Source organism: Dermacentor variabilis, chromosome 9 (genome assembly GCF_050947875.1).
Source record: "Dermacentor variabilis isolate Ectoservices chromosome 9, ASM5094787v1, whole genome shotgun sequence".
Lineage (NCBI taxonomy): Eukaryota > Metazoa > Arthropoda > Arachnida > Ixodida > Ixodidae > Dermacentor > Dermacentor variabilis.
This window is the reverse complement of record NC_134576.1, coordinates 116,324,532-116,468,710: the sequence shown is the minus strand read 5'-3', so window position 1 is coordinate 116,468,710 and position 144,179 is coordinate 116,324,532. Positions and strand designations below refer to the sequence as shown.

At 47.5% G+C, this 144,179-nt stretch overlaps 3 protein-coding genes and 1 non-coding gene across 5 annotated transcripts; 1 reads left to right on the top strand and 3 right to left on the bottom strand.

Moving 5' to 3' along the window:
- Positions 1 to 18,713: 18,713 nt before the first annotated feature.
- Positions 18,714 to 18,786, bottom strand: TRNAS-CGA (transfer RNA serine (anticodon CGA)). The gene has a single exon. It is a non-coding gene; the product is annotated as a tRNA-Ser (tRNA).
- Positions 18,787 to 82,722: 63,936 nt separating this feature from the next.
- LOC142557337 (uncharacterized) lies at positions 82,723 to 112,870 on the top strand. 2 transcript variants are annotated; one of them, XM_075669094.1, is made up of 10 exons: positions 82,723 to 82,995; positions 86,792 to 87,021; positions 88,618 to 88,763; positions 90,423 to 90,542; positions 94,712 to 94,798; positions 98,432 to 98,854; positions 99,877 to 100,017; positions 101,084 to 101,224; positions 106,584 to 106,928; positions 110,463 to 112,869. In XM_075669094.1, the coding sequence occupies exons 1-10, from the start codon at positions 82,868 to 82,870 to the stop codon at positions 111,375 to 111,377; spliced, it is 2,676 nt and encodes an 891-aa protein (XP_075525209.1). In that variant the 5' UTR covers positions 82,723 to 82,867; the 3' UTR covers positions 111,378 to 112,869. The 2 variants fall into 2 exon arrangements, with proteins under 2 accessions (XP_075525209.1, XP_075525210.1); XM_075669095.1 differs by lacking the exon at positions 94,712 to 94,798 and having other exon boundaries at positions 110,463 to 112,870.
- An 11,039-nt stretch (positions 112,871 to 123,909) lies between these two features.
- On the bottom strand, positions 123,910 to 138,626 carry LOC142558522 (uncharacterized). The gene is made up of 3 exons (XM_075670655.1): positions 134,245 to 138,626; positions 128,393 to 128,397; positions 123,910 to 127,273 (listed from the first exon to the last, which is right to left on the bottom strand). The coding sequence occupies exons 1-3, from the start codon at positions 138,570 to 138,572 to the stop codon at positions 126,255 to 126,257; spliced, it is 5,352 nt and encodes a 1,783-aa protein (XP_075526770.1). The 5' UTR covers positions 138,573 to 138,626; the 3' UTR covers positions 123,910 to 126,254.
- Positions 138,627 to 138,635: 9 nt separating this feature from the next.
- LOC142558521 (uncharacterized) lies at positions 138,636 to 140,525 on the bottom strand (the record flags this gene model as incomplete). The annotated part of the gene is made up of 1 exon (XM_075670654.1): positions 138,636 to 140,525. A coding segment is annotated over exon 1 (1,710 nt), but the record flags the coding sequence as incomplete, so codon positions are not given.
- Between the last annotated feature and the right edge of the window lie 3,654 nt (positions 140,526 to 144,179).

Sequence of the window (144,179 nt, the reverse complement as noted above, 5' to 3'; positions counted from 1 at the left end):
CTTCTAACGTGTCAGTGTAAACGTGGCTGCTATCATTGCCGCTCGTGATTTGTTGCGTTCCCAGGAGTGCAGACAAGAAGAATCAAAAGACGCCTTTTTTTGTTTTTGTTGGTCACAACCATTATAAAGCCTGCACATAATAAAGGCAAGTTTGGTTGTAGCTTTTTTTTTGTCATAGAAGTGCGGAAAGTGATGAAAGGAATGAAAAGGGGCATCTGCTTAAGAATGTTTGGTGCATGCAGACCGCTTGGTTTGTCTTGAGTCGTTCGCATAGCAGTCGACAGATGGTAAGCGCGATCATTATTAGCTAGACTTGGCACATGACATATCGCTTCGGCAAGTTCGAGGTGCAATCATTACACTGGAAATAAAAAATCGAATTTTGACGACAAAATTTAGGGGTGCGATTATTATGCGAGTAAATATGGTAATAGGCTGTTTTTGGTTTTGCGCACTCAATGTAAAGGGATGCAAATGGTGACATACCACAGAATGCAGAACTGACTAAAGAATGCAAGCAGGGCGTGGGGCTTTTTAGGCAGATGCGTGCTTGTGCTATTTATAAAGCTCCCCATGGTATGCCTGAAGGCATTTTCTAACGCTGTGGTAGAATACACTGACACCCACTTATTAAGGGGAAATACTCCTCAAAACAACTTTTTTATATATTAGTACTGGATTTGAATATACTATCATTCATGAAGTGTTTTATTAGATTTGAATTGTCATTGATTTTTGTGTAGCTGCTGTTTTTTAGTTATGTCCTGCACAGTGGCAAAACATCTTTGTGGGCACTTTCTGGTGTATAAAATTTTCAGAAATAGCTTCATGCTGTATCTTATTTAGCTAGTTGTATACTAGAAAGTGGTGATACCTACCCAAATGGCTTGTACAATTACTTGAACTATGCAAAAGATATTAGGCCACTATAAATAATTTTACAGATTGCAATTTCAATTAGATATCAGTATTCTGCATATCTGGAAAAGTATGTATGCCAAATTTCGTTAGTATAGGAGAATTATAAGTGCATAAGGTTATTCTGATGCTATTTTGATATAATGTTTTTGAAGTATATTCAATAATTTTTTTTACAATAGCGTGAGAAGTATGCAAGATTAGTAGGCAGGCCTGTCTGCCTGCCTACTAATCTTGCATACTTCTAGTAACTTTGCATGCTGTTTGAATAGATATTGGCACTTTGCAGTCTACAAAGAGCTTAGTTAGCTACAGCACACTGCTTTTTGGGAAAATTTAGTACACTAGAAAGTGTCCACAAAGATCACCGTATTTTCCCATTGTGTAGGACATAACTCAAGAAGCACCTAAAAAAATACTAATGACATATATGAAATCTCTATGAAGAACTCTACAATTTGCTCTGTTTTCAAACCTCTAGTACAAGTAATAAAGCTGTTTCGAGTAATATTCAATCAGCAAAACATGCCCCTTGCTATAGTGACCTACAACATAGCGACGCAAATTGCAGGCAAGTCCTTTTGTCGAAGCGACTCTGGGCTGTCTTCCCAGAGGCTTCTGTTAAACACTGAAATTTCCTGCATTTGCCAGAAGTGCAATACTAAAATGTTTGTGAATGTGCAATTGGTATTGGCACACTAACAGAAAAAAGACAGTTCCGTGGAATGTAGAATAGACTATAACTTTGTTCGACATTTACATTTTGACTCCATATCTTTGTTTTGTGTTTTGTACTGAGTGTTTCAGCAGTGACTGCCGCTAAAATTGAACATAACTGCTTCATGACAATGCGACAATTTTCGCTAACAAAAATTTATAGCAGTGGCAGGCATTATAATTACAGTACTCAATAAGTCTAGTTTGTAAGAACTCAGACTAGCACCAGTTCTGAGATAGACAACCCAAAAACACATGATCAAATGGGTTTATCTTCCACACAGAATTGTCCCACAAGGCTTGCAAAATATTTTCTGGCAAAGTAATATCTGCAACAGCAAAGCATGTTCCACCAAGTATGGCGATAAATATTTCAGAGCTTTCAGTCTGAGGACTCCTACAAACTAACAATACCTTGAGCACTGACTAGCCTCAATAATGGGAAGTCAGCCATTTTGCTGAAATTATTAAAACCAATTATTGTGATCTTGTTTAAGAAGAAATTTGCAATGATGATGCAGTTCTAGTCTCCGTCACTTTTGTAAATCTTTTCCAATTATTTTTTCAGAGTACAATTTTTGGAAATAGAGGTATTCATTGCAGAAAGAGCTAGTACATGGCATTTGATAATAAAGGTAGTGGTCATTGTAGACTTTCTGTCTTCAGCATTTGTTCTGTTGCACAGCTGTTTCTTGAAATCTGAAAGGATGTACCCGCCTCCTTATGTTAGCAAGAAACAGGGAAATCTGTCAGTGTGTTTTGTTTAGAATACAGCTGATCAAACCGATAGTTAGGCTGCTTGCTAATTATAAAATATGACAATAATAGTGCAGGGCCATAAAAACAGTGATGCTGACTCACAGCTATGCCCAGCTACATCCACGCAGCTGTGTCATACAATGTGCATGTGTTCGCCAAAGCATTCGATACTGTTTCACACGAATTACTTTTAACTAAATTAAGTAACCTCAACATTGATCCTAACGTGCTTGCTTGGATCAAGTTTTTTTTGTCTAGCTGTTCCCAATTTGTTTATGCTAACGAATACTTCTCTTCCACTGGTCGAGTAACGTCCAGTGTACCGCAAGGCTCGGTTCTAGGATCATTATTATTTTTAATTTATATTAATAACCTCCCAGACCAAATTAAATCATCAATTAAGTTATTTGCCGATGACTGTGTTCCCTATCGTGTCATTTCTAACCCTCGCGACTGCGATACTCTTCAATCAGACATTGGCATAGTAAGATCATCGTGTGCTAGATCCCAAATAAAGCTCAATTCTAATAAATGTAAGGCGATGCGTGTGTCCCGTGTTGTAAGAAATACCACCCTTCCTACGTACAATATTAACAACATACCTGTAGAAAATGTATCATCATATAAATATTTTGGTATCTACATTACGCACAATCTTGCATGGAACATTCATATAAATTACATTTACGGTAACGCTAATTGCATGCCTGGGTTTTTACGGCGTAATTTTTCATCGGCAACTGCAGCTGTCAAGTTATTTCTGTACAAATCCTTAGTGAGGCCTAAACTTCAATACGCATTCTCCATTTTCGACCCTTCTACTCTAAAGCTAAAAAACACCATCAAATCCATTCAAAACCGAGCTGCTCGTTTTATTCTTTCGAATTATTCTCGTCATGCAAGTGTCTCATCAATGAAACTAACCCTTGACTTGCCTAACCTAGGGTTACGTCATAGATACTTTCCCCTATGCCTTTTTCACAAGATTTATTACTCTAACGAAACACTTAAGGATGAACTAATCTCCCCGCCATCATACATATCGTCACGCACGGATCATCGTTTTAAGGTTGAAGTTCCAACTTGTCGCACCAACGTTTATTTTGATTCCTTTGTAACAAGAACGACGAATGACTGGAACCGCCTCCCTGCCTCCATTACTGCCATTTCTGACGCCACAAACTTCAAGAATATTGTTAACGAATATGTTTGTAATAATCGCCACTCCTCTCTGTAATGCCTCCGGGCCTTGAGAATATGACAATAAATAAATGTGCATGTGTTCGGAAGAGCCAAATGTCCAATTGTTTGTCATCTTGTACAAGCAGATTATGCGCTAGGTGTAATTTATGCTCAGTAAATACATAAATCAGTCATGTCAGGTGTCTTACTTTAGGTTGCAAGTTCGAAGTTCCTGTAATCTTGCTAGTTTTTATTTCTTTTCCTTTGTGAGCATGAGTGATTTGATCGGCTTCGCACATATTCTCAAGACTGTTTCTTCATCACTGGGAATCACGAAATTTAATTTACGTATAAAATTTCCAGTTATTGATATGGTAGGCTTCGAGCTTAATTCAGTTTTTTTACATATGTTTATCTACGAAATAGTTTTATCGTTCATTGAAACATATCACGCAATGCACAGTGGGCACCCAAATTATAAATGTCTGTTCTTGCTTTCTGCCCTGCTCTGGTGTTTTCAAAACCTAGCATTGGTGCAATGGCCTGTCAGCAGCTGCAGAAAACTAGTGAAGTGGCTAAAGTTAACGGTCAACAACATAATTAAGATACAAAGCAAAAATATAAGTTCGCAATTGTCCCCCATAACCAGAGTTTCGCTTAGAATTAAAAAAAATTTACATCTTGCTCTGGTGTGAGAGTTGCTTTGGGCACCAAAGGGACTACGTAGAACCTGTGCTAGTGTACACAACAAAGCAAAAAAATCACTCCAGATTAGAGCGGCAGTGGAAAGTTAAGCACAGATGTTTTATTTCACGCATCGTTAATGTGGCTTATCATCTGCTCCTGTTCTGTGGGAACGCATACATTGGGAAGATAATCCTTTGCACCATTGTTACCTTAGCGGGACAACAGAGGAAGGTAGAAATAGAGAACAGGTATTCACACTTGGTTGCCCACAGTGTATTATCTGGATGTGTTTCACTCTACAAAAGATTACTGCGGTAATCATAATGACAAAGACAAAAGTCAGTCATCCGTCCGTGACCTCCAGTGTTTATAGAAATACTTCTTTCTGTATATGTGCCAAGCCGTAGGGAGGATTTACATAACTCAGTCATGCTTGCTAAGTTAAAGATCAGAATAAGGAAAATCACAAGAACATTGTATGAGTGATTTGTAAATGTGGCACCTAGTGTAACTTATTCATGTATGGGCTGAGGATAGATTACAGCCAGTGCATAATGTGCTCTTAAAGGATGACTTGTGATGAGTAAAAGCCTTCCTCACATCTTCCTCTTTGTTTCTTTTGGATCTTTGTGCACTATGTGTATTGTTACAGCTGCATGCATGCAGCTGGGTATAGTTTTTTTGTGTTCTGCTTCCTCCCTTGTCCTCATCATTCATGCGCTATCTTTGCCGTAACAAAATACAGCTACCTGTGCTACTTATTTTGTCAACGTGTTTCCATTATGGAAAGTTTTGTATTAGCGGTTATTTCTACCTGTGAAATTGTCTGTGTGAGCTATTATACTTAGTCTTTCAAAAGTACATTTCTCAACATAAATAAATGACCAATATAAGTATTGCTGTATTTACTTTTGTAATTTTGTCAGTTATGAAGTTTTTATACACTATTGCATGTTGTATGACAGAATAAAATTGATGCACAACTTTTCTAATGTGGTGTTGTTCAGATCAATTTTCATCTCACGCTAACACGCAGAAATTGTGTGGGAAAAAGTGCCAACAAGAGTACCATAAGGTAAGACAGCTGCTTTTACTGTTAGATTGGATTATCAATTGCCAGCCAGTTATTTTCAGCAAGCGTAGTATAATGCATAGATAATGTAATCTAAGTTGGAATATTGTTTTTATTGCACTTCATTATTGGGTCTCTTCTGTACATAAATGCAGCTTGTTATGCGTAGCTTACTTGCTTAGAATGTCAAGTCGTAAGTTAAGTCTTTTAGAACAGGGAAATAGGTTGAACTTATAAATCTTTTGACATATTATAAGAGACTTGTGAGGTGGTGAATTGAACTTCTACATGAGTTACACAATATTTTGCGGTCTCATTATGGTTCCGAGTGGCATTGCAGTGTCATGCATATACACTGCAGGCTACATATTGGATATTTAAGACTGTTTTGCTTGGTTGGCTTTTGATTCCAGTTTAATAGCAATGACAACTGTCTTGCTTACATAGTGATTCTGTGCTGACTGATACATTTGAATTTTCCAGAAGACAATAACAAAGATTCATGAAATATTAACTTTTTCTTGCTAACCTCCCATGTGCTTTTGGGCAAGCTTACTGTGGATTCTTTGTTATCCTATGTTGTCTTTTCACAGTAGCCTTCTTGAGAACTAGCTATAGTTGTGTGTACTTACAGCAAGAGTTGTTGACACATATTGAAAAGTGGCTCGACACTGCCATACAAGAGTGAAACGATTTACATGAATTAGCTTACTTTATTTGCAAGAGACCGGCCCCATGCAGTAAGGTTAACTTGACACACACTGCTGAAGTCTTCAGACTCATCTAGCATAGTTACCTGAATCATTCTTGCAGTGTTCATGTGACACTTTATCTTGAGTCACCTGACTCATCTAGAATTTTTAACGGACGCCCTCAGCACTAGTCTTCTGACCCTTTTGAGAGGGTATAGGCGACTACTACAACAGAGTATGCATGACTATTGTGTGCGGAGTCACGTAAACACCTTGTATCGAGCACAGATACTCGTGGGACTCTCAGCCCAAAGAGAGTTCGGGTGTCTCCCACAAAGTGTGTCATATACGTGACGAGTCCAGACTCTTCGAAAAGAGTAAGGGATACTCTTTTTTTTCTTAGTGTGTACAACAAATGAAATAATATTGATGGGAAAGACAATCAGCACCGTCAGCCCCGAGTCAACGACTGCATGTATTAAGCCGCTCTGCTGCAATGTACCACTTTGACACGACCGATATAGCAACTGTCACGTGGGCCAATCCTAGAGGAAGTGCATTCAAAAGCATGGGTGGGCCGGCCGTGACAACCTCATCGCATTATACGGAGTAGCGTATGAGAGGACCTGTGAGCTTTTTTTTTTTTTTACGGCGATGTTCTTAAGGGGAGTTCGGCAACGGAACGGTTTTCGTCACGTGGCGGTGAGGGCCGGCGTGCTCGGTATATCAGTTGTTAATCAATATTAAATTATGGGGTTTTACGTGCCAAAACCAGCTTCTGATTATGAGGCACGCCGTAGTGGAGGACTCCGGAAATTTCGACCACCTGGGGCTCTTTTAACGTGCACCTAAATCTAAGCACACGGGTGTTTTCGCCTCCATCGAAATGCGGCCGCCGTGGCCGGGATTCGATCCCGCGACCTCATGCTCAGCAGCCCAGCACCATAGCCACTGAGCAACCACGGCGGGTTGTTAATCAAAGAACAGCCAGAGTGTCGAACCTTTTTCGCTTTGAGACGTAACTATAAATGACAGTAAATAAAAGCGAGAGACGAAGTAAATTGTAAATGGTGCGCTACAAATGTTAATATATGACTGTATATATAGAAAGGAAGTCTCATAGAGGGTCTATTCTGAAACAGCGTTTCACACGCCAAGTCGTTAACGGTTGTGAAACACGGATGTTCCTTATTAGAGCGAACCTTGAGAAAATATGTTAAGCTGATATATGTTCTCTGAAAATGGAGTGACCATTCATCTGACTCGACGTAAAGACTTTCGACAGGGCTTGTTCTAAATGCGCCAGTGGCCAGGCGAATACCGAGATGGTGAACGGAATCTAACATTTTTAGCGCGCTCGGAGCGGCGGAGTGATATACTACGGCGCCATAATCTAATCTTGATCGAACTAGGCTCCTGTAAAGATTCAGTAAACACTTCCTGTCGCTACTCCATGTTGTGTGGGATAGGATTTTAAGTAAATTCATAGTTTTTAGACATTTTGCCTTAAGACATTTTATATGTGAGATGAAAGTAAGCCTCGACTCAAGTATTACACCTAGAAATTTGTATTCATTGCTCACAAGTATTTGTTTTCCGCCCAGTTCTACGCAAGGATCTGGGACGAGACCTCTCTTTCTTGTAAAGAGAACACAGGAACGTTTCTGGGGGTTGATTTTAAATCCATTTTGGTCGGCCCACTTGGACATCTTGTTTAAGCCCTGCTGTACCTGTCTTTCACACACTGTAAGGTTGCAGGATTTGAAACCTATCTGTATATCGTCTACGTAGACGGAATAAAAAATGGCCGGTGGCAGTGACGGACGAAGTGTGTTCATTTTAACGATAAAGAGAGTGCAACTGAGTACTCCTCCCTGGGGCACACCTGTTTTGTTCATGAAAGGTCGCGACAATGCGTTGCCGATTTTCACGCGGAAGGTACGATTCGACAAATAGCTTTCAATTATGTTCAGCATATTTCCACGGATGCCAAATTTCCGACAGGTCTCGCAAGATCCCGCAACGCCATGCCGTGTCATACGCTTTTTCCGTGTAAAGGAATATCGATAGGAAATACTGTTTATGTACAAATGCATCACGGATATTTCCTTCGATGCGCACAAGATGATCGGTTGTCGACCGCCCTTCTCTTAAGCCACACTGATAAGGATCGAACATATTGTTGAGCTCAAAGAAATGTATAAGTCTGCGATTTATCATTTTCTCAAAAATCTTACACAGACAATTTGTTAGAGCTATCGGACGATAACTTGCTGCCAAGGAAGGGTCCTTTCCCTGCTTCAGAACAGGAACCACAATCGCTTCTTTCCATATGGATGGGAGGTATCCCGAAGCCCAAGTAGTGTTGAATAGTGTAAGTAGTGTAACTTGTGTGTCAGTATGTAGGTTTCTGATCATGTCATACATGACTCTGTCAGGTTCCGGTGCAGTGCTTTTGCATGTGTTCAAGGCAGCTCTCAACTCGGCAATACTGAAAGGCCGGTTATACGGTTCATTCTGCCTGGATTTTCGTATATACTGAAAGGCCGGTTATACGGTTCATTCTGCCTGGATTTTCGTATGACTGGCTTACGTTCTACTATTTCGTTATGTTTAAGAAAGGAATGGGAATAGTGCATTGAGCTCGACACTCGCTCAAAGTGCTCCCCAAGTGAATCTGCCTGATCTTGTAGTGTATCGCCCTGTGTGTTTACTAGAGGGAGTGAATATGGTTTGTCGCCCTCTTATCCTATTAACCTTGTTCCAGGATTTGGCCTCATCTGTATAGGAGTTGATGCTCGATAAGAACTTCTGCCAACTGTCTCTTCTGGCCTGTCGGCGCGTTCTCCTGCCTTGGGAGTTTACTTTCTTAAAGTTAATAAGATTCAGTGGGAGAGGCGCGTAGCCCCCACGCTTTGTTCTGTTTTTTACGAGCGATCCTACAATCGTCGTTCCACCACGGGACACGCCGTTTGCATGCCAAGCCATTTACTTCTGATATGCATTTAGATGAGGCATCTATTATGAAGGCTGTAAAATACTCAACAGCAGCATCAATTCCTAACGAGGACAAGTCATCCGATGAGATACTTGTGAGAGTTCGGAATTTCTCCCAGTCGGCTGTATCAATCTTCCACTTAGGGGCCTGTGGTAGATATTCATTTTCTTTAGGTGTTCTTAGCAGTATGGGAAAGTGGTCGCTTCCGTAAGGATTGTTGGTAACTTCCCATTCGAGTTCAGACAGTATTGACGGGGAAACAAGGCTGAGGTCAATTGAAGAAAAGGTTCTGTTTGCAAGACAGTAATATGTGGGTTCCTTCATATTAAGCAGACACGCACCGGACGAAAAAAAGGAACTGTTCAACGAGGCGACCTCACGCATCGATACGAGAGTCTCCCCACAAGCTGCTGTGTGCATTGAAATCGCCAAGAACAACACAAGGTTCTGGCAATCGATCTATAAAGGACTGAAAATCATGTTTGTTTAATTGGTAATGCGGGGGTATGTAAAGCGAGTAAATGGTGATGAGTTTGTTTAGGCGAACAACTTGAACCGCCACTGCTTCGAGGAACGTTTGTAGCAGCAAACGTTGACACGCTATGCTTTCATGACTAGCAACGGTAACGCCGCCCGATGATGCGACAGCATCATCGCGATCTTTGCGAAACGTAACATCCTGTAGGAGAAAGTTTGTGTGTTTCGATTTTAAGTGTGTTTCCTGTAAACACAGCACTTTTGGATTGTGTTTGTGGATAAGTTCTTGCACATCGTCAAGGTTTCTAAGAATACCTCTGACATTCCACTGAATAATTTGTGTATCCATATTTAAAGTGAATTAGTGCTGTGTGTACGGAAACGGAAATGATGCCTTCGAGAACAGAGCTCTTTCGAGGCCCTGTAATGGGGGTTTTGCCCTTTCTGAAGCGTTCGAGGGAGCCTTGCCGCTCCTTAGGCACTTGGTGCACCTTGAGGACAAGTGTAGTGTCCATTGCCTCTTGTGAGGCGCCGGACACGTGCTCTAGCGAGCGAGAAGTAACCAGAGAGAGTCCCGCCTTGGAGGGCAAGACCCCTGCACCCACCAGCCCGGAGGTCGATGGGGCTCCCAGAGGGATTTGTCTGCGCCGGCTGTTGCCAGCGCTGGAAGGGGCCGGGGATGGTCCCTTCTGCTCGGTTGGCGGAGCAGCGCTAGCTGCAACCACCGTGGGGACAGATGGCGTAACTGCCGACTCACTGCTTGTGGGTCGGACAGCCGCTGGAGACCGTTGTGACGCTGCCCCCTGACGCACCACTTCGGCAAAGCTTTTCTTTGGCAGGTATGCTACCCGCCTGCGTGCCTCTTTGAACGATATATTCTCTTTTACTTTGATCGTTACAATTTCTTTTCCCTTCTTCCAGGAGGGGCACGACCGCGAGTACGCGGCGTGATCCCCGTCACAGTTTACACAGTGGAGAGCGTTCTCACAAGCTTCAGGGGTGTGTTCGTGGGCACTGCATTTCGCACAAGTTTGGCGGCATCGGCAGCTCTGCGAGCTGTGGCTGAAGCGCTGGCATTTGAAACAGCGGAGTGGATTTGGCACGTACGGCCTAACACGGAGCTTGATGTACCCGGCCTCGATTGACTCGGGCAAGACACTTGAACCAAAGGTAATAATTAGGTACTTCGTCTGAATCTGTTTGCCATCCCGCCTCATCTTAATTCTTTTGACATGGATCATATTTTGCTCACTGAAGCCCTCCAGGAGTTCCGCTTCAGTCAGCTCAAGCAAATCATCATCCGACACAACACCACGGGTGGTGTTCATTGTACGGTGCGGGGTTACTGTTATGTGGGTCTCCCCAAATGACACTAGTTTCGGTAGTTTTTCATATTGTTTCAAATTGCGGAGCTCCAAGAGGAGGTCACCGCTTGCCATCCTCGACACCTTGTAACCTGGACCCAAAACATCAGTCAAGGACTCTGACACAAGGAATGGTGACAATGGTTCGCACTGCTTTGTTTGGCTTTTCAGAGTGAATAACATGGAAGCGGGGAAAATTCTGGATTTGGTGTCCGAAAAAATTGAAATAAATCTTCGGTGCGCCCTCGTTTCTGAGGGCGATCAGGAAGTTGGGGGAAAGAAGTTTCCATGAAAATACAAAAAAATTCGGCAACAGCGCTGACCGCCCTCCACGGAGCCCAACGAGGGGACGAGGCAGAGCTTGCGTACAAGTCTGCACGACGCCAGTCATACGCTATCACTATAACCAACTATGGTGTACCCAAGGTAGGATAGCCACACAAGGTTAACCCTTGCCGCCAAGGAGAAGGAAGTAAATAACAGAGAGAAGGAGACAGGAAGGGTGGAAAGTAAGGGAAAGACGAAGGTTGTAGGAAGAGAGAGACAGGAAAAGGCGACTGCCAATTTCCTCCAGGTGGGTCAGCCTGGAGGTGCCGTCTATGTGAAGCCGAGGCCGAAGAGGTGTGTTGCCTCCGCCGGGGGGGCCTTGAAGGTCCAAACACCCAGCATCGGCTCAACCCTCAGGATCCCCTTTTTCCCAGACACGGCTAAGCCGCGCACGACTACACGCGAAAGGGTCCAACCCTCGTGTGCTCGGGTACGTGGTGTCTCAACACACCAAACGCCTGCTGATGCAGACGCTCCTGCGGGCAAAAGCGTGAGAAGTCGCTTATGCTACGTCGCCCTCCTTAATGCATCAGTTACTCTAAATGGCATACAGTATCGAAAAAAAGTTTGTTTCATTAGCAGCATTATTGTAGGAAGGTAGGTGTAGGTGCTATACTAATTAACCGCCAAAAATGCTCAAGCCAGGTATCACACTTTTATTAAGATATTCCTAAGAATTTCTTTAGCATTACAGTGCGAAAACAAAAGTCCGAAAAGGATGTCACTCACAGCGCACATTCTTTTTCTCGAACCTATCTTAAGCCTATTAAAAAGTGCAAAACCATGCCGGTGCTCACAGTCTAGCTGAAAGAGAGACTGCACTTGCGCCCCTCTTTGCAGACAGTGCGTTGGGGTCTGTGCGATGCCTATACATATATGTCCTAGACGGCACGTTAAAGCTGAAGGGAAGCTCAAGAAAGAGAGAGAGAGAGAGAAAACAAGGGTAGGAAAGGCAGGGAGGTCAACCAGAACAGCATTCGGTTTGCTACCCTACACTGGGGGTGGGGGAAAGGGGAACAGAAAGAAGAAGAAAGGGAGAGCGTAAGCACTGAGTATGTGTGGGAGGGACACCATACACAAGGACACTATAAACGGTCTCTTAAGCCCGTGGACTTCAAGTACTGCACTAGTGCACGAATCGCTTTTCGAGCTAGTGACGGATGTGGCCACGGTCCGAGTATCTTTGACTCGGTGAATGGTCTCGAGTCCAGTCGGCGTAAAGTTGCCCGCAGAGAGAGGCGTTGGACATCGTAGCGAGGGCAGGTACACAATAGGTGCTCGATGGTCTCCTCGCACGCACAGGAGTCGCACATCGGGCTCTCAGCCATTCCCATACGGTAGGAGTATGCGTTCGTGAACGCCACTCCCAGCGACAAGTGACACAACAAGGTTGTTTCGCCGCGGGAAAGGCTAGATGGCAGTTGTAGCCGTAGCGTGGGGTCCAGTTTACGTAATCTGCAATTGAAGGCACTTGAAATCTAGAGACCTTGTGACTTCTTGCGTGCAAGTAGGCGAAGTTCTCTGGCAGCGTCCGACCTCGCCACAGGTGTTGGACGCGTCTTCGTATCTCAAAAGGGTTTAGCATTGAAATATATAGGGTGGTTTGGAAGGCTGCCACAGTAAAATTCAACTACTCTTAGTTATTTGTTCTCGATTGTGCACCTAGCAGAGCCGCAATCATCGTTTCACATTTTCGTCGAAGCTCAAAAAAGCCGGGTGCGAGGATGACGTCAGCACTGCAGGGGTCACGTGTGAGCACCCTATTCCAATCTTGCGCCTCCCCAGTACTCACGATGACATCACGATCGTCTTCGTCTTCAGAGTCCGTTAACCGACCCACGGCGTCTCCCGCAGAGGCGCCGTTGCTCGTTCTTTCTTACAAAAATAAAGCGACTTGCGGTGACTTGTGACCTTTCAAAGAGACCCTGAAACGATTTTGACGATTTTCTACAAACGTACTGAGTCGTTAGAGTAGGGCCTTTTCATCATTAATTGACGCAGCTAAGTGCTCCGCGTAAAGCTTGTAATTTATTATAAGGCTTTAAAAATGCACATCGCTGCCGATCGCAGCACACTGCGCGGCGGAATTTTAAGCCGCCCCTACCCATATGATGCAAAATCACCCATATGACGTCAGTGGGGCGAGCTATCCGATTGGCTGACCAGAGCACGTGATTGATAATTTTTCCAACTTTATGGTAAACAAATGATGTTCGTAATAGTTGGAATGTCAGTTAATTAGTTTTCTTAAAAAGAAAGTAACATAAAGGAAATGCACAAGAACAATTTTTCAGTACACTTAAGCACTTCCGGCACACAGCAAGTGTCGTCTCCTTGTGTTACAACGTGCTCCGTCTTTGACGAGAGCTCCGCCGTCAGTGTCGGTCTGTCTTTTCGGGAGCGCTATGCTTCGACTTTGTTGCGTTGTGGACTGCAAACGTAGCGACTGGCAATATGTCAAGCTGCGACATCGTGCCCCTCCGCAAGCCAATAGACGAGCGGACTGGCTACTGGGTGCTACAAAATTTTTGCACACCCCGAGCAGCTCTAGCGAGGCAACTGTCTCATGTACATAAGCACTCACCACTTCTCTTTTCATCATCATCCATCCCAATACTTTCACTCCCCTTCCCTCTTCCCCAGTGCAGAGTAGCAGACTAGAGCGCACTAGCTCAGGTCGACCTCTCTGTCTTTCCTATCAATAAATTCTATTCATTCATTTGCACACCCGCCTATGTCGCATCCGCGTCAGTCAGACTCACGTACAGTTAGAACACTTGTCCGAGCTGTTCAAGCGCAGAGCCATGCCTTGATATCGCTGTCAGTGATGCGCCCTTCGGGCGAAGCTTATCATTTTCTTCTTTCTTTGTTACGTTCCCTGCAATACCTTTGCCGAGCTCGATCCGTTGGCTTACGAATCGACAGCCCGACAGATCCTTCGGCTTGAAACGCAGCAACGATGATCCTCAAGTGGGCTCAAGCCGGCTCAAAATCGTCTACGCCTCTTGCGCGCGGGAAGAGAGTGGGAGCCGAATAAACCCTGCAGCCATTTTCCTTTGCACACGCGCTCGGCTTGTACAAGTGTCGGCACTTGGCTAGCAAAACGTTCGCCAGCAGGGCCCGCAGCCACATTCGCTAACCTCACACTGTAAGTGGATGAAGTGTGCTCAAAACAAGGTGGGCGCCTGTTCGTTCCCTCGGCACGATCGAGCATGCTTACGGAGAGCAGAGTCAGCACCATCCTTGGCGCGCACTCCTAGTAAAATGAAAGAAAAAGTCATTGTAGACAGACTACCTAGTTGTATACGTCACAGCATTCACTATATACCTAGGCGTAACTGCAGTTTGTAACTGTGGTGTCAGTAGCGTTACTCACCAAACGAGGTAGTCACCGTCACTATTCAGTCTCGGCTACCAGCTCCAAACCCAGTTAGCACCCACCGGATACCTTTCTAGCCTGTAACTCATTTATCGGACCCGCTCTGGCACATTCCATAGTGGGTCCCATAAATGCGTATTACCCTAGAAATTTCGTTGTTACGTGTTTCCCCGGCGGTTCTGCTGCTGTTGGATTTTGAGAGACAAAAAAGAAAAAAACTGCGCGCAGCGGGTTACGACAAACAGCGACTGCGACTCCTCGAATGATTCAAGCCGGCAAGCAGAGACCATACCTATGAATAGCTATCATAGCCATCACATGCGTAAACAAGAAAACAGGACGGTAAGGCATGGGCCAGACGCGATCTACTGCCCCCTGGAAACTACCGAAACGTAGCAATAGAAAAGAAAACGAAATAATTTTAAATATCGGAGCTTAAGGTCCTGAAACCGCGCAGTACGTTATGAGGGACGCGATGTGTAATGGAGGGCTCTTGGTTAATTTTGACCTACCTACGATTCGTTACACGTGCGCCTGTGAATCTGAGTAGTTCCGACCTCCCAGGCGGCCTCAGCAGTCAAGAGGAGGTGTCGCTCCGTGTAAGTGCTGCTGTCACGTGGGCCATCCGCACGCAGTGGGAACACATCGACGCCTCTTCTAGATGCCCGTATACCGTCCTGCGCCAGTGCAAGGGGAATACTTACAGCCCTTGCTATACGGACACGCACTGGCCGGCAAACGGATCGTCGACGTCATCTGAGCCGTGTTGGTCTCCACCGTAATCGGCCACCATGGACTTGCACAAGCGGATATTTCATTTTTGACCCTCATCACCACTTCCTTATCATTTTAGACTTTATGCGGGGACACGGAGCTTCATAATTATGTTCAACATTTCATTTTGATTCCGTTGGGCAGCTAACACAACAAAAACAACAATAATAAAAAATGTATGCGAGAGTTTTTTTGCATTTCACTCCAATGTAAGTGCGGCAGCCGCATCCGGGGATCGAACCTGCTACCTCGAACGTGCTTAGCAACAGAATGACATAGCCACTAAGTTCACCGAGGCGTGTAAAAGAAACCGAAACCCAAAGGCAAGAGTCAGAGCGCAAAAAAGACAGGGAGAAAAAGCCTGCATATATGCACAGGACAGGCGCTAGCGCAGCATACACATGCAGAAAGGCCACTCCTGTGTACTGTTTCTTTCCACCGTGATACTAACTTATTTGTTGCAAACCCACTCGCCCCACTCAAATGAAGAAATAAAAGCTTTTGCAAACTACAGGCGCCAGGCTTCTCAAGAATTGTGTGCGCGCGTGCGTCGCTGGTGCAGTCCGATAGATTTTTTTTCCTTTCTTATCTCTCTCTCTCTCTCTGGTTAACCTCGCTGCCTTCCTCTGTACTTTCTCTCTTGTCTCTCTCTTTCTCTCTCTATCTCTTATTTATGTCACTCTCTCTCTCTCTCTCTCTCTCTCTCGCTTCGTTTATTTCGTCACGCAGGCGCTTCGCGGATTACGAGCGGCCCCTGGCGCCCGGCTAGCGCAGCAAAAGCGGCGGAGGCGACGGCGGCGGCTGCGCCCCGCCGGGGATTATAATTCCGATCGGAATTAGAAAAAACGCGCGGACCCGCCGGTCCCTTTGCATCTTCTTTCTGTCCGCTTTCCGAATCGTCTGGACGTTGTCGTCTGCTGCAGCTGGTTGCCGCCGCCACCGCCGGCTCCTGCTTGCGCAACCGGACACGCTACTGGCGGTAGGGGGCGCTGACCGCGCCAGGCAGGCACCTGTTGTGGCGAAACCACTCTTCCTATAATTCATCGCTTTGTTCGACTCGTTTTCCATTGATAGACGGAAAAGAAAATGCTCGCTTTGTTCGACATGCTTGGAGATCTTGAAGGTCTTCTTGGAGGTGTTCTTGCAGGTCTGCCAACGGTTCATCATCATCATCACCATCATAGTCACCGCGTTATATGTCCACTGCAGCCATAAACGAAGGAAGAACTAGGAGGGACTGTGACGCGAAACGATCAAAGCCAGAAGACGTCGGCCCAACCCGCAATCATGTCGCGGTACGTTTTAGTGCGCCCAACCGCCACTCTCAGCCGCATGATGTGCACGTGATTCTTCCGAAAAGACAGCCGGTGAGAGAGGAACTTGCGGCTGGCGCACTCCTGCATTGCAACGAAGCGTATTAGGTGTACACGAGCGAGGAGTTACGGAGTCGCCATCTATCGGAAGCGCCTCGCTGGCGTAGTATGAGGCATCATGCGGCGCGCTCCTCATAGGTTTTGCTGTCAGCGCTCACTGAAAACACCACACGCGAGCTCTCCCGGACATTTCTATAAGTACTTTCGAAACGAGAGAAGTTTCTAACTGTCTAAATAATAATCTTGGGCAAACTGAAAGCACACAATCGTTTACAGACGCTATCTCCTTACCGAATACGTACAGTGAACGCCACTGCGCGCGGTCGCCGCGATGGAGTCTCCCGAACCGGCTTCTTGCGTGAAAGGTAGGTAAACGCTGAGAGCAAACTATGTGAAATATGTTCTTATAGTGTTTGTATAACTAAATGGAGCGTAATAGAATGAAGCCTCAATGCAGCGATCGCGCAGATTCGCAGCGACCGACTGCGCGTCTGCATGCTTGTCCGCGCACTGTTTCGCTTTCTCCGCGCGCGCGTTTTCGCACCGTGCCATGAGCTTTAGGCCGCAGAATATGAGCATTTGACAGTATACAAGCAACCATTGTTGCGTGGACGCTATAACTGTTCAAAAATAATTCCGTTATAGAGACTTCGACGCCTAGCTACGGCGACTGTGATGTGCTGTCGCGACGATTTAATCTTTTTTCTTCTTCTAAATTCTTTGATCTTTCAATATTATTTCTAGAGTTTCGTCGCACTGTATGTTTATCGGTGTTCTCAGCGCGCAATTTCCCGCTGCTCCTTTTTTGTAATCCAGTGCATTAATTCATAACACAAACATGACCATATGCCATGCTTTTTTTAAATGTGCTTCTTACCGCTTCCTTTCCACTCCAGTGAACTTGCCAGTATCTATAGCATCGACAAGTTCATAGACCAAACCGTCATGACATTAGTCAGGCAGCGGACTCGGGCGAGCGTCTCAGTGCGCGTTTTCAGAACATCACAGACCGGGCGACGTAGCAGAAATCTTCCTCGCGTCTGTGCTCCCTGCATAACCGAGTTGTAGCGGATGACTGTTTGCCGGTTTTATGTTTCGCGAGCCAAGCTTCACGCAGCTTCTTCTCCTGCGGCTACGTGTGAATAAGGCTGACACCGGCCTCCGTTACGTGCGTGCTGCCCTGCGGCACCGAGCAGTAGCCTACCATGTTGCGCGCCTTCAAAGGCAGCCACTACCTATTGTAGTGCTTTGAAGCGTTGTAAAGGAGACACTCGAAGCGGGAAAATTTCGCCACTAAATGAGGACCGCAGCGTACGAAGGAATTTAAACTCGTTTTCAGCTCGCTTCGGCGCGCCCGAAGCAGCCGACGCGGCCGCTATGTCCACGTGCTCCCTCCTAGCACGTCACGCCGACAGTGGCGCCAGCTTTTCCAGTAGTGCAGTTCGAGGCCAATAGACTGCAGGGCCTTCCTGCTGGCTCACTCTCTGACCTGCTGTTCCCACCCCGCTACAGCCTTGTGGAGTTCATGGAGGCGAGTGGGTTAGCAGCATACCACTGAGCACACCTGCCCCTGCCGGTCCCTGCCTCTTCTGCTGCCATCTGCGGACGAACCATTTCACCATCTCTCCTCTTTCCTCTTTTCCTCCTACTCCTCCTCTCCCCTATGACGCTGCGCCGCGCTCCCTGATGGGCTGCAGAAATTTAAGCGTCTCTTACCTCCTTAATAATCACCACATTATATATATATATATATATATATATATATATATATATATATATATATATATATATATATAATATATTATATATTATATATATATGCTATATATATAGAAGAAAGGGGGTTAACCGAGGGGCCCGATTATTATTAGTCATATCATGAGAAGCCAACAAACACTGACACCAAGGACAACATAGGGGAAATTACTTGTGCTTAATAAATGTAATGAAGAAACGATAAATTAATGGAAATTAAAGTGGATGAAAAAACAACTTGCCGCAGGTGGGAACCGAACCCACAACCTTCGCATTTCGCGTGCGATGCTCTACCAATTGAGCTACCGCGGCGCTGTTTCCCCATCCACTTTCTTGGGTATTTATGTGTACTAGTGGAACCCTGGGAGTGTTAGCCAGCGCCATCACTCACAGACCTTGGCGGCGGAGCGAACTCACTTTCCTGCAGCGTATCGCATCCCCCCCCCCTCCAACGCGAACCAAGCCGCGAAAACACAGCGCGCGGCCGGGCCGCGCTCTGTCCCCATCGCAGAAGGCTATCAAGATACAGCGGCCCGGTGTAGACCCTCCCCCTCCCTCCCCTCTCCCCGGATCCTTGCACGCGACGGAAGGTGGCGCGCTTCCTCCCCGCTTCCCTCACCTGCGTGCGCGAGGTTGAGCCGCGATCGCCGGGTCGCTCTCGCACGCTTTCACTCGCGCGTACGGCTCACGGCGCGCGGCGACGATATTAGAGAGTTTTAGCTCAGCGGGATTACGTTTCGCTCCGCTCGCGGTCTCCACCGTTGCGCCAGCGGAGCGGCTCGCGAAAAAAGAATTTTAGCCCGGCGGATCACTCACCCGCTCGAGCGGAGAGAGCGGGGCGCTCTGCTTCCCCACCTAGTGGTCCGAATAGGAGTTACTGAGAAATGAATTTGAATTACGCTAGCTTTTATAATGCAACAAATGTTGAATAAAGATATATTACATGTTCTCAGTACATTATTTGTCAATAATATACTGAGTACTAATGTACGGGTCAGCGCCGCAGTCGCCGTCGTCGATGCAGAACTGCCGGCGTTCATGTTCGCGGCTGCCATCTTGCATTTCCCATACACGCCCGCGCGCGCTTACGCACGCTCGCGCGCTGCGTATACCCTCCGCTGGGGAGTGCTTTCCAGCGGGCGTAAACGCTGCTCCGTAAAACCGCTGGCCGCTTCAGCGTTGTACGCATGCGCAGTCGTGTCTCCGCTCGCCCGCTCCGCTCCGCTGGCCGTAAACCCGCTGGGCTAAAACTCTCTATTACCGGCCTTGGACTATGTACAGAACCTCACGCCGACAGTGACGGCAGAAATGGGCCATGCAGTGTCCATATAATCGCCATTGCAATAATAACCCAATGATAGCAGAAGAGGTAGCTATCGCTCTAGCGGATACCCATCGCGCCTCAGGTGTCTGAAACGGCGTTCAGAAATTGCGCGAAGTGTAGAATGGCACCGTTAGCGGCCGAGGTTATCGAAACCTCGAAGGCGCAAGCCGGCGTGAAGCATCTGTTTTGGGTGCCACGGGATCAGGGTGTATGTACACAGTGCTGTTGGTCGCGAGCTCTTTCTACCCCGGGATCTCGACTACCCCTCCGTCACCCCTGTGTACACGAACCTGGCGACAGCATACGCGGACCTCCGTCAGCATTATACAGACTGCAGCGACAATACGCCTGTATGTTCGCGCATTCTATGAAAAATGTATTCTGCAACATGACAAGTCAGTATTTAAGTGTACACGCGCAGGTTCCACAAGACGATTGTTTAGGAAAAGTTTGTTTCAATGAGACGACTATACCTCTGCGGAAAAACGTTTATAAATTTAGTGGATAACGAAGTTAATAGACATTTCAATAGACTGCAGAGCACCCTCACACTAACGCCAGTTTTTCTGCGGTTATAACACTGTTCGATAAATGAATTTTAGCGCTATTCGCGCGAAGTAGCTACATACGCGAACTCGACGCATGAAACATTTATCTCTTATTCGAACGTGCAAAAAAATATGTACGCATTGTAAATTACGTCACAAAATACTCATTTTTCCTTGGCAAATGTGGATGATAAAACCAGCGCGACGGGCACCCCACGGCGACAGGACGTTTCCTGGGGTCGCGCGGCACACACTCACGCCATGAAAAAAACAAAGGCAAGCACGTGAGGTATGCAGCGGTTACACAGAGACAAATAAACGCGCATCGTCACGTGTTTTCGACGGCGCGTGGTTCGCGAGGTCACCGGCCCCACGAGAGGATCGGCGTCAGCTGACTTTTCCCGATTACCGCAAGACCCTCGCGCTCGTACAGACGCACAAACACAAAAAAAAAGAATAATGAAAAATAAAAAGCCACCACCGCCTGGAACGCATAAACAGATGCCACTAACACATCCACGAACACACGTGACTCGTGGCAGACAGAGGCCGCGGATGTAAACACGTAGCGGAATGTCTTGCCTAGCTCACCATCCCCATTAAAAAAAAAACAAGAACAAAACAAACGTGGATGGTGAGCAGGAGGCACTGACGGCAGAGAAGGCACTGTGCCATCAGTCTTCCCGTGGTCTTCTTATTCTAGCGCAGTTTCTAAAGACACAGCCTTTCTTGCACGGACATGTAGTGGAATGTCTTGCGTAGCTCACCATCAACATTTGAAAAAAAAAAAAATGTGGATGGTGAGCAGGAGGCACTGACGGCACAGAAGGCGCTGTGCCATCAGTCTTCCCGTGGTCTTCTTATTCTAGCGCTGTTTCGAAAGACACAGCCTTTCTTGCCCGGCTAACGCCCGCTTTTCCGCATCGGGTATGTTTCCAGCTTCTTTCGTGGGCCGATCCCGGTGATAGTGCAGTCTAGTTACGTGCCCAAATTCCGTATAGATCGATCTGGTACTGGTGCTCCCGGTGGTAACCCCCGTGCCGTAGCACAGCAAGGAGCGCTGCGGCGACACGAACTGCTGCGGACTGCGGCGAAAGGTGAATTGATGACGCAAGCAAAGTACAGCAGGTGGCGATACCAGGCGCGCTGATGACGTTCCGATCATTACAAGTCGTTAACGCTCTTTAGCAGCGCCTTATCCATCCGCGTAGTACCACTATGAACCGTGATCAATCTCACTCCGGCGGCGGCTGCGTCTGGCGCCGCCGCGATTGCCGTATCGTATCCTGAAAGCAATCTGCGATGGCGACAGAGAGCGCCGACTGCTGATAGCTTCGTGTGCTCTGTGTTCTCGCCCCTGAGTTCGCGTTGAAGAGAGACGCGCGGACCCCAATCTTGACAGCGATCTGCGATGGGAGGGGGGGGGGGGCTCAGTACGGCGAGCGCCGACAGTTTCGTGTGGTCTCTATTCTTGCCGCGTAGCTGGCGTTGAAGCGAACGAAGGTGAGTTCGCTCGCTGCTGTGGCCGCTACCTCGAAAGCGATCGCCTTACGGGACAGACGGACGGGCTGTTTTTCTCTCGTTGGGTAAGCATAGAAACGCTTACGCATTTAATGGCAAACGTCTATGACGCGTTTCCGGCTCCAGCAATCGCTTCCGCGGCATGCAACCAGCAGAAGCATAGCCTTTAGGATCCGCGTTTTAATCCAGATGGCCAAATCCAAATCCATTGGAGCGTCCAATGTGAACTACACCTATCTTCTTCAGCACACGACGGAAACGTGCGAGTACGATCGACTGACTTGATGGCGATAGAGTTTAGTGGCACGCTCCGTAGAGGGCGACGCAAAAGTGTACAGTTCCAGAGCGTCCAATGCCTACAATGACCTACAGTGCCAAGGTTCTTGTCTCGCGCGGCAGGCGTATCTCTTTATCACCTGTGTCTTCGTCGACTTTCGCGTCAGGCCTTTTCGTCATTGACGGCTTGGACGATGTCGTCGGTCTTTAGTTCCGAGTAACTCATGTCGACTTCAACCTCGACGTATATGTTCGTCAACCATCGCACCCGCTACTGTGCTGCAACGAGGGGCGTGTACGAGTTGACCCTTTCCACAAGCTGCTGTGCAACAGGACTAAAATTACTCGCTGGGAGCGGCACGTTTCGGGAAGAGCGTCGCTAGTACTTGCGCTGACCACAGCTGCAGCTGCGACTGAGGTGGGCAGCGGAGGTACTACTGCGCTGCATTTGTTGTACAGGCAAATTCGTTGTAGCTGTCTTCGCTGCAGTGTAGAGGCGAATTCACAATACACAAGAAAGGTAAGAATTCGGCCGCGGGACATAAGGAATACTTTGTTTCGCAGGTAATTTTCGTTGCAGTGGCGTTCGTTGTATAGAGGCGTTCGATCGTATTACCAACTCCGATTCGAGCACGCACCAAATAGAATAAAATATATATCCGATCCGCTATTCAGCATTTTCGAATGTTCGCACACCGCTATATGAGCAGTGCGCTTTTATTTCCTTTTCGTTCTTTTTTTTGCGATGCAGTGAACACTTTATGTCACCGTCCACTGATCTTTTTATACCATCGATCTCTATTACAGCGTTTGTTTCCTGCAGGACGAAGTCCTTTCCGTGGCCTCTGAGATCGGTGGGCCCGATGATTCTGCGCGTCGCCTGATCTCGAAGGCCGTGCCTTCTACCACAAGTCTCCATTTATTCCTAACCTTGCACCAGCCGACTCTCTCCTATTCATAAAAATTTCCTTATATTATCACACCCTTTACATTCTCTGACATCGTCAACTGTGTGTCTCCTTTCATTTGACACTTATTCGGTCACTCTAGTGGACCCTCTTCGCTTACCAGACATGTCTGCTCAAGTCGCCCTTCTTTATATCAACTAGAATATCAATTACACGTGTTTGCTCTCTGAATAATACCGCTGTTTTGCTTTATCTTAACGTTACGCTCACAATTCTAGGCTTGCGAGTTCGATCGATCGATCAGTCGGTCAACCAGCCAGCCAGCCAGCCACTCGGTCGGTCGGTCGGTCGGTCAGCAAAACAATTTTGGATTCACTATCTTCGTAAGTGTCTTTACGTCAGCCAGCCAGTCAGTCAGTCAGTCAGTCAGTCAGTCAGTCAGTAAATCAACAACAAATAAATAAATAAATAAATAAATCAGTCAATCAATCAATCTCCACTCCTTCGCCAGTGTTTTCACTGGACTTCGCGACATGGCCCATCGCGGCCTTTAACCTCGGCAAAGCCGCGTGCGTTTAATGACACGGAGTGTGTATACTTATGAGGTCATCCTCGCCGAACAAAACGCAGCGCTGTGTGCGTTGATAAACAGAGACAGGCCTGCCGACGCAGGGGCTGCCCCCTTATGGGTCGCCCCGGCTCCGCGCGGAACGCTCGCTCTGTTATGTTCGCTAGGTCGTTCGCTCCGAAGGGCGAAAAAGACAACTCGCGGCGACTCATCGGGCTGCGACGGCGCGGTTACCGTGTTTTCGCGCGCGTAACCCCAGTTGAAATCAAGAAAAAGAAATGGGCACGGGCCGGACGCGTAACGAGGAGGGAAGATAACCGATGGTCATTAAGAATTACGGACTGGATTCCAAGGGAAGGGAGGCGTAGCAGGGGGCGGCAGAAAGTTAGGTGGGCGGATGAGATTAAGAAGTTTGCAGGGACGACATGGCCGCAATTAGTACATGACCGGGGTAGTTGGAGAAGTATGGGAGAGGCCTTTGCCCTGCAGTGGGCGTAACCAGGCTGATGATGATGATGAACGCCACTCAATCACGCAACCATGCAAACATGCACTGGGTGTTTAGAAAGTGGTTTCGAAGATTAACGCTGTAACGCCCAGCATTTGATATAAGCTTCAAGGCTTTTGATATACGCTTAAACTTCGACAGGGCCTTTTTTATTTAACCTCCGAGTGGCCTATTAGAGAGACCGTACTTCTCACAGACGTGTCGCGCCTTCTCTGTTATTTCTTTCGCGGATTTTCTATATATCTCCGCTATCCCCAGTGCAGGGTAGCAAATAACAAGCTCTTCCAGTTGACCTCCCTGCCTTTCTCAGACCATTTCTCTCTCTAGCTCTCTTAAAACTTTCGAGTGGGGGGGGGGGAGGTGCCATGATTTCCTGGCCCTCCCCCTATATAGTTACAAGCCCGGTAAGACGCTGCCGCAGCGAAGCCACGGGGACGAAAGCGATGCGTCATGTTTGTCAAGGGGGAAGGATGGGTGAGAAGAGGCGAATGGGGGCAGAGAGAAGTACGCGGTGCGGAAGATGTGGTGGCCGCACTCCATCAAGTTAGTTAAGCTGACTCTTACAGTTGTAAGGAAGGTCATTAGTCGCTCGTTTATTTTTTTTTTATTCTTGCGTTCGTGACATCCCGTTGTGAAGGCACGTGGCCATCCGCCTTGACAGCAGTGCTGTAAAGGTCGCCAAAAGCCGGGAGCTATCTCGAAAGAAAGCTTCTCTTTAGAACTGCGCCCCACGATCGGCCAACCTTAAGGTCACAAACCTTCAGTGCATTAATGTTGCATTAATGTTGCATCAATGTTGAATGAATGTTGCATCAATGTTGCATCGATGTTGCATCAATGTTGCATTAATGAACTTGCGCGTATACAGCTGCTACAATGTATACGTGGCTGGCATCCAGCTTTGCCGTGCGCTAAACGACAACAGACTAGAAGTCGATGACTTGTCGGATATTCGCGAAACATTTCACCTATGGCCGAGGAGAAAGAATTACTTCTACGTGTAAAGTACTTGCACGTAACTGCCAAAATATGCCGGCGGTCAACTTCTTTGGTCAGCGAAACATCCCGCTTTAACACTTTCGAGCTTTATCGGTGAACACAGATTCATCGTCTGCAAGTGTGAAATGGAGAAGTTAGTGCCAAAAACAGGAGTGCGCAATAAATAAGGAGACGGGTGATATTTCAGAAAGAAATACAAAAGTGAATACCACAGTGCGTAGCAAATTAAATGACAAACAAGAATTTCCTCTCCGGCGGTCTTTAAGCACAGTAAACTGAACTGAACTATAACAAAACAGGCAATATGTCCTGGAGTAAGTACTTATTTCAATGTATTTCGATTAATATCATATCATTTCATACTAGTCAATGCGTCTTTGAAACAGAATGGGGTCACTGATGCTCACTAATCAAGCGGGTCTATGGTATTCAACTTGATCGAAGTTCTGAAAAGGAATGGGTTTACCGTTGCCAAATGTGTTTCGCGGAGGCTAGTGCACGAGAAAATGCGGTACGCTCCTTCTCGCGCGACCGCAAGCAATATAGACGCGCTCGCCGACAGAGACCGGCGGCCCGTCGTAATATAAAGCTGGGTTTCGGGACTGCCGTGCCGTGACTGCTGCCTGGGTTGCACGTTGATCCCCGAAATAGGCCACGCTAACAAGCTACACTGTGTTTACAAAGAGAGCGCGCGAGCGTACGCTGTACAGGCGGCGAAATGTATAACACGAGCCAATGCGTTGGCTCCAGTAACAATGCGGAGCGTTGAACCGTCGCGGATCTGTTTCCTTGCGTGGCTTCCGAGATCGCCAAGCTTGCTTGATTCGAGGATCTCGGAGGCCATAATCACCGCCAAGCGCACTAGAACGCATGCCCTCTTGAAATAGCGTGGCGCAACATGGCACTCGGACACCATGCACATTGTTTCTGAAAAATTAAGAAAAATTGTTAAGAAGTATTTGCGACAAAAATCAGCAACAATTAGGAGACAGACGCCCGTCGAGAGAACACGATTCATTTTATGTGCACGACGTTACAGCGATGGCGCTGTCGATTCCCCCGCACTGTGCGCTAGAAGCTGCAAAAGCATGGACGATGACAGTAAATATGGGGTGAAGGAAAAGAAGCAGAAGCGTCCTTGTTCCTTCATCCATGGCCCCTTCATCCAGCTGCCTCACGTCATGATCCGTCCTTGTTCCTTCGTCCACGGCGTTAGGCATCCAGGAAACCACACAGACCTCGCATTATGCATATTTTTTCCCTTTAGTTTCATATATTACGCAACACGTCATCAGGTAGGTTAGCGGAAACTCGCGGTGACAGACGCGAGAATGCGACCTTGGTATGTACGCGATATAATATGCAAGCCAACATCGGCGGTATGGCCTGTTTGAGCGAAGTGGTACTGCGCATCTGCAAAACATGTCCCCCTGCTTCGTTCTGTCGCTTCTTTCTATCCGAACATACGCATCCGTAACTGCCTCCAGCCCAGTGCGACACGCTTAGCCTGCATGACAAGCACTGTTGTCATCAACCAGCTCCTTACGAACAGTACGTGCTGCCACGTTCACGGTCCTCTATACCCGATCATACGGTGCGGTAACGTTTACAGCAACAGCGTGTCATGGCCTCACCCCCCTGGTAGTATTGATGTTCGCTGGCGCCACCGATGACCGTCGCAGAAGTTCTGAAGTGCTTTCTGAGAGAGAGAGAGAAAGAGAGAGAGATATGAAGTGTAAAGGCAGGGAGGTTAACCAGATATCCGTCTCCGGTTTGCTACCCTACACTGAGGATCTTTCTGAGAAGTTTACAAAGAAATTAAGGGGAAAAAATTGCCCGCTGCATCCAGCGGTCAATCCAGCGGGCATTCGAAATATGGGCCCACGAATTGAACTATACGAACCAACCCTCCCCACCCACTTCAGTTTAATCTGTTATTTTCGTCATCTCCCTCCTTCTGTCAGTCGTCATCATCGTCTTCTTCATCATCTATTTCATCGTAATCCTCCTTTCAGAGTACGTACCTGCTGGACTTTCTGAAGTCGGCCGGACTTCCAGCCGTGCTCCGATTTTATGACTGCGCCACGATAATGTACCGCTCTACGTCGTCAAAATAAGACGACTGTGCTTCATTATTTGCGTTATAAATATATGTACCTCACTCCTATTTCAGTTTTCTTCTGCTCCGTCATCTTCTTTTTCGCCTTCTACTTCGTCATCCTCACTTTCCACCCTTTACATCATCTTGCCCCTCAACTTCATCACCAACTCAATCGTCCATCTTTTTCCGTGCCCTCCTCGCTTTTTTCTATGTGTGTTGGTGGGATGGGAAGATATATATATTATAGATAGATAGATAGATAGATAGATAGATAGATAGATAGATAGATAGATAGATAGATAGATAGATAGATAGATAGATAGATAGATAGATAGATAGATAGATAGATAGATAGATAGATAGATAGATAGATAGATAGATAGATAGATAGATGAAAAACCTTATACAAGCTTAGCCTCTCTCTAGCGAGCACTTACCAGAAAGCCAACACATTCTCTCAGGAATGCCGTCGTCATCGCTATACCTGCGATACTGCCGAAATGCACGCTACGGACGGCGAAAAAACACTGGCCTGCCCTTATTTCCGCGAAAAGCATGTCGCTCGGCGCGATCATTATAACGCGTTCCCCGAAGTGGCCGCGGGAATAAACGGGAGGAAACGCGGAAGGCGACGACGGCTGCACACCTACACACGCGGCGCGGCGTGCAATGTGCCAGGAAGCGTGTAACGCTTCCGAGCCGGAGTTCCCAGAGTTGGAGGAGCTCCTCAATACCTTGTCCAGGTGCCGTGGCCGCGCTGGGAGGCACGCAATGCGCGGTTGTGTATAGGATGAAATTCCTATTTCACTTCTTCCACTTCGTCTTACGTCCCGTCTGAAGTCGCGGCTCTTTGCCTCTTTGAAAAATGAAATTCCCATTCACACGAGAAAGGAGGCTCGGGAGCGTAGTGCGGTTGCGATGATTTACCTACTGACACCGTTCCCTGTAGCGCCCACAAGGCGTTATTGCAGGGAAGTGCATGCTACATATTGGAACTGACCAAACAAGCACAAAACAAAGGAAAGCAAACGAACAAGGTAAAGCAAGCTCGAGAACAATTTGCGAACAAACAAAGATGTATTCGAAAAGCAATGTACGCAGCATGCCTTCAGGATCGCAATCAGTAAAACGGTTTATGTAAATTGTTTAATGTAGAAACCACATGTCGGGAAAACGAGTGTTTAAAAACACATCGGTGCCGCACTGTATTCCAAGGAATGTCCAGGCATGGTCGCGACGACAATACACAAAATGTGGAGGCCGGAAGCAGTGTTTTCTTTCTTCAACTCGATTTTTTCAAAGTGTGTCTTGTATAAAGCGACAAATTTTCTTCCCAGTGTCAACGTTCGCTCAAATGGTCCAACCTAATGTAGTTTTTATTGGTGCAGCGCCGCGAGAAAAACAGTCACGTGAAACAAATCTGGAAGCTACATTCTGAACACGTTCAAGCATAGGGCATAAGTTTGCAGATTGAGGGTCCCAGACTGCGAAAGTGGCCTCCTGTATAGGCCTGACGTTGGTACAATAACGCAACCTTTTCGCGCCAAGTGAAGTTTTGGAAAAGTTGCACTTGATGAAGCTCAACGTTTCTACTTGCCTTCGCACAGACGCATTCAATCTGTTTGTTCCAGGAAAGGTGAAAAGAAAAATACGTACCGAGATATTTATAAATTGAAACAATGCGCACAGTTATAACTGGAGAACGCTTGCGCGTAAGTTATACATATTGGCATTTGGAGGAATTCAAATGCGTGGTGCACTCCTTACACAACTTATCAGAACATAAGGCCCAACGAAGTTTATAGACGTTCGTTCATGAACTTTTGTGAATGTAAGTACACGATGTCTCCCATATTGGAGATAATATGTAATTATTGAAGACGTTTAGTACTCCATTTTTTTTACCATCTAAGAAGGAAATCGTAAAACCAGTGACTGCTTAGCCAATGTACGACCTCGAAGGCCAGGTGTCTCCTTTTGTGCTGTTGGCAGACATCGCGTCTCTGTGTTTCCCACAACTGGTAGATACATTTAATTCTTTTAGGACAACTCATGGAGAGTTCGCTACATATATGATCAACAAGCTAAATCTTCCGCACTGCACAAACTTTAAAATTTGCTGAGAAGTGTTTGCCAGAACAATTGGTAAAAATGAGGACACAGCTTCTGAGAGAACACGACTCATGATCTGCGCGAAGTTCCAGTGTCTATGCTGTCAATTCGCCGCACTGCATGCCGGCAAGTTTCTAGAGACTCGACGATGGCAATAAGCACGAAGGAATGAAGAAGAGCAGGAGAGATGCCTCATGTGATAATATTGAAACCTGTAGTCATAAAAAATGTCATAAAAATTCGGAGGGATATGTTCACGGGAAGTGGGCCCTTACCATGTGATAGGTAAGCGGTAATTTTTAGCAGCCGAGCGCCCAGAGTGTACGGAGAAAGAGAGATAAAGCAGAGGGCTGGTTGCGAGGCCCGGTCGTGACGAAGGCGTTACTAAAAGCTACCGCGGAAATAGGCAACCATGGTAGTGCCTATTTCCCAAGAATGAACGCGCAGGCGGGCCCACAGGCGGCGTCGTATGAGGTTGCCTTGCCGAGGCTAAAGCTACGTGACGTCACGCTGCCTCCTAGTTCTTTTTCCTTCCTCCATAATGATGATTCTTATTTTTGCTGGGATGACGACAGTTACGGCAGAGCTGTCGGATAAGACGGAGCCGGAGGTGTGCGTGCGTGCGTGCGTGCGTGTGTGCTGCGTGTGCGTGTGTGTGTGTGTGTGTGTGTGCGTGTGTGTGCGTGCGTGTGTGTGTGTGTGTGTGCGTGCGTGCGTGCGTGCGTGCGTGCGTGTGTGTGTGTGTGTGTGTGTGTGTGTGTGTGTGTGTGTGTGTGTGTGTGTGTGTGTGTGTGTGTGTGTGTATGTATGTGTGTGTGTGTGTGTGTGTGTGTGTGTGTGTTCTCGGTGCTTCTCATCTAATGGGAATAAAGTAAACTGCTTAAGAGCCTGCCATGTCAGGTCTCCTTTTCCCGGACGCCAGATGCAGGTTGTCATTTAGCCCGTGTAGAAGACTGCCGTCTATTAATCGCGCTTTCAAGGGCAGCCGCTGCATGCTGGAATGATACGCATGCTTGCACGCCAATGCACAGCATATGAATGGGATGAACCACACTTCATGGATGCGCAATTACATTCGCTGGACCCTACCAGCGAATACAATTGGGCATGCCGACCAGCGAATATTACTGGTGAACGTAATCGGGTCTTCGACTTCCATCAAGACTTACCCGAAGAGATGAGACCCGTTTGGTGTAGGCTGTGGGTGTGTGTCGCTTTGACCATTAATCCGCGTAGGGATGGCATGCATGCGGCCACTGCCGCGACGAGAAAAACAATACGTCATGGTCTGCGCCAGTGCCCGCAGTATAATGAACAACCGCAATCGCTTTGTTCTGCAGAATTCTGCAGCATTGACGACACCTAAAATTGCCCCAGAAGACCGTAGCAATGCGCTTCTTGAGACCCAAACGGCTTGAGTGAACACCTATAATTGGAATATCCCTCTTCGCCTCATCGCTTCATCGTTATCTTCAAATTTCTATCCTCATCTCCATCGTTGTCGTCTACTTCATCATTTTCTTCCCTTCCTCTTCCAACTTCATTACAGTTTCCTCTCTTTCATCATTTTCTTTCTGTGTATAATCTACTTTATCATACTTTTCCTCTCGTACTTTTCTTCTACGTCATCCTCTTTTCTCTCCTCTTCACCATCATCAGTGACTCAAGTTTCACTGAAGACCGGCACATGCGCAGTGCATTCATGGCACAGCTCGCTAAAGCGTTGGGCTGAAAGACGTTCACTGAAAAACGACACATACCCCGCGGATTTGTGGCGCAGCCTGCCAATGCCTCGGGTTGCTGTCGTTGAGGGACCCTAGTGACATGGGCTCGATTTTGCTCGGCATCGGAGAAATTTAAGGGATCGTTTCCGTCACTGTAGAGCGGCACATTCCTTGTGGCACATGCCTAATTACCCAACTTGGCGTCAAAGACGTTCACTGAAGAACGGCGCACACGGCTGATTCTATTCTGTATTATGTATTTCATCATACGCCTCTCCTTGAGCTTGTAATCATCGCCACCTTCCTGCTGCCCATCTTCTACTCCTTGACACCATCTCGTCTTCTCTCCAAGCACTGGCGCATATCCACTATGGGGGATTGGCCAAGAAGCAGGTGGTTTACAGAATGTTTAGAATTAAAATAAATTTGAATAGTAGAGCGTGGGAGTAAAGAAATGGGATTTAGAAGCTTAAAAAAACAGTATTGTTAAGAATATTGAGATATAATAATTTTACATAAAGTGAAATAATAGAAATAATTGATAATTTTACAAATTCAGCAAGGTACTCTTTTTGTCTCTTAATGAAATTGTAAACTTCCGCCTCAACTCCAACTTCTTCCTCGTTTTCATCTGCTTAGTCATAAATTTCTCACTTCCTCTTCACCACTTTCATCCAACTTCCTCTCCTGTCCTTCTGCGTCATTTTCTGGTTATCAACATATTGCATCTTATTCTTCCGAGCAACGTCTTCTTCCCGCTTCCAGCTTCCCCATAATCTTAATTTCCCCTCGTCTGTATCGTTATAGTCTACTGCATCACCTTCGTGTGCGCCGTTCTTCAATGAACGTCTTTGACGCCTACTTAAGTAACTAGGTATATGCCACTATGAATGTGCCGCTCTACACTGACCAAAAATATCCCGTAAGTTCATCCAATGCCGAGCGGCACAGAACCCACGTCACAAGCGTTCCTCAAGGACAACAATCCAATCCTTTAGCAGGCTGTGCCACGAATGCACTGAGTATGTGCCACTCTTCAACGAACCTTGGGTCGCGGAGTATGTGCGCTATTGAGGGTGCGGCAAACCAGGGGACCATTCTCAGCGTTCGCAGGCGCCGGCGCGCCACGCTTCTATAGTCTCGGGGGCCAGCGCAGACTTCTCGGCAGCACCAGTAGATGGCGCGGCGAGTGCAGAAAGAAGCGCGAGAGCGGAGCCCGGTTGCCGCACGACGGGTTTCTGAGCGTTTGCATGCACCGGCACGCCGCGCATTTCGGAGGCCAAACGCAGACTTCGCGGCGGCGGCGATAGATGGCGCCGATTGCGTTTGGGAAAGCACGAAAGACGAATCCTGCTGCAGTGCACGCCTTGTGCATAACTCGTTTCGACGGTGGCAATACGTTGTGCCGCTCTTCGGATTCAATGCTAAAAGCATTACCATCGAAACTCGTCGTGAGGTGGGTCCTCCGGAATTTGTTCTTCAGTAAGACCGCGTTTGTGTATTCCATGCGAGAACTCTCTGCAGGAGCGTCAGATATGAGAACACCAACTACCTTACGTCTAGCAACATTAAAAGCTATGCATCCAGCCAATGAAAACAAAGTATGCCTGATGTAAAATATTATGTAAAACGTCTTGCACATGAGTCAAACTTCCGGCACAGGTCCAAGCAGAATAGTTTCACGGCGATGCGACATTTTGCGCTGTCTTGCCATGCACAGTAGGTGGCGCCAATCCACGCCCCAGCGACGACACTCCCTGGATAACAGAAACAGATCTCGAAGGGTGCGCATTTGCTTAATGCAGGCGCTGGAAGCAATTCTGGAACCGGGAACACGTCACAGACGCCATGTTTTGGACATCAGCGATTGCGCGCGCAGTGTCTGACGGTAGTAACGGGCGCAGAGCAGCGGTGAGGGGGCGTTCGCATATTATACCTGGAAGAAAGCACCTGCCTAGGGCTGCGTTGGCTCAGACGCTGGCGTCGATCGGTCGTTCGCCTGGCGAGACTGCGCGCCGGTTTAATTAAAGAGCGGCGAGTTCCACGAAGAAAAAAAAAATAAAGCACACACAAAGGTTGGTCCTTCTTTCCAAGGAACTCGGCCGTAACGCGAATATGAAACATGCATTCCGGGAAAAAAAAATACTAGAAAGCTTCAGCGGGTCCGAAGCCTCTACACTACTTCTTTTTTTCTCTAGAAAGTAATAGGTTGCATTGATGGATGGATTTCATGAGCGTTCTATTTTAATCGGGGGTGGTGGCTGCTGCTGCCAATGCGATCGTCAGTACTCCCTTTATTTTACTGCGTATGTTATCGGCCCTTAAAGAAAAGAGTACTTAAATGATATTTTTACGGTTTTAATTTCGCGCGTTAAATCTATGTCCTTGACCTTGAAACGCTCAGAGAGAAAGAATACACTCGCAATGCTTAGAGCGCCCTAAGTAATGTAATGTAACTTTTCTACGAAGTGTACCGCCTGTTTGGATCGCACCGCTGGTACGATCTGTTGGGAACTCGGCGCTGACGCCCGTGGTTGTACCTGGGTCGCAAGCCCCAAGGGTAGCGTTGGCCTGGCGGCCTGGGGTACAACTGGAAGCATCCGAAGGTCCCGGCAAAGCATGAGTCGACTGGTAACAACGAAACAACTTGTTTATTTTAACATCGCAAAGAGTTGGCGGTCAGGTTTGACCGAAGTAGAGAGACGGGAGAGCACTTCACTCAACAGAAGAAATCGGAGCCCTCCTTTTGGCGTCCGGGGGCAGCTGTTTTTATACTCTCGCAGTTGAGGGCAAGAAGGAACCCCTCAAAAGACGAGCACGTGAATGTACAATGGGCTAATGGTGACGCACACTGTCGTAGCGCTGCCGTAGCACCATGTCGAGCACGATCTCGTAGCACCCTGTCGTAGCGCTGCCGTAGCACCATGTCGAGCACGATCTCGTAGCACCCTGTCGTAGCGCTGCCGTAGCACCATGTCGAGCACGATCTCGTAGCACCCTGTCGTAGCGCTGCCGGTCGGGCACAATGACTGTAATGAGAGGATGATCCCTGCTTTCGCATCGCCTGGTTCGGGCACAATGACTGGAATGAGAGGGTGATCCTTTGCGGTCGCATCGCCGCAGTCGCGCCTGGAAACACCTGCCGATGAGCGTTGCGGCGACGACGATCGGGCCAAAATGTCTGCCGCCCCGCCGCAGTCGCGCCGGCAAAACCACGTGTCGCAGGCGAAACGCAACAGACCGCCCCGCCGGGGGAAGGAGATCCCGATGGACAGGGGACTGCATCCGCTGTCCGGAGGGATGTCGCTCGATGATGCTCATAACCGAAGTCGGGCGTCCCTCTACGTTTCTTGAGCGCAGCGCACAGAGAAGGCCTCGTTCTCTCGTTCAGGTTCGCACGGGACACTGCAAAGTGACTTCGGGAGAGTTCACATTTTTGTTCTCGTTCCCGGCAAGCGTTAGAACTACGCTGAAACTCAACCGCTCAGTCAGCAAGCACGGCACAACCCTCACTAAGCCCTGCCAGGCTCTTTCCCCTTTTTATACCACTGCCTAGTTCCTTACAGTAGTCTAGCATCACTCAGAACGCGTCCACAAATTGAAAAATTGCACTAGAAAGCATATCATCACTTTGAAACACTAAACAAAAGCAATATGTTAAAAAAAATCCTGCCTCAGGAAGAAAAACATCAGTAACAAACAATTTTGAGGCTGATTCCTACGTTAGGGGCTTCGACTTAAGCCATCGGCGTTACCGTTGAGACTCCCCTTTTTGTAACGCACCTCAAAGGAATATTGTTGTAAAGCGAGGCTCCAGCGCAGGAGGCGGCCATTTTTGGGAGAGATGGTCTGCAGCCATTGGAGAGGGCAGTGATCCGTCTCAATGATAAACCTCGAGCCGGCTAGATAGCATGACAATTTCTGAACGGCCCACACGAGACACGCACACTCTTTCTCGGTGGCGCTATACGCCTGCTCACGACTGGACAGCTTACGACTAGCATACAGGACGGGGTGTTCTACTTCTCCATTTTCCCGTTGGCACAGTACAACGCCCATGCCTCGCTCACTAGCATCGCACTGAACAACGAACCCTTTTGTATAGTCTGGCGATCGTAGCACAGGCTGGTGTGTTAGGGCACTCTTTAGGGCGCTAAAAGCTCTTTCCTTTGTCCCGTCCCAGACGACTGTTTGAGGCTCTGTTTTTCTTAGAGCATCCGTCAGGGGAGCCGCGATATCAGAGTACCTAGGGATGTACCTCTGATAGTAGCCGGCGACACCCAAGAACGACCGAATATCGGTCTTGGTGCGCGGTTGCGGAAAGTCTCGCACAGCGGCCACTTTTATTTCAGAGGGGCGGCGACGACCCTGACCAATCACGTGACCGAGGTAGACAACCTCGGCCTGTGCTAACTGGCACTTAGGAGCCTTGACCGTCAAGCCCGCTTCGCGCAGGCGGGTTAGCACTGCCCGCAAGTGTGCCATATGCTCAGACCAGGATGCGGAGAATATCGCTACGTCGTCTAGATACGGTAAAGCGAATTCTTGCTGTCCCCGCAACACTTTATCCATGAGACTTGAAAAACAGTATGGCGCGTTCTTCAAACCAAAACTCAACACTTTAGGACGGAATGTTCCCATTGGTGAAATGAACGCCGCATACCTACTAGCCTCTTCTGTAAGTGGAACCTGCCAATAACCCCTGACAAGATCTAGGGTGGAAATAAACTGAGCGCTACTAACTTTCTCAAGGCGCTCCTCGATGTTAGGGATCGGATAAATTTGATCCTTAGTGATGGAATTAAGCCTGCGGTAGTCGACGCAAGGACGAGGTTCCTTGCCCGGTACCTCAACTAAAATCAAAGGGGAGGTATAATCACTCTCACCTGCCTCAATAACACCGAGCTGTAGCATTTTCTTTACCTCAGCCTCCATAATATCGCTCTGGCGGGGTGACACCCGATACGCCTTGGATCGTACTGGCTCTGTGGAGGTAAGTTCTATATCATGAGTAAGTACAGAAGTCCTACCAGGCCTCTCAGAGAACAGACCTTGAAACTCTTGTAATAGCTGGTGTAGTTCGGTTTTCTGCTCGGGCGACAGCGGTGCTTTACTGATAAGGTCACTAATGACTTGACCGGTGTCTTCCCTGTTCGTCACTGAGCCTAGTCCCGGAAGCTCGACCGGAAGCTCTTCAGGAACGTTTACCATCATGCACACCACTGCTTCCCTTTGTCTATAAGGTTTGAGCAGATTACAGTGGTAAACTTGCTGTGCTTTCCGCTTTCCTGGCAGACTTACCACGTAGTTAACGTCCGACAGTTTCTGAACAATTCGTGCTGGGCCCTCCCACTGCACGTCTCGTTTGTTGTTTAGCGATGTGCGCAATATCATGACCTCATCGCCAACCTCAAAACGACGGGCCCTGGCTGTCCGATCATAATAAACCTTGGCCCTCTGCTGGGCCTTTGTCATTGCTTCACCTGACAACTCCTGTGCCCTTCTTAAGCGTTCGAGGAGCTTAAGCACGTACTCCACCACGACTGGGTCGTCGCCCCTACCTTCCCACGATTCTCGAAGCATGCGAAGCGGAGATCGAAGCGAGCGACCGTACACCAGTTCAGCTGGCGAAAACCCCGTAGCCGCATGCGGCGCGGTCCTTAAAGCAAACATCACCCCAGGCAGACACAGCTCCCAGTCAGTTCGATGTTCAAAACACAACGCTCTCAACACGCGCTTCATGACGGAGTGGAGCTTCTCAACGGAATTCGACTGTGGGTGGTACACTGAGCTGTGTAACAGCTTTACCCCACACCTTTCGAGAAAAGTTGTCGTCAAAGCGCTAGTAAACACTGTGCCCTGATCTGATTGGATTTCCGCAGGGAAACCAACTCGCGCAAATATGGACAGTAGTGCATTAACTATCTCAACTGAGCTGAGTTCTTTAAGCGGCACTGCTTCAGGGAACTTTGTCGCTGGGCAGATCACAGTCAAAATGTGTCTGTACCCCGTGGCTGTTACAGGCAGAGGTCCCACTGTATCAATAACGAGCCGTCTAAAAGGCTCCGTAATGATAGGTACCAATTTCAACGGCGCCCTCGATTTGTCCCCTGGTTTGCCCACCCGCTGACAAGTGTCACATGTCCTCACGAAATGGTCTGCGTCCCGAAAACACCCTGGCCAATAGTACTCTTGCAAGAGACGGTCCTTAGTTTTCTTAACTCCAAGGTGTCCGGACCACGAACCCCCGTGTGACAAGCGCAACAGATCCTGACGATAGCATTGAGGCACGATCAGCTGATCGAACTCCACTCCTCTGCGGTCTAGATACTTCCGGTACAGGACTCCACCTCTTTCCACAAAACGCGCAGTTTTCCTGGCGATACCTTCTTTGACATTGCAGCGCACGTTTTCCAGGCTGCCATCCTTTTTTTGCTCGGCTATCAAAGCCGTCCGGCTGACTTTTAGCAACCTATCAAGTCCGTCTGACGTAGGCGCGATGAGCAAATCAGTAGATAGCTCTTCTAACTTTCCCGCGTCGGGCGTTTCCTCTCCAGTATCTGGCGCCTTTAACGTTACAGACTCTAGTTTATTCAGTTCGGGCGTGCTCGGCATATCAGCTTGCTGCGCCTCTGACCCTTTTTCGTTGTTTGATAACGTCGGCCCCGCAACTACCGCCTTTGCAGCGAGCTCCCGAACCTTCGATCTGGTTAAGGCCTGAACACTAGCTTCACCAAACAAAAGCCCCTTCTCGCGCAGGAGGTGATCGGACCTGTTTGAAAATAGGTACGGGTACTGGGGGGGCAGCATAGATGACACTGCCGCCTCCGTCTCAAGCGCTCCGAAAGGTCCTTCAAGAAGCACTTTTGCTACCGGCAGACACACGCTATGAGCTTCCACGGCTTGCTTGATCCATGCGCACTCGCCCGTGAACATATGGGGTTCTACGTAAGACGGGTGAACTACATCCATCGTAGCTGCGGAATCGCGAAGCACTCGGCACTCTTTCCCGTTCACGAGGAGGTCTCGCATGTAAGGCTCGAGAAGCTTCATGTTATCGTCAGTGCTGCCTATTGAAAAAAACACAACTTTTGGTGTTGTTTCCGGACACTGCGCCGAAAAGTGACCCGGCTTCTGGCACGTATAACAAACGCCCGCTCGCCTCATCTCGAACCACTTTCTGCGTTTGGCTGCCGCCGTCTCTTTACGTCTGGTCGGACTGCTTTCACTCGCATCCGCACTACGCGTGTCCCCCTTTAATCTCATGGGCGTGAATTTCGGCCTCTCAAACTTCGAGCCAAATTCACCCTTTTGACCGTCCTTAGCTCCGCGAGCCCGACGCGTCACAAACTCCTCGGCTAGCTCAGCGGCTTTAGCCACCGTACAAACGTCTGGCCTATCCAAGACCCAGTATCGCACGTTCTCCGGTAACCGACTATAAAACTGTTCTAGCCCGAAACACTGCAGAACTTTATCGTGGTCACCAAACGCTTTCTCTTCTTTGAGCCACTCCTGCATGTTCGACATAAGCCTATACGCAAACTCTGTATATGACTCACTTCTGCCTTTCTCATTTTCCCGAAACTTCCGACGGAACGCCTCCGCAGACAGCCGGTACTTTTTTAGCAGACTCGATTTTACTTTGTCGAAATCCTCTGCTTCCTCTCTATCCAAGCGAGCGACTACGTCGGCCGCCTCGCCGGGTAACAAAGTGAGCAAGCGCTGTGGCCACGTTTCCCGAGAGAACCCCTGCTTCTCGCACGTTCGCTCAAAGTTAACCAGGAACAAACCAATGTCCTCTCCAAGCTTAAACGGCCGCATCAGGTCAGTCATTTTGAACAATACTCGTTCTCCTGCACCGTGTGCCTGACTTCCATTACGAGCGCGTTCCATCTCTACCTCGAGACGCTTCATTTCCAAAGCGTGTTCGCGCTCTTCTTTTTTCTCTTGTTGCTCTCGCTCTTTCTGTTCTTTACGTTCACGCTCTTCTTTTTCTTTCTGTTCTTTAAGTTCACGCTCTTCTTTTTCTTTCTGTTCTTTAAGTTCGCGCTCCTGTCTATCTTTTTGCTCTTTAAGTTCGCGCTCCTGTTTCTCTTTTTGCTCTTTAAGTTCGCGCTCCTGTCTTTTTGACCTCTCCTCAATAGTCTCAAGGCATTCCGACAGCTCGTCATCCTCAGCCTCTAACTCAAGAATAGCCTTTAGCAGTTCTGGTTTTCTGAGTTTGTCTGAGACATCCAGACCCAACTCTCTTGCAAGCTCCAACAATTTCGGTTTGCGCAACGACTTCAAATCCATGGCTGCTCTGAATGCTGCTTTCTCTACTGCTTACTATTGTCTTGCCGCAAACTAACCCGGCAGCAACGACAACCACAATTACCAGCTCTGTTTCTGACACTAACAAAAAGCCTGGCAAAGCTCAGAAGAAGAAAGTCCCGCACTCACCAAACCTCGCAGCCAAGAGTCCAGCGCAGTCGTTCCGCTGCAGGCAACCAGTCATCACACAGGGCTCGTTGCACTGCTCCCGGATCGTCAATGAGCTGCTCAGCATACAGTCAACTGCATCTCTTCGCTGCTGGCCTCCGTTGTCGCGATCTCACCGCTGGCAGACAGTTGTTTGGATCGGAGGCGATCTCACCGCTGCCAACCAGATGTTTGGATCGCACCGCTGGTACGATCTGTTGGGAACTCGGCGCTGACGCCCGTGGTTGTACCTGGGTCGCAAGCCCCAAGGGTAGCGTTGGCCTGGCGGCCTGGGGTACAACTGGAAGCATCCGAAGGTCCCGGCAAAGCATGAGTCGACTGGTAACAACGAAACAACTTGTTTATTTTAACATCGCAAAGAGTTGGCGGTCAGGTTTGACCGAAGTAGAGAGACGGGAGAGCACTTCACTCAACAGAAGAAATCGGAGCCCTCCTTTTGGCGTCCGGGGGCAGCTGTTTTTATACTCTCGCAGTTGAGGGCAAGAAGGAACCCCTCAAAAGACGAGCACGTGAATGTACAATGGGCTAATGGTGACGCACACTGTCGTAGCGCTGCCGTAGCACCATGTCGAGCACGATCTCGTAGCACCCTGTCGTAGCGCTGCCGTAGCACCATGTCGAGCACGATCTCGTAGCACCCTGTCGTAGCGCTGCCGGTCGGGCACAATGACTGTAATGAGAGGATGATCCCTGCTTTCGCATCGCCTGGTTCGGGCACAATGACTGGAATGAGAGGGTGATCCTTTGCGGTCGCATCGCCGCAGTCGCGCCTGGAAACACCTGCCGATGAGCGTTGCGGCGACGACGATCGGGCCAAAATGTCTGCCGCCCCGCCGCAGTCGCGCCGGCAAAACCACGTGTCGCAGGCGAAACGCAACACGCCGTGGTGGCTTGGCGGCTACGGTGCTGCGCGACTACACACGAGATCGCGGGTTCGAATCCCGGGCGCGACATGTGTTAGTACCGGAGGAATGCAATAATTGTCCACCTATTCTTTTTTGAAGAATAGCCGCGTAAGCTGCCGGCGATAATTTTATAAGGCCTGCCGTATGCGCTCCAACTCATTTTTATTCTTCTGTAAGTTTTCTTCTCGCGATCGGGGTCCCCTGTGTGTAATTGACCTATCTAAACGTATACTGTTGCATGGATTCTAGAGGCTGACTGCTAATCATGAGTTCTTCCCTTACCAGGCTGTTAGACATTAAATTTATCTTCTGCGTAATAATATCCAGTCCCACTCTTACTTTCTCCTCTAAAGTCCTCAATAATTTCTTGCAATTCACCTCCAGCGTTGCTGAACAGGGCAATATGTCATCTGCAAATGGTAGGCTGCTGAGATATTCGCCGCTGATCCCAACAACTAAACCTTCCCAGTCTAGTGGCTTCAATACTTCATCTAAGCGCGCAGTGAGCCGCATTGAAGCTACTGTGTCTCCTTGCCTGACCCCTTTTTTGATACGCAATTTTACGATCTTCTTGCGCCTCTGCGGCATGCATACAATATGATTGTTCTGCGGATGTGTAGCAAATTGAAGCGCCTGTTTGTGATACCCCAAAAACATGAATCATATAACATGGGGATGCTTCCACATAACAAAAAGGTCAAATATTTATACCACAGCGGCGCGTCATAGAAATTATTTTAAGCACGCATTTGCATCACGGCCGCCTAGCGGTTATGCGACCAGATTTAGCTTTGCAACTAAGGCGCACGTTTAGTATGCGGTTCTGATATCTCCAACTTTCGTACTTTGAGACTATGCTAAAAAAAAACAGAGAGAACATCGGGAGCATCATCGCGGTAAACTAATTCACACCACTGTGCACTCTTAACGGTGTAAATTAGTTTACAGTGTCCTGCGGGTCGTGTAACGTTCTTCCACTCTTCAGTGCGCGCCGCTAGCTTGACACAACGTGGTGGCGATAGTTAGATTAAATAAAGAAACCAGCCACATTCTCTCGGCCCTTAGAGCAACAGCAGCTTTCTTGCATGACTGTCGCGCACGCAAGCTTGCGTAAACGTCTTCGCGCTTACGTGTTACGCTTCCTTTATTGTTCCTACAATAAAGGCAACCGCGTCTGATGCCACCTGGCGGTCCTTTCAATGCTCTGTCGCTCTAAATGGCACTCGAACCCACGTCCTTTGGCCCCCTTTGGTCGCTTGAGCCACGGCCGGTTTCGAGCGCGTCTCGCGAACCGCCCGCCCCCGACCGGTCGTGCTTGGGCAGATAAAGAACACGAGCGCAGTTACATCTTACACAGCAAACGAATTGTCACACATATCTAGAGACGAGTCGCTCAGGAGCGAGTGGTTATCTTTTGAGCCGCTCTTTTTTAGCGAACCGCTGAACCGCGGTTCGGTGTGAGTGAGTGGCGGTTCACTATACGCATAGCACAGGTCACAGACTTTAAGTGAACCGTGAGCCGTTCCGAGCCGCTCACTTGAAGTGAGCTGTGTTTTTTTTTTGTCATATTTGCACCATGGGATACACTCGCTGAGATGTGACAAAGCGCGGTTAACTCTTGCAGGCCACGCAAACCAGCACACACGTATACGGCCCTCCAAAGTACCCCTATAGCAACGACGCATTGCAGCAGTACATACTTGTTGGATTCTTGAAGGGGCCAATTGGGACACAACGAAGATGGGGCCGTGCCCACCGCTCCGGTCTGTCACGCGTTGGGATCACTTGCCCCCCTGTAGACGACATATGAAGTTACGTAGGTGGCCAGGCAGAAATGACACCGTTATCGCAGCCCACGACGCATTATTGGAACGTGCGCGACAAGCTGGGAGTAACCAGAGGAACAAGCGAGGCTGGCATTTTATCGACAACACGGTTTTTATAGGACGTCCGCACCAGTAGACACCTGTTGTACGTGGCGATAAAGATGCCACGGCCGTAGAGTAATATTCAGGCGCATTTAACACTTGCGACCCGCAATTATTTCAAGCGTACGTTTGGTATTAGGTAACGATTTTTGTTGTGCCAAGGAAATAGCAGGCGGGTTCCCGCGCGTGGCACTGATCACGCTGTAAGAGGCGAAGCAGAAATCGCAGAGCAAGCAGCCGGCAGCGGACAGACACGGATGGAAACGCGAACCCACCGCGAGAGCGTGGTTGCCCAAGCACCGCGCGACAGACCAGTTCTGTACTGCCCGACCAGAAGAAGGAATCGCAATGACCTAGTAAGCCAGCGTAGCTGGCTGGTGGCTGTGCAACGTGACAAACTTACCACACACGGTCGCAAGATAACGAATCTACTAAGTACCTTCTTTCTAATAGGGATATATCATGCCCTTGAGCATCCTGAAAATTTCGCCTTACATCTTCAAGAATTGAAAGCCACAGAGAGTCTGGTATGCCAGCATAGGTGTAATCAAGACCTAAAGATACGAATAGAATCGCTCTTTTGCAGACGGGAAAGGCGACTTAGGCGTGTCTGCAAGAAACCAATGAACAATGAACGATATTTTTAAAAATATAGTGCCGCGCCTGAAATATTTCCGCACCGATTGAAAATTCGAAGGCTGCGGGATACGCTGTCTTCGTTCTCGAGATACAATGTGATGTCATAGGTGAACGCTGTCACCTTCACAACACCGCTGTCAGGCATTCGGAGGCCGCACACGTGAGGGTCTCTCAGTATACCGCGCGCAGAAATGGCTCCAGGCTGAGCTCAAAGGGTACCGGGGAGAGAGGGCACCCTCGACGAACGCCACGAGTAACGGGACATGGTTGCACTTTCACGACCATCAGGAAACAACGTACTTCGGATATTTGAACAGGCATTCCCAATATTTTAGGAAAAGCCGAACGAGGTGAGCACATCGAACATGGAGCTGCGTTCAAGGCGATCGAATGCCTTTTCTTGATCTAGTGAAATCAAGAGAGATCACGTAGTGACCTCGTCGGCGTGTAATGTAGAGAAAAGGTTTGTTTCAACAAAAGACGATACGAACACTGGGTCACAATGACGGCACAATTCCACCAGGACGACAACATATGCAAAGTATACGAAGCCTTGTATACATGGCACGTTTTGAAAGTGTCCGGGTCCGCACTCGCTAACATATAACCACATAGACCCACGCAGTTACACACAAACTAATTGTCACAATATGCAAAATGATGTTCAATATATACAGTGTACACGATGGTTATGTATACAATGATGATGTGACTTTGCATAGTCTTGTAGTGATGCTATACGATGTGTATATACAGAGAAGATCATGCATACGAGAACACAAGAGAAATCACGGGCACCGACATTTATGTGTATTCAGTGAATACTTTTCATGGCCTAGCTACAAGAACTTAAATGGTCGAAAATTAAGCAGCAACAGGTTTCAGAAGATTTAACAAATCATTACACCGCGGTCAATTTCACAACGTCATCTGGCATAACCATCGTGAAGGCTCAAGCTCAGTCTGCAGCTTCCACGGATATATTTCTTCAAGAATTGCGATGGATAGCACTTGATTGGAACTGCGAGAAAATGCTTTGTCACCGAAGAATGTCTTTTAACTCGAATCCTCTTGCACAACGTAACGAGAAAAGTTTTCGTCTAGGACATTTTTTTTTTTTGCCCTCGAAGTTATTAATTAGAGACGATTTGTACCTCAGCGAGGTTACTCCTTTTTCTTTTCTTATTTCTTTCTTTTCGCCTTTCTTTTTTCTGTATTTCTTTACCCACCGCAGTATTTTAGTGGCTATGACCACTGGCCATGGGGTTGCGCTGCTTAGTTCGAGGTCGCGGATTCGAACGCGGCGGCCGCATTTCGATGGGGGTGAAGTGAAAATTAAAAACAAAAACAGAAAAAGAAACAGAAGAAACAGAAGAAAAGAAACAAAAAAGATACTCGTGCATTTATACTGAGTGTTCTTGGTCTGTTTACTTTTATATACAGACTTTTTCAAAGCTGCCCGTGGCAGAAAGCTTAATTCGAGTCATCGAACTGCGTTACTCAAAGATTACTTGCACGAGAAATCGCAAACGTATAACTGACCAAACAACAATAGATTAATTACCTTTCTTTAATCAAGTATTTTATGGCACACATTGCAATATTACGAATTGCGGCGGGTGAGTTCGCGAGGTGTATCCATTTGTAACGAATTTTTCAAGATATTACACTATAGTTTCGGAATATTCATCCCCAAAATGTGCGACGAAATACAAGGCCGTTCCAGTTAGTTTTGTCTTTCAAAGAAGAAAACAGTGCTTCGTTAGAAATGTATTAGTCGAAGAATAGTGCATTTTTTGCGAAGGTTTCAGCGCATATCTAGAAATCCGTACGATCCTTAGAACACATTCCAAGTCGATTTGGCTTGTGAATATCACTAGCTACAATTACTGAATTGCAACGTGTGCCGTAAAATAATTAATTAAGAAGTTACGTACAAAATTTTGTCAATTAGTTGATTATGCATTTCCAGTTCTCTTGCGAGTAATTCCCGCCGCTTTGGGAAATCTAGCTAAAAAACTACAATTACGCTAACTTCCATATATGACTTTAAAAATGCAGTATGGTCTAAAAAAATGTATACGCGCACGTTGAAGAACAGGGGGTGGTCAAAATTAATCCGGAGTTCCCACTACAGCGTGCCTCATAATCGGATTGTGGTTTTGTCACGTAAGACCCCAGAATTTATTCTTCCTTTCTCTCTCTCGTTTTCTTTCTTTCTTTCTTTAGTGAAAGTATGTAGGACAGGTGCTCGATAAAAGCAGGTATGAGAGAAGAAACACGTATATACTCTGATTGCATCTTGTCGGGACTCGACTGGCTTCAGCAGCCAAGGGATGCGAAAGCCGTTTCCGCCACTCACATCAAGCTCCCTAAAGTTAAATAAAGAAAGCAGCTGTTAATACCACCGAGCAATCCAAGCAGAGAGAATTACGTCCCTAATGCGCTGTTGGTATGGCTTCTCTAGGCTTTTTTTTTTTTTTTCCACTGGATGGAGTCTCCAGACGCAGTTCACTTTACTGCGATAGCAAACTTTAGGAACCCTCCATGCAGGCTAACTTTCGCCGCCGTCCTCGTCGCGGTAGTGTTTCCGTATAAAGGTCAAAGCGTGATAAGATCCTATCGGGCCTGGCGCGCCGCGTGCTAAGTCAACACCACCTACATAGCACAAGGCCTGTCCACTCCGATCCATGACGACATGTAACCGGGCCCTACTGCCATAGAATCTAATGGGGATACTTCCGAGTAAACCGAGCCAATTTTGACACGTCACTGCTTTCGTCACGCCAGCCTTGGCAACGGAAATTTCGGGCCTGGTAGCGAGACGTCATGGATCGGAGTGAACATGCCTCGTGCTATCTAGGTGGTGTTGGCTAAGTGCATGAGGGCGAGCTGAGAGGCATGGAGGCTCGATGCGCGCCGTCTTCCCGCGCCCCCAATGACGGAAGTCACGTGATGAAGGGATCGCGAGACGAGGGGAGTGGAGGTGAGAGCGCGTCTCCTCCTTAAGGCCAGCCGTGGCTGCGCATGACGGACGTAGTTGAGCGTTAAGCACGAAAAAAAAAGAAATGCTTGCTAATCCGTGACGTCATCCCGACGTCTTCTAGATGACGCTTAGGCGCGAAATTTATTAAAAAAATAAGAGGGGGGGGGACGCGTAGTTAACGAAACTTTTATTTCTAAGCAGTACTTTACCATTCAAAACTAATTAAGCGTTTATCTTTATGGTCGCTTTCAGGTCCAAAGCGACCCCCGTTTGGAGCCCATACCGGCTTCATCGCATGTGAGAGGCAAAAAGTCGTGTTTGGCGCGCCTCGAGTGCTAGCCTTGAAAAAAAAAAAGAACCCCACCTGTTGAGTTTCCACTACTCATGTAAGTCTGCTGATCTTTAACACTGTTACAACAAGAGCCGTATTGAAAGATAGCATTTGCGAGATTTTGCAGACAGGTCACAGGTCCGCACTTTACCACTGCAGTGTACGGGTGGCTGGAGCTTTGTCGAGCTGCGAAAGTGCAGCTTCTTTCTCCAACCACGTTTTTTTTTTCGCTGTACATAGCGCGAAAAATAATTTTCCTTGATTGATTGATTGATTGACTGATTGATTGATTGATTGCGCTGGTCAAACACATCCGTAAACCGGCCGCGCAACGGACAAAACACAATAATACACGACACTGAATGGCATGAGCGCCGAGACTACATAGGGGCCATGGCCCGAAAAACGAGGCTGTTTTAAAATTTCTGGTTCACTAAAACAAGAAAGAAAGAAAGAAAGAAAGAAAGAAAGAAAGAAAGAAAGAAAGAAAGAACGGACGAATGGCAGAGGAAAAGAGAAGCGATTTCTGCAAATAACGGTCAAGTGTAGTTGCCAAGATGTTCTCGGGAAACCGCCTCTCTTAAAAAAAAAAAAAGGACATTTCCAGTTAAGCGCACCGCGAGAACTGCGTTTGAAGAACTGTGCTTCGAGGAAGCCCGCGTCTCGCCCTCTCCCTCCATTATCCGCCGTTTCGCGCCACCTTTTCTGTGTCCCGCGCTTTCTTTGTTGGCGCGCGCTTTGAAAGCGCGCGAACGTGTGTGTGTGGGGGGGGGGGGGGTGCAGCTGTGGAAGGATAGAATCTCGTTTCTGTTCGGCGCTGCCCGTTCGAAAGCGGTGGAGAAGGGGTAAGAGGGGGATGAGAGGGACAGTCTCTTTGTTCAACGACATAACGGTCTTTTGAGGTGAGCTAATGGGCGAGAGTTAACGCCGTCGGGCGACTTCAGTTCTGCGCAGTGATCACTAAACCAAACGTTAAGATGAGACTAAACTAAGCGCCGAGAGGTCGCAAGTGCAAGTCTGCCTTAGCAGCTTGAACCTAGAACAAGGCGACACTGGTCGCGTCAAGGCGGGCCCGTTGTCGCGTGGAGTTTCCCGCAAAGTTTTCTACGGGAAACTGTGGCGCTAGTGTCTAGAGGATCTTCAAGCATGCCGGTTAATGCAGCGTAGGAAGGATAACTAATTCATGGATTAGCCAAGATTTCGTCCTTGCGGCTTCAATTGGCTTGATGACCTTGCAAATTAATCAGTGTCAGAAAAACAATGCGACGATTCGCAGGGATTGTGCGCATGCCCGGGAACGTATAGCCGTCATGCGTTTAGCAAAATACAATTTATTGGCAATTCAAACGGATAAAGCGCCATAAGTAGCGCCACAATAACTTGTGAAGCCACTAGCGACAAGCTTCGACAAATCCATGTACTATACCCTTCAATAGCATGGTAGCTGAACGATCGCAGCGCCCCAATTATCTCTAGTAACGTTTATAGAAAAACTCCGCCGTTAGAACATGGCCTCCTAGATCGGCGCAGCAAGCGCGGGACACCGCGCGCTGGCCGATTTCGGAGGCCGAACGTAGCGCCAAGGCATCATGCGTCCGCGTCCGCATCCTCCTCGATGGAAGAGATCCCGCCCACGAATGTCGCCGACACAGCTGATTCATTGAAGGTGTAACCCGTGCATTCATCACAAGTGTTACACCTGCGTCGATCTATAACATTCTATAACTATGACTATAACTATATATAACCATCTATAACCCGCTTGCAAATTACGGAATTGTACTCCGACTCACCCACATCCGTGCAGTGTAGCGAACGCTGCGGGTCATGATCAGCCAACCAGAAAAGAGAGTGCCAGCCCGTCTGTGATAGCGCTTCGCGCAACGCCGGCTAAATGTAAACTTCGTCTCGGAAAGATTAGTAACGTACAATGGTCAAGCCCTCCTCCTCCTTCCTCTGGAACACGCAGTTGGCTCTTACATGCAAATTAATTTAGAATGTCGATAGACTGCCTACAGACTGTTTGTGGGGTTCTTGTGAATTGTCTTGCCGTTTGATACGTGTTATCTTCTTTTATAAAAAATATACAGTCTCTATAGACCAGCTCAAAGACTCCGCTACAGATAGTCTACAGGTAACTGTCGATGGAACATGTAAAGTCATAAGCCCTTAGAGTGCCTAGAGGCTAGTCTATAGACGTTGGCTACAGACAGTTTATATACATTTGCCTGCGAACTTTGTACATATAATTGTCGATAAAAGTGTAAGGTCGTAAGTCCTTATACTGTTAACGGACTAGTCTAAAAATGGTCTATAGACAATTTTTATACATTTATCCAAATGTCTATACACACTTTCTGTAGACTATATGAAGTATCTGCAATCAACAATGCCACTGATCGCCTGACGCGAACTTTATGTCATTCGATTCTCTGCACAGAGTTGGTAAGACGAAGTGCATAGGTTCCCTTCCATTATAGCCGTACCTGCCAACCTGTGGGCTTTAAAAGTTCCTTATAATACCACAGGCACGCTCCCGAGGGGGAGGGACAGCAGGATATCACGATTTTCTTCTTCTTCCCTTCGCGCTTATAGCGCGTATATTTTGTGGGCTACTAGCGCATTTCAACAGCGATGCTATAGCTTTAGACACAGTAGACAAGCCGCGACAAACTCGGGTGGGCCGACACTTACAAGCAGCACATTGTTTTTGAGATAACAGTGACTCTTGCAGCGACTTTGATGCTGTCAATTCTGCCTGCATGATAACCTGCCTGAACAAACTGTTAAAAGGAAGTAACCGCCCTCGGTAGTCATGTCCCCATGAGGAGATTCGGAGACCAAAGAGCGAAGCCTTTTCGCAAACAGAGGGGGGGGGGGGGGTCGTAAAACTCGACGCAACACTCACAAAATCGTAGAACTAGCTCAAATTCGTAAACTTAACGAAAAATTGGGAGAGTTCACAGGTGTGACTATAAACCAACAGGAGAGGGTAGGGTCAGAAGTCGGACAGCTGAACTCTGCGGAAAACCTGTATACCAAGAGAACAAAAAAAAAAAAAAAAAGAAAAACACGTTTCCGATTCTCTTTTCGCGTTCTTTCTTTGCTCGAAATACTACACACGTCTGTGTTCGACCAGGGATGTTATTGCTTCTGGCCCCACCTGGGATCAAACTTTCTCCGTGAAGAAGACAGGTATGATAAGAACTTGTCAAGCTGCAAATTAATCATGCACCTAGAGCCCACACATTACGTACGATCGCCACTAAGACAAGCACGTGTAACTCGAAGCGAGATTACGACTACATCTTCGAATCATTAAAATAACGCTTAAGAGTAATGTTAAGTTTTATACTAGTCAAGGACACCAAATTTATCATAGTACATGTCATTAAAAAATTCGATCATTGAGAAGAAAATAAATTCTTTCACTTTTCCCTCAAGATTGCGATAGAGTGTGATAGGTCCTATCGCGCACTATGTGGGAAGTGTTGGATCTTTCTCTACTTCACGTCATTTCTTCTAACTTTTTTTTTTTTCACGTGGACGGCTCCACGTGTGGCAGTCAACCGCACATAATTGTTGTAAGGATGTATTTCGCGCCACTCCAATCCTTTCATCATTTCTACAGCTTAACGTCGAGGAGAGGCCGGCGACATGTCGATCGCAAACGTTTCGGCTGTCACAGCGAATCGAGCCAGTTAATGAGGCGCGCGCGTTCACTGCACCCAACTAACTGCTCCGTGCCGTGCAAGTGGAAACACTTCTTTTTGTCGCAGAGAGGTCGACGCGCACGTGATCCAGCTGAGCTTGCGGGGATGGAGGCGGCCACCCAGGCGCGAACGAGCGCGTGATTTTCGACGAACCCGACAGACCGAGAAAGACCAAACACGACGCGGTTACTTCCAAAGCAGAGGTGGTCGGTGGGGGGGAAGGCTCTGCTATTTCCGGCCTGAACAGAGGGGCCAACGAAAGGCCCCGGATGAGAAACGAAGAAAGCGATGAAGAAGAAATGCAGGAAAGAAAGAAAGAAAGACAGAGAGAGAGAGAGAGGAGGGAGGCGAAAGCAATGACTGAATAAATGACGTCTCAAATATCTCATTATCCTTGAACGACTGCAGGACAATGACTCGAGTCACAAAAAGAGCACAAGAACGTATTACCCGGGTAAGAAGAACGACGTTGCTGAGCTAGCTGGTGCGTAACAGTAAACAAGTAGATTCGCGCACGACGCAGACGATCGCGAAAGGAATTTACGCACACCAAACAGGACAGCGCGCCCGTGCTGCGCATGCGCGAATTGTCCTTGTGGTGTCCTCTCTATGCGTGCACTCATTTTGTGTTCGTCCGTTCCATGCAAGAATCTGCTTATATACTACATTTACTTACGTCTCGTTGTAAGAAAGGCAAATGTTGGGCGAACGTAGCCGGTCTACGAACCGTGCGGCCCAGTATTGGGCCTACGTTGGTCCTGTCAGTTGGTCATGCCTGTAAGCTTGGAGGACAGCTGCATCGATTGACTTGCCTGCTAAAGGATTAGCATACCCGCCGTGGTTGCTCAGTGGCTATGGTGTTGGGCTGCTGAGCACGAGGTCGCGGGATCGAATCCCGTCCACGGCGGCCGCATTTCGATGGGGGCGAAATGCGAAAACACCCGTGTGCTTAGATTTAGGTGCACGTTAAAGAACCCCAGGTGGTCAAAATTTCCGGAGTCCTCCACTACGGCGTGCCTCATAATCAGAAAGTGGTTTTGGCACGTAAAACCCCAAATATTATTATTATTAAAGGATTAGCATTTTCAAGTAGCGACACGAGTGTTCGCGAAGATCTGGAATTCTGACTGTTAATCTGCCAAGATGATCAAATGTTCGTTCAGGTTCCACGCGCTGTACGTTTGGTGTTCTTATTGATCACCAACAAGCGCATGACACGAGTATACACGTTTAAGCAAAACTTGAAAAAAAAAATCTTAAAACACCGACTCAGCAGTCCTCATTAGTCAACCATAGCGCTAAGCAGCTCCGCTGCAATGCATCTTTCGCACATTTCCTAGCAAGCCCGGTTATACGACCGAACTAACCTGCTCACTCCAGGAACGTTCGGGATTGATTTTTGACTTGAATGCCCCTGTCTCGGGCTGTGACCTAGTCCAGCTGTTCTGACAAACAGCTTTCTGTCACAGTCCTTCTTTCTGTATCTTCGACAGATTGAAAATAAAGATTGATTGATTGATTGATTGATTGATTGATTGATTGATTGATTGATTGATTGATTGATTGATTGATTGATTGATTGAGTGATTGAGTGAGTGAGTGAGTGAGTGAGTGAGTGATTGATTGCTCTGAAGTCTCGTCGCTTTGTGCCCCTGCAAGCGGAACGATTTCATCCTATGGGTGGCGGTTCGAGCAATCCACGTTTGCACGATTTGGAATGTCAATCCGGATCGAGGCGTCCTGTTTACGCATAGAACGAATCCAGAACGAAGCTTGCGGAATGCAGCCACCATCTCCGCGAGCTCCCTGGACAGTGTACTGCTGACGATGAAGTGAAAGCAACGGGAGGCGTGGCTTCTGCATATCACGTGTTACTGCGCCCAGTTTTGCACCAGCAATAGATAGCGCATTGGGCTTCTTGAAAGAGATACTGAATCAGGCGTAGTTTACGCGTGCGACCGCTACACGCGCGGCACGAACGAGAAAAACAGTAAAATGAATCAAATTGCCACTCAATGGTGAGTGTTGCTTCTTTTGCTGTTGTATATAAGCTGTTTATGTTTTACATTGCCAAGCCTAAATTACGCGAATGCGAATGTGGGACTTTTTCTTTTTCTTTCTTTTTTTTTTTTTTTGCAGTAGCACTCGCTCTTTTTACTTGCGCTCACTTTGGCTCCGTCGCTTTCCTTTCATTGCCACAGAAACTTGACCGCGAGTACAAAGAACACAGTAAGAAAGAAAGAAAGAAAGAAAGAAAGAAAGAAAGAAAGAAAGCCCCCGAAAAAAATTCTCACTCCTTCAGAAGAGGACGCTGCCGGAGTCGGTGTAGTAATTGGCCATTACCTCCCAAAGTGAAAAATGACGCTTTTTCTCTCTTCCCCCCCCCCCCCCTCTTATGTCCTCTCAAAGGTGTGGGGTGATCGGAAGTCAGCGACGAAAATGAAGTTTCCCTTCCCCCCCTCCCTTTCCCTGTCGGCGCTGCGATCTCTGAGCTCCGACGCTGCCGACGGGGGAGGAGGAGGGGGGTGAGTTGGAAAGGGAGTGGACGGCTGTTCGCGGCGGACGGCGAAGCAATGTCGCAACCGTGCGATGGGCCGCGGCTGCGGAAGGATGGTGCAAGGTCGGTGCAACCGGTGAGACGTACGCACGCACAAGGCGCAGGCAAGCGAAGCGGGCGTTGAGCCCCAGCACCGTTCGAGTGAACCGAGATAACGCGCTCAGTGGAAAGGGTGGTGACGTCGAGAGGAGGGATGTCTCGCTCTCTCCTCTCGGGACCACGGCTCTTCAGGGAGGAGTGGTCTCGCAACCTCCGGTGGGCACATCGTGAAAGCTCCGACAAAAAAATGTAGTACCAATAAAACCCGATCGCCACTCATCTGCGTCGGCTAATACTTTCTTTTTTCTTCTTCGATCTGTCTTTTTCGAAAAGACTCGTTAGCGCAGTCGTTGCCGCAACGAAGTGTTTGGAAATCAGCCGCTCAGGCTTGCAGCAACGAAGGCAGACGTGCGAAACAAGCATAACGGTGCAGCATCCGAAGCCGGTAGCACGGCGGTAAACTGCAGACGTGCTCTCGGCCTTACACCGCATACGCAACTGCGGCAATCATTTAGAAAAGCCCGTTATGGAGATTCGGTTGCATTTGTATTGAAATTTTGTTGCCGCCAAGTTGACTTTCCGTTGAGTTGCAGTTGAGTGCCACGCAAGATTGTTCGCGAATAACCAGAGCTGCTTCGTTTCTTGCTCTTCGGCCTTGGTCCCGTTTCAGTAGTGGGGTTGGCGCTCTGAGCCTCCATTTATTTCGATTGCTGTAGTTTGGTTAGCGAGCGTGCCGAAGTTTGTGCAGCGCTCACGGTCGGGCGAAGGACAAGGAATGTACGTGAGACACGCACTGGCCATCAACTGACTTTTGCTTCGGAAACTCTCGAACGAAGAAAACTAGCAGCGCAGTTAGAGCACGTGACAAAAAATAAAGCATTTGCAAACTTGAAAGCGCACGAACAAACGCCGTTCGCACCAGCGGCACTCTATCTTAAGCGCTCGATAGCAAAAAGCAACCTGTCTCACTCAACGGTTAACTACCGAGAATGTAGTTCTTCTGCGCCCTTCAAAGACACAATGGTGCTGTCGAGACGCAGATTGCAGCTTGCGCGCGAAGTAACTCACGCATTTCTTATCAGCGCGAAAAGGGAAAGGCTGTGCGAGTCAACCATCAGCACGGCTTTGCGATAAAGAATTTGAATATTTGGTGAACTCGTTGCGGCAGCCTATAAGATAGAGAGAGGGCCATGGCTGCGCATGGTTTCGATAACGCGCTTTCAAGTTTACAAACGTTCCGGCTTCTTTTTTTTTTGTCACGTGTTTTAACCGTGCACTGTTAGTTTTCCTTCGTCGGTGCGTTTCCCAGCAAAAAGTCGGTTGAGAGTCAGCGCATGGTCCCGTACACCTTCTTTGTCCAAGTGCGAGCGCTGCACAAATGTCAACGTGAAGCGGCCTGCCAACTCGCCTAGGTTTCCATCTTAATCGGTCTGTGTGGATGGGCGGCTCAGAGCGCTCGATAACTCTATGCAAATGAGCTGCGTAGCGTTATTTGTGCCGGTACAAAGGTGTGCTGGTGTCGTGATAGTTAACTGATATACTTTCGGTCCTATATGCGTAACTGTCACGCTCCCTTAAAATACACTTAAATTATGTTATATTTCGATTGAATTTCTTTTGCCTTCCATTGAATATCACTTGAGTTGTAATTGAATGTAACGCACGGCTCTCCGCAATAATTGTTCTTGGAAACGTTTAGTATATAATATTAAGCATTGTTATTACTGCATTGTGCCGTTTCTGCACTCTTGTTTTGCTTAACTATTATGTACACTAAATGACCATTGCTACTCGTAACATCAATTGAAACATATAGGAATTACTGCATGTTCGTCCCGGCGTAACCTTGTTGAATTGCATGATGACATTGCTCACACGGTATTGGATGTATAAGTGACATACGAGTTAAGTGACAGTATTCGCGTATAAGTGGCTCTTTACATCGTTTTAGAATGTTTCCTCATGTTTATAATAATCATATGCCAGATAAGTGTATTTAAAGAGGACATACTTTTGCTAGCGAGCCACTGCTGCATTATTACAGCACCGTTTGTAAGGCACGTTAGCCATCTTGGCGCTGTCAAAAGCACGTCGATGTTTTTCTTGATACAATTATTTCTTCTTCTTGTCGCTAATGTGATTTCGATCGCCTTATCTTGGTTCACATGGCTACATGCGTCCTTGTTAAAAAATGCGAGCTGTTCTCGTGCAAGTCATGTATACAAAATCTATTGGGACGAGCCAAGCAACTCGCGGAAACCTTCAGCCCTGGAGGACCGTTTCAAGTGATTACAAGTAAAAGTAAAGTTCGACGGAGCGATGGATTTGTCAATCGAGAAAAATACGTTGACGCGTATTTTTATCCCCGGCTCTCCTTTGATCTTTCTGTTGCCAACTTGCCAACCATGCGTTCTTTGTTCATAGTTCTTTGTTCTAGGAAGAGCTTAAGGCAGAAAGTTGGGCCTGTTGAAACGGGAACAATGGCAATGTTCCAGCGCATAACTAAAAACAAGAAACAGCACACAGACAAAAAAGAAATGAAAAGACAAGAAAGGTAGGACGCGGCGGTACTAGAAAGAGCAGTGCTTGGCAGGAAGTTGGGTTGTTTGTCCAAATTATAGGCTAGCTATATTAATTGCCTTCATCATATTCCATCGTTCGCAATTTTCAAAATCCGCAAACGCTCTCTTTCATTGTTCGAGAAGGCCTCAGGAAGCTTTCCACAAGTGTTTGTCTAGACGCGGCGGCGGATATGCTCGTTTCTCTTACGCCTTGGTGTGCACTCACCCTCATTGCTAATTAAATACGCCTCATCAAAGACACCAGCTAACGAAAACAAAAGACCGCGAGTCCCGAGCCAGTTTATGCGTATACCCTACAAAGACATCACGGGGAAAACCGGCTACAGGTTTTCTGCGGATTGCCAAAAGCAAAACTTCACGATTACTGCGCCCGATAAAAAGCTCACACGGCTATGTCGTTGCGCCGCAGAGCTCGAGGTAGCGGGCTCGATTCCGCGGCCACGACGGCAGTATTTCCACGGGTGTGAATTTATTAACCAGAAGGTAAAAAAAAAAAAGAACTGTCGTATACTTATACTTAGGGTGCACGATAAGGATCCCCAGGTGGTCAAAATTATTCCGGCGTCCCCCCATTATGGCGTGCCTCATATGCAGATCGTGGGTTTGTCACGTGGAAGCCGCAGAATTGAATCAATTTAATTTTAATAAAATCTACACGCGCGCACTTCCCTCGACGGGGAGAGTTGTCCATTTAGCCTTCATCTTATGAGGATGACGATAATAATAATTTATCGGCATCCCCTCCGAAACTGGGCGGTGAGCAATAGACGCCTATAGCCTGCTTGAGCTAATCGAGTAATCGATACATATTGTTACGATGAGTTGCGAAGGGATGGTTTTATTTACAGGAGATGGACGATGGTCGTAGCGTGATCGCAGCGCAGCCCGGCCTCTCAAACTCCTCGTTCTCTTCGTCTTCTCTTCCTTCTCTTCTTGTCCGTGCCTTTCGTATCTGTTACATTTCCCCGCAAGCAGACGAAGCCCGTGGGGCGAGTCAGGATGGACAAGGAGGGTAGAAAGGCTTCAGGCGAGCAATATGAGTCAGCTGAGTTCTGCTTGATGGCCGACCATTGCACAGTAGGCGAGCTATGACGTAAGTGAGTTCGCTCAGGCGGTCCACAACTACATATGGGCCTGAATATTGTGACAGGAACTTTTGGCACAATCCACGCTTGCGTTGCGGTGTCCAAAGAAGGACTAAGTCACCTTTTTGCAGCGATACTTGTACGTGACGGTCGTCGTATCGCTCTTTCGAACGACTTTGCGAGGCCAGAGTACGAATACGAGCTATTCGACGCGCTTCTTCGGCGAGACACAAAGTCTCCGATACAGAATCATCACTGTGCAGAACGAAGGGTAAGAAAGTGTCCAGAGGGCTTCGCGGTAACCTTACATACAGGAGATAAAATGGGCTATAGTTCGTGGTTTCGCGCTTCGCCGTGTTGTACGCATAGGTGATGAAAGGCAGCACGTCGTCCCAGTTCTTATGATTGGAGGAGACGTACATGGCAAGCATGTTAGTCAGCGTCCTGTTTGTCCTTTCAACGAGGCCATTGGTCTGTGGATGATACGGCGTGGAATGACGAAACTGTGAAGTGCACAAACGAAGCAACTCTTCAATGGCATCAGCCGTGAACTGGCGACCACGGTCGCTGATGATGACACGTGGTGGGCCATGACGAAGGACCACGGAACGGAGCAGGAACACCGCCACGCAAGCAGCAGTGGAAGACGGTATGGCTGCAGTTTCTGCATACCGTGTAAGATGGTCTACGAAGACAATTATCCAGCGGTTCTTGTTGTTGGATAACGGGAATGGACCCAAAAGGTCAATGCCTACTTGCTCGAACGGCGTACTGGGCGGTGTCAATGGCCGAAGGGGACCCGGGGCTGCGGTGGTCGGTCGCTTGTGACGTTGGCACGTTTCACAACTAGCGACATAGCGCTTGGTTGCTTCGTACATCTTGGGCCAGTAAAAGCGCTCCTGCGTGCGGTGCAGCGTTCGTACGAAGCCGAAATGGCCGGATGTCACATCGTCATGCATGGCGCGTAGAACGTCGGAACGGAGACTCTCGGGGACAACCAGCAGAAAACGCGCTCCATGCCCGGAGTAATTAGTTTTGTACAGCAATTTATCACGGACAGTAAAGCGACCGCTGCCTTTAGAAGTACGGGTGGCGACAAAAAGCGGATCAAGGGTAACATCATCCCGTTGTTCTCGCTCAAAGTCTGCCGCGTCAGGGAACGTAGGAGTAACAGCAGCGAGACAGTCGTCAAAAGTCTCAGCATCGCAGTCGGTAGTCGCAAGAGGAATCCGAGAGAGGCAGTCTGCGTCAGCGTGACGACGGCCACTCTTGTACGATACCACAAAGTCGTATTCCTGGAGGCGCAGCGCCCAACGTGCGAGGCGACCAGAGGGATCACGCAAACCGACCAGCCAGCATAAAGAATGATGGTCGGTGATAATCTTGAATGGTCTACCGTAAAGATAACAGCGAAACTTTTGTACGGCGAAAACGGCTGCCAGGCATTCCTGTTCCGTAACCGTATAATTGCGTTCAGATTTGCTCAGACAACGGCTGGCATATGCGACAACATGTTCTGCGCCGCTGTGACGTTGTACAAGCACCGCTCCTATCCCGATTCCACTAGCATCAGTGTGAACTTCAGTCGGGCAAGATGGATCAAAGTGACGCAAGAGGGGTGCTGACGTTAGTATAAACTTCAGTTGAGAGAATGATGCGTCACACTCTGGTGTCCAATATATATATATATATATATATATATATATATATATATATATATATATATGTATATATATATTGTTACGATGACTTGCGAAGGGATGGTTTTATTTACAGGAGATGGACGATGGTCGTAGCGTGATCGAAAAAGAAGAAAAAAAAAGAAAAAGAAGAGAAAAAAAGAAACCTAAACTAACCTAAACTTGACAAAAGCGCCACCACACCAGCGTGACGTCACGCTGTGTCGCTTTTCTGTACATGCACAGCTCGAAGGAGCGAAACGCTGGGAGGAGGAGGAGACGCAGAAAGGCCTCCCGCAGGGCTGCTATACGGCTGAACCAAAAAGGTCGGACGTCGTCACATGCGCCGTTACTCGAGCGTCAAGTAGTAAGCGCTTTTCGAGGGTGAGGGGATGAGTGTATAGGGAGAAAGGAGGGAAAGAGAGAGGGATTGCAAAGGGGGCTCACGCATGCAAGCCAAGCAGGAACAAAAAAAAAACAACAAAAGAAATAACGAAAAGACGGCTCGCACACGCGGTGCCCGTAATAACCGGGCGCCGCTCTGGCAAAAGCGAGAGGGGACATCGGCGGCCGGCAAACCGCGAGTGACGGCTTGCCCTATCTAACCCCCCCTCCGCGCTCTTAACTCAACTTCTTCCACATCGAGACCCAACTCCCTCCTGCTTCCGGAGCACCCAACCGCAACCCCTGCGCTCACTGCAGCCTGCCGTCACGGCCGAAACGAGGAAGGAGGAGGCACGGCGGGGTGGCGTTGGGCTGAATAAAAGGCACGGCAACGTGTGTACCGCGTTTTCGCGTCGTATAACCAGCCCTGCGCGTGCCGGCGGCTTTGCTCGGTCAGTTACAGGAGCGAGAGGTTCTCGAATTCGGCAGCAGCCTTGAATGCATGAGGCAGCCGACAGGGCTTGCTGGCCCCTTGCCTCCACTTGAGCTCGAGTATTGATTAAGTGATGCCTGCGGTTTCATTAAGCGATGCTCCGGATCTGCCACCGTGGCGCTGGCTAACACCCCCAGGACTAGATATGGCACGCACATACGCCGATAGCCAATAAAGTGGACGGGAGAACGGCGCCGAGGTTGCGTAACTCGTAATCCGCCGTATACGCGCAATGCGGATAACGTACGTAGAGACTAGGCTCCCACGTGGGGTAAATTGTCTTTTCGTTCACTCTCGTTTCCCCCGTCATTTCTAACATTTCAATCGAAACGTAATCTAACTTCTCTAAACTTCACCTTTGTAGCTTCATCCTCTGTCTCTCTATGTGGTAGTAACTAAAAAAATATATATTTGCATCGAAACATTGAAAGCAATAGCAAGGCTTAGCACTGCGCTCGCGTTTTTCGCGCGGTGTTCTAACCGCAGGCGGCGGTGGCATTGCGCGACTCAGCCCGCGTTCCAACTGTTGCTGTGCGGCAGGTTAGAAAACATTGGTCGACTCGACGAACTTTACTTCTATTCTGTCACGCTCACGCACCTTTCACGCGGCGAATTCTGTCACCTCATTGTAGCACGGTGCGTATACACTCAAGGACTGTACCATTGCACGCCGTTGCCCACGAGTCAGAAAACTCAGTGCCCACATTTCCTTTAACTTATTTCTTTTTTATGCGCCTCTCTACTTCTCTCTTTCCCTCCCCAATTCCCTTCCACACGCAGAGTCAGCGATGTCTATACGCCGGCTGAAATCTCTGCCTTTCATTAAAGGGTTCTCTCTCTCGGATCTCTCTCTCTCTCTCTTTCTCTCTCTCTGTGCAGCAGGAACATAGCCCTGGCAGAAAACAAGGCGTGTCACATTTGACGCTGGCACTATATGACAAGCGCGCCGCTATTTAGATTCCAACATTGTGTTAAATCTGCGTGTATTTTCTTCTTCTTGTCTTTCTTTCTTTCTTTGTTTACAATTTGTATACCGCAGAAGCTCACACAACCTGATCATAACTACCATCTGTGCAGGTGACGTCTGTGCACGTTTTCGGGGAGGCTCATTGGAGGCAATACACAAGTAGCGGAGGAAGGCGCGATGTTGTAATGCATCGCACAGAAAGTGTTCTCGAGAAGATAGCGCCGCCGATGTCCGCAGTAAGAGCACGTTGCGGTCGCACTGTCGAAGTAAATGAGTTCATTAGAACCGCAGAAATCACCAACGTTACTTTCTTTATTTTTTGCTCGGTCTCCATGCGCGCATGTGACCACGCCAACGCAGGGTTATTTTTCATTTCTTCTTTGCGCGCGCGCGCGCGCGCGCGCGCGTGTGTGTGTGTGTGTGTGTGTGTGTGTGTGTGTGTGTGTGTGTGTGTGTGTGTGTGTGTGTGTGTGTGTGTGTGTGTGTGTGTGTGTGTGTGTGTGTGTGTGTGTGTGTGTGTGTGTGTGTGTGTGTGTGTGTGTGTGTGTGTGTGTGTGTGTGTGCGTGTGTGTGCGTGTGTGTGTGTGCGTGCGCGCGCGTGTGCCAGTACACACGAACACCAATTAAAGCTGCCGCTGAAAGTAGCCATCACAGCTAACGTTGCAAGTTACACAAAAACAGACAGCACCTACTCAAGCTCCAATTAACAAAAGTCAAACGATGTCCAATGGCAAAACCTGGTGTAAAAAGAACGGGAAAAAAATTACGGAAGCTACAGTTGGGACTTAGTGGGCGAAATGCGCGATCACGCCCGGCAGTAACGTGTGTGTGCGCACGTTAATTAGGGAGGGCCAGGTGGCAGGAATTGATTCGAAGCTTTCCGCGAAGGCCGCGGTGTGGCGTTTACAGGACGTTAGAGAGATTCGCAAAACCAAAAACTTAAGAAACAACTACGCTTTCAGTGTTCGATCACCACACCTACAGCTGCCACCTGTAGAATCAGTGCGTCATCAACACTCCCATACCTACCCCCCCCCCTCTCATTACTTGCCCCAAAACCAGCGCAACTCCTCAAGGTAAAGATACGTTGCGTTTTTTATGATCGAAGTTTCACCTTTCTGGCATAATTTTCTCTCATTTCATTTTAGCTGCTCCCTTTCAGGAACCCATTGCCATTGTGCGCCGCTGAATAAATGTCACTTTCTGCCTTCTTCGAAAGAGCAAATGACATCCGTCACGTGGCGGTTAGCGTTATCGATGTCGTGATCAAATTTCTGTACTTCTCCGGCGTGGCCGGCACGGGACGGGAACAAACCTCTCCAAGGACGCTCACCTCGACAACCGACCCTCGAAGGTTATGGGAAATTAACCACTAGATCTCTCAGGTATCTTTTTTTTTTTCAGAGCCTGTGCGATTATATGCAACCATGGCGAGTACAATCGCGGACGCAGCGACCAAAGGAGCTAGTTGACATTTATTCATCATCATCATCATCATAATCATAATAATAATAATCATCATCATCACTACCAGCACCAGCACCACCACCTGAACCACCACCACAACCATCATCATATATCCTGCCAAGTCAAAGGCCTCTGCTAGGGATCACCAATTACTACTGTCTTGCGGCAGCTGGCTCCGCCCTATATCTGCGAATATCGTAATATGATCACACCACACGTTCTTCTGTCGTCCTCGGTTGCATGACCATTGTTACCAGCGCAATATATAAAAAAAGAAACGGGCCAACAAATTGAAGGCGCGGGCCCTTACGAACGATGGACTATTGACATTATATTTTTTACATTGTTTCCTTTTTTCTATTGTTCATTAAACGAAGGTAGTAGACCTCTGCAAACCATAGGGAAATGTAATAGCAAGCATCAGAGTGCCGTAAATAATTCAGTAAAATAGCTTCTTCACAGTCACTTTCCGTTTCCCCTCCCAGGAGGTGTCTGCGCCGTGACGTCACGAAACATTGGGTGTCACGTGGGACCAGGACACATCGCGGCGTTTTGTCGCTCGCTCTGGCTCAAGCGGTCGTCTGCTATGCTCCTACATCGGGCCTGACAACGACAGTATATTGCGAGTGAAAAATAAACAACCCCTGTCCCCCTTCCCCCCAAAAAAGGAAAGAAAAATATTTTTACCCCTATATAAGAAATGCAAAAAAGCTGCCCGTTTTGACCATACCATACCACTTTTGTTATACATGACTACTGTTTTTGCCCCCTCCCCCTTGCGCAATAACGCGAAAGGGGCCTTTAATGGTTAATAAATGATGATGATGATGATACCCCGAAAGGAGCCTTTAAGGGTTAATAAACTATGATGATGATGATGATGATGATGATGATGATGATGATGATGATGCGAAGCAATGACGCGATACCCGGAGCAGTATTATGCGCAGTAAGTCTTCATCGTTTCGTGCGGCATCGGTTGGAGTAAACAAAATGCGCGCGAACCTTTTCCTCATGAGAAAGAAGAAGACGAAAAAAGAAAACCGTATTCGATGAATCTATATAGTCTCAGTCCAAAAGCTTTAATGTCATCATCACTATATTTAGTTACAGGTTTCGTTTATCTTCGCAAAGCTTTCTGGGATTCCTGTGACGGATACCAGACTACACTAAAACGACGGGCGGAGAGGGCTCCTAACAGCTATTAAAAGACGGCTTCGGATGACTACACCGTTACAAACATTTTGTGAGAAAAACAGAAAAAGTATAAATTTCGTAACATACATTGTCTGTTTTTTTTTCTTCTTCTGTTACCTATACATTTTTCCGTCATTTCCCCGAAATTATCTGTAGATTGGTTTTCCGTAATCTTACAGAAAAAAGAAGCTCGATATTTTACTCCATTAAGGTAGTAACTTAGTAACGTTTACACCACTCAGGACTGCAGCCTTTCACGTACTACAAAATAGTAAAAATGCTCGGATGCGGTTGTAACAGGGCATGCATGACAATATAAGCGCGCTCTACATAGAACGTGCTAGACATGCTCCCCCCCATTCCGACAAGACATCTGGCGCTAGGACACCCGGGATTACGGGACACGCCCAAGTATCCACTTTATAGGAGTTCCTATATCCATGATCCGAGAGGCATGTCATCGCACTCATTGCATCTGTACCTTATTCAGAAACTAAGGCCGACTGACTCGCGCATACGATATCAATTTACCTATCAAATCTAATTCCGCTCGCAGCTACTGCCGACAAAATTTTTCACTTTACCGTATGTGCTGACTTTCTCCCGTTAGAACCGAGCAAATTCCTACCTTTAACCACAAAAATAAATAAAAAGTGATCTTGTTGACATAAAATAGTTTCTCTTTCTTTCATTATAGGGAATCTTCTGTGATAAAAATTAAAATTTTCCGTTTCTTTCCTTGTTCTTTCAGATTTACTTTATTCCCGTGTATAGGCTTTCAATCTACGATAATTCAGTCTCTACAGTCTTCCTTTCTTCCGGAGCCAATGCACGCCAACATACAGTACACTGGGAGGGCACTCATCGAGGGAGCTGGATGGTCCGGAGTATGCTAGGAGAGGTTCGTATACCGGACTCGTTGTGCGGAGGGGTTACGAACGCGAAGAGAAGGGAAGACGAGGGACCAGTCACAGCCACTCCCCCCCCCCCTCCCGTCCGCCAGAATAAACTCTGGAGCCCGAAAAAAAAAAAGAAATTCAGAAGAAGGATCACCCATCAGCCGCGACGATCAGTCGGCCATCCGTCTTCGTGAGAGGGCTCGGCAGTGCTGTTGCTTGTTGCGTGGTTTATGCTACGTAGAGGGCGCGTGGAGGGGGGGGAGTGGCAGGAGGAATACGGGCCTGCGCCCGTCTGATCTCGCGGCCGGGGTCGTGACCTACCCTTCGGCGCTCTTCGACCCTCGAACGCTGCCAGAACGGAGATCCAGTGCCCCGTCGAACGTGTATACGCACCGCCGCTGTCAGATGAGGCGCACTCTTGCGCAATCTGTGTATACGAAGCCGCACGAGAGAGTGTACACACGTGGGCATACAGCCTTCGTCGACGTGGAGGCGGGGGGGGGGGGGGAGGGGCACATATATGTGACAACGCCGCCAGAGTGTATGAGCGGAAAGATGGCATCTCGATAGGCTGGGTTAGATACGCGAGCTTGTGAGTGCGCGTATGCGTTCGTGTGTGTGGTGCTGTGGGCTCGGAGATACGACAGAGCCGGAGCAGTGTGCATGAAGCGAAAACATAGCGTTCGTTCATTCGTTCATTCGCTCGCTCGTTCGTTCGTTCGTGCTTGCGTGCGTGTGTGCGTGCATGCGTGCGTGCGAAACATTACAGGTCAGGGGCAGGTACGGCTAAAGGTAGAAGAACAATGCCTGACAATGCCCCTACCACCTATGCATTGTTCAACAGTAGCGTGAATATTCGATAAGAAATTAAACAGTAGGTAGCAGATGCATCGTGCGGGAAAGAAAGAAGAAACTTATACAGCAAAATTACTGAGAATTAATAACACACACACACACACACACACACACACACACACACACACACACACACACACACACAAGATAATTAATTTTACGAACAACATAAGCCACATGGTGCTTGAGGTCATACGTTTTCTGTGCAAGCGTACAGGACAACACATAAGATTTAACTACATTTTTTAAACGAGACATTGACATACACTATTTCACATTAGTTAGAACTGGCGGGTGTTGATTTGAAGAAGTAGGTATTAGGAACCTAAGTTGTTTAGTTCCATACTTGGTTCTACAGAGCGGAACTTGAAGGTGGCTATATCTTAGTTTGTATTGCTTGTTATTAGCTAAGTATGTGTCAGTAAATGCAGACTCGTTTTAGTGTATTTCGCCGTGTATGTACGTAGCTATATAGCTTGAGGCTATAACAACAAAGGCTTCACAGTAAAGTTTCAGTGGATTCCCTCTCACATTGGTATCTCAGGAAACGAAAAAGCTGATGCGCTTGCCTACGCAGCGCTCTATCATCCTCCCAAAATCAAGGCTCCAAAGAGTAATAAAGTGCAAAAATCTGACATTCGAAATCACTTTGCGTCGCTTTGGGTTCCGCCGCATATGCCCTGCGTAACCAAGAGATTGCACCGAGAGGAAGCCTCACTTCTATATCGAATAAGGACAGGTTCTACTAATACACCGGCCTGGTTATTTAAAACGGGGCGAATCAATTCTCCGAACTGTACGGCATGCAACGAGACAGGAGACATGGAGCACTTTTCGTGGTCCTGCCAGCAATTCCAAGATGAAAGAGACACTCTCCTGAAGAATCTGCAAAACAAGGACCTTCCGCATGCGTGCCTGCAACACCTTATATTTCCCGAGGGATCAGTTATAGCCCGCAAAGAAACTTCACGTCTCCTCATCGAATTCTTATGAGAGACTGGTTTGATGGACACATGGTGAAACCCTTCAGCGGTATTGTGCGAGACGCTCGGGCGGAGCAATTGCCAGCCTTGATCGCCAGGCTAAACCCGCCTGCTGCTACAATTCACCACCACCACCACCACCACCACCACCACCACCACCACCACTACCACCACCACCACCACCACCACCACCACCACCACCACCACCACCACCACCACCACAGCTGATCAACATTTGGTATTTCATTATTGTAAAAAAAAAAAACTAAATTATGGGGTTTTACGTGCCAAAACCACTTTCTGATTATGAGGCACGCCGTAGTGGAGGACTCCGGAAATTTTGACCACCTGGGGCTCTTTAACGTGCACCTAAATCTAAGTACCCGGGTGTTTTCGCATTTCGCCCCCATCGAAATGCGGCCGCCGTGGCCGGGATTCGATCCCGCGACCTCGTGCTCAGCAGCCTAACACCATAGCCACTGAGCAACCACGGCGGGTATTTCATTATTGTAGAAGGATTATCGCTGTGTTCGAGTCACCCGAGGTTTTCTATGTCGCGGACAGCTCGTTTTTGAAGGACTGCAGCTTACCTAAGTTTGTTTTGCTTGTGGTGCCCCAGATCAATAAGCAGTAGTATGGATGAGATTGGATGAGTGAATAATACAACTTACGTTTTAGCCAAGTCTGAACAAGATGCCGGCGTTTAGAAAAAGGTGTCGTTAGGCCTAGAAATGGTCGAATGCAATTTATTTATGTGAGGAGTCCAATTCAAATTTTCGTCGAAAAGTATACTCCTACAAATTTAAATACAGATACCCGCTCAATCGCACAGGTATCAGAACGAAGAGAAATATCAGTGACAGCAGATTTGTCCCTGGGCTTCAAACGCAATCAACGTAGTTTTAGAAACATTTAACTCAAGTTGATTGAGAGACAGCCGAATTAGCAATTGTTGTAACCAAGGTCTTCATGTCTGTGAAGTAAACCGACGTGAAGCCAGAGAAAGCAGAGGGAAATGGGCCGTTGTCTTAATTGAAATAACAGGAAACGAGAAAGAATTAAGCGGACGAAAAGGCAACTTGTCTCTGGTGGGAGCCGAACCCACATTTCCCGCATTACTCGCGCGATGTGCTTTGCCGATGGAGCCACGGCAGTTGTAGTATGCACCCGTCTAATGTCTTGAATATTTGTTTATGTGTTTGCAATACATTAGCCTTAGGAGCGTTAGCTTGCGCCACTCATGGTCATGGTGGCGGTTATGCCTTTCAATTAACCGCAGGCTCGAAATTGAAAGATGCGGCAACGGCGGAAGGAACGTTCCACATCCGCCGCCGCGTCATGAGCGTGGCGCTGGCTAACACTCCCAGGGCTATACGGCTTTCTTCCCCCTCCCCCCTCTCTCTCTACGTTATCTTTCTATTCCCGTTTTTCCCGTCCCCCAGAGTAGGGTAGCCAATCAGGCGCATTTCTGGTTAACGTCCCTACCTTCTGTCTTCGTTTCCTCCTCCTCCTCCTCCTCCTCCTCCTCCTCCTCCCAGTCCTATTTTCTTGCACGCATACGTAAATATTCAACAAAGCTGACGTGTGCATGTGACCACCACTGAATTGATAAACCGGCGTATACGTTTATAATTAGTGCAATTATAAAGTAACAGTATTTCTCCTGTAATTTCTCTTGTTTATTTCATTGCCTGCTTGTTTCGCATGGATGTTTGTACGTTTCGCGCGATGCCATATGTGCGCGTGCTTGTTGATGTGCCTGTGTTTGTGGCTGTGTGTATGCATATGTGCTGTGAAGCACGGCTGCGATAGAAGCGGGCGCACAACCTGAAGAAGAGTCGAAAACAAGACACAAATACGTGAGCTACGCGAGACCACACAGCACATAGGATAAGACGACACTTTCATGACAGATTGTACGCTGCAATATGGAAGTGCCTGCAAAGATAGCTCATTTCACGATGGTTTAGCGCTGTAAAGCTTGTTAAAAGTGAACTTAATCATAGGACAGAGGGCGGCCATATATTTTTGAATTATACAGCACGTGACAACGTGCTTTCATAAAAGCGTGCTCACTCATTGGCAGCGAAGTACAAAACGTCCGTTATAAAAACGGCTTATCACGCCATGTTCTACATAAATTACAAGGACACGAACAACGCACTTCCGGCAAAGCAAAAGTGACTTCTGCCAGACGTCCCGAGCAGACGACGCGCACCCATTACTTTTTACGTCTGCTGCGCAAGGCCAGCGCAACAAACACAGCGTTCCTAGTTGATCCCTCCCGCTTCTTCGCTTGCTCTTAGTATATAGCCGTCAGGGTGACACGCGCTGTTTTCAAATAGAGTTGTTTCACCGTCATTTCGTCTTCGTCGTGAAAACCGTGCCTCCTCGCCACTTATTCAGGTACAGCTGCGACAGCAGCAACATCGCATCCTCGCGCAAACGGGAAGCGCAGCAGAGCGCAGCGTCCTCGGGACAAGAGCGGGCGTGGCGGGCACGGAGAGAGCGCCGCTTATTTCGGAACCAGCAACAAACTTGCCCGCCAGCGGAGAGCCCAGATGAGCTCGCGTCGTCTTCCTGCATCCCAGTCGGATCGGCAGAATTTATATTTAAGTCCGCGCCCAAGGCGACGACGTAGTAAAGCTTTTGCTTTCTCGGCCACGAGACCTCGCACGCTACAGAAATAAAACAAGCGAAAAGCCGAGAAAGCCTGGCGGAGGGCGAACCTCGAAAAGCGTTTCTTCGCTTCCTCGGCCTTCTGGGCCTTCTGGTGCTCTTTCGAGAACAGCGTGTGAGAGCGCGCCTCTGTGTGAGTACGAACAACACGCGCAAGCTTCTAAGCGGCCCAATAAACGGGCATCGACGCAACGCGTGCTTAATTTTGTCGTTCTCTCGCGGTCTATCGTGCGAGGAAGTGCTTGCCGCGGCCTGCACGAGTCATTAGTTCGGAGGACAAGTCGTCTTCCCGACAGTCGAAAAAGCGCGGTGTCGTCTGCTGCGGGGCAAGGGCGATTGGCCGCGGACGACTCCGCTAATGACGTCTGCACCGCGCAGCGCTGCTGTGGGAAAAAAAGAACGGGAAATCCGAGTCGTCGTCTGCTAATGCAGGAATGCGTGTTGTCGATGCGGCTACGAGATTAATGTAGGAACGACAACTAGGCTGATTCTTCGGCTAGTTGGTAAGGTTTACTCATAATAGCAAAGCCTTTAGCGCAATTGTATCTCTGTCCTGTATTTCTGTCACGTTCCTGTCTTTTTGAATTGCGCTAAAGGCTTTACCATTATGAGTAGGAACGACGCCTACATTTTCTACTCTGTTGGTCATTCCTCCCTTATCAAAAAAAAAAAAAAAAAAAAACATGCCCCAGCCACATTCAATAATCCCGTAAGAACACATTTGGGTTCCATATGCAAATTAGTATTTTCGCACATATTATATGGGGTATGTCGCAAATGATTATAGTAGAGTATGGGTAACCCATATAAAGACCCGTATGTTCTTATATATATGTATATATGACCACCTTCTACGTCATAAGCTACCCACGCCTCCGCCTCATATCTGCTGCAACAACACAGCGGATGCGGTAGGTACGAACGCCATATATGTACGCATAAGAATATATACTATATATATGCAATGAGTATAGCATGCAATGTTCACCGCGTGTAGAGCGACGAAGGAAGAGCAGCTACATAAATAGACGCATAAACGTGCGCACAAATGCACGCGATGTCATCATCATCATCGTCATCATCATCATCGTCAGCATCATCATCAGCCTGGTTACGCCCACTGCAGGGCAAAGGCCTCTCCCATACTTCTCCAACAACCCCGGTCATGTACTAATTGTGGCCATGCCGTCCCTGCAAACTTCTTAATCTCATCCGCCCACCTAACTTTCTGCCGCCCCCTGCTACGCTTCCCTTCCCTTGGAATCCAGTCCGTAACCCTTAATGGCCATCGGTTACCTTCCCTCCTCATTACATGTCCTGCCCATGCCCATTTCTTTTTCTTGATTTCAACTAAGATGTCATTAACTCGCGCTTGTTCCCTCACCCAATCTGCTCTTTTCTTATGCCTTAACGTTACACCTATCATTATTCTTTCCATAGCTCGTTGCGTCGTCCTCAATTTGAGTAGAACCCTTTTCGTAAGCCTCCAGGTTTCTGCCCCGTAGGTGAGTACTGGTAAGACACAGCTATTATACACTTGCACGCGATGTATCTGTGGGCAAAACAGCAGGCGTGCGCCTGCACATGGAAGTGCAGCCTGCATTCTCGACAGGCGCGATGTTCAACTAGGCTGAGGTATGCAAAGTCGATACTATCAGGAAATACGAGAAGTTTAGGGCGTACGCATGAGCTTAAGACCATGTAGCATTGGGTAATAATTTGAACAAGCCAGAAAACGTGTTTGTCTTTCTAGTAAACTGAAGTACGGAATGCCGACTATGTGTGGGGAAAAAAAAAACCAAAAAAAAGGAAAACGGTTCCGATGTTTTTGGGACGTCCCCGGTAGGAAAACATCACATTTTAAGCAATCTTTAAAAAGTTTCCTGCAGGAATCACGAAAGCAAACAAGCAGGTAAACAAGCATCTCGGAGGCCATAGCCTGGTGCACGCTGGCAGAAAATATTTCACATGCTTATTCTACATAGTGATCGTGCCTGCGGCATGACACGTTCCTCGGGCCTCGCAAACAGGGATATTACTGGGGGATCCAGCTGACAAATTCATTTCTGTGTTGGGTGTGTGTATTTTCTTTTAGGACGTCCGTTGGGAACTTCTGTAGTATATGGGCTGCGACTACTTTTTAGGGGGTTCCGGCCCTTCATTTAATGGTCGGCAATATTGTGTCAGTGCGCCTCGAGAAGGACACAGTACAAACAGACTAACTGATAAAGTATTCGTTTAAAATATTATTTGTTATTTTTTATATATTCGCGCCAGAAGCCCAGCGCCGGTACGTCGGTGTGACATCACTGATTTCAAAGTTTTTTTTTCTCGTATTTAGGCTGCTGTGGCTGAGCACGTAAAACAGCACATGCAAAGCACGTAAAGCAACGCATTCGGAACCCCGTGCAGTTCTTCCCACCTCCTCTGATCGCAGTGTCTCAACCACAGCATCTCAAAGCGCTAGCTGTCACGAGGGGAAAATGCGAGAATCATGGAGGAAGGGGAAAAAAAAGTTTTCCCTTCCTCCATGGCGAGAACGCTCCCCTCACCACTGTGCCACCATGCGGTACAACCCTGCCGCGTTACCAGGGCGCGGTTTTTACGCGCGGGAGTAACTGGCCAGCTCGTGAAATCGCCGGTGTCTGTTTGAAGCCGCGAAGCAAGCGAACGAGGAAGGCGCCTGTAGGTAAAAAAAAAAATCGCGCGCCGGAGAAAGTACGAAGGAGCGCGCTGAGCTCGCGGCAATGTAACCCCACCTAGAGGAATGTGTAGGCAACGTTGAGCGAAGTGGGGATGGAGAAACGAGGCGAGGCGTCGCGGAGGAGGAAGGCAGGCGGAGGCACGCTGGGTTGACCTCCTCTGGCAGTTGCTACAGGTTTTCCTTGCGACGCACGCGTATCGGGTTCGCCTCGCGCTAACATCGTCCTCGCGCGCCGTACGCTACGTGTGCGAGTCAAAGTGCGCGACGGTGAGCCGACGACGGCGGCTCAATCTCGCGCGCGCAAGAGCAAGACGCGCGCCGCATTTCGTCGCGCCCAGGGCACCGGGCAAAGGCAGGAAGAAGGCCTTGTACATCGGCCGCACAATATAGATATAAATATAGATAAGCAGATCGCTTATCTTGAAAGCGATCTGCTTTAGAGGCACAGTGTAGGTGGGTCGACGGCTTGTAGCTCTGCGCGCGCTGTGTTCGCACCGCTCAGTTTGCGTTGAAGCGATATTCAGCACGAAGGTCACTTCGATATCCTGCTGCTGCCACGATTTCTCACGCCTGCATTTTGACAGCCAATGTCCGCGGTCATCGAGAGTGAGGCGTTCATGCTTGCCTGCGCGCTGACACCATGCTGCATACTCGCGGACAACTTTCTGTGGATATGAAGAGAAAGCTATACGGAGGCAAAGCGCGCACAAGTGAGAGCGCTTCTGAAAGGAGTCCCACGTTTTAAACCGCGTTAGTTTAGGCTGGGGAACAGAAAACGCAAACACCTTATTAGCAGCGGCTAAATAAGACAGAACGCACCGCTGAGTGTAAAGGTTTACTTATTTTGCGGCTTTTCCCCTTCTGCGTCTAGGGAAATGCAAAACCGCGCCGCGGCTATGGTGTTGGGCTGCTGAGCACGAGGTCACGGGATCGAATCCCGGCCACGGCGGCCGCATTTCGATGGGGGCGAAATGCGAAAACACCCGTGTACTTAGATTTAGGTGCACGTTAAAGAACCCCAGGTGGTCAAAATTTCCGGAGTCCTCCACTACGGCGTGCCTCATAATCAGAAAGTGGTTTTGGCACGTAAAACCCCAAATATTATTATTATTATTAAAACCGCGCCGCACGTGGAAGCTGCGTCGATTTGGCGTCCGTTCCGAGCAACCAAAAGCACTGTCAAACGCTGCCAGACTACTTTGCGCGGTAACACATGTGCAGCAGCCACGCATCGGTAGCTTTCCCTTCGTAGCCACAGAAAGTTGCCCGCCAGTATATGTAATTTAGATAGTAAGCGAATGCTTACTGCAGGGCGTTCTGCTGCGGCGACTGCAACCTATACATGGCGTGGCCGCGCGAGTCCTGTCTCGAATACGATCTACGATGCGGACGGTGTAGGCGTAAAGGCGCACCGAGGGCCGATAGCGTCGTGTGCGCTAGAGAGAGAGAGAGAGAGAGAGAGAGAGAAAGAGAGAGAGAGAGAGAGGGCTCTTTATTAGAAAAACAGAGAATTTTGCCGGCGCGTATACAACCGCTGGCATGCTACTCTGTATAGGGATGGGGAATGGGATTAAAAGATTCCAGAGGAGAGTGGGAAAAAAAGACGATATGTGTGCGTTATAGCACATACGATTGCGCGTCCCCCACTTTCACGAAGTGAAACGTCACTGCCGGTGCTCCGAGGAGGCACATGACGTCACAAGGCGCGCATTGCTGCGAATATTTCTTTCTCTCTCTCGCTCCCTAGTCACTACTGCGCATGCGCCATTGGTAGCACCGAGCCACAGGTGTTCCGCCACCGCCGGTTGGTATGACGTCACACCGCGTTCCTCGTCGTTGTGCTCGCCTCCGTTCGCTTCGCCAGCTGCGTCGCATGCCTGATAACATGTCGGAGGATTGAAAAGGAGAGCTCGCGTGCGCCGCAACCACAGTTGAGGCGGTAATATTGACGGCGACAATTCTGATAAGCAGGAGGAGGCCTGGAATCGACATCGGAACGAGATGAAGAGGAAGCGAATCGCCCAGGAAACAGACGAATAGCGCGCTGAACGACTGGCTGAACGCCGCAACATAGCTAGACAACCAGACTAACCTCGACTTGCAATCAAAATTAACCAAGGTTGCCTTAGCTTTCGCTACGTATATCCTACGTATATTACCCAAGGTTGCCTTAGCTTTCGCTACGTATATCCTGGCATAGCCGAGCTAAGCCACTGCCAATTTTCTTTTTATATATTTTTTTCCGATATGGGGCAGCTTTTTATTGGCTGCACAATCTTTTGCGCAGTAAGCTTGACTGACCCCCGAACGAAAGTCTCCTAATACTTGCGAGGACCCGTAATGACTCAAGCCTACCTTTTGAGTCTGAGCAAACAAGTCGCTGGGTAGTCGCACCGTGGGTACGGCATTCATAGCGTCCTCGATGTGGTCGCGGGTTCATTACAGCAGCACACAGCGAGAAATCTAGAAGAGGCGAGACGTAACCGGTTCACCACGTCCCATTGTTGCAGTCGCTGGAAAGAGCCAGTTGTAGAAAGCTCTTAAACGGACGTAAACTAAAGAGAAACACTAAAAAAGTCAGCGTAGGCTGACAGATTATTATTTCTAAACTTAGTTTTCGTTCATTTCGCGATAACAGTAGGTCGGTTATTAGGAGAGAAAATAAAGGTCAAAGGTTCGTTATTCGTGCTTCGCGCCAAACACCCCGCATCGCCGGTATACGTCAGTGTGACGTCACGGATTTCGAAGTCCCTTCTCCGTACTTCGTCCGGCTTAGTAAAGGTTCTCAAAACTTGCTGCGTTCACTCTGTGGTTCTTTTACAGTGCAATCTTTACTGACAAAAATTAACTATAAGCCAGAGCAGACGCCGTTAAAATTTGTGACGTCACGTCGAGCAAGTGCAGAAACTTCACGACAGTGTTTTCACCCGACCTCCGTCTTTCTTGTCTTTTATTACCCGTTCTTCTGGCTTAGCAAGCGTTTACTCACAGTAACAGTGGCTTTTTTTTTGTATTGCAGAAGCGTAATTTACTTTTTCTTCTCTTTTTTTTTTCTTTGAAAGAAGTCCTATTAGGGTTATTATATTTACACGAAGGTATTTCGCCCTCGCCAGCAGCAGTACTTGAGATAGCTATTCCGGCGGCTAGCTTCCCACGCTATGCGTGCCGCCCCCGCACCTGTTTAAGCTTTTTCCTAGACGCTAGAGCTATACAATGTCCGCGCAACCTTGAGCGATCGGAAAGCGCGTTTTCCACCCTGGGCCGGCGGAGAGGGGAGACTTTGTTCCGGCCGCGAAGCTCTCTACGTCTCAGTAAGGCGCCTGGTGGTGGTCTCGTGCTGACGATGCCCTCTCGGTGAGCGCATATTTCCCCCCTCATCTTTTAAGAGATTCAATACATACAAGCATTTGTCTCGCAAACCAGATTTATTTCAAGGGAATTTTCCACGTCTCAATAATTTCTCTCGTCGTATACGAGTGCTGATTGCCGTGTTATAGTTTGTTAACGAAGCTTCCCCTCAAGTCTAAATATTTTAAGGCAGCTTTCCTAGTCTATAAAGCCGCTCGAGTTCACGCTGCTCCTCTGGCGGCCATTTTTCCAAGAAATTATGCCTTCCAACCACAAAAATCGACTGCCGCGGACAACATAAGTCCCTTTCCACATAAGTATGAGGCTCGGAGCAGGAGCTTTGGCGCTTGAAAGTAACCGTTGGCTTGACGAACCAACCGACTGAGCTACCTTTCCGGGCAACATTGAAGGATCACGAGTTCAAATAACATGTTATGTTCCTTTATTTTTCTTTCTTTTAATGTATTTTCCTTCCTTTTATCACTGTACGGAAACCCTCCTAAAAAAAATTATATATCCTCAATTATGTGTGGCCACACATGTGCAGGTCATAAATACCAGGTTCTCTAGCCGAGTGCCATCCATGCGGTATAACCGAGCTCAGATTGGTCCACCTTGACTGATCAAATAGGGCACCACTGTAGGTTAAATGAAGCGTACAACTCCTGCGGGACCCGCCGTGGTTGCTCAGTGGTCATGGTGTTAGACTGCTGAGCACGAGGTCGCGGGATCGGACCCCGGCCACGGCGGCCGCATTTCGATGGGGGCGAAATGCGAAAACACCCGTGTACTTAGAATTAGGTGCACGTTAAAGAACCCCAGGTGGTCGAAATTTTCGGAGTCCTCCACTACGGCGTGCATAATCAGAAAGTGGTTTTTGTCACGCAAAACACCATAATTCAATTTTTAATTTAACTCCTGCGGGGACGGTAGAGTATCCGTCTCCAGTGCAAGAGGACCGTGATTCAAATCCCGGTGCCGCGCAATTCTCCACCGGGAAATACAAAAAAAAAAAACCGTGTGTTGAGAAAATTGCACAAACAGGCCTGGAGTGCGGCCTGATCCCGGTGACCAGAACCGGTAACGCACTCTCTCACCAGAGCAGGATTGGCCACCCTGGTGCAGTACTTGGCCACAACCTCCTATATGAATACAACAATCAAACCCCGGCCCTCAGTCCCCAGCAGCCGCGAAGCAACTGACCACGGCGGCGGTCAGATCTGTAACGCTGCAGAGGGTGCTAAGAATACCTGGCTCCGGACAGGCCGCCATTGGAATCTGAACCTGGCAACGTTTAACGTTAGAACGCTATCTAGTGAGGCGAGTCTAGCAGTGTTATTGGAGGAATTAGAGGGTAGTAAATGGGATATAATAGGGCTCAGTGAGGTTAGGAGGACAAAAGAAGCATATACAGTGCTAAAAAGCGGGCATGTACTGTGTTACCGGGGCTTAGCGGAGAGACGAGAACTAGGAGTCGGATTCCTGATTAATAAGGAAATAGCTGGTAACATACAGCAATTCTATAGCATTAACGAGAGGGTGGCAGGTCTTGTTGTGAAACTTAATAAGAGCTAGGTACAAAATGAAGATTGTACAGGTCTACGCCCCTACATCCAGTCATGATGACCAGGAAGTCGAAAGCTTTTATGAAGACGTGGAATCGGCGATGGGTAAAGTCAAAACAAAATACACTATACTGATGGGCGACTTCAATGCCAGGGTAGGCAAGAAGCAGGCTGGAGACAAGTCAGTGGGGGAATATGGCATAGGTTCTAGGAATAGCAGAGGAGAATTATTAGTAGAGTTTGCAGAACAGAATAATATGCGGATAATGAACACCTTTTTCCGCAAGCGGGTTAGTCGAAAGTGGACGTGGAGGAGCCCGAATGGTGAGACTAGAAATGAAATCGACTTCATACTCTGCGCGAACCCTGGCATCATACAAGATGCAGACGTACTCGGCAAGGTACGCTGCAGTGACCATAGGATGGTAAGAACTCGAATTAGCCTAGACTTGAGGAGGGAACGGAAGAAACTGGTACACAAGAAGCCAATCAATGAGTTAGCGGTAAGAGGGAAACTAGAGGAATTCCGGATCAAGCTACAGAACAGGTATTCGGCTTTAACTCAGGAAGAGGACCTTAGTGTTGAAGCAATGAACGACTATCTCATGGGAACCATTAAGGAGTGCGCAATAGAAGTCGGTGGTAACTCCGTTAGACAGGAAACCAGTAAGCTATCGCAGGAGACGAAAGATCTGATCAAGAAACGCCAATGTATGAAAGCCTCTAACCCTACAGCTAGAATAGAACTGGCAGAACTTTCTAAGTTAATCAACAAGCGTAAGACAGCGGACATCAGGAACTATAATATGGATAGAATTGAACAGGCTCTCAGGAACGGAGGAAGCCTAAAAACAGTGAAGAAGAAACTAGGAATAGGCAAGAATCAGATGTGTGCGTTAAGAGACAAAGCCGGCAATATCGTTACTAATATGGATGAGATAGTTCAAGTGGCTGAGGAGTTCTATAGAGATTTATACAGTACCAGTGGCACCCACGACGATAGTGGAAGAGAGAATAGCCTAGAGGAATTCGAAATCCCACAGGTAACGCCAGAAGAAGTAAAGAAAGCCTTAGGAGCTATGCAAAGGAGGAAGGCAGCTGGGGAGGATCAGGTAACAGCAGATTTGTTGAAGGATGGTGGTCAGATTGTTCTAGAGAAACTGGCCACCCTGTATACGCAATGCCTCATAACCTCGAGCGTACCGGAATCTTGGAAGAACGCTAACATAATCCTAATCCATAAGAAAGGGGACGCCAATGACTTGAAAAATTATAGACCGATCAGCTTACTGTCCGTTGCCTACAAAGTATTTACTAAGGTAATCGCAAATAGAATCAGAAACACCTTAGACTTCTGTCAACCAAAGGACCAGGCAGGATTCCGTAAAGGCTACTCAACGATAGACCATATTCACACTATCAATCAAGTGATAGAGAAATGTGCAGAATATAACCAACCGTTATATATAGCTTTCATTGATTACGAGAAAGCGTTTGATTCAGTCGAAACCTCAGCAGTCATGGAGGCATTACGGAATCAGGGTGTAGATGAGCCATATGTAAAGATACTGGAAGATATCTATAGCGGCTCCACAGCCACCGTAGTCCTCCACAAAGAAAGCAACAAAATCCCTATAAAGAAAGGCGTCAGACAGGGAGATACGATATCTCCAATGCTATTCACAGCATGTTTACAGGAGGTATTCAGAGGCCTGGAGTGGGAAGAATTGGGGATAAAATTTGATGGAGAATACCTTAGCAACTTGAGATTCGCTGTGATATTGCCTTGCTTAGTAACTCAGGAGACCAATTGCAATGCATGCTCACTGACCTGGAGAGGCAAAGCAGAAGGGTGGGTCTGGAAATTAATCTGCAGAAAACTAAAGTAATGTTTAACAGTCTCGGAAGAGAGCAACAGTTTACGATAGGTAGCGAGGCACTGGAAGTAGTAAGGGAATACATCTACTTAGGGCAGGTAGTGACCACGGATCCGGATCATGAGACTGAAATAATCAGAAGAATAAGCATGGGCTGGCGGGCGTTTGGCAGGCATTCTCGAATCATGAACAGCAGGTTGCCATTATCCCTCAAGAGAAAAGTGTATAACGGCTGTGTCTTACCAGTACTCACGTACGGGGCAGAAGCCTGGAGGCTTACGAAAAGGTTTCTGCTGAAATTGAGGACGACGCAACGAGCTATGGAAAGAAGAACGGTGGGTGTAACTTTAAGGGATAAGAAAAGAGCAGATTGGGTGAGGGAACAAACGCGGGTAAATGACATCTTAGTTGAAATCAAGAAAAAGAAATGGACATGGGCCGGCCATGTAATGAGGAGGGAAGATAACCGATGGTCACTAAGGGTTACGGACTGGATTCCAAGGGAAGGGATGCGTAGCAGGGGGCGGCAGAAAGTTAGGTGGGCGGATGACATTAAGACGTTTGCAGGGACAACATGGCCACAATTAGTACATGACCGGGGTAGTTGGAGAAGTATGGGAGAGGCCTTTGCCCTGCAGTGGGCGTAACTAGGCTGATGATGATGATGATGAATTTACTAAGGCAACTATAACTTTTTCTTGACCCCTCCCCCCCCCCCCCTACCCCTTCTTTCTTCTTAAGAACCAGGCGGTCAGTGGCTTGAACTCAAAAGTCAATGAATGATCAAGAAGGACAAAATCTGTGCAACTCTTCTTTTCTTCTTTTTATTTTATCTTTTTTATCCATTTTGTATTATTGTTGTTCGGACAGTGTCCTGCTACATATACAAGAACGTTAGGCCTGGCGAAGACGACGTCCCCTCGTCGAAGCGTTAGACCCAGCGACATTCCTTGTTCGGCGACTGTTAATCACTTCAGGACCGTTTCGTTGAAGTATCGCAGTCAGACTATGCGAACAGTGCTAAATCTCCGTATTCGTTGTGCGGTTTTTATTTTAAATAGGGACTGCTACGCGAGTGCAGTTGTAAATCGATAAGCTGACTAATTGCTGCAAGCATTCATTTCATATCTCACTGGTACCACCACTCACTTGATTCAATTATTTCACCTTGAGAAAATTTACAAAGTTAGATTCTGGGATTTTACGCGCCAAAACCACAATCTCATTACGAGGCACGCCGTAGTGAGGAACTCCGGTATAATTTTGGCAACCTGGGGTTCTTTCACTTCATCAACGTGTACCAAATGCACGGCACACAGGCGTTTTTGCATTAACCTCGAGAAGAGGCCGATGACATATCTGCTGCCGACAGCTCCAGTATCGTAATCACTCCCTCACTCAATGATGGAGGCAGATGTCGTCACTAAACTTAACTGTCGCACGGGCCTGCTAAGTGGACTCGTCACGTAAGAACTACCTTAGTGCTTGTCTGGCGAAAAGATGGTTAACCTTCAGGGGAACCTTTACCTGCGTGCGAATTTAGCGACCCACAGCGGTACGGATGATGACAATCGGGCGACATCGAACGCTCTGCGGTCTCAAGCTGACACACAGACTGACACATTTAATGTGGCACATGTCCTGACGCGTCGTTTCTAAGTTGTAGAAACTCAATCACACGCTTCACGTTCGTAAAATATGATGATATTTAGCAAGTATGAAGCTTGGGAAGTATATTTCGGGTAACTTGGGTATATGATATTTTTAATTCCACACTGAAGTTGTCATGTAACGTATCGACCTGGAGGCACAGGCGTAATACGTGACGTCATGACAGGGAGAAAATTTTGCTCAGATTGTATCAATGGGGCTAGGTATGAAAGACGTTGCTTATTAATAGTAATAATAATCATCCTTATAATAATAATAATAATAATAATAATAATAATAATAATAATAATAATAATAATAATAATAATAATAATAATAATAATAATAAAGACCGACCGCAAAGAAGCTTGAGAACAAGTTTAGGATCGCGCGAAGAGCGACGGAACGAAGAATGCTAGGCATAACATTAAGAGACAGAAAGAGAGCGGTTTGGATGAGAGAGCAAACATACTCTAATTGACATTAACAGAAATAAATGGCGCTGGGCAGGTCATGTTATGCGCAGATTGGATAACCGTTGGACCATTAGGGTGACAGAATGGGTACCAAGAGAAGGGAAGCGCAGTAGAGGACGGCAGAAGACTAGGTAGTGCGACGTAATTAGGAAATTTGCGGGTTTGGAATCGGTTGGAATCTAGTTGGAATCGGTTGGCGGAGGACAGGGGTAATGGAGATCGCAGGGAGATGCCTTCGTTTTGCAGTGGACATAAAATAGGCTGCTGCTGCTGCTGATGATGAATAAATAAGGATGCTGCGCATGCACGTCGCAACTATAGTGTACCAGATTAGAGTATAGCAGCGATCGGAGGAACCATAGAGTTACGGAGCGAGCCAGTGTGTAATGACGTCACGAGCATTAACTTATTTGTAGAAACAAGTATTAAACTTTTTAAGCTACTCTATCACTTGCCAATATCTTTTTATTTTTTTAAGGTGTAGAGGGTTTCAGCCTTCGCTTAACGCAAAAAAAAAAAGAAAAGGAAAACAAATCAGTTCGGGATTTTACGCGCTAGAACCACGATACTATATGGGGCACGCTGTATAAAGGGGGACTCAGGATTAGCTTTGAACATGTGGTGTTCCTTTACGTGCTCCTAAATCTAAGAACACGAGACATTTGCATAATCTGCCCCCCCCCCCCCCCCCCCTCCGTCACAACGTGGCCCTGTGGCGCCACCTCGAGCCCAGCAGCGCGATGCGTCTCGGTTAACCGAAGAAGTTCAAAGTAATATTATTAATTACTATGCCAATTTTGTACACTTAAAAACGCTTTGTCAGATGCAGTGGCCAGAGTCGCTAGCTACAACTGCCCACGCCACGATGTTTCGCAATCATAAACCATGGTGTTTAATATTATTTTTATTTAGACGAAGTAATTATCCAGCGTTTGCGACAATACTCGTAGAGAAGATCTGACGGCCCCAGTAATTAATCTGTTATAAATTATCACTACACAATAAAATATTTCATATCTCTCAGGCGTATATGTCATGCCCAGAAACGACAATCGTAATTAAAATTTAAATTAAGTTATGGGGTTTTACGTACCGAAACCACAAGGCACGCCATAGTGGCAACATCTAAGTACACGGGTGTTTTTGCTTTTCGCCCCTATCGAAACGCGGCCACCGTGGCCGGGATTTCATCCCGCGACCTCGTGCTTAGCAGCGATGACTTGAATCTTGCGATGACGATGAATCTTGCGTGCATTTACTTTATTTAGCACTCGGGTGTTTACACGAACCGAACAGAAACGGGTCGAGTCGGCTTTTCTGGTGGAATCGGCCTGTCGAGTTCACGTAAAGGCTAACCGGTCGGATTGAACGAGCCTCAGGTCGGGTTGAGCCAGTTCGACATGCGTGCAGTAGGTTGACCCAGCCAGGCCCGTTTGCTGCGCGCCGAACGGACCGGGCCACATCGCGCTAAGATTTTCGAGGGATCAGTAACGTCAGCGTTGTACACGCCGGCACATAAAAGGACAAGGCAAAGACAACTACTGTGCAGCGCACGCTGATTGTCGCTATAAGAGCTATTAAACAGAGCTGTTGCAGTCGGAGGCGGGAAGTTCGAATGCGTCGTTCAGACCCGTCAGATGCGAGTTCACGTAAATGCAGTCACTTCGGGTTCGGTCAGCCCGATTTCTGATTCGACCCAAAGTTTTTCCACGATAAAGTTTTTCCATCCATCGGCTCCCGTCGGGTTCATGTAAACGTAGCCACTCGGGCCCGCACGCTACTGATATACACGCATGCAGTTCGTGGCTTGGAAAGTGTGCTGAGCAACGGTTACGGTTAGTTACTAGATAAGCACCAAAGCTTTTTGCTCTAAAATGCAACATTTTACGCAAATAGTGCGGTTGCCTATGTTACCATTTGACTGGGTATAATGCGTTTTTAGTAATCAGCTCTATACAGACTTCACGCCCTCTTTTCGGTGAAGCCATCTTCCTAAAAGCTCCAATGTATTTATCGAAAAGCTGCGTTACTCTCAATGAAGTTCTAGATTAGACACTGTGCCAAAATGTAACCGCCTACACTGTACAACATATATGTTGTAGACACACAATACTGCATATAACAGCTTCATTATCACAACTACACTGCAGATGAAGCACGTTAGCAAGTACCGTACGCGCCAATTGTAAGCTTTGTAACTTGAGTGATAACTGATGATTGTGCGAGGTGAACGCCTCTTTAAAAGCGTGGAACGAGAGAGAGCCAAGCCGCAGAACGCCTTTAGCCGAGAAGTCTGGATACAAGTCTGTGTCGTCTGCAAAAATCCAGAAGCAGACGACACAGCTGTCCGAGGCATTGCCCTGGTGCTTTTGTCCACCAGAAAAGCGCGGCATTTGACCTGTTCTTGCTTTCTTTTTCTTTTGTTTTTCAATATATGTGCCGTTTCTCACCATCACCGTGCACTAAATTTTGCAAAGGCTACGCTTTCACTAAACTGCAAAACAAATAGCGGCTTTACCGTTGGCATCGAAGCAGTTTTGGCGGGAGAGTAAGTACGTTTCATACAGATCACCACTGAACCTATGTTTAATTTAAAACGAATAACTTTGCATAAGAGTATATGCCACGTCGTAGAGCGCGCTTGCGTGCTGAAATCAACACTATTAGAGTATTTTAGCGAAAAACTGAAAGGGAACATGCATCGGAAAATCTTGTCTTTCGAGTCATCGTGCGTGTAAATTTGCAGGGCGTCTCTCGCTAACTGCCTACCCGAAAAGAAAACACGTCGCAGGGTCCAGTCAGTGAATCACTGCATGCAGCCTTCTCGGCTGCAACTTACGCAAAACAATCATTCAAGAAACAAAATAGAAACTTGCCAGCATCGCCCTCCATCGTGCTAAAGACAGCGACGAAAACGTAATTCGCGCCGCTGTTGCGCCATCTAGTAACAATAGTTTAAACTTTTAGTAATGGTGGCCTGCAAAACTATATCTTTCGCTAAAATTAGGTAATTATATAAATGTACGTTTATTGAGTTGTTATTGCCTAAATTTTAGTTACTATATTGCTTAAATAAAATACAATGCGTTGTTTGGTTTTTACGGTTATTTAATATGTTTGGTTCTATCAAGTTTTTACAAAATGGTCTCAACATCGTCACTATCATCAACAATATATCGACTCCAGCGCCGCTTAGTGCCTAGCCATTTCGTCGCTGTGCGCACCTCTCGTTTCGAAATTACGACTGAAGGGTGGCGTTGGAATCTGACACATTCCGCGCATTAACCCAGACCACCAACAAATCATCGCCTATCATGTGAACCACGGCGCCGATCATGACTAAACACGAACCTCCACGCGCCAACCTCCAACCGGTCAGCCGATGCTGCGCGCCGACTTGCACCAACAGTTCGGACAATACGAGCGGCGTGTCTTTTTTCCGATTCCCCAAAGACGAAGAGAGGTAAGACGCCGATATATATATCGTCTCCTTGCATAGCGTGCGTCAGAGATCGGATGCCCAGTAGTCTGTCTACTTCGTTGCGGCACTTTCTGCAGCGTCGTCGACGCGGTTAGCGCACTTTTCGCGCCTACTTCGCAAACCGAAATCGCACTGCAAAAGTAGGTTCTGGTTTTGTCTTCGCTAAGCCTAACGTCGCGCCTTTTCAAGGCCTGCTGCGTTTACGGTTTCATTTTCGGTGTCACGCGTAAGATGTGGCGCCGAAGTGCGACGCGTCTACGTAGATTCCTTCATCGATGCGTGCCGTGCGGCTTTGGAAACGCGAGCTCGCCTTCCTGTCGTGGACTTGGGGCTCCCACTTTTCTTTTTTATTTGCAAGAACGCGTTCCCCTGCGTTGCGGAGAGTCGTGCAGATGCGTTTACGGCAACGCGCGTCTCTGTTTGCAGGATCTCGCCATTAATCTTATCAAAGCGTGGCTTTCACTTCTCTGTGCTTGACGTCGGAGAAAAAAAAAGAAAGACACGCAGCCGTCATTCAACCAGAGTTATCTAATACACCTGCTGCAGCGGTGAATATATCCATTCATGTATTGCGTTGCGCCTTGCCCCTTCTCGGCACTGTGATTTTGGCGTTTCGCATATGTCGGCTCGGACTACGGTGTACGGCACCCCGTCTCATTGCTTGACCCTGAGGGTCAAGATCCTTCTTCCAACTGTTCGCCGACTACGCGATTGAAGTCGTGGCGACGTAACCTGTTGATCTTTCAAAACGCTGTGAACGCACTTCTTATCGACGTTGCATCGGTGCGATGCGAAACTGGAACTATGGTGTAAATATTTCCACGAGCGCATGCGCGAGCACTCGGAAGCTGTTGGCAGCCGAGCAAAAGTTGAGTTGTGGCTGCTTTGAAATCGCTTTCTCGGCAGCTGTTAGGTAAATGCTGATGACCGTACTTTATGTGCTGCCAAACGTGCTCATGCAGAATTCGAATGTGCAGTCTCCCGTTCGTTTCACACCTACAGTTTTGCTAAGATCGAGCTGCACATCTTCATTAAGTTTTTCTTAATTGTGAAAATTAGGATTGTCATATGACGCGAGAAACTTAAAAAAAAAAAAAAAAACTCAACAAGCACAGTGCGATTATGGATACAAACACCTAATTTCGGGAATGTAAAAAAAAAAAAAAGAAATCTCAGGTGTTTAGGCAAACCCGAGCATCATAATTATACTGGCATGCCTGATCAAACTTCCTTTTGCATGGTATCTGATCATGATACAGCTCCAGAGTGGTTGCTGTTATGACTGAAAGTGAACTATCCTCTGACACATTTTAGTCGCCACCACAGCTGTTCCACCATAAAGTGCCTGCTCTACATTAAATTGAGTTGCACTTGCTTAATCTATACTAAATTTGTGTACAAGAAATAAAGAATTTTTTTTTTAATATCATGTGAATAAATGCCTCAAAACACAATAATGCACGATACATAAAAATTTGCGTGCTTTGTTTATTGTTTCTTAATGTAGTTGGAAATTGTATTCGGTGCATTAACCTTATGCCCAAGAGCACTGTTGGTGTCAACTTTGTTTAACTGGCGTTACATAAACTAAGTTATGGCTTGGAGCATTCTTTTGTTTTTCTTCTCGAGTGGAAAATGGAACACGGGCAGTTACCGAGTGGCAATGAAGAAACTGTTCATGTGAGATATACCAATCTTACTAAATGTCGTGCTGCCACACATAAAACTCTTATAGCGGGAACTTCAGTAGTGCTGCAGTCTGTTGAAACTGATGTCTACTACCAGTTGGGGATTGGTTAATAAACCAGCATTACAGGCAAAATTTCTTTCACCTGGGGCAACTTATTGCCACGTGTTTTCTTGTCAATGTTGGTTTTGATTTCATTGCCTTGAGGCATAAACTGGTTGACATCTATATCAGTTTGTACTTTTCAATGACCACTAAGTGCTGATTAGATGTGTAGCAGTAATTTTACCCATCATGATTACTCTGTGGTTATGCGGCATTCTGCTGCTGAATGAGAGGTCACGGGTTCAAGCAGTGAAATGCGCAAATGCTCGTGTAACAAGCATACCTGCCAAGTCTCCTGAATTTTTCATACAGTTTACGAATTTGGGATCGTTCTACAAGCTTTATGAAAATTTCATCAAGTTTTCCGAAAAATAAATTCTGTTTGTGAAGAAAGCTTCTCTCACCGGTCTCTGACCTTGCCCTTGAAAATCTTCTGATTGAGAAAGGATTCCAGATGGGTACCTGCTTCAAGCAAACAGTTCCTGAAGCAGGCAAAATCGGCAACAGCAAGGTTGCTGAACAAGTGGCTGCAATCTGAGAACAGTGTGTTGTTTGTCAGTTTGTGCTGTTCCAGATTAGCTGCGGCTCTTGTGCTGCTTTCAAAGGTGATTCATTGTCAGTAAGTGCATAGGTGTGCTACAGAAGGTTTGCGCTCAAGGCAAACTTAAAAAAAAAAAAAAAAACTTCATCTCCCTTTCATCTCTCCTTCCAGTGCTGCATCCGTGGTATTTTTGTGAATATTAAAGTTCACAAGTTGGCAGGTGTAAATAAGCTGTGGGAGCATAGTAAAGAAATCCAGGTGGTCAAAATTTAATTGAGAGCCCCTTGCTACAGTATATCTCGTAGTCTGTGCATTGCATGACGATGTTCAAACCCCCAATTTAATTTTGACAACAGCTTATGCTTAGACTTAATAGTGCAAGACTAATAAAGACCAGTGTCTGCAGGCTTTCTTGCAAACGTTGAGTCCTTCGCCTGCTGCTACTCACATGACTCCACATGACTGCCAAGAGATTGAAAGATACAGGTTAGATTGGGCACCATGCATGGATAGATGACGTTCGATTAATAGGGCAAAGTAAAGCTATGCAGGTGCCATGGTCTTGATGGATCGCTCTAATGGATATTGACGAGATGCTCATTGCTCGAGTGAGTGATCACATTGTGCATTATATAACAAAAATGCGGCAGTGTCTTCAGAAGTGATGAACCGAGAATACTTCCCTGAGTCAAGTGTGATATACAGAGCACATAATGGTAGCCTATAGATTAACAAGTGCCAAGGCAAGAAAAAAAGAAAGCAGTTCAGTATGGTAGGGGACCATGTCAGGTGATACAGAAAAGAAAATTTGCAGGCTTAGATCCTGTTTGGTGTACATGGGACAGAGCTGAATGGAAATTTCCTGGAGACTCTTTTGTCATGCAGTGGACTAAATGGTCTGGAAATGATACTGGCAAAGATGTCAGTCACGAAGCTTGAAAATTACTGCTGCCTGATTGCATTTCTTCCTTCCATGCATAAAGTTTTCTACAAAAATTACTAGATGGAACTCTGGTGCTAGTGTCTATAGAAGCAACAAGTGTCATGGTTCAGCCAGGAGGGAACAATGTGTAGTATACAGATTTGCCTAAACTTTGTCCTTCTGGCTGCAAACGGGCTTGTGACCCTGCACACTGGTCATTTTCAACTTTGACATTTAGTTATAAATGCAATGCTTCACAATGATTGCGCCTGTTATGTTACTAAACTACGATTGCTTGGGAAATTTAGAAAGGAAAAGCATCAGAAATGATGACACAAGAACATACGAAGCTGTGAGCATGAAGACTAGGCAAATCCATGCACTACGGCCCTTTGCTCCCACGGCGACATAACACTTGTAGTGCTAGAGTTCCCGCTAACATTATTTTTGTAGGAAACTGTTTTTTATTGGCCTCTGTGCTAGCTTCGATGGCTGATTTCGATTTCACTTCAATGCCGTCCAGATGCAGAAAGTGGGTGGCCAACTGTGGACGGCTCGACTTGCGAGACAAGCCAGCCGAGAAGCTGTTCGCCAACTACCGACTGTGCTCGACCCATTTTACAAAGGAGAACTTCAGCAGCACCTACCGCAACCAGCTAGTGTGGAACGCGGTCCCCACTCTGTTTAAGCACGGAGACCAAGTTGTGTCCAAGGGCACCAACAAGCAGAAGTTGCTGCCCAATAAAAGCCAGAGTAAGCCAGTTCTAGGCTTTTGCACGCTATGCATGGCAAAAACCTTGGCATACTGGGTATGGTAGTGGAATTAATGTAGATAATGTTGCACGTCGCACGGCTTTCACATCAAAATGGTGAGCTTTGCTGAGTTGGTGGTTGAAGGAATAGTGACATGGCATTATTGACTTTGCCCATTTTTGTGTCATATGGTCCCCTTTGCAGTCTTTGACTTTGGGACGCTCGTCTGTATATTGTATCTTACCAATTCATTGTATTTAAAGAATAATAAAGTGAAACTGAAATGAAGGTCCTGGAACTTGAATCTCCAGAAGCAATACCGGCATGACCAGAGTGCCCTAAATAAAGTACAAAGCATTTTTGTTCCATTTACGAGGAGGTGTATGTCCCTTGAAGTCATGACACAGAAGGTGTCGGTGAAAGTGTCTATTTTTAGCTATGAGCACAGAAAGGGGTCACATGGGGTCAGGACAGCGTGAAGTTGTTGCAATCACTCCAGCTCGCTCTGTTGTCTGCCATGCTGCTACTCATTGTGTTGCCCAATATAGCAGCATAACAGACAAAATTAATGCGCTGGAGCGAGTGCGAAAATGTTGCGATGTCCAGCTTCCTGTGTGACCACCATCTGTGTCATGATGTCGTGACACATACACTTCCCAGAAAACAAAACTGAAAGTCACTTTTAGAAAACTTATTATAGTAAATTATTTAGGGCTTACCAGTACCTTTTGTAACGTTATTAGGTCCAGGGCCTTCCTTAAATGAGGGAAACAAAAATGTAATTTCAGTATTTCTTTAACATTGTCAAAATAGAACAGCGCAAGGGGAACAGAGGATGCTAGAATATGGCAAAACAGGACTTTCAACACAAACACACATAGACACACACATATATGTATATAATGCCTCCATACTGCGTGCTGCAAGTTGCTGCTGGCATCTTTGCTTGACGAGGTGACGACAAAGGGCATGTCGCACATCAACACAGTTGTCTTTGCATTAACTGAAAAAGTAACGGAGTTGTGTCTAAGACAGTGTCGACAACTTCTGGTGTATAGCATTAAGGGTATAGTACTACACTCAACAAAATGTTTGCACCCTTCGGGGTCCTATCTTGTGTCCAAACAATAATCGTCATCTACCTTGCATGCCTTTTCTTTCTTTAATGCTGTGTATCCAGTACTTCTAGGTCACGAGCACCATGTCTCTTTATCAGTGTGACATAACTTTCTTGACAGAAAAGTAACTAGCACAGAGTTTTCGAGAACAGAAACTCAAGCGTGACAAATGACGATTTTGTTTGGGGACAAGACACACCCGAAAGAGTGCAAACTTCTTTTTCTAGAGAGTTACTCCCTTGACTAACCTTTGCTTTTAAGCTTGAAATGAGTTTGAATTGTTCGCTCACAAGTTTCTAGAAAAACGAGAGTGCTTTGACTTTGTAATATTGCTTATTTGGTTCGAAGTCTAAAGTTGTTTTCCAGTCCAGTAATTATGTCATGAAAAAACAAGGAAAGTTGAGCGTTTGACAAGTGGCTTAGGTATGAGTAAATGTGATGCTTATGCAAGTGTCATGTCGTTTTTTTTTTCTCACAGAAAAGTTTCGGCGTTTCTTTGGCTTTGCAAGTAAGCGTCGGACGTCGGTTCAACGACGGCCAAACCCTGTCGTACAAACAACGGCCGCCAGCCCTCAGAAGGTGGCTGTCAAGCAGAGGCCTGCTGCAAGTGCTTCTGTTCAAGAGGCATGTATACTTTGTTGAGCGCAGTGTTTGACGGAAACCTGTCCAGCAAGGAGGGAATGTAATTGGAGTAGACATACACTTGTCAAATAAATTAAGATATAACACAGTCTGAACTTTTTTATATACACATATTGGTACATGCTGGTGTCGGCTAGAAACATTTTGATTTACTTTGTCAGATGTTCATTGTACCAAAGTTCCACATTTCAGGGCCCATACAAGTCCCCTGTTCACATGTGCCTTGAAGCCTGCCCTGCCTACCCACTGCCCAGCTGGCACCTGCTAGTCTTACTTCTGTGCGATGCTAGGCCCCCATAGATGGCGCCACTATGCTTTCACCACAGAGTTTCTGACAACACTCACTAGAGGGAACTGTGGTGCTAGTTATATACGGGAGCTGCAAGCATGGCAATTAAGCTAGCATGGGAATGATGGTCAGTAAACGCATTTGCCTAAGTTTTATCCTTCTGGCTTCAAATGGCTTTGCAACTTTACAAATTTATCATTTTCAGCAAAATACTACCTTATATTGACATTACGCATGATAAGTGCACAACCACGAGTGCTTGAAAGCTTAGAAAGATTAAGCATAATGAGCAACTTCACACGAACATTTGAAGCCATAATCACGAATGTTAGACAGATTCATGTACTGACCATCATTCTAGTAGCAGTTGAAAGATTACAGCACTAGAGTTTCTTCCAGTAATTTTTGTAGGAGACTCTGTGGCTGTCGTGGATTTCGGTTTTCTTTTGTCGGGGTACACACGCTGTGTGTGTTTGCCGATGAGTGACGAGCACAGTTCATCCAGAAACGCATAATGGAGCAGCGTTGATATGCAGTGGAGGACGGCTTGGAATGGTAGTGAACACTTACTTGCACATGCAAAGTGGGGGAAGCATCAATGTACAGCGACGAGGGAGCAGCAGGACATGTCCATGTCATCCACAGGTGCAAACAAGTTATCTGAGAAACACTTCATTCAGTTCAGTTTGGTGTGGAATATGTGTGTGAGACCCTGGTTTCAGTTACCCACATGTGCTGTGTTGGAGCACTACAAAAGCACATTGAGCAACATTGTTCCCAATGCAAACGCATCCAACTTGATTGTGTGCTTTGTGAGGAAACTGTCTCTAAATAAGAACAGGGTTCCCCGCAGTCACCAACAAAAGCTTTGCTTAAATTAATTGCCACAGTGCATGGAGTCTATAGTGAAGTGGGCCAAGCCAAGACAACCCAGAAGCCAGCAGCAATCGAAGGCAAAACTAAAACATGAAAGTGAGAATGAAGACAGCGTCGTTTCGGCAATCATGGCGGTACTCACGGCCTCCCTTTGTCCGTAGCATTGAACACAAAGTCAAACACAATAGAGTTCACACAATAGCTTTTTCTTGCCAATACATACAGTTGAACCTTGACATAAGAAACATGGATACTATTACGAATTATCGGATAATACCAAGTGAAACTGTAATGTTTCCTGCCATTATAAGCATGTAACAATTACAGGCTTATAACGAAGGTGTTTTTGTGTCAGATTCGAATTAATTATGATAACATTTGACTGAAGTGCTCTGCGTGCAGTGGTGCTCTTGACACTTTGCAAGGTTGTTATGTGTATCGTTCTGAATGCCATCGGTTTGCACCTGCTTTTGTAGGAAACCCTCGGCGAGCAGCGAGTAGCTGAAGTGGAAGACCCGCCTCGTTTTCCCGACCACATCGAGGACCACATGTACGCCGTTCCCACGGTGCACCTTCCCGACGACTTGGCTCAGAAGGTAGGCTGGTGCTTGCGAGCCGATACGGGTTCTCGCAACTTCTGTGAGACTTTCGGTTGCTGGTTAGCCAAGCTTACTACACCCAAAGCTGCGCTAATAAGAAAGAAAATACCGTTTTGTTGTTAGTCAAGCTTACTACACCCAAAGCTGCGCTAATAAGAAAGAAAATACCGTTTTGTTGTGCCGTGGCATAAAGCACAGTTGACCGCCATATATTTAAATTTGATGGGACTGGCAAGATTGATTGAATTATCTCACAGGTCATATTAAAGAAGGGACAGAATAAAGGACCAACTGCACCGCTTGTACATGTGGCATTGTTTCGTTTGACCTTTTCTTACAAGCCTCTGAATCTAACAAACACTCAGTTTTTATGGGCTCAAAGTAGAAAACTAACGTAGCATTGATATTAGATATGCTAGACAAAGTAGAAATCTAACATGCACCATATTTATTTAACAAGGAAAGTGTAGCATTTTTCCATTTCTGGCAATTACAAAAAGATGCATCCAGTGCAGTTTACCTTTACAGAATAGAAATTTATTCACACTTAAAGGGCCTCTCACCAGGCCTGGCCATTTTAAGCTGACAAGTGCAGAGTATACAATGTATGATAACGATTGTGTCTGCAAAGCATTATGTCACTGCATGCTGCAGAAAGATCTGAAATTTCAGACTGAACGCCGTTTTCCCTTCTCCTCGCGGCCGCCACGCTCCAAGCCGGAGGACGACATGCGCGTGCTAGTGCACCTAAGTACGCATGTTCGCACTGTGATGTTGCTCGTGGTGACACGTGACTTCATGAATTATTCAAGCCAACATCTGTTGTTTGTATGATATGTTGCTAGAATAGATGCATTAAAGCTTAGAGAAATAATAAAACACACAAACAGAATGTCTGCATGTTTTTGTTTTACTTCACACAGCAGCAGGAGAGATGTACTTCTGTTTCGTCCGCTTATTCCTACGTCGTGCGTGTAGACACCAAAACTGTGTCATTTTCTACCGTGTTACAGCACAAAATCATGCTCTGTGATCCGCTTCTTTCTGTCTCAGTGTTCGTGTAGCACAGAGATATACCACTAGTAAGGTGTCCTTGTACACAGCTTGCAAAATCGTGTGCTGCTCGAAACAAGACAGTTGAACAGCTCGCACGCGACGTTGTCAGCGGAAGGGCACTGCACGGCAAAAAAGCGAAGGGAAAAAAAGAAAGATGGAGGCGAGGCCCGTGATGTATATATCACGCGATCCTCGAGGTCCGGTATGGGAGAACGCAGGGAAGGAATTTCGCTTGCGGAGGCCAGACGGGGCGAGTGGAGAAAGTGTCAGTGTTTGTGGTGAAGCTCGCCTCCTGAAATCATGGGTTTGCAACACTGAACTATTTATATCTCATCTATTAATGGGGGGGAGCCGATCTGAAATTTTTTGGCGGCAGAACCCTCCCTAGAGGACACGTAACAACTTCCAGCATATAACCAAAATTTGCTATGGGGCCTGATGAGGGGCCCTTTAATGTACATTTTCATCACTGTCTAATGGCACTTTATCATTGTTTTGTGGGCCACAGCATGTCATCCTTCGCATTGTCAATTGAGCATTGATATACCTCACTTATAGAAAAACTCCACAACTGTCGCAAACATGGAACGAAATAATAGACAAAAGAGGCACTTCCAACTTTTGCTGTTGCTGTCTTTTACCATAGTTTGTGCAGATCCTTAATGCAGTCACCTTTTGTTAATTCGAACCTGAAGAGGTCACCGAAACTGGTCGAATTAAATAAAAGGCACAAAAAACGCCAAAGCATGCCATCGATTCACTTGACTTTAATGTTAGCTTAGCCACAATGCAGTTGTATTATGTGGTGAAGCATATTAAGCGGGGGGGGGGGGCACCGTCACCATCACGGGGCATAGTTCGTGTTTTTTAATTTACACATGCACCATCTCCAGTAGCAGCACGAGCACCGAGATGCCTAATAAGTTTACTGGTAGGCCTTCAGAGTTTCAAATAGACCCCCACTCTTTGTTGGCTTTAAAGGTCCCCTCAACCTTCGCAGCTTCTTCATCTTACTACTTTCCTTTCTGCTAGCTTTCCCAAAACACAAATGGTTTTTCTCCACTTCTTGGTGCATGGCACATGTGTGAACGTGTAATTACAGAATACGTACTAGGCTCCATTAACGATCTCGTAGATATGAGACGCACATGGCAGGCGAAATCAAGGCTCAAATCGTCACAGCAATGTCAGAAACAGCTATGAAGGGCTGCCAGTAAGCTTATTAGACATCTAGGTACTACGGTAACTGTAGATGGCACATGTGTGCCTCTATAATTAAGAAATGTGTGCCATTTCCCACGACAGTGACCCCTTTCCATTCTTGGTATGCCTCACCGCAGTAAATTGCACATGCTTCACAACATAACACTGCTACATTCTGGCAAAGCTGACCAATCAAGTTCAAATTATCCAGTGAAAGGCAATATTAAGACCGAAATAACTGAACTTGGGGCCCATAGAAATACAGTGCTGTTCACTTATAACAATATCCAGAAGAACAAAAAATCCAATTGTTATAACTGATCATTGCTATATCTGGACTGCCATAAAAAAAGAAAAACTGCCGAACATACTTTTGTAGCTGTGAAACCAAATTTACCACTTGCACAAAAAAAATTGACGTTGCAAAAGGTAGACTGTGAAAAATGAAAGGTTTATTTATACCTCTAAAGAGCGTACCAAGCGTTAGGCATGCTGAAATAGTTGAAAATCCAGACTTGCTTTTGCGGGAGTTTCAGGTTCACAACCGTGGTGTTCAGCTGCTGTGCGAACACTAGCAGCAATAATTTAGTATGCACGAAATAAACGAGCGACTCGGATCGATGACAGTGCACTTCATGTGAACATCGGGGTCGGTGTAAAAGACAGGTCATTGTCACACTTGTCGCCCCGTCACACAACACCACCATCTGTCACGACAACGATCGCCCCGTCAGAGATCTCTCCACCTAACGAGACAGCACTATCTGCACTTAGAAACTCCCCCATTGCAGCACGACCTGTTTCACTGTCAGTAGCGACGTGCTCCTAGAGCTCGGTAATGTCAGCGGCTTCCTCCGTATTGGTTTCACTATCATGGGGGGTTTCATTCTGGTGCACCAAGCCCACCATTGATTGGCATGGCCTCTGGTTGCAGCCTTCATAATCGCTGCACCGCTGTGCGACCTTGCACTTCTTTGAGCCTTGCAAAATTTGCAGCTTCGTCTCAAGTGATAGAACATTCCGCTTTGTCTGCGCTGTCTTCTATCAACCGGGCTGTCTGCTGCGCTTCCACGGCGCATTTCCGCGCTTGCTGAGAAGGGGGTAAAGGGTGGGTGCCGCTTCGCTTCTCGCATTTTTTGTTGCTCTCTTCACAATATCTCGATTGTGGGCAATGTGAGGTGGCTCGCGCCATCTTGTGGCGTGCTCCACCAACTAGTGATGCTGTGCGTAGCCTTCGCAATTGGCTTGTGGGCAGGACTCATTGCGTGGCTAATAATGGCAGATATGCACTCGCGTAAGCAAACGTATTGCCCGTCTCAGCGTTGTTCATTTAACTGGAACTTGGGAATGCAAATTTCATGATTATTCTACATGGAAAATGCCGTTCAGAAGGGAAAAAAATATCTTGTCATACCCGATATGTGGTCAATAACGTGTCATTATATAGGTCTTTCTTTCTCATAGTCCAAATGTATAAGTTGACTTTCTCAAGTTGTCTCATAGTTATAACCGATATATCGTTATGTGGTATTGCTATAAGTGCAGCACACTGCACATAGGCACTGGGCGGGACCTTTGGTCGGGATCAAATTAACTGAAAAGTCGAATTAAATGGAGTAGAATTAACGGAAGTCAGCTGTACAGTCTGACCTCAATATAACAAACTTGGATATAACGAATTATTGCATATAACAAAGTAACTGAAATCTTTCTCGCTGACACTGGTAGGTAATGGATACGTGCATATGACAAATATTGAAAATAACGAGGATATTTTCATGTCAGGAGGGACTTTGTTATAGCAAAATTCAACTGTGTAACAAAACTGATTTCCCCGATGCACTGTCAGAAAAAAGAGTAGCGGCATTGCTTTGCTGAAATAACCTTGTGTTCACACACTTCATCAGACATCTGCTGCATCGCCGAGGTTCACAAGCTTCAAGTTTGACCCCGAGGACCAGAATCGTCTCGTGATGAACGTCGTGGATGCCGAGGTTCGTGAGTATAGCATCTCAGCCGCATCTTGGCAGGTGCCCATTAGTGTGCATTGGCATCGGGGATCTGTTGACAAGGCTGAAGTCGAGTGATGACAAGACTGGTACTTTGAGTGATACTGAGCACTGATTTTACTTTTGCACAGTTAAACCTCAATATAACGAAGTAGGTAAAATAGGCAATTTGCGTCGTTATATCAAAATTTTGTTCTATTGAAATTCGACCTACTATACAAATAAGTACAGTCGCCAGTTGGTTTTTCTTACGCTGAAAGGGGCTGGTGAATTTTTCGAATTATCAGGCAGTTGAAGAAAGCAAATTTGAATGAAAAAACGAATTCATTTTGATGAATTTGGGAGTCGGCGATAGATGATACGGATTCGTGCCACGTGCGTCGACGATATCTTCACATCGGTGGTATGAATTAAGTGAAGTCAGCCATGCTTTTGTGTGCACTTCACCCCTGCGGCTGATAGTGCCGCCCGAACTGGGACAGCACTATCAGGAAAAGCGCCGGCAGCGGGGATCAAATGTTTCGTCTGCCTTTCACTCCAACGGGTCACCGAAACTCGAGATTATTCAATCTTCAATACTAAACGCACTGAAAGACAGCTTACATGATGCCATGCCATCTCAACACGACTGCTCTTTGCACATGCGGCAGATTACCTCTGAAGCAGGGTGCACAGCTGCGCATGCACTCAGCCGCACTTTTGATGACTTTCGTGCACAGCTACGGACGAAGCGTGCTCCAACTTACCCCCCCGCCCCTAGCGCACGCTTGATCGCATTAGCACGAGTTCGCTTCCCTCCCTCTCTTTCCCTTTGCATGCGTGGGAAGGTGGGACTTGTGAAGCCACCATCTTTCTTGTCTCAACCTCGCACGCTTTCACTCCACCTAAAGCACAAAGTATGTGGGGCGTGATAGAATCTTATCGCACTTGGACTTTATCCGGAACATGATGCGGCTCTGCTTGACCGATATATTTAGCTCTTATTGTAGCTTTTATATATCTAGCTGTTACATATATCTCGACCGATATATAGCTCTTGTTGCACTGCCTGCAATTTGAGAGGTGAGTTTGCAAGCAGCTGCTTGTAATTCAATCATTTGACCATCTGCGTCTGCGGAAGTTTCCATTTATTGTCTCACCATTCATTTAATTTAATTTCGTTTATTTTACCCTTAAGGTACATAGTGCATTATGGGGGGTGGGGCTAAGAGAATACAAAGTAAACATAGGTAAAAGTAACTCAAACAAAATAAATAACAGCAGTAATAATTCCAAATTTGAGTTGACATCCGATGATAACAAACAGTGGTACAAAAGATACGAATACAAATGTGATGTATACATGGTAAAGAGGTTCGAAAAACATGTTATGTACAGTAGATTTACAAAATGCATTGTAAACTTTTTTATCATGATTCTGATGAAAACGCTGCAATAGAAAAAGGTACATACACATAGGCAAGACAAATGGTAAGTATATTAGAAAAGTTCGTTTTCAAGTGCGTTTCTAAACATAAGTGGATTAATTATACCTGTTAATGAAGGTGATAAGTTGTTCCAGTCTTTGCTAGTCATTGGTAAGAATGAATTCGCGCCCATGATAGTATTGAAATGCGATATGCTAACTTTCTGATTATGATCATGACGAGAAGAAATGAAAGGTGCTGGCCTGATCGAAAGAGTGTGTAAAAAAGGTGTTATGGTAATAGATTTTGTGAAAAAGAGAAATGAGTGTTTTTGGCGGTCAGATAAGAGAGGCAGGTTTAATAAACATTTCATGTGTGTTACGCTTGCTGTCCGATCGAAGTTATTTAAAATGAAACGGGCTGAGCGGTTTTGTATAGCTTCCAGCGTATGTATTAGTGTTGAATGCCAGGGATCCCATATTGATGAAGCATACTCAAGTTGCGAGCGAACGTGAGTGGTATACAGTAATTGTTTTAATGATGATGGTGCACGAGAAAAATTTAGGCGCAGGTACCCTAAAGTGTGGTTAGCTTTGGACACTATAATATCTATATGCGACTTCCAAGACAAATTGTTAGTTATGGTCACTTCTAAATAACGATACGAGGTCACACAGTTTTGGGATACATTAGTGAGAGAGTAATTAGAAGAACTAAAGTTAGTAGGAGAAACCCTCATAGTTTTGCACTTCTTAATGTTAAGTTGCATTTTCCACGCGCTGCACCAATCAGTTATTTTATTTAAGTCAGTTTGCAGAGCTGTTACATCACAGTCATTGGAAATGTTGTGGTATATCACACAATCGTCTGCAAATAAACATAAATTTGATGAAATATTAGTAGGTAAGTCATTAATGTATATAAGAAACAAAAGTGGGCCCAGCACAGATCCTTGAGGGACGCCTGAGCCGACAGGGGCTAAAGAGGAATTAGATTCATTAGCAGAAACAAACTGAATGTGTGATGTAAAAAGCTACAGATCCAATTAAGTAGTGTATTCTTCTATGGCGGCAGCGAAATTTTATTATGTTGAGGTTGTAAATACATGTTGTTCTATGGACAATAGGTTATGAACGTTAAATACTTTGTTATATTGAGAATTTCATTATATTGAAGTTCTTTATATCGAAGTTTAACTGTATATAGTGCAGTATTCACTGTGGCCTTGTAATGTGTAGGGCAGATAATCGATGGTCTATTAGTTGCCGAATGAGTGCCAAGAAAAGGTAGTAGAAGATGGCAGAGAAGTAGCTGATGTGATGGAATTAGGAAATTTGCAGGCATGGGGAGGGGGGTGGGTGTCAGACGGCGCAAGACAGGGGAGGTTGAAGATCGCTGGGAGAGTCCTTCGTCATGCAGTAAACATAATTAGGATGATAATGACAATCACTCTGGGGACTTTATGTAGCCATGGGGCAACATGCCCCATGGTGGCTCGGTATGGTTGTAGTGTTCTGCCGCTAAGCATGAGCTCGCGGGTTGAATTTCCGGCCAAGGCAGCCACATTTCAGTGCGAGCGTGGTCCCAAGTGGTCGAAATTAAGTCGTAACCTTCCACTAGAGTGTTTCTAATAGCCGCAATGTCCCTTAAATATGCTAAACCATGCGAATAAAACAATCGAGCCAACAACATCATACCCAGCAGTACTGTGCTGTAGCCACTGAGCTGCTGTGAAGGTAATCAACCAATCAATTCAGTCAGTCAGTCAGTCAAACCAACCATTAAGTAAATTAAATCCAAGTAATGCCTGCTTCCCCTGTTCCTCAGACTTGAACTGGTGGACCCATGGGCTGAACTGTGGGCGCAGCCATCCTTCCATCAACGCATTGTTGAATGTTCGCTTTGTAGAATGACTGCAAGACGCAAGTTGTAGGTGGATAGTAGGTGCGGTCAGTGCTGGGGTCCCGTCAGGCAGAGCACATGTGCCTTTTGCCCTTGTATCCGAGACTGAACTGAACTGTCGCTTTGTAAATGTCCAATAGCAGCCAGCCAACGAGGCCACAGGCTATGATATTGGCGGCATCAGCGGGAAAATCCGAAGCTCATGCCTAGGTGACTGTCGTCTTTGTTGGCGGCCATCACAAGTGGCCACTCGTGGCAACGCTACTAGTCAAACCAGTCAGCCAAATCAATTGAATCAATCAATTTGCAGGATCCCGTTGCTCTCAAGGCTGCCATGGAGGCAGTGGAAGCGGCGCTCCCGCTCCTGCAGCTCAGTCAGCAGCCACCACTCGGCCAGCAGTCACACATCAGCAGTGGGGCGGTGACTGGGCCGACCATCACCTACGTCACCGTGCCTGCCTCTTCTCCCTCTGCGGTGGCGGGCAGCGGCGGGGGCGAGGCCTTTGTAGTTGGGAGTGGGCCCGTTGATTCCGTGCCTGCGGGGACGACGTTCACCGTGACCATGCAGGATCCCAATTCGACGGAAGTGACCGTCTACCCGCCATACCCCAATGATGGCTTGGATGACGAGTACATCGACGACGATTCGCAGGATTACCTGCCGCCGTTATCGGAGCCGGTGGCTCGCACCGGTCGGCATCACAAGTCTCGGAAGGGACCTCGACTGATGCAGGTATAGGGATCAACTGGTCAGCTGACACAGATAAAAATAATTCTTTTTTAATATACAGTGTTGTTACCTTTTCAGGTTATAACAGGGTGTGTATAACATCATCAACTTATAAACAAAGCATTTCGAGTCTGTTAAGATGCTTCCATATAATTAAGTTAGGATCAAGATTTTTCCAGTGGACTATACTTTGTGGCAAAAGTGCGTACATAAGGCAAATTGGAACGAAACTTTAATCTGGCTAAATTCATTATAGATTAGCAAAAACAAGTTCCAAAAGCAATTTTGACAATGTGGCAGGCCTAGTAATTGCATAGTTTTCTTATTAACTGCCTTTAAACAACACCTAAGCCGACGACGCGTGCACCTGGTAGTTGTCAATATGATGCAAGCCATTTCTGAGATATTTCGGGGCACCGCTGAAAGCCGTGGGTGTTGCCTTTCTCCAACAGCATACTGAGGAGCCGCGCATTCTAGTTCATGTGTCACCTTCGGCGAACGGTAACGGCGGTATTTCTGTCAGTGTTCATATCAAAAGCAGCGATTTTTGCAAGCTTTTCATGGCGCTTCTGTTTGTATTTAAAATCTCAAATTTTGCACTAAAGCTTCTCTAAATCTACACCATATTAAGATATGCCTTTACATGGTCACAATGTAATGAAATTGAGCTTTAAAAGTAGTATGACCAATTTGCCAATGTGCTACACTGAAATTTCTGGGGGAAATACAGATACAGTTCACATGCCATAACAATGTCTAGCAGTCAGGCATTTGCATTTTTTTAGACAGAATTTGTTTTTTCAACGAGCTCCTGCTTGTTTTGTGATTATAGTGTTTGTGTCGTCCCTGCCTTCTGCCTTTCTTTTCCTTTAGCATTGGTCTCCAAGTTAGTCAGCTTAATTTCTTTTTTCTACTTCGTGGATGGGACCATATTTTCTGGTTTTAATTTTAATAAACTTGCGCTTATGACTGAGAAAAAGAAAAGAAAGAAAATAAGACGGCATGACTTGTCAATTTGCCTGCAGGACTTTCTGCTTCCCCATCTCGACGACGGTACATTTGGTAACCGCTTGAAGTGGGTCGACCGTGAGAGTGGCATCTTCCAGATCGGCTGGTACCACAAGAACGCAGCTCAGTGGACAAATGATGACTGCGTTGTGTTCTTGGTGAGTCGGGTTATGACCTGTCTGTGGGTCTGTCATCACCCCTTTTCACATAAAGCTGATGCTGGTATCAGTCTGGCACGGCCTAACCCGAGCTAATGAAGTGTATGCCCTGCATGACTATCTATATCTTGCATGCATTGCACGCAATGTGCCACCTGCCTTGTGCAGCTTACGGTGTATTCAACTGGTCGCCTTTCAAGTGCTCTAACCATAAGCGTTGCATTCGTCTGGTCCAAACTGAGCTCTTGGAACACATTTTGCCTGGTCCATTCGGTGCGCTATGCTCCAGCTTGGAGCGCTCGGAGTCGCTTTTGCCTCTGAGCCGGGAGCATGACCAAAGTCCAACAGGATTCTGGTCACGGGGCTCTGTCCTCTGACTTCTCTTGGAGCAGCTGAAACGGACGGCTGTCGCGGACCTTCTCCGACTCCATTCTCGAGAGGGCCTCCCATCACTGCCAACTGAGTCGGAGCAGAGTAGGAACCAGCTGAATGTGCCATTAGTCATCAAGGCAGGCCTGTGCCACAGGTCATCGTTAGTGACTGCAACAATTTTTCTGTTAGTATCCTGCCCTGATGCCTCGCTCTCACCAGTCGGGCATTGGGGCACTCCTATGAAATTGAACATCTGCTCACTCATTGATTTTTATAATGCAGCACAATCTTAAAAAGAGAAGGCACACAATGAAGGACAACATACTATGAGATACGGGCATTGTTATACGTCTTCTCTTTGTTGTTTGTGTGCGTTGTGCTAAATAAGGGGTTCTGTACCGAAGACCTCAATTCAACATACTTCTAAGCTCATTCATTCATTAACTGCTTTGTTTGCAATGTAGAGCTGGCAATTCTGCTGATAATGCTGCTGGCAATGCTACCACCACCCTTAGTCCTTGCACCGCTTCTTTCCTCTCATTGTCAGAGTCTGTCAAACATACTGCAAAAACAAGAACCTGAATAGGGTTATTTTTGTACATGTAATAAAGTGATGTGATGCGGTGCGACCTAGGCGTTCGCTTTGTCATCAGACCATACAGTAATGTTCTTTTCTCTTTTTGTATTCGCTCAGGAATGGGACAAACTGAAGAAGCGGCCTGTTGCCCAAAGTCCACACTACTGGATGGAGGCCAAGCAGCGCTTCCGGGCTGCCCTGGGTAAAGTGTCGTATGGATGGACGCCACCCAATCGCGACGAGTACAAGAACGTCAAGGTGAAAAAAGAGTTTAATTTTTTAAGCCAGTGTTCCTTCTGAATCTCGTAGTTTTCGTGGGTCAACAAGCAAACAGCTAGTGCCATCTGCAGTCAGGGATGGGAAGTAGCTGGCACTTCGGATGGTGGCATTGTGGGATGACAGTGGGAGAACCAGCCAAGTGCATTGAGTATGAACGATGTCAACGTGTGACCTCGACTAACGGTGCGAAGTAAACATGAAGTTTCACTTTGGTGACATGATATTTCGGCATCGTGCATTATGGTTTGTGAGCTTTGATGTGTCTGAAGGTTTAGATGTGGTAGCAAAGTGGTTGGCAAGGAAAACGTTCGTTCGTTCTCACTCACTCGTTTGTTCATTCTCTTGCTCACTGGTTCGTTCAATGTCTTAAAACATTAGGCAATATGAAAATGGCAAAGTGCGTTTCGGGCCACTAGGTTTCCAACAGCTTGATGCGGCTGTGTTGGCACCTCATGCTGCAACGATTTGTGCAATGCTTCGCATTACATAGATGGAAACCACATTTGAGTCCGTCAAATTTTTCAATGTTCAATTTCTCGTGTAAGGCTCGAAATTGTTTTTTGTGATCATGACAAGGTGCTGCCCTACAAGGTTAGGCCATCGTAGTTAAATTTTTCCAGCTGTGCGTTATCCATTTGTACCAAAAGAGGAAACACAAGTATCTTCATAACACACTCGTTTGTTCATGTATGCATGTCACGCTTTTAGTGCCTGTTTGATCCTCACTACTGTTGCCATCGCCAGTGCTCAGGCTCGATTCAGCAGCACACTCATGGATGCAGTTGTCCTCCGTGCCATCCGTGCTGTTAGATATGCCTGTGACTTTAAAGGGCCCCTCATCAGGTTTGGGCATTGCAAACAAACAAGTGCAACGCTGTATGCTAAATTATGGGTACGGGGCTACACCTCGACACTCCATGCACTGCAGTTCTGCTGCTTTGGAAAATCCCGTGAACTGCAGTTGTCACATGGTACGTGACCTAGTGTTATGAAGTAAGTAGCACAGGAGGAGATACTGGGGATCATGTTTTAATGCAAGCCATTCTTTGCCTCATACCAGATACAGTAGAACCTCGTTGATATGTTCTTGTAAAACGTGATCGTTCGGCACCAGCATTCAGTGCGTCGCCAAACTGCGATCGTATGATACATATACTGGCCACTAAATACCATGTAAATAAGAAAATGCGCGAGGCACCCGTGATCGACTCAGTATATAGCTGTCCACTGCGGCAGCTTCACCGCATTACTCACCTGCTCGTGTCACGTGAAAACGCCGGCATGCACTCAATTTTTTATTTCAGTCCGGCAAATCTCGGGGGTCGACGCACACGGCATTCACAGCTATAATCGTCAATCCCATTACGATAAGCATCTTTGCCAATCTGTGTCACAGCGCACGGTGCTGTCGGAAGCGCAGTGCACGGTTTTAATAGGCAACAACCGAAACGCACCGCCATTCCCTGCTGCAGACTGCTTCATCTGTGTTTTCCAGCTACTAGATCTCATGTAAACAAGAACAGGGGCAAGGCACCTGCCATTGAGAACAGTATATAGCCGCTCGTCTCACCTGAAAACGACGATGCGCACAGTTTCTTATTCTGGTACCAGCAAATCCCTGTCCCGGTTGTCACGCGCCACATTCACAGCTATTGCTGCCAAACCTATTGCGATAAGCATCTTCACCTACAGTGGAACCCCGGTTATACGTCCCCCGGTTTTGCGACGACCCGGGTTTTACAATGGATTAGCGCAGTCCCAGCGAAGTCCCCATAGAAGCAATGCATTAAAAACCCCGATTATCCGACGAAATTTTACGCTTGACCCGCGTTGTACGAAGACCCTCGCGAAGCGTGGGACAAAACGGCGGACGAAAGAAAAGTGCCGCGGGTATCTTTCCTCGCTCCGTCTCTCTGCATGCGGAGCGCTTGACGCTGCTCAACTGGTTCGTTCCGGCGCAGCTTTCTTCCCTGCCTCGTCTCATCGTTCGTTTTTCTCCCCCTTACCAGCAGCCGCCCGCGACGCCCGCTGTGCTGAAATAGTGCCTTTTCTTCTCCACAATCGCTTTTTCCCCCTCTTCTCGGCGGCGTCGCCTCTTGTTGTGTTGGGGAAGCGTTTCTCTCCTTTCAGTTTCCCAGCAGCAGATCGCTGACAAGGTGGCATGGAGAGGCCTAGGTTTATCACACGTGTTCTTCGTTGTAATCCTAGCGACCAGCGTTCATCAGAGGTTTTGAGTTGTGTGGAGCAACGTGATGCACAATGTCCCGAAAGCGGACACTTCTGTCGCCCGGCGATAAGCTGAATATTATCGAGGAAGCGGAAAAGCGGCATGGAGCCACGAAAGCCAGCATTGCCCGGGACCTTAAGATATCCGAATCTTCGCTTAAAACGATTTTGAGAAACAAAGCGGTGATATTGCAGCATGCCAACAAGCGGTAATGCCAACAAGTGGCAAAAGAAGGACGGCATGAGAAGTTAGAAAAAGTTCTGTTCAAGTGGCTGCATCAAGCACGGAGCTCTGCGATGAACGTTGACGACGCCATTCTAAACGAAAAGGTGGACCTTGTGGCATTGCGTCTGGGCGTCGACGACTTTCAGGCATCGAAGAGGTGGCTGGATCGCTTTAAAAAACGAAACAGAATTGTTTACAGCCGCTTCTACGGAGAAACCATTTCCGTGGACGTTTTAATGGTGAACGAGTGGATGGAGTCGCTGCCGGAGATGATTGCTGCATACAAGCCCTGCGACATTTTAACGCCGATGAGAGCGGTATTTTTTACCATATTCAGCCTGAGCAAACCCTTGTGTTTAAGGGTGACAGCCGTCACGGTGGCAAGCATAGTAAAGAGCATGTGATGGAACTATTCTGTGCTAACGAGGATGGTTCCGAGAGGCTGCCTGTGCTCGTTGTTGTAAAGTTTGCAAAGCCACGGTGCTTTAAATACTTGAAGACGCTGCCGTGCAGCTACAACTTCAACAAAAAGGCATGGATGACATCTTTGCTCTTCAGCAATTTTTTGCAGCAGCTGGATAACAAAATGGGTGCTAAGGCAAGGAAAATGTTGCTTTTCATGGACAACGCACTGTGCCACCCACCTGATACGTCCAGCCTGAGGAACATAAAGGTTGTTTTTTTTTCCGGCCAACTGCACAAGCCGGCTGCGGCCGCTGGATGCCGGTATCATTCAGTGCGTCAAGCAAGGGTACCGGTAGCGGTTAGTGCAGCATCGGCTGGTGGCTATGGAGCGCAGTGAGTCAGAAAAAGAGATCACTGTGCTCAACGCCATGCATTTTATTGACAGTTTGTGGAACACAGTGTCGCGAAGCACAATCGCTAACTCATTCAAGCACTGCGGCTTTAAGCGAGAGACTGCCTCCTCTGCTGGGAACGCAACAACCTCGATGCCGCTCGAGGCCGATGCAGGCTTCGCCGATGACGATTTCGAGGGTTTAAACCCCACCACGACCTCTGCCAAGTACATGGAGACTGACGACAATGTTGCGATCTGCGGTGAGGTGTCGCTGGATGACTCCATCGAGGAAGCTTTGCCTAGTGCTGACACCGCTGTGACATTGGACAAAGACGAGGGCGACGTCGCAGATGCTGTGCCTGTGCCTATTGCGTTCGCCGAGATGCTACGGCACATAGACGGCATCCGGAACTTCATCTGTTCACCCGACACCGCAGAGGACCTCCTTTTGGACGTTGCCCAACTTGAGCGAAAGCTCTTAATTCACGGATTAAACAAGGTCCAAAAGGAACTTACTGACTTTTCTTAAAGTTTGCGCCGGCTGGTGGGAATCGCAGTAGTGGGCAGTGGAGTGCCGTAAAGGTTCGTTTGAATAAAACATGATTTGTACCTGTACTGCAGCATTAATTCTTTTCGCATTTACTTTTTGGTAATTTGGATTTCCAAGCCCTGCAGAGTATATTAGTAGTTTACATTAAAGTTTCTCATAAATCCGTCGTGCGAAATGAGTAGTATTGTTATAGGCATAATTTATGTTCCGATTTTACGACGCTTTTTCGCAGTCCCGTGAAAGTCGTATAATCGGGGTTCCGCTGTATTTGTATTACAGTGCGTGGTGCGTAGTGCCATTGGTAGCGTACTGTGCGCTTTGAGTAGGCGATAATTCAAACGCGCCGGTGTTCCCTACTGCAGGCGGCACGATGTGGGCATCATGTTTCACTGCGGCAACATCCAGTGTTGTCCACCAGCTCGACTTTGTTTCAGTTTCCCGTCGCCTTCTTAAAACAGCGCACAATAGGAAAACAACAAAGCGCGTCTCGGGCCGTCGGAGCACCACCAGCTCGACACGCATCTATGTCTTGTGCCGTAACGATCCGTGCAACGCTTTGCATTACGTAGATGGCAACAGTAGTTGAATCTGTACATTTCTTTAGTTACTTCGGATTGCACATTTTCTCGATTAGTACGTTTTCTCTCGTGGTTTTTTCGAAAACGTATGAACGAGGTTCTATAGTGCTTTGTGGCAGTTAAGTCAATAAGTAGGTTACTGCCATGCCTTGTTTCAGGCCTTTTCAACATAAAAAAAATGTAAGTGTCCTATTGTGCGATCAAACGTTGGGTCTCCCAGCATACCAGTCTGACGCCCTGACCATTAGGCTATCTCCATTAACTATCCCTCTGAAACAATTGGTGTCTATGTGTGTCATGTCACTTAGCACAAATGATAGCATAGGGCCACAGATGCAAGAATGACATGTGTGAATAATAGTTGACCTCACCACTGTTTTTTTGCATGTAGTACTTTGCATAGCAGCAATGTACTCACAAAAAGAGTACACGCCAGCTTCTCCCATTCTTTCCTTATGGCTGCTAGCACATTGAGGCACTGTGTTATTCTGCACCACCTTCAGGATTAGCCCACATTCCCGCAGTCCCTTCCCCATGGCAGTTAATGCTACGTAGATGCTGCATGACATTGCATCACCTTTAGGATCCACCCAGATTCTAACATTTCTTTGTACAATTGCCTTCACGCCACCATTGTCATACTATGGTCGTGACCTTGGTGCTCTCGTCACATGCACACTCATCTCTCGCATACTTGCTTGCCTTACACAAACAGTGCTGGCTCGTCTGCTACCTGAAAAATGATTTGCATAACACCAAAACATGGTGTTGAAAACCATGCCCTTGTGACGGTTGCCTCTGCACTGTAGAAAAAGATCTTAAAGGCTATGCTTTTGTGGGATGCATGCGCCAGAAGTGATTGCGGAACTGGACACACATCATGACCACCATGTTTTAGACACCACCTATTTCGACAATGCGCGGGATCTGCTTAATTTTTTTGTCTTCTTTCTTCATAGCTGCGGAAGATAAAGTGGACAGAGGACATGCAGCCACCGCGGAGCTTGCACTGGAAGTCTTGGAATGGGCCCGTAGTGGCGCCTGCAGGGCGGGTCCACCGGCCAACAATCAGCCGCGTGGAGAAGCTGACTTCGGCGTTTGCCGCGGAAGACTTGGAGGAAGAGGAGGATGTGGACGGCACCGCAATTGGCGAAGTGGCGGTGTGCCACCGGTGCGGCTACGTGACGCGCAACCAGCGAGTGTTCCTGCGCCACCGGATGATGCACCGCGACGTGCGGGCCTTTGGCTGCAGATACTGCCCTGCCCGGTTTTGCCTACCGGAGAGCCTCTTCCTGCATCTGCAGGTGAAGTATCATGGAAACTTGCACTAGCTGGTTTTGCATGACAAGAGAATGAGAATCAAAGCCTGATACAGTGGAACCCTCGTTGATATGTTCCTCGCTGTTGCGCTTTCCTGGCTGCTGCATCATGTTTTCGTGGTCCCAAGCTAAATCCTGTTGACTCCCATCTATTATGTCCCTATTTGATACAGCACCATTCTGTAATGTTCCCGCATCTTGCAGTGCATCTGAAAGTGGCCACCACGTATATATAACTGCGCTAGGAAAAACTGGCCTCTTGCATGTTGCAACAAGTGACCGATTCGTTGCAAAAAGCTACCAATTCGTTGCAGCAAGAGACTGAAGTTTGCGATAAACCAGCGAAATTGTACAAGCCAGGCACTGCACAAACTTTGGGAGATAGCGTGCACAGAGCAGTTGTTGAAGCATCTGAAATAATGCGCATCATCTAAAACCTACTGAAATACCTCGCACACTGGGCCAATTCTGCCAAAGTACATTTACTTTGGGGCCTGCAATGGTCTCACTTCTGTTTCGCAATTGCCGCTTCTCTTAAAGGGCCCCTGAAACGGTTCGGACAAATTTTGTAGACGTGTAGGGTACAGCTAAAGTTAATCATTTGCACCACAATTTGTGTGAATTTTCTCATATTAAGAGAGCTACGGAGGATTACAAGTTACCCTCCTCCATAGTCATGCATTTTCTCCTCAACTTGTTCGCCGAGTAATCAAGGCTGAGTTCCGCCTTCACTGACTCTGCGTCATGATAACACGTCGTGTCGTCGACTTCCAGTTCTCTAGGAGCGAGTGTGCGAAGCCTCTCCAAACTCTCCCCCAGCTGCTTGGCAGTCGACTTCAAGCGAGAGCTATCAAAGCAGCATGCATTGCGAGCATTGTGTCGCAGCACCGAACGTGTCTGGTATTCCGGTAACCACAGGCGAGCTGGGCATTTCGACGGATGGCTGGAGGCATAAACCCAAGCTGATGAAGGAACTTTAGCGTAGACGTACATGAGCGGCCTGATCGGTCTGCACGGTCCAGCCACCTGTTGGTGTAGAGCTTAACCAGCCAAACAAAGCACTAATATTGCTCTAACCAAGTGTAAAACATTTTAAACATTTATAAAAACAACGTGTTGATGATTACACTCCTGCAAAAAATTTACATCAGCAGCAAAGAAAAATACATTTCGTTACTGCTAGTGTTGTGGTTCAGCTCTGTGCCACCAGGTGGCTACACCGTGCAGACCATTCACATTTGCACTTCTGCTCATCCCGTGAAATGGCACGGTCAAACAGCCAGGCCCCGTCTCCCTGTGCTTGCGTTTACCTGAATACTGGACTTGCGAAAAGCTATTGCGGCAGTAATCCTCCGGTGTGAAGTGACGGCCACAAACATGCAAATCCTGGTGCCGATCGGATAGTGGCAGTCCGATGCGCTGCAGCCAGTCAGCTCATCTGCTGCCTTGCTGGGGGACACGATGTCGCAGCTTGACATATTGCCAGTCGCTACGTTTGGAGCCCACAATGCAACAGAGTCGAATTAAAGTGCTCGCGAAAAGACTGAGATGGACTCTGACTGCGGAGCTCTCGTCAAAACGGAGGACGTTGTGACACAAACGTTGTGTGCCGGAAGTGCATAATAGCGTAGTGAAAAATTTCTCTTGTGCATTCTCTTTCTGTTACTTTCTTTGTATAAAAACAAATGAACTAATATTCGAACTATTACGAACAACATTTGTTCCCCATAAAGTTGAAAAAATTTGATGACACACCCTGGGCAGCCAATCGGATAGCTCACCTTACTAACGTCATTGGGGTAAATGACGTCATATGGGTAGGAGCGGCTTAAAATTCTGCCAAGCGAAGTGCTGCGATCAGCAGCGACGTACATTTTTAAAGCCTTATAATAAGTTACACGCTTTACACTGAGCATTTAGGTGCGTCAATTAATGATCAGAAGGACCTACTTTAACGACTCGGTATGTTTGTACAAGATCATTTCAGGGTCCCTTTAAGTCAGCTTCAGAACAGTAAAACCGCATTATGTGTTGAAGCGTATACAAAATGTTGCAGTGGGGGCCACCGTCACGGAACGCTGTACGTGTTCCTTAATTATACACGCACGCATGTGCCATTCCTGGTCATAGTACAAGCACCGAGACATCTAATAACTGCACTGGTACCCACTCAGACTGTTTCTGATGTTGTGCTGTGGTGATCTGCACCCTTCCTCACGGTTACGTTTTTTTTTCTATGGTTCCTTTAAAAACGTACCAACCGTGTTCTACTGTATGACAAACATGGATATAACAAATTATAGAATAAGATGAAGTAAATATAAATGTTTGCTCATTAATATTAGCATTTAACTTACTTATCCTTTTCTCACCCGCTAACAACTTACTTTAGCACACATTACTGATTAGTTAGCCAAGACTACGCTGTGCACTTTTAACTCAGTGTAGATACTAGGTTTCTTTTTCTTCGGTGTTTGTTTTCGCAGATAGCTTATGTGAGTGCGTGCAAGCATGTTCTAGAAGTAATATATCCTAATTCTGTGTTTGCATTGTGAAACACAGACATACATTCACATAGCTTTGACTCGTGTGGGTTCAGTTGCTCTGTCTGTTGTAGTTGTGTCTTGTTGTCATCTTCCTTCTGTCCAGTGTGTGTAGGGTATCTGGTGTCCATTCTCGTGGCACTGCGATCTTGCACGGGCCTTTTTTCAGAACTAAGCATCACTCTCAGTTGAAGTTAAAATCGTGGGCAAGACTTGTTCACCTTAGGTGTTCAATCATCCAAATGTACTCTAGCAGCAAAAAATTAACCCCTTCTGGTCTGAAGCTTTTCTAACGAAGTGAGAAATTCATGTTACACGCTCCTGACTGACAAAACTCAGAAACAAATAAAGCGAAAATTTCTGCTAGAGATTCTGGAAATAAATTTAAGTTTTTTTTTCTCATGAACTGCCAGAAACTCGGTGTTGTAAGCAGCATGCATTTCTTCAGACTTCTCAATTCATATCTTTACGGTGTAAAATGATGCCACAGATTACTTGGAAGACAAGTTTTTTGTGCTGCCCAGCAAGTTGCGTGCATTAGGCAGCAGACTTCAAAGATAGAGTGCAGAGGCCTAACCTCAGTGTGATGCAAGACACATGGGCGTTCATAAAATTTCAGGGAAAGCCATGCTTAGCTGTGGTACAACAACGCCTACAAAATATATAATTAGCATAGCTGACACTCACATCTCTGAAAATGGTTTTGTTGTTTGTTTTCCTCGATGTCACATATTTTCTGCGACACACCGATTCCCACAGTAATCATTGGACCACAAAGAGTTAAATGCACCAAGTGAACTGAACAGGCGTATATAGTAGTATTGCATTTCGCAGAGCAGAAGGAAGGTGCTCCCACTTCACCAGTGCAATTAACTGTGAGCCCCCGAGTTAGGGACCATGATGACTGGCATTGCTTTACCCACATGTTTAAGCTGAACTGGAATGTAATATCGGTCAAAATTTAATTGCCTTTCAGGTGCACACGGAGAGCCACCCATACACATGCTCGAGCTGCGGCGTACGCACGCGCCTGCTGCTCCAGCTGTGGCGTCATGAGCTGCGCAGCCTTGCTCAGCGTCTCTGCCTGTGCCACCGCTGCGGCCTCATCTGCCACATCCGCGAAAACCTCCGCCAGCACCTGCTCAAGGTGCACAAAGTCAGTGTGTCGACCGCGTTCGACACCAAGCCCTTCCAGGTGTGCCCTGGTCCCCTCAACACCATCAGTGTCGGAACGGCCACCAATGGCAAGGCCTCTTCCCCCTCCGTTTCTGCGCAGCAGCCGACAGCGTTGGCCGGCGGAAAGCCAGCTAAATGCTCAGCAAAGACACCAGGCAAGCCAAAGATGGTTAAGGCAGCGCGAGCACCGGCACAACAGAAGCCAGGGAAGCCGGGTCGGAAGAAGCAAGTCGAGATGGCCGCTGCTGCCAAGCCACTAAAATCTGCTGTCAAAACCAAATCCGGAGTTGGGCGAGGGAGAATCGCCAAGCCGAAGGTACCACGGCTTCCGGCGGCGGTAGTCACAAAGTTGAAATCGGTGGAAGGGAAGTCATCCATGGGTGCGCCAAGTGCGAAAAAGGTTAAAAAGGAGGAGAAAGAAAGCAAGTTGGGCATTCCAAAAGCTGGCGGTGCACCCAATGGCACATCAAGCCACTTGCCAAAGGTGCAGCAAGGGTGTAAGTTGGAATCTGAACTCTCGGCACTCGGCGACACCGTGCACACGGCAAGGAAGTCTGCTCCCAAGATGGTCGCTGGCGTGGCGACAATGGTAGCATTTCAGACACCATCGGGAGAGGTGAGGCTCGAGGCGGCGGCATTGGATGCAGCCCCCACGGAGCAGGGGAGACGGAAAACTCAGCGCATTCGCATTCCCAAGCGCAAGATTTCTGTCTGAGTCACTGGCTTCTAAATCTGGTGGGGCAGCTGCTCGGTCGGTCTTTTGTAGGCCAGTTTAAAGAATGTTTGTACCTTTTGTAATGCCTGCTTTGCGATTGTCCCAAGCCTGGTCAAAATCACACGCTCACCACATACCGAGTCCGCGAGAAAGAATATATTTATGAGCACAGGGCACAAATGCAATTTCAGTTACCTATATAGTTGCTCAAAATTGTGGCTCTCAGTGGTGTGCCAGTGAGGCACTCCTAAGGTGAACGTGGGGCCATGCAGAGAAAAGATCAACTTTCCCTAACACAGAAAGCTGTGTGAATTCTCATAATTCCACTTCTTTTACATATTTGCACATAGAATTAAGTGAAATTGATGCAAGAACCATATAATTTTCATGCAAATAATATGGAATACATATGGAATTATGACATCGTATGCAGAATTTTTTCAGTACATGTTTGTCTCGGCTTTAGCTGATGACAGCTTCTTAAATAAAGCAAGCTTCAAAAAGAGTCATGCTTGGCTGATAAGCTTCGGAAGTTTTCGTGAATGTGTTCTGGGATTCTTCAATGTTGCAAGCAAGAGAGAGAGCTGGGAGAGTCATTTCCTAATGAGTTACGAACATATTTATGTCAGGCTTTTTAGTCGGCATGTCATCACTGGTAATTAGTATGCATGTGCACACCTCCAAGAACTTTCATCATACTGACACACCCATCAGATGAACATGATTCCTGTCAGTTAACTTCTAGAGTCCCCCCCCCCCCCTATCTATCTTTATTGTCGTGTGGAGGTGCCTTGAGATCCATTCTTGAGCACTTTTCAACGAAGTTTCTGTTGCGTTTTTGTTTTCAAAATAATGAGTCATCAACGTTTTTCTCTTGTAATTTCATTCTGTGCGCGTGGATTTCTACGTATGTTGCGCCGAGTGATACAGATTTATGTCTAGCACCGTGCCTGCATAAAAGAATATAAAATGTAGGCTATAGCCTATAGAATATGAATGTGAACCAAACAAACACATACAAAGACTGTATGGAATTAGTATATTATTACTGATTATTATGTGATGTCGAGCAGCAATTACATATAGTTGCCACATTTTGACTTGCAACTAAGAAGTTCTCCAAGTTGAACCAGAGTTCCTGGTATATCATTCATTTGTTCTTCAGTCTTTCCCACCTTTGCCATTCTGCAATAACCACAAACATGTGACACAACGTTTATTGATTCAGGAATGCAAGCAATTAAAGAAAGTGCGAGCTTACCTGTCTCTTATTTCATCCAGATTCATATATATATATATATATACAGGGTGTCCCACATAACTTGAGCCAAGAATTTAAAAATGAAAGGCGAATCAGAAGCGAATTGAAAAGAATGCATACTATTTGCAATAGCCTATAGTAACTCAGATAAGTTTTTGTTTTCCTCATAACTTGCTAATAAATTAAGTTTAATTACCCAACTCTTTAGTTATTGGCTGAGGACCCCAGGTATGATTCGCAGATTTGTAGAGCACCTTCAAAAACCATCGATTCAGTTGCTTCTTTTATGATATGTCTCGCATAGTCCTTTTTTCCAGATTGCAAAGAAAGCCCACGAAATACGAAAAAAGCCACGTGACGGAGCGTTTGCGCAGTGGTATTGTGCTGCTCTCAAGTGTGTGTTCGGTGAACAAGGTCAGCTGCATTGTGACTGGTGACGAGGAAGCGGCAGGGCGTTCTTTATCGCATTGGCGACGCTCTGCCAGAAGCATGCATTTTTGCTGTCGCTGTCATCCGACGGGAGCCAACATTGTTCACCGAACGCTTGCTTGAGAGCAGCACAATACTCCTGCACAAGCGCTCCATCACATGGCTTTTTTCATATTTCGCTGGCTTTCTTTGCAAACCCGAAAAAGGAAATACGTGAGGCGTATCGTAAAGGAAACAACTCGATCGGTGGTTTCTGAAGGTGCTCTACAAATCTACATGTCATACTTGGAGTCCTCAGCCAATACTTAAAAAGTTGCATAATTAAACTTAATTAATTAGTGACTTATGGGGAAACAAAGAAGTGCCTGAGTTACTATATGCTATTGCGAATAGTACGCATTCGCTTGAATTCGCTTCCGACGCATCTTTCATTTTTAAATTATTGGCTCAAGTTATGTGGGACACCCTGTATATTCATACCATAATTGCTTGTTCTCAAGCTATGTTTGCATATGTGTTTGGCCTTGTAAGCTGCAGTTTTTCTAGTGTGACAAATATAGCTGTATTCTCATTCTTTGATTTCATCAATAAAACCGTGGCCCGTGCCAAAAAGGATGATTGTAAGTCCTCATGCCCCAATGTGTATGGCTTGCACCTTGCACAATGGATTGCACAGAATTAACTTTTGGTTATTGTTGTTTCATTTCTGCTTGACACGGCTCTTGTCAACACTGCTGACTCATTGTGGTAAATAAAAGCTTGTTTCATTGCTGGATTTGTTCTGTTTAGTTTTGGTCCATGGTGTGCTAATTGCTGAATACTGCATCGCTTGCAATATGGACAGCTTCACGTGATCAAACCTTTAGTCTATAGACCTTTCCAATGAGAGCTTTCTGGGCATCACTATCAAACGCCTTCTGGACTGTTGTAATTCTACGTCGGCTCTTCCACAAAAGCACTGCAGAGTCTTCAGTGTGTGCCTTTGTATTTACACTCAACATTCCAGAGAGGAGGTACTCTTCCTCCCCGTTTGAAAGGTCTGTACCTTCAAGCTTAGTTTCGAATAGCAGCACCTGGGAACATATACTCAGATGTTCATAAAGAATGTCAAGAAAAAACATGCATTCTAAGCAAGCATATTAAGTTAAACGGAGCACAATGCATCATCTGCAGTCCCTATGCAAAGGCACATTTAGAACCAAGATTCCCTAGCAAATAGTTGCAATCTCGCACAAAAGTATCCAATGATTAAGTACCCTGATCTTTCTCTAGGGACATTTTGGCTCTGGAAAATATGAGAAAGAAGCTCGTCTCACACGCTTGTTCCCGCGAAGACTGCAGTGGGCAGCTTGGGTGTCAAGATTAAAAAAGAAATGTCGCTGGCTTTAGTATTATTCAGGGAGCTTAAGTATATTGTGGGTCTTCTCCAGGATATAGGGTTTCTGCAACAAAAATATGTCTGGTTTACAGAGACCAACCATCCACATGCTTTCATACAATGCTGGAATTAAGTTAGATGAAGATTGCATAACACTACATTAACACCTTGAAAGGATCTTGAACATAACAATGCGAGGATAGATATTGTTTGTCCTGAGGAAATTTGACTTGTATCAGGGCCAGGGCTTTCTCGTGCGATCTAGTTTGTAAACACGCAGCTGACATCGTCAACAGATCCTTTCGTATTACTACGTAAGAGGAAACTGCAGGTCATACCATAGCGTGGTTCCCGGCCTACATGAACGATGCAACTAACCAAACGGGTTGAACCATAACGAGCGGGCCAACTGCCTGGCACGGGAATTCACGAACCGCGGCCGAGCTAACGGTCTGGCTCTCCCGCAGGATTGCCCCTTCAAAGATAATCTTACGACCTTTCACGAAATTACGTCACATTACAGACACAGCGGGAGGATATTCCCTCCCCTCAGCCCGAAACTGAACAGGGCTCAGGCTGTTACTTTCAGGCTTTTACAGACGAGATCCTACCTCACCCCGAGAGCGCTTGATTGGATAGACCCGAACTACCCGCAATCGTGCTCCAAATGCTGTCACGCGTGCTGCTCCTTCGACCACATGCTCTGGCTGTGCCTGTACAACGCGGGCTTCTATTTTCATAACAAGTCCAAGTGGGATGCCTTGCTGAAGAGCTTGGATTTCACAAACCAACTACATGCTGTCCAGAGGGCCCGCGACGTCGTGGAGAGTCACCACCTCCATGTCCAGTCGTGGGCAGAGTCACCAACCTGATCGGGGAGCCTTTGGTTCCCCCCAATCGAGTTCCTCAAAACACTCTAATAAAGTTCTTGTCACTGTAACTGTCATATCTGAAAGCTGTTTAGTAAGGCAAGGCGCACACTGGTAGAAACAACACGTACAAAACATGGAAATTTAAAGCATGGAAAATCCACACTGTCCTGCATTCATTTGGAGAAATTTGAAGGGGGCAATTTGTATTATTTTACGCTGGTGCGAAGTTAGGTCTTTCAAACATTAGTAATTAAGGCTGACGACCGTTGACCTAGCCAGAGGTGTAACACCATGCACGTGCCCCCCCCCCCCCCCCCCCCTGAATTTTTTGTGTGTTGGCAAGCGGTCTACCTAGCACCCCTCCTTAATTCCTTCCCCATCACCAGTCATGTGTGTGTCCCGCCTCCCTCCGTTGCCCCGAAAAAAAAATTCTGGCTATGCCACTTAAACGACCATCATAATTGGACGAAAGTAGCAAGAAATGAAATTCCTGGCCGGACCAACCTTGGGTTGATATCTTTGTAAGCCCGACAACATTGCACATTACGACAGAGATGTGCGCTGCAGATTTCATTGACGAACAGGCACTACGGCAACCATGGTGGACCTTGCAGAGAAAGCAGCACTTTTGTTCAGCATTAAAACTGTCCAATAAACGATGTGGTTGAGCTTGTAGAAACACACCACAGTAGGAACGATGAGAGACGCCCAGCAACTTTAGGGGACGAACCTGTCCTGTAACTTCCTTCAATCTAAGCTATTGCTTGCTTGCTTTTTGTAACGCACCAATCTTCTCGGAGCACTTGCCTTAACGATGAGGGCCATTCCACCTTCTAAGGCATGCGTCCGGGGTCTAACGGTTAAACATCTTCAAAAACAGATTCTGTGCTGACACAGCCGGGTTAGGAATGGTCTGTTGGAAAATTATATATTTATGTTTATATAAATTGCCACGTGTACTTGTTACCTTTCCAGGGCACTGTCCTCCGCCGGTGAAAATTGGGCTAATATACAGGGTGTCTCGTGTAAATTGAGCCGAACATTAGAAATATGCAAATGCTGCGTAGCTGAAAAGAACCAAGGTAATGTTGTTTGCCGTCTCTTGAAGATACTCAGATAATATTTTTCATTGTACTTAATTATGTCATTGATCTTAATTAATTAATAAACTTCTCAAATATTATAATTAGATGAAAAGTGTCAATGAGAATGTTGTAAAGCAACATGAAAAACTCCCGACACAGCCTTCTGTTGCTTGATACGTGCTACATAAAAGTGTTTTTCCGAGCGTGAAAGAAGCCAGCGAATACATGAAAAGCGTCTACTTTGATCTACAAGTGTGTACTACTGCTAGAAAAGACATAATTAAAGATGCTCTAAACCACTTTTGCTCGAAGAGGATAAATGCATTTCAAGTTAAAATAGGTCATTTCAGAAATATTTTGCCGCAGAAAGTACTTCAATGCATACAGCAGAAGTGACGTTTATTGGTAATAAAACACAGCGTCTGCTGTTCTCCCATTCCTTCTTCAATGCCTTGCACTGAGAAGGCTACTGTGGAGTGGGGCGTGTCCACAGTGCTCCGCCTTCTAAATGTCACCGTGGCATGCAGTTCAAATTTCATTTTAGATGTTAACATAGAGACGCCACTACTACTGATTTTTCAAGAAAGGAAACGCAAGCAAGGCAGATGACGATTATCGTTGTGTGGCAGATATACACTCCAAAGGGTGTACCATTGTCTGAGAGTGTACACTCTTAGGCAAAGTTACACCCTTCGGCGTGCCCCTCTGCCACACAACGATAATCGTCATCTGCCTTGATACGTTTCCTTTCTTGAAAACGCCACGCCCGCTACTTTCCTGTCGGGAATGCTATCATGCAGATAACGCGCATGCCGTTCGTTACTGGAAAGTACCGGGCTCGCAGCGTTAAAGAAAGGAAACGCAACAAGGCAGATGACGATTATCGTTGCGTGGCAGAAGGGGCACTCCAAAGGGTGTAAACTTTTCTTAGAGTGTAGTACTACACCCTTACACCCTTAGGCAGAGATACACCCTTTGGGGTGTATCTCTGCCACACAATAATCATCTGCCTTGCTTGCGTTTCCTTTCTTGAAAACGCCGCGCCCGCGACTTTCCTGTCGGGAATGCTATGTCATGCTGATAACGCGCATGTCGTTCGTTACTGGAAAGTACCGCGCTCGCCGCGTTAAAAAAAGGAAATACGGACAAGATAGATGACGATTATTGTTGTGTGGCAAAAGGGTGTAATTTTGCTTAAGAGTGTATGCCCTCCCCCCCCCCCCCCACTTTACCTCGTCAAGAAATACAAAGTGGGCTCCCACCATCAGTGTTGCCACCCCTGACAGCGGAGTTTCCCGGTGACGGCCGCGCCACCTGTAGCGTCGAAAGCACAACTCTGGCACTGATCCAACTTCATTTGACGGCGTAGGATCCAGCTGGCGCACTTGTTATGGCCGCGTCTAGCCACCATAACCGCGTGTGATTCGAAACTTCTGAACCACGTGCGCCACCGTCCTGTAGGTAAACGTTCTCTTACCGCTGTTTTGCAATGGCAGATGTGCAAGACATCGAAAACTGCCGAGGTAAGAAAGCGTGGGGACGACGGTACTGCTGCGTCAGACTGTAACGGCCGCGCAGGACTGCCTGCTCTCCGACACTACAGATTTCCTGGTCGGCCGTGGTTTTGTGCTCGCGCTACCTCCCTGGAGGATCGCACTGGAAAGTAGTCTAGTCAGTAGACTGAAGTTTTTGTTCGGGAAAGAGCCTTGCCGGGAAGCCAACTTACATATTTTTTTAAATTCTCCCTATCTTTCAGAGCTATTTGCTGCACGAAGCGTGGTGGCTGCAGGCGTTCTGGCTTGCGTGAGTCGCTGAGCACTTCGCGCTGTGCGGCTCTGCTTGGGTTCAGGTTGCCGGATACTGTCACCCGAGTGTTGGCTGCCGGAGCGGCTCAAGGTCGTGCCGGTGCCTCGGCAGTTGTAAACTAAGTACTGCGGTTGCTTGGCAGAACATAGCAGTCTAATACAATTTTTGTGCAAGTTGTTTAAAAGAGCCTTTTAGTAATTCGAAAAGATATGACGCCTATCATTCGTGGCCAATGAGGCTTTGCAAGCGTGTCAAAACAGCACCACGGAAGAACACGTTTTGTCTACGGTAACTCGAATGGTTGGCCAAGAACACCTGCGCCTAACGCTTAATAAAGCTAAGCCATGCCTGCACGCTCAATTGAGCTGCTTTTAGTTGAGTGTACTGACGTTCAGAGACACGCTGTAGTTGTGTTTGCCTTGCTGGGAGTGACACTTCGCCAGCACAGTCACACCGGCGACTTCCACGCTGTGAACGTGCCCGGCAGCGTAGGACTTTTCCCCTTTACGACGAATGGCCGGGCGTATCCTACCGTCTAATTTTTAGATTGGTTTGAAACCACACAGCAAAACTTGCGCTATTTATTCGTTTCAAAACAAGCATGAAGATACGATCACGTTCGCATATCCGCGTGGGCAGCCTGAGTAGCGCGGTCCGTCAGTGTCAGTTTTGACGGAAGTTGCCGCAAGAGGCGCTGACGATCGCCGCTCGGCTACAGAAAAAAAAAATCATTTTTTGGCGTCGACTTGGGCGAGTTGGCTGTATGGATATATTTGGGCTGTTGAAAATCTGCGACTTGGTTTTGTTTGGGCTTTACGTGACGCCGCAATCCACGCTTCAGAGGTGGCTCTCACAGAGCAGAAACAAATCTCGAAGGCTATGTTTTAGATGGCTGAGCCGGCAGTGTGATCGTTCGTGTGTGCGTGCGCGAAATGCCCACACTCCTCTCAGTGCGCCGTTGTCTGAGCCGATGGATTTCATCTTTGATGCACGTAAATTTAGACCGCGCTTCACCGTGCGAACATCTGCGCCAGCAACTTCGTCTCATCTTCGTCTTATCGACTTCAGTCATCACACACCCGATTACCAGGCATCGGAATGAGCCTGGAAGTATAGAGGGTGTTCCACAGTACACTGTTCGTGGCTATGCTCAGAAAGGGAGAGCAATAAAACAGGGTTGGGCGATCGTGGCGCCGGCATAAAAGAAGGATAATACGGGTAGATTACACACTCTAAGAACAGTTTACACCCTTTGGCTTGCCCCTTCTGCCACACAAATATTCATAAAGTGCCTGCTGGGATTTATCGCTCACGGCCAACGCCGACGACGACACCGGCTTTTCTGCGACACGAGCTCCTTAACGCTATCGCGTTAAAATAATCGTCATCTGCCTTGATGCGTTTCCTTTCTTTATCGCTGCGAGCCCAGAGCTTTCCAGTAACGAATGGCACGCGCGTTATCAGCATAGAACAGTTTACACCCTTTGGAGTGCCCCTTCTGATAACGCGCGTGCCGTTCGTCACTGGAAAGTTCCGGGCTTGCAGCGATAAGGAAAGGAAACGCATCAAGGCAGATGACGATTATCCTTGTGTGGCAGAAGGGGCAAGCCAAAGGGTGTAAACTGTTCTTAGAGTGCACGCTCCAGTGTGTTCATGGCCATCGTTTTTGGGTCGAGTGTTGCACCGCGTACAACTTTCGACTTGCTCCACGTGTCCTACGGTAAGCTTTACTGCCATTTTCCTTTACCTGTGAGATAAATTTTAACGCGACAGCGTTAACTGCACCGTGCCGCAAAAAAATCCGGTGTTGGCACCTGGGGTCGACGCCGCTGTCCGTACGGGAAAAATGATCCCGAACCACGCAGGCCCTGCGCGTGGCGCATAGGCCTAACCGAACTAACTGAATTTCTCCAAATGCCCCAGAAAATTCTTTAAGTACGACTTGCACACAACCTACAGGCATGATATAGCGCCGCATTGTAATTGGAACGTACGAGAAAACATATTTCTGTTGCCCGGAAACTCGGCACAAACCCCTTTTCCAGCTGCCGTTTGAAGTCTGCCTGACGACGAATCCGGCAAATCGCACCGACGCCCACCGGGCCGCCCTGGGTCGAGGATGGCTGGATGAAACGGGGCATTGGGGCGCCCCGCGGTGTGCAGCGGTGCGTTTTGCCGAATTCGCCATTCGTGGGAACAGAGCGCTCGGTTCCTTGCAACACCATACCGATGGCGCTCGCATCCGCGGCAGCGGCGGCGCGCGCCACTCCGGGGGAAAGAAACAAAATGAACCAGAAAGCCCGCCTTCGTGCGTAGGGTTAGGCGCCGGCGTTTGCAGGCAAGCATTACGCTTACATAAGCTGCAGTTGCCAAGAAGCGTGAGAAGCAGTCGGGGATCTTGGAATGCTGTCGCGTTCCCCCTCTTAAAGGCGAAGCGTTCTCCCAGTTTCTACAGCGCAAACTGTACATGACGAACCCTTCGTAGTTTGTTTGGGCGTCCGGCAGCAGATGCGGACTTAGCGATTTCCTACAAACCCAATTACGGGTGCAGTGCGACTGCGCAAATGTCAGAATGCGGAACAGATTAAAACTAGGACAGGTTATCGCGGCATATAAGCAGGAGAGGTATCGGCGCTAAAAACAATTGCGTTATCGATGGGGCGGACGCGTATAGTTTGCATACGCGAAGAACAACATGTGTACGAGGAGCGCCGGAGGGAACAGCAACGAGAATGTAAACGGCGCCGGCGCAAAACGACCACCGACGATGAACGTTCCCGCGAGGCTGAACGAAAGTGGCAATGGCCGGCCCGGACATCTCCCAACGAGCAACGACGCCAGACTCGCAACGCAAAGAATGACAACCATTCTACTCCGTGAAGATGGATTGGCATCGAAAGCACTTTTCGTTTGAGCGCGTTGACTGTCGTCAGCTTTCGCTGCCATTCCATGTTCAGAAAGTGTAAAGGTTGTAATTTTTTTTTCGCGTGTTTACATTCAAGATTCATCTCGATAGGTTCGCCTTCTGCAGTGATTCGCCGGAACCAAAGAATTGTGTGTGCAAGCGCATGATGTCGCTGTTGTTGATGTCAAGGGTCGACCGGCGCGTACTTTTTGCCACGACGGGTTGCACAAAAAGGGATTGCCGTAGTAGAATGTGAAAATGTATATGCAAATAAAACTGCAAATGAAAATGGCTATATTGGGCTACAATTGTTTCTTGCTCTTTTTTGTGTTTGGCTACATTTGGGCTGCAAGTCCTCTAGCTTTGGGCTATGCCGCCTTGTCCAACCTGGGAACACTGCCCGCCATATAACCTTCGTCGGATGCATGGAGGGAGGAAAGAGATAGGAGGGAGCATTACGTCACGCAGCCAGCCTTGGCAAGCGAACGCTCTTTCAAGCCACCATGAGGAAGGAAAGAGATAGGAGGGAGCATTACGTCACGCAGCCAGCCTTGGCAAGCGAACGCTCTTTCAAGCCACCATGAGGAAGGAAAGAGATAGGAGGGAGCATTACGTCACGCAGCCAGCCTTGGCAAGCGAACGCTCTTTCAAGCCACCATGGAGGAAGGAAAGAGATAGGAGGGAGCATTACGTCACGCAGCCAGCCTTGGCAAGCGAACGCTCTTTCAAGCCACCATGAGGAAGGAAAGAGATAGGAGGGAGCATTACGTCACGCAGCCAGCCTTGGCAAGCGAACGCTCTTTCAAGCCACCATGAGGAAGGAAAGAGATAGGAGGGAGCATTACGTCACGCAGCCAGCCTTGGCAAGCGAACGCTCTTTCAAGCCACCATGGAGGAAGGAAAGAGATAGGAGGGAGCATTACGTCACGCAGCCAGCCTTGGCAAGCGAACGCTCTTTCAAGCCACCATGGAGGAAGGAAAGAGATAGGAGGGAGCATTACGTCACGCAGCCAGCCTTGGCAAGCGAACGCTCTTTCAAGCCACCATGGAGGAAGGAAAAAGATAGGAGGGAGCATTACGTCACGCAGCCAGCCTTGGCAAGCGAACGCTCTTTCAAGCCACAGTGGCGGCCAAACACGTCACCTGTCGCGTCGAGATCACGGAGGAAATTCGAGATTTGCCGAAACGTTTGGTTACCGGTAGTTTTTATTCGGTGCGCGCTCGGCCGGCAGATGCTAGCTGCTCAGATGGAGGCCTCCGCAGCTGCTCAGCTGCTCTGCTTGTGGTCGCATTTTTCTCTGGATGCAATTGTTTCGCTTCGGTCGTTTCCTGCAAGGCATGTGTTCTGCTCTTTGGGCGAGCTGTGAGAGGTTCACGATCCAACGTCAGCGCACTTAGGCTACAGGTTATATACTTCGGCCGAAGTAAACTGACCGTTGTGAGCGATAATAAGCGATATGTATTCATCACATTTTTCACCGAGGCCTTGCCCGTGTTTACTTTGCCCTGTTATGCGAGCATTATTGATTTGCATTGTCGCTGGATCAGTGGCAGCTTACGCGTGAGAGTTTGCATGCACGCGATTAATCGCATTGCGGGAGCGGAGTCATCCTTGCAGTCCAAACGCGGTTGAGCTTATTGCCTCAGATGGCGCTGACTCCCGCAAGAAACGATGAATTGCAATTACTACGTATACGTGCTATGCTGTTCTCTCGTGAAACGCGGTGCGTTGTCAATTTATCTTCTCCCAAGAAAAGCAGCAGCAACTGCAAACAGCGCTTGTTCCAGCTTTTGGCGTTTGATACCGATATGTGCAGTCGGGTCATGCGGTCTTCGCTATGCTCCCAATCACTGGCCCTGCTTCGAACACTGCGTATTGCGAACACGAACAAGCGATATAGGCCATCGGACGCATACGATCTTATTACAAAAAGATATGGGGTCTTACGTGCCAAAACCACGATCTCATTATAAGGCACGTCGTAGTGGAGGGCTCCGGAATAATTTGGGCCACCCGGAGTCCTCTAACGTGCACCTAAATCTAAGTACACGTGTGCTTTCGCATGTCGCCCCCGTCGAAATCTCGTGCTTAGCAGCCCAACACCATAGCCACTAAGCAACCACGACCGGTAAAACATGTCTCGGCGAACGAAAGAGAAAGGTGCACTCCAACTCAAACTAAACGTTGCTTTATCTCTCACACGAGAACCGACATGCTTACAAAACAGCTTTTAGCCTCCCTTTATAAATGAAGGGTATGCGTGCTTAGCTTCTGAAATGACAACGGACACTACTATGCAATTTACTGCAACACGAACCGCAGCGCGCCCTTACCGCAAAAGCAGTCGGCAGTGTAGCAACGCCGCGCACCGTTCGGAGAGGCCTGCAACATTTGCCTTCGACTTCCGACACTCTTGAGAGGCATTCTGTGGTGCGGCTCGCCGAACGGACACGCATAGCGCAACATCGCGATTCGATATGCCACAATTCAGAAACTTGAGCGCGGCATTACGCGAAAGTGCCGCAGTGGTAGCCATGTTTTTTGTTTACTTGAAGAGCTTCAAATGGTTTCAAGTGTGTATAAAAAAAAAAAAACAACAGGCAGTATTAAAACCTACCGCGCGCTCTGACGTTTTTATCACTAGTTGGACCGCCACAACGGATTCAATCGCGTTGTGGCGATTGAATCCAGGGCCCTCCCTCCTACTGAGGAAGGGTCCTGACGTCACTCTGTGTGAAGCTAAGCGAAACCGGAAGATGGCGTTGCTCAGCGCATCCTCTTGCAGCGCATCCTCTTGCAGCGCATCCGCTATACCTTCACTTCCCCGCGCTTCTCGCGCGCTCAGATAAGCTACGCCCCCGGTAGGGAGGATTCGTTCCTTAAGTGAAAGCAGCCGCTTCTTTCCCCATCTTCCCGGATGAAGCGTCGGCTGGCCGGCGCATGGTGCCGAGCGCAGCAAAATGCACATGTTCTGCGTAACGCTCTATCAGCACGTGTATTGAGGTACACCTGTGCAGGTGTGCATGAACCTCGAACGCGCTCTGCTTAAAAGACCTCATGCTGTCGCGAGTACTGCGAGGAACAAGCAACAGTTAAGCAACTTGTGTTTCAATATGCACAAAAGCAAGTTGTTACTGAACACGAACTGTGCATTCATAACGTACGTTCTACGTGCCGCAAATGCACCATGCGCTGTCAAAAGCCGGCATCACTGTCCTGCAAGGCGTTCATTGTACAGATTCTGAAACGCATCGGTTTCGGCCTGCGATGGCACGTTGGCACGATTCCGCCAATGAAGGCACAATTTCCCGGGAATATTCCTTCGACCTTGCCATTGCCGTGGCGCGGTATACATTGCGTACAGCGTTGCATGCGCGTCCATTTGACGAACTTTAGTTCCTCCTGTCCCACCTGGCCACAGGAACGTCCGGGAGAGCACGGTCCAGATAACACAGCGCAGTAAAACACGGAGACAAACGCGAACCTGCCCACACGGCGCCTTTGCCACGGTACGAAACCTATACGAAGCAACACGCGTGAGCGCACACAACCATAACAAAGCCGCCATTGTGGCCCGAAAGGCATGGCGGCTACAACAAAAGAAATAAAAACCAGCAACAATAACGAGAACGTACTACGTCATTTCCTCCACACTTTCCTCCTAGCGCGCGGACGGGGTATAAGGCCTCTCCTAGTTTTCCCTCCTCCATGGTCAGATGTAATGCCGCAATTCACTGAAAGCACGTGTTACTCTTATAAAAGAGCCACAGGTGGTCAAATTTCTACCGGGAATCATAATCAGATTGTGGTTTCGGCGCGCAATATCTCAGAATTTATTCAGTTTTTTAAGGTACTATAAAAAACGTTCTTTATACCTCTATATAAAATTCCTAAAACATATCCATTAACGTTCACATTCCCGAAGCATAATCGTTAAGAAATACATACAGTATGCTTCGAAACATCGAAATGAAATACACCGAGCAAGGCATTAAAAAATTAAAACCGAAGTGCTCAACTTTATTTCCTGGACCTGTTGCAGGGGGTGCATCGACTACGCAATAGACGCTTTTAGTGTGTAAACGTCTGCACTACCCTGGTACACCGTGATCACTATGGGAGGAAATTTCAGTCAGATTGAAGATCCTGCAGGATCCCTCACGGGAGCAACTGATAATGCTCTGTGCAATTTACGTGCTTATTTCACTGTCGCTGTGTTACGAGAAACAGCGGTGTTGGGAGCAGAATGACAAAAGTAAACTCATGGAAGGTTCTGGAAAAGCTTGCGCACCAAAATGACAAGAAAGTCGAATGCATGAAGTCACCTAAAGCAGGTCAAGGCTGAACATGTTCGAAAGAAAAGCAGTTGTTGTAAAGGATGAAAGAAAATGTAATATTGCCACGAACCACATGATTCACGAGCAAATATAACCAACGTAGCATTATTTTTGTACATGAAGTATTTATTCTGATGCCTGCCATCACTTGTTCAAGGGCTGAAAGATGGTTATGTACTTGCCTATAGAGAATGCGTGTTGTCGACACAACTTTCTTGAGGTACTAGCACACATACATTCGATGCACTGCGATTGTGTAGATAGTGCTTGAATAGGTGTGTCGATATGAAATTCAACAAGGCTGATTCTTGGGCTAGTTGGTACGGTTTACTCATAATGGCAAAGCTTTTAGCGCAATTCAAAAAGACAGAGACGTGACGGAGACACAGGATAGCGCTGTCCTGTGACGCTGTCACGTCCCTGTCTCTTTGAATTGCGCTAAAGGCTTTGCCATTATGAGTCTATATGAAAGTAGCACATCTGAAGGAGGATTTTTCTTTGCTCATTTTTGTGACAGCTACCAGTGCGAAATTCCACACTACCGGTATACCCTCGAAACGCACGTTCGCCTGCACTGATCACACAGTTTCACTGGGACAACGTGTCTTAATTCTGTAGAACAAATAAAGTTCGTCCAACAGGTATGAACAGCCATTAGGACCATCCCCAAATTGCAACCTCGAAGCGAGCAGTGACTGCTCCTGCCCACTCGTTATGTAGGAGCACAACAATCCTACAGCTCCTCGCTGGAGCCGGTTACACTTCAACATTTCTTGGAGAATACTGCGGTGCAGTCTTCAAGGTCATCGCAGCGGGAATTGAGGAGCACGCAATAGGTTCCAGAACGACACGATGGTCTTTCCTGACTGCGTGAACGGAAGTGGCAAATCATCCCAGCTGTCGCAGCGAGTCAAAATCCTGAAGCACTGGCCGTTAGCGCACGAAAAGTCATACTTGACGCAGGTTAAACTTTTGCAATCCTTCTCGTCGGATCCGTCAGCGCAGTCTTCGACACCGTCGCACCGAGACTTCACGGGAACGCAGGTGTGAGCGGGAAGCCCACAGGCAAACTCATCGTCGTGGCACTTCCTTGCTGGGCAGGTATTCGAATCTTCGTCCGACCCGTCTTGGCAGTCGCGATGGCCGTCGCATCGCAGCTCACTCTGGATGCATTCGCCGCTGCCGCACGCGAACTTTGAAGACGAACACGTGCGACGCGGACAGTCCTCTTCGTCCGACCCATCGCCGCAGTCGTCGTCGCCGTCACACCTCCAGCCCCGCAGGACACATCGGCCGTTTCGGCAAGCGAACTCCGTCTCCTCCGAACAGGTCACATTCGGGCAGTCTTGTTCGTCCGAGCCGTCGGCACAGTCGCGAACTCGGTCGCAGCGCCACTCGGCGGGAATGCAAGCGCCGGCACGGTTCTTGCACGCGAAGTGGTCCGGATGACAAGTCTCGGAGCCGCACATTGCCTCGCCTTCGTCCGAGAGGTCGTCGCAGTCGGGCCTGCCGTCGCACCGCCGCCAGCTCGGGATGCACTGGCCGTTTTGGCACCGGAACTCCGTCACCGAACACCGGCGGCCACCTGCGCAGCCGCTTTCGTCGGAGCCGTCGTCGCAGTCGTTTCTCCCGTCGCAGAGATACGCCGCCCGAATGCACTTGCCGTTACTTGCGCACTTGAACTCATTCGCCAAGCAAGGGTCCCATTTTCGAGCAGGCTGAACGCTGTAGGTCACTGCTGTGGCGAGACCGCTGAGGAAGACCAGCAGAGACAGCAGGGTTGTAGGAATTGCAGACATGACGGCACTGGTCTCTCTGACAGCTGGTGCTCAAAAGAAAACTTCGCAGAATGTATACACCCTGGCCTGAACCACTAATGCTGAAGATGCCGTCGAGCGGTGGGGCCGTGCTTGCAAACGTCTGGTTTGCGGAACGGTTGTGACTGATCTCGAACTCGGGCGCGTGCTTCTGTCGGTTGAGCTCTGAGACTCGCAGAGCAGTCGTCGTGCCCTATTGTTCCGGTCTTCTTGCAATGCGTTTCGTGACGCCTGGTAAGGCGAGGGGACGTCACTCTCTTTTGAGCCCGTCAGTGTTGCGTGATTGGCCGAGATGAAAGGAAGTGACGGGTTCACGCATATTGAGCGAGAGCCAAGCAACGAGGAAGTTGTGAGGAGTTACGAGCTTGCTCATTGCAGACCACATATGTGGGCAAAGAATGTGCGATGTTTGCATAGGAACCCATACCTTGAACAGAATTGAGAGCCTGAGAAATCTCTCTGTCGTCTCGACCGTTGACATAACGCTCGAGAATTATCTCTTTGTAAGCGTTCGCGAGGGTGAGTAACATAACACTTCCCTCTACGCAAGAAGTGTAAGCATTCTCTGTAGCGTCTCGTCCGAGGCCATAAAGTTGATTGCAGTCTAAGGCAGCAAGTCAACTTCCGTTTTCGAAAAACCTTGCCCTAGTGAGTATCAGGTAGCTCTTGAGAACATTGGACGTTCACTCAGTGTTGCAAGGGGTGTGCAATCTTTTGCTGATTCTCCACGCCATAGTGCAGAGAGACAGAGAGAGCCAAGATAATTTAGTTATTACCGAAAAGCCTAAGAATTCTCCTTGAGGCATGTTTCGGTCTGCTGCTCTGCACAGCGGAAAGAGAAGAGGTGGCAAAAAGACAACAGCTGCAAAAAAGAAAGAAAGAAAGAAAAGGAAGATAAAAGTTGACAATGACGGCACGAAGATGGCATGCGAAGATACAATAACCACGTAACACATTATTTTGCTGCGTCTCGAGTCCAGTCTGTACGGTCTGCAGAGCGTGGGTAATGGTTACAGTTTTTACACACGCACACACACACGCACGCACACACACACGCACACGCACACGCACACACGCTAAATAGTCTATATAGTCTATATAGGCCTCTTAAAGTGCATCTGTACGCAACCTAAAAGACACAAATATGAGCAAAACGCACAATCTCTTCTTTGCCTGGCCTTGAGAGGCTAGGCAGCGAGTTTCCTCTCGCAGAGAGGCCCCCTCGAGTGTTTTCTATCGTGTCCAACCTGTGTCTGTGAGATATGAAAGAAGAAACCAGGGGGAGGGGGGCCGGCTGGCGTTGCGTAAGATACGCCCAGCACTTACATCCACGCGAAATCTCCATGCGAAATCTCACGTAAGTGCCAGAAATCACGTGACAAAAATTTCTGAGAACCTTGCGTCTTTTTGCTGCATGAGTTGCGGGAGCCAGCCGAACCTTCGCTGCAAATACATCTTAAGGTTTGTTTTAATACCTTGCGTTTACATTCTGCGATAACTGTCGGTGGTATAGCCAGTCAAAATTTCGCGTAGATATACGCAGATCATACATATACGTATAGATATACCTAGATATACGTAGATATACGTAGATTTCACGGATACACAAGCTTCCATGCGTGCCCGAACCGAGATCGGGCGTTGCATCCTCGGGCTCTGGTCACGCTCGGGCTTTGATTGGGCCCACAACAGGCCCCGTTATGGCATTTGTAACTTCGCAAGACTGTCGACTATAAATATTGCCACATTCACGGAATTTTCGGTCAGTGGCATCTGTCAGCCTACGAGAAAGCAGATGGGGGGGGGGGGGGAAGGATGTTCTTTAACTGTCTACCTAGAGGATGTGTTCATTTCATCTGCTGCTCAAGTGCTAATTGGCTGAGGACGCCTGCCTCCTGAAGCCCAGCCAATCACAACTGCAGCAGCAAACGAAATGTAAATGTCCCACTAGGTGGACATTTACAGAACACCCCCTCCAGCTGCGTACATGCAGGCCCCGACACAGTAGCGGTGACACCCTGTTTCTTAAAAAAAAGAAATAAGAAAAACCACGGTACCACTGGCTACCCGTATCCACCTACGCCCCACATTTTGCGTCTTCGCTACTCTGGGTAAACTCTGCATGACATAGTTTCCAGGTTCTTAAAGCCTCGGATTTCTTGAGGTGAACTTCGCACTTGCGGGAGAGACGGGCTACGCGAAGCTCGAATGCTGGTGGTGAGATGGGTGACAGCCTCCCACGGGACAGTAAGGGTATGCGCGTTAGCCAGGTATATATAGGGAATAGTGGCGAAGGACGAGTCTAAAGAGTGGCTTTACAGTGGTGTAGTGGGCACCAAACAGAATAAACAAAAGAAGGGGACACACAATGTTGGTAGATAGATATCTTCAACTATAGATAAGCAGTGCAACTCGCCTCTCGTATCCATTTAATTCCTTATTTTTTACTTCAAGGGAGTTAATTGAATAACGTGCCATAGTTTCTCGCATTAGTCCGACATAACTGAATTCAGACTTTCAGTGTTATTACGTACGTACTGCAAACCAGCGCGGATGCTGTGAAACTTGGCAACGTTCGCGAAAGAAATGTGGAAAATAAAACGGAATGCATGAAGAAAATCTTCTGAGTGCTTTTCTTTTTCGTTTCTATGGAGTTTTTGACACATTCAGGGATGCATATGCCTCGTGTTTATAGCTTTGTGTTCGTTCTGGCACTACGCGTGCTCGCTGGGAATTAGCGTGAACAAAGAAATACATTCTAACTTGATAAGAAACGAAATGGAAGTTACGTTGCGTGTGCTATGCCCCACTCTGTGCTTAACAACACCTCGCATGTTGAAAGAACAATAGACAGAGCTGAAATTTATTCATATTAAAAAAGAAAGAGACAGATAAATTCCTGACTGAAAAATTGACAACAAGAAAATGAAGCTAAATAGAGAAATAAAAATCCTTGTTCCATGCTAAAATATGGCCGCATGCGAGAATTATGCTTGCGTATCCCCCGCTTATATACAATACAGCTAGAAGAGCTCGGCAGTGTGATACAGAATTCTGAAAGCCAATAGACAGGTGCATTTAAATTTGCATTCCCGCCAAGTTTATTCGCTTGAATTCGAGATTTAAGAGTTAGATGGAAGGGCCAGCTGTGCGTACAGGTGTAGCCATCTGTGCTTACATTGCTGTGTACAACTACTTGGCAGAATTTTGTAAGGGCACTCACATCACCCATTAACGCATGAGCGAAACGAACAGAGGATGTATTTTCCCTTCTCCCTCTTTTACCAGTTCACTTATCCTCGCCAACTCCAGTGGAAAACTTCACAGCTTCTAGGAAAGAATGTATGTGCGGCTGGGGGTATCTTCACAATAACCGATAACAGAACCATGCATTGCTCAGGCTGAATCGCTAAAGGGCCAAACAGGGCTGGGGAAGGCTGGGCCGGGTATGGGCAGGCTTTGAGAACACCAGGCTGGGCTCCGGTCACGTGGCTCCGGTCACGTGGCTCCGGTGCACTAGTGCACGGTACTTTCGTGATCGGGCAGGGTCCGGACTGGGAAGAGCTGCCCGGGCTGTGCTTTACTTTCGCCACCACATCAACCTGAACTCCGAGTCGACCGCGCTGAAATTAGAGGCGCTATACATTTACGGACGAGTTCTTGCTTGGGATCATTCCACGAGAAAAAAAAATGGAGGAAGGGTTCTGATGTTGCAGACGTAACCGACTTTCTACTGAGAAACTCTTTACGCCATTCCAAAATTCCCAATTGTTTTGCTGTTGTTCGAACGCTAAAAAAACACGGAATTGTTGCGGAGTGCGTATCATTTGCGTACAACTCGTACTGAACTGACTTCATCGGAGGTTGCATCCCCAGGTGCAGGGTAGCCAACCGGACGCCACCTCGGTTGTTCACGTTATACAATAAACGTACGCGTACGACTCATGCTATCAATCCTTACTTTCCTGCGTCTTCTACGTAATCTTCTTTTTGATCTTATCTGTCCTGCTCTTCTCACAGTTATCAAACATCGTTGCGAACTACAGGGAGAAAATTACCACCGATGGGGTGCTGTTAAGTTTAACGTTTCAGTGAAGGCGCAGATGGGTGAGTGAGGGAGCTGATGAAAATTCGTTTCAACCTGTGTTTCAATACAGTAGCGCAGGTGGAAAACAATAGTGGATTTCTCTATGACAGTAACGTAGGGACGTTCTTTCAAGTCCGTTCTCCTCCCCAGTGCTGAGATGTCTAGTCTCGAATAGCTACGCGGTTCTTTACTGCGGCATGCGATCTGTACTTGTGCCTCATGCAGGAGGGTGCTGGGGCAGAATAAATCTCCTTGGCTGCTCAGTCTTTAGCGAAGAAACAAAATGACCGTACAAGGGCTGCGCTCTGCTTTGCTGCGAATGAAGTGCTGGAAGCCACCATTTCTTTCAATGGGCACGATCAGAAACAAGTTTTAGTATCACGCAATTCACAAAAGGCAAGTTTACTCACCAGTTCGTCATACTCTTTTTATTATATTTTTTATTTAGGAATACTGTAACCCTCACATGAGGGCCATTACAGGAGAGGAATTGCTAAAATAAAAAAAGATAAATTTCAGCACTGACAATACAACGTTATACAACGCATAGTCAAACACAAATTACAGGGAGGATGAACAAGTATACACATTATACACAGAATAACGGTAAGCATGATCAATTCTTAATTATCCCGTTGCCTGTAATACAATTCTAGTTAAGTATAAAATTCGTTAACATCTTGTGCTGTTACAGTGCAGTCCGGAAGGCCATTCCATATATTAATACACGAAGGAAAGAACGAGTATTGAAAACCATCAAGGCGTGTCTTATAAGGTTGTACACTAGCACTGTGGTTTAAACGCGCACTGTGTTTTAGAGGGGGGCGAATGTATGTTTCTTTATTTTTATTTGATTTCTGGTTATCTGGGAAAACAATTTCATTCATTGTTTTTCCCATCGTGTTATGAAATGACGAATCATATCATTCAGCGCATTTAAACTGCCTACATGTAGCACAGGGGCTGCAGCTAACAATCGTTTTAACCTGCTAGTTGCTAGAAACGAATATGAGCAGTGGTTAATAGAATTTTCTAGGGTTCCCATTTGGTACACAATACCCAATGATGTTAAACTACGTCTGTGACGAAATTGCCGTTTCAAAATGAACACTCTCGTTCAAGGTAGCGTCCATATCTAGCGGATTTGCTGACAATAACCTAGTTTTCAATGTCGTTTTGTTTACATTGTGCATTTGTTGTGAGTATTATGTGTTGACGAGCCGCTGAACGCTGTGTGTACGCGAATGCGTGTCATAATTGGACCCAGTACTTACGGCCATGGGGTCGAAACAAGTCTTGTGTACCTTGTGTGACATTTTCTTTCAGTGTCAATAAAAATAATCAATCAATGAACCAATCAAACAGCCTAACATTTACATGAACAACGTGGTGGTCATGCGGGGATGTACCCACAGCGCGTTTTCATTCGAGGACCACTGCTTTGAACGTGAGGGTACCTCCTTTTTTTTAGAGATGCTCTGCTCCGAAAACTTTTGCACTTGGGGGTACCCACGTACTGCAAGGAATCTGCCGATAGAAGAAGGCTGGAAACATTTGCTGAAAGCGTAGAGGGCTTTTGTCATCGTCGTGTATGCATACGCACTGTCATTTTTTTTTCTGCGTGTTGAAGAAGCAAGCAACGTCTAGGGTTCATCGGCACTCCAACTAGAAATCACACTTTGCTTTATACAAAGCTTAGCATGTCAGTTGTCTTGTTAGGTTGCTGTAAATGCTGTAGAGAAAGAGGACCATTGAAGTAGGTGATTTATTAGACGTAGCAAAGCTTTACATTGCAATTTAACATAACAAACATGGAACGAAAGCTTTCAGAACATTTCCAAGACACAAGAATAAAAAAACGCTTAAAATTGCTCTTCCAGTTTTTAATAACGCCAACAACGGCTTTCCATCAAGACTTGTCAAGTCCGACTGTTTGCAATGTATCTAAGAAATTATGCTGCCTGCGATCTTAATTTCGACTATGGGCTATTAATCGCGGAAGCGTGAAATGCGAATAAAACGGAGTGTTTTCAAGAATACCTTCGTGACATCTCACTGGGCTTATCAGAGGTTTGACATTTGCTGGCTTGAGCTTTGTTCTGGTAAGGACAAAATTCCTATATATGTGTTTGAAACAGAAATTGAGGAAAGTTGTAGAATTTCAACTGCAGTCCACCAGAACCGTTTGCACCTTTCCGCCGTGAACTCAGCAGACTGGAGGAAGTTTACGTTACTGAAAGCTTAAAAATTTTCAATTTGCAGCTGAGGAATAACCAAATTGAATTCGAAAATTATTAACGCGCGTCAAAAGGAACATTATATGCCTTAGGCGGCGCGCTCCGAAGCTGTGGCACAGATGTATAATCTTAGAGCTATGCAACGTGCTATATTTTAAAAAAAATATTATAGCCGAACAAGGGATCTGGTGCTCCAAGTCCTCATGAAATATCTAATTTGACGTAAACGGTGCCGTTCTTTTTTCTTTTGGTCAAACACTTCCTGTACAGTTTTACGATTCCTGCAGGACTCGCTGAACCAGAAACAATCATAGAGGTACCCTACAATCTAACGACTGAGTCCTGCTGTTGGGGCTCATATATTGAGGGTTAGCAGCGGGAGTGCTTCGCGTTTCTCGGCAACTGAAAACTTAAAGCTAGCTGAGAGTACAAAAAACGGCCGATCCCGTAGTTGGCCGTTGAGACCTGACGCGAGGAACCAGACAACACTTAATCTTCGGGTAGCCAGAGTCACACAGACGGTAAGCACAACTCCGTTAACACATTCGTCGAAGACAATGTGCATTTGGGACACAAACAACGACGCACACACACACACACGTACACGCAAAAACACATCAAGCTTGTAGCCATGCAACATCCGTCGCCTCACACGAAATTGGACATCTCTGAAGGGCAGTCACGCTCGTCGGACTCATCGGGGCAGTCGGGGCGGCGGTCACAACGCAAGTTCAGTGGGATGCACTCCGAACCCGAGGAGCACGAAAATTCGTCGACCGAGCAATTCTGGGAACGTCCCTCGTCGGTGCTGGCACAGCCTTTCTCGTCGCTTCCATCGAAGCAGTCATCCTCACCGTCGCACCTCCAGGGCTTCGGTACGCACCTGCCGTTGTCGCACCGCAAGTGGCTTCCTCTACAGTGGAAGGCCAACCTGGCGCAGTTCAGCCTCTCGTCGCTGCCGTCGTCGCAGTCCACATGTCCGTCGCACCTTTGCGCTTCGTCGACGCAGGTAACGCGGTGGTGGTGCGAGAGGCAGGGCAGCTGGTTCGGAGTGCATACTGACATGAACACGTTGCATAATATTACGTCCTCGTCCAATCCATCCGGGCAGTCGGGCTTGCCGTCGCAGGTCCACTGCTGGGGAACGCAACGCCCGGTCTTGCAACGAAACTCTCCGGCTTCGCAGATTCGGTTCTCGCAGCCGACTTCGTCGGAGCCGTCGTGGCACTGTGTGTGACCGTCGCACAGCAACGTTCTAGGTAAGCACGTCACCGAGCCCTCCTGCGTGCGTCTGCAAGCGAATTGGTCCGTCGGGCATGGTGCCTCACTTAGGCAGCCCACAAAATTTTCGTCTGAACCGTCTACGCAGTCGCGTGTACCGTCACAGCGCAACGCTACAGGTATGCACTGTGCTCTGTCGGTGCAGGTGAACTCTTTCTCTGAGCACGTTTGAGGTCGGGTGCAGTTCTTCTCGTCCACGGCGTCGTCACAGTCAATATCGCCGTTGCACCTCCGCTCGGTGGGAAGACACACAAATTGACCGAGAGACTTGCAAAGAAATTTGTTGGCTGGGCAGACGAAACCTTCGTTGCACGTGGCAACATGCTCGTCCGAACCATCAGAACAATCGGGGTCACCGTCACATCTCCATGTCGCCGAAATGCAATCTCCATTGTCCTTACAAGCAAATTCCGTTTCCGAACAAGTGTGTGCAGACGTACAGTTCTCTTCATCAGAGTGGTCCGAGCAGTCCGGGTCACCATCGCATCGCCACTTTAACAGTATGCAATGACCGTTGCCCCGACAGGCAAACTCAGTTTCCGAACAAGAGCGTGCAGACTTGCAGTCCTCTTCGTCCGAGCCATCGAAGCAGTCGCGTTCACCGTCGCACCTCCAATTGGTCCATATACATCGACCATTGTCCTTGCACGCGAACTGCTTTGGTAAGCAAGTGTGTGGAGACGTACAATTATCTTCATCCGAGCGGTCCGAGCAGTCGGGGTCACCGTCACACCGCCACGTAGCCGATATGCAATGACCGTTGTCCTTGCAGGCAAATTCTGTTTCCGAACAAGCACGCGCAGACGGACAGTTTTCTTCGTCTGAGCGGTCTGAGCAGTCGGGGTCACCGTCACACCGCCACGTCGCCAATATGCAATGACCGTTGTCCTTACAAGCAAATTCTTTTTCCGAACAAGCACGCGCAGACGTACAGTTTTCTTCGTCTGAGCGGTCTGAGCAGTCGGGCTCACCGTCACACCGCCACGTAGCCGATATGCAATGACCGTTGTCCTTGCAGGCAAATTCTGTTTCCGAACAAGCACGCGCAGACGTACAGTTTTCTTCGTCTGAGCGGTCTGAGCAGTCGGGGTCACCGTCACACCGCCACGTTGCCGATATGCAATGACCGTTGTCCTTGCAGGCAAACTCTGTTTCCGAACAAGCACGCGCAGACGTACAGTTTTCTTCGTCTGAGCGGTCTGAACAGTCGGGGTCACCGTCACACCGCCACGTCGCAGATATGCAATGACCGTCGTCCTTGCAGGCAAATTGTGTTTTCGAACAAGCACGCGCAGACGTACAGTTTTCTTCGTCTGAGCGGTCTGAACAGTCGGGGTCTCCGTCACACCGCCACGTTACCAATATGCAATGACCATTGTCCTTGCAGGCAAATTCTGTTTCCGAACAAGCACGCGCAGACGTACAGTTTTCTTCGTCTGAGCGGTCTGAACAGTCGGGGTCACCGTCACACTGCCACGTCGCCGATATGCAATGACCGTTGTCCTTGCAAGCAAATTCTGTTTCCGAACAAGCACGCGCAGACGTACAGTTTTCTTCGTCTGAGCGGTCTGAACAGTCGGGGTCACCGTCACACCGCCACGTTGCCAATATGCAATGACCGTTGTCCTTGCAGGCAAATTCTGTTTCCGAACAAGCACGCGCAGACGTACAGTTTTCTTCGTCTGAGCGGTCTGAACAGTCGGGGTCACCGTCACACCGCCACGTTGCCAATATGCAATGACCATTGTCCTTGCAGGCAAATTCTGTTTCCGAACAAGCACGCGCAGACGTACAGTTTTCTTCGTCTGAGCGGTCTGAACAGTCGGGGTCACCGTCACACTGCCACGTCGCCGATATGCAATGACCGTCGTCCTTGCAGGCAAATTGTGTTTCCGAACAAGTTTGTGCAGACGTACAGTTCTCTTCGTCAGAGTGGTCCGAGCAGTCGGGGTCACCATCGCATCGCCACTTTAACAGTATGCAATGACCGTTGCCCTGACAGGCAAACTCTGTTTCCGAACAAGAGCGTGTAGACTTACAGTCCTCTTCGTCCGAGCCATCGAAGCAGTCGCGTTCACCATCGCACCTCCAATTGGTCCATATACATCGACCATTGTCCTTGCACGCGAACTGCTTTGGTAAGCAAGTGTGTGGAGACGTACAGTTCTCTTCATCCGAGCGGTCCGAGCAGTCGGGGTCACCGTCACACCGCCATGTCGCCGATATGCAAAGACCGTCGTCCTTGCAGGCAAATTCTGTTTCCGAACAAGCACGCGCAGACGTACAGTTTTCTTCGTCTGAGCGGTCTGAACAGTCGGGGTCACCGTCACACCGCCACGTCGCCGATATGCACTGACCGTCGTCCTTGCAGGCAAATTGTGTTTCCGAACAAGCACGCGCAGACGTACAGTTTTCTTCGTCTGAACGGTCTGAACAGTCGGGGTCACCGTCACACCGCCACGTTGCCATTATGCAATGACCATTGTCCTTGCAGGCAAATTCTGTTTCCGAACAAGCACGCGCAGACGTACAGTTTTCTTCGTCTGAGCGGTCTGAACAGTCGGGGTCACCGTCACACCGCCACGTCGCCGATATGCACTGACCGTCGTCCTTGCAGGCAAATTGTGTTTCCGAACAAGCACGCGCAGACGTACAGTTTTCTTCGTCTGAACGGTCTGAACAGTCGGGGTCACCGTCACACCGCCACGTTGCCATTATGCAATGACCATTGTCCTTGCAGGCAAATTCTGTTTCCGAACAAGCACGCGCAGACGTACAGTTAACTTCGTCTGAGCGGTCTGAGCAGTCGGTGTCACCGTCACATCTCCATGTCGCCGAAATGCAATGACCGTCGTCCTTGCAGGGAAATTGTGTTTCGGAACAAGCACGCGCAGACGTACAGTTTTCTTCGTCTGAACGGTCTGAACAGTCGGGGTCACCGTCACACCGCCACGTTGCCATTATGCAATGACCATTGTCCTTGCAGGCAAATTCTGTTTCCGAACAAGCACGCGCAGACGTACAGTTTTCTTCGTCTGAACGGTCTGAACAGTCGGGGTCACCGTCACACCGCCACGTTGCCAATATGCAATGACCATTGTCCTTGCAGGCAAATTCTGTTTCCGAACAAGCACGCGCAGACGTACAGTTTCCTTCGTCTGAGAGGTCTGAACAGTCGGGGTCACCGTCACACCGCCACGTTGCCATTATGCAATGACCATTGTCCTTGCAGGCAAATTCTGTTTCCGAACAAGCACGCGCAGACGTACAGTTTTCTTCGTCTGAACGGTCTGAACAGTCGGGGTCACCGTCACACCGCCACGTTGCCAATATGCAATGACCATTGTCCTTGCAGGCAAATTCTGTTTCCGAACAAGCACGCGCAGACGTACAGTTTTCTTCGTCTGAACGGTCTGAACAGTCGGGGTCACCGTCACACCGCCACGTTGCCAATATGCAATGACCATTGTCCTTGCAGGCAAATTCTGTTTCCGAACAAGCACGCGCAGACGTACAGTTTCCTTCGTCTGAGAGGTCTGAACAGTCGGGGTCACCGTCACACCGCCACGTTGCCAATATGCAATGACCATTGTCCTTGCAGGCAAATTCTGTTTCCGAACAAGCACGCGCAGACGTACAGTTTTCTTCGTCTGAACGGTCTGAACAGTCGGGGTCACCGTCACACCGCCACGTTGCCATTATGCAATGACCATTGTCCTTGCAGGCAAATTCTGTTTCCGAACAAGCACGCGCAGACGTACAGTTTCCTTCGTCTGAGAGGTCTGAACAGTCGGGGTCACCGTCACACCGCCACGTTGCCATTATGCAATGACCATTGTCCTTGCAGGCAAATTCTGTTTCCGAACAAGCACGCGCAGACGTACAGTTTCCTTCGTCTGAGAGGTCTGAACAGTCGGGGTCACCGTCACACCGCCACGTTGCCAATATGCAATGACCATTGTCCTTGCAGGCAAATTCTGTTTCCGAACAAGCACGCGCAGACGTACAGTTTTCTTCGTCTGAACGGTCTGAACAGTCGGGGTCACCGTCACACCGCCACGTTGCCATTATGCAATGACCATTGTCCTTGCAGGCAAATTCTGTTTCCGAACAAGCACGCGCAGACGTACAGTTAACTTCGTCTGAGCGGTCTGAGCAGTCGGTGTCACCGTCACATCTCCATGTCGCCGAAATGCAATGACCGTCGTCCTTGCAGGGAAATTGTGTTTCGGAACAAGCACGCGCAGACGTACAGTTTTCTTCGTCTGAACGGTCTGAACAGTCGGGGTCACCGTCACACCGCCACGTTGCCAATATGCAATGACCATTGTCCTTGCAGGCAAATTCTGTTTCCGAACAAGCACGCGCAGACGTACAGTTTCCTTCGTCTGAGAGGTCTGAACAGTCGGGGTCACCGTCACACTGCCACGTCGCCGATATGCAATGACCGTTGTCCTTGCAGGCAAATTGTGTTTCCGAACAAGTGCGTGCAGACGTACAGTTCTCTTCGTCTGAGCGGTCTGAGCAGTCGGGGTCACCATCGCATCGCCATGTCGCCGATATGCAATGACCGTTGTCATTGCAGGCAAATTCTGCTTCCGAACAAGGGCGCGCAGACGTACAGTTCTCTTCGTCCGATTTGTCCAAACAGTCGGGGTCACCGTCGCACTGCCACCTTGCCAATATGCAATCACCGTTGTTCCTACACGCAAATTCTATTTCCGAACAGGCGCGTGCAGACGTACAATTTTCTTCGTCTGAGCGGTCTGAGCAGTCGCGTTCACCGTCGCACCGCCACGTTGCCAATATGCAATGACCATTGTCTTTGCAGGCAAATTCTGTTTCCGAACAAGTGTGTGCAGACGTACAGTTCTCTTCGTCCGAGTGGTCCGAGCAATCGGAGTCACTGTCGCACCGCCACGTTGCCAATATGCACTGACCGTTGTCCTTACAGGCAAATTCTGTTTCCGAGCAAGCGCGTGCGGACGTACAGCTTTCTTCGTCCGAGCCGTCTTCGCAGTCCCGCTCACCGTCGCAACGCTTGAGCACAGGTATGCACTCTCCGCTATCCCTGCAAGCGAAGCCAGCCTGTTTGCAGTTCTCCGCCGAGGTGCAGTTGGCCTCGTCGGATCCGTCTTCGCAGTCGCGTTCACCGTCGCAACGAAAGGTGACCGGGATGCAGTGACCGCCTTGTCCGCACTTGAACTGATCTTCGAGACACGTCCTGTTTGCGTGGCAGTCCTGCTCGTCCGATCCGTCTCTGCAGTCCCACGTTCCATCGCACTGCCACCATCCCGGGATGCAGTTCCCTCTTGCGACGCACTTGAACTGCTTGTCTGAGCATGAGGAGCTTGTGTCCACCACTTTGGTCACCGAGAGAGGCGCTACGGTTTCCAGTGCTGCGACGAAGATGAACGCCGAAGCCAACACTGACCGCCGCAATGTAAGCTTGCCGCGCCGTGGGGTGGCCATGCTGGCCCCTTTGCGTTCACAGGAAGATATTGACCGGACCAATATTATGTTGCTGTGCTAAAGCGTCCCTTGCGCTAGTCGACCTGTCACGCGGGGCTTCGCAGCCGCTTTAGGAGGGAGAGCTCGTCGATTGATGCCGCGGGCCTCAACCAACTTTCTCGCGTCAGAGGGCGCCGTGTTTTCTTTACTTTGATAACATGGAGACGCGGCTGTTAGAAGGAAGATTGGCGTAGCAGTCACAGCACTTTTTCCGTCGTCTTTTTTTTTCCCCGTTGCGAACCATGATAGGAGCAGCGTAATTCAGACAGCCACGGCCAAGGACACGAGATGTGATCAGACTTGCAGCGCGGCAGGAAATTGTACGGTCCTGGCAGAAAATGATACGGAGCTATAAGAGCGGCGGATGTTACCGCCCCCAGAATGCCTCCGAACTGTTGACGCTTATTTTAAGCAAAGGGAAATCGTTGACTGGCTCGCGTGTGTTTGCGCATGTGGCTATAATGAGGTATTGTTGCTTGCAGTTGAGGAGCATCTGCAAAAGTGAGAGCAAAGAGGCACGCTCTTGTTATTCAGCGTTAATGATTTAATGGCTACGAAACCGGCTTTACAAGATGGATGAGCAGGAACACTGTGGAGATAAATGCGGTCAGAATGCGAGGAATGTTCTATGCAGGTGCACCAGGAAATTGGTAAACCAATAGGGCTGCACGAATATTCTAAATCTCGAATACGAATCGAAGAGTCCCCGCGATTTGAGTCGTACGTATTCGATTGGAGAATCCATTGTTCCAATAACCGTCGCTGTCGACTATACAAGAGATGAAAAGCTGAGGCGTCTCGGGGGAAAACAATACAATGGACCCGAGGTGCGTCCCGGATGATTCTGCTGCATGATAGTTGTGTTCGTTGCTCAGGGGCAGTGTGCTACCTGTATGAATAACCGGGATGTTCAATTTCTGCTCAATAAGTTCCAGTCGTTCGATTAGTATGACGCGATTTTACGCAGTTTATCTTCGAATTTGTTCCGATTTATTACCTGACGAGTCTCGCGATGTTTGCGTCCTTTTAGAAAATGTGTGGGGCTGCATTATTGCACTTATCTGCTTCAACAAACACAACGCTGTACGTACATCCAGTGACGTGATGTTACCCAGTTTTGTTACAGCCTTTGCTGTGATGCCCCGTACAATTGAAAGCAGTTCATCATTTACAATATCCCCAGTTTTCCAGACGTTCACTTGGGAATGTTTTCGTCTGGACGTGTCAATTAATGCACCACAAGAGCCTGATCTTATTTTACCAAACGTACTTCGCGCTAAACATCATGTTTCATGTTGCTTTAGAAAATAACTTCGGCGGTTTTACGTGCCAAGACCGTGATATGATCATGAGGCATGTCGTAGTGGGGGACCCCGGATTAATTTTGACCTCTTGGGGTTCATTAACCTGCTCGCAAGGCACGCGTACGCGGGAGTTTTGCATTTCGAGCCCCTGGAAATGTGGCCGCCACGGCCGGGATTCGATTTCGCGCCGTCGGACTTAGCAGAACCTCTTGCTGCCATGTGGGGTCTTAAAAATTCGAAAATATTGGATATTCGATTCCATATCCGATGGTCGTTTCTTTTCTTTTTTTTCCCTTGAGTACTCGTATTCGATTCAATTAAGCACGATAAAGATTCGGGATAGTCGTTTCGACATATTTACACTAGAAGCGTCAAAGTAAAACTCAGACACCAGAGAAATTTGAAGGGACAATTAATAACGCGGCGCTGTATGCGTCGTTTCAGAAATTTCTCTAATCGAGTAGGCCTAGAAATCAAGTTAGTTAATCTAGAACTCCTATGTAGTTGAATCGCATGCGGTCGTGACTGTGGTGACGAGCGGACAGGCTTGTATAGTAGTGATATAATGGGTGCCGAGTCAGCTCATATGCTTTTCAAGGATGAGAGTTTTGCCCGCATGGCGTTTACGGTATTGACAGATGCTAGCTGAGTTGCGTTTGGCTGTGCGCTTGCGTACGTGAACAGTGTCTCCGTCTCTTCAGCCGCTGCGGTTGCATCGTGGCTAAGGCGTTCTAGTACGCTGAACACCTTGGTTCGATTCCCAGCCGCGACGGTCTGGTGCCTCTCCTGGAACCAGAGCTCGAACGTCCGACGATAGAGAACGTCCAGTGAGACCGAATATACAACATGTCAGTACAAGCCACACAGGTATCCCTACCATAACGGGAAAGAAAGTGAAGATTTGCGCAAGTATTAGGTTTCATTACTTAGTATGCTTCCGCGGCTGTTCCGGGACAACACCGGGGCAGCAGGGACATTGAAGCTGCAACCCGGAATGTTAAGAAAGAAGTCTAGTAAAAAAGAAAAAAAAATATCTATGGGCACTTTGCTGAGCTAAACTGCGATAGGCGAAAGCCTATCTATGACTGCCTCTGTTGCTGTTGTCTGAACTGTTCTGCGAACGGACGCCGCCGTGGCCGCGACCGTGGGATGCAATCACAGCCGTACGGCTGCAAGGTTTGTCGCCGATGTGCGCGCACCCCCACGCGCATGTCCGCGCTCTCCCACGCGCCCACTCGCGCAGCGCTACTGGCACGGCGCCTTCTCTCCTTGCTCCCTCGCCGGTGATCATCGCTTTCCTGCGTCCACCACGGATTGCGCCCGGACACTCATGAGCGACTACAGGCTTACGCCTTAAAGAAAGGAAAAGAAAGTTGGGACCGGAGCATGGATTGAGCGGATAGCGTTGAACTGTACAGACTGTTTTCATCGATGAACTGTTTTCATCGGGCAAGGAGGAAATGGTGCACGGCGAGCCTTTGCTCCTCTCTGTCTTGTGTGAGCCGGCGCGATGCTGCTTGAATGCGTTGGCTGGGAAATGGTTTGGAGATGTTTTTACCTCGTTCTCCGTGAAATCTACGCAATGCCAGTTCAAAAACGAGGTCGTCGACGAAGAACCACTGTGCTGCATTTCGGTGCAGTGGAAACCACGGTACGCGGTAGTTTATCTTGGCTGCGCCGACATGCGACGTGCACAATATTAGCCGCGGTGTGCGCACGTGTTCTGAACTACTTCGGTTGTATCGGATTTCATACGAAGCGGCGTCTCTGAATTGCAAGCGTTATTTGGAAATTCTTCTCACTCTCCGATCGCTTGGCGTAAGGACTAAAACGTGAGAGTGCTCGTGTACGGCCAACCTAATACAACGCTGATACTTGTAAGCGCCAGTCAATAATAATAATATTTGGGGTTTTACGTGCCAAAACCACTTTCTGATTATGAGGCACGCCGTAGCGGAGGACTCCGGAAATTTTGACCACCTAGGGTTCTTTAACGTGCACCTAAATCTAAGCACACGGGTGTTTTCGCATTTCGCCCCCATCGAAATGCGGCCGCCGTGGCCGGGATTCGATCCCGCGACCTCGTGCTCAGCAGCCCAACACCATAGCCACTGAGCAACCACGGCGGGTTGAGCGCCAGTCAATATAAAACATTTGCATATAAGCTTTGTGCTTCGACATTGCCTTCTGGCCCTGCAAAGCAGTAGAAGCTCCGCCCACAGGGTGGAGCTTCTACCGAATTCATAGGTTGCCACCAAATCACAGCCTAAATTACGGCAAGGTGACTGCAAGTTCTGTCACCACCTAACGCAACGTTTATTTATTTTATACCTTAGGGACTCAATGAGGGGTGTTACGTAGGCGTTGGGGGAAGAGGTGGAACACTTCCCACACCGAATTGCGTTGAAAAATATGGCACTGTCTGAACAATGCACTTGAGCATAGATCAGCACAGTAAAGAAATATGCATTGCAGTACTCAAGGCCACGAT

What these genes read in the sequence shown, in the direction of transcription:
- LOC142558522 (XM_075670655.1), bottom strand. Translation starts at nt 138,572, where the DNA reads ATGGCAACGTGGCGGTGTGACGGTGACCCCGACTGTTCAGACCGTTCA.
- LOC142557337 (XM_075669094.1), top strand. Translation starts at nt 82,868, where the DNA reads ATGACTAAACACGAACCTCCACGCGCCAACCTCCAACCGGTCAGCCGA. An exon ending in TGAACGTCGTGGATGCCGAG is followed by an intron (nt 94,799 to 98,431) that starts GTTCGTGAGTAT and finishes ATCAATTTGCAG; the next exon opens with GATCCCGTTGCTCTCAAGGC. An exon ending in AGGGACCTCGACTGATGCAG is followed by an intron (nt 98,855 to 99,876) that starts GTATAGGGATCA and finishes ATTTGCCTGCAG; the next exon opens with GACTTTCTGCTTCCCCATCT.